The sequence below is a fragment of the Microtus oregoni genome, unplaced genomic scaffold (assembly GCF_018167655.1).
Source record: "Microtus oregoni isolate MIOR12 unplaced genomic scaffold, Mior012 000031F_ref0000149, whole genome shotgun sequence".
Taxonomy (NCBI): Eukaryota; Metazoa; Chordata; class Mammalia; order Rodentia; family Cricetidae; genus Microtus; species Microtus oregoni.
In genome coordinates, this window is record NW_024543090.1 from 10,847,874 (window position 1) to 10,992,052 (window position 144,179).

The 144,179-nt window shown below is 37.1% G+C and overlaps 3 protein-coding genes across 6 annotated transcripts in view; 2 read left to right on the top strand and 1 right to left on the bottom strand.

Annotated features, from left to right (window-relative positions):
* Positions 1–33,826: 33,826 nt before the first annotated feature.
* Slc5a12 (solute carrier family 5 member 12) lies at positions 33,827–78,599 on the top strand. Of its 2 annotated transcripts, none has more exons than XM_041679216.1 (15): positions 33,827–34,165; positions 40,856–40,921; positions 43,374–43,425; positions 44,302–44,369; positions 50,409–50,563; positions 50,677–50,817; positions 54,267–54,396; positions 55,336–55,424; positions 58,110–58,222; positions 66,108–66,178; positions 70,024–70,038; positions 71,587–71,828; positions 72,521–72,624; positions 76,575–76,702; positions 78,453–78,599. In XM_041679216.1, exons 1-15 carry the CDS (start codon positions 33,827–33,829, stop codon positions 78,597–78,599), a joined length of 1,860 nt encoding a protein of 619 aa, XP_041535150.1. The 2 variants fall into 2 exon arrangements, with proteins under 2 accessions (XP_041535150.1, XP_041535151.1); XM_041679217.1 differs by lacking the exon at positions 70,024–70,038 and adding an exon at positions 70,340–70,426 and having other exon boundaries at positions 66,108–66,175; positions 71,662–71,828.
* Positions 78,600–85,712: 7,113 nt separating this feature from the next.
* Positions 85,713–144,179, bottom strand: part of Ano3 (anoctamin 3) — a 228,023-nt gene continuing 169,556 nt past the window's right edge. For both annotated transcript variants that reach the window (XM_041679064.1, XM_041679065.1), the window contains 13 exons: positions 116,443–116,525; positions 115,909–116,049; positions 114,922–115,086; positions 109,916–109,952; positions 105,625–105,736; positions 104,782–104,839; positions 99,640–99,737; positions 97,288–97,421; positions 95,982–96,134; positions 95,408–95,555; positions 91,819–91,899; positions 91,555–91,660; positions 85,713–88,691 (listed from right to left, as the gene is read on the bottom strand). In XM_041679064.1, coding sequence (XP_041534998.1) covers positions 88,509–88,691; positions 91,555–91,660; positions 91,819–91,899; positions 95,408–95,555; positions 95,982–96,134; positions 97,288–97,421; positions 99,640–99,737; positions 104,782–104,839; positions 105,625–105,736; positions 109,916–109,952; positions 114,922–115,086; positions 115,909–116,049; positions 116,443–116,525 — 1,499 coding nt within the window. In that variant the 3' untranslated portion in view covers positions 85,713–88,508. The remainder of the gene's footprint in view (positions 88,692–91,554; positions 91,661–91,818; positions 91,900–95,407; positions 95,556–95,981; positions 96,135–97,287; positions 97,422–99,639; positions 99,738–104,781; positions 104,840–105,624; positions 105,737–109,915; positions 109,953–114,921; positions 115,087–115,908; positions 116,050–116,442; positions 116,526–144,179) is intronic.
* The window catches only part of Muc15 (mucin 15, cell surface associated), a 5,659-nt gene continuing 4,656 nt past the window's right edge, over positions 143,177–144,179 (top strand). The window contains exon 1 of one of the 2 annotated variants that reach the window (XM_041679067.1): positions 143,177–143,861. In XM_041679067.1, coding sequence (XP_041535001.1) covers positions 143,192–143,861 — 670 coding nt within the window. In that variant the 5' untranslated portion in view covers positions 143,177–143,191. The remainder of the gene's footprint in view (positions 143,862–144,179) is intronic. The other variant, XM_041679066.1, reaches the window with a different exon arrangement.

The following is a 144,179-nucleotide window of genomic DNA, read 5'->3' on the forward strand; positions in this document are numbered from 1 at the left end:
GCTGGCCTGGGTCTGAAAAAGCCTGGGATAAAACCGGACTCGCTGAACATAGTGGACAATGAGGACTACTGAGAACTCAAGAACAATGGCAGTGGGTTTTTGATCCTACTGCACGTACTGGCTTTGTGGGAGCCTAGGCAGTTTGGATGCTCACCTTACTAGACCTGGATGGAGGTGGGTGGTCCTTGGACTTCCCACTTGGCAGGGAACCCTGATAGCTCTATGGGCTGACAAGGGAGGGGAACTTGATTGGGGGAGGGGGAGGGAAATGGGAAGAGGTGGCGGGGAAGAGACAGAAATCTTTAATAAATAAATAAATGGAACAAAAACAGAAATGCAATACTTTTCTTATGTGAAATGCTGACACACGTAAAAGACAAAAATGAAGAGAAAGGGGAGTGTTTTAGGAGAGAAAGTAGGTCATCAACAGGAAGGAAGGTCAATAGAGAGGTCAAGGAAGGATGAAAATTAAATGTACATTAAATACATGCTTAAAAATGCAATTTTGACCTTAATTTCATTTTATTATAATTATTCAAATAAAACTATTGCTCCATAAAAAAGTTGTTATCTTATTTCTCACATCACATGACAAGTGCCTCTTCTTTAGAAAAATGCCAAACATTATAAATAGAATGAATGTTTTATATATATATATATATATATATCCACTTCATCATACACAGAATACTAAAAAAATACAGACTAAGGAATTAAGGTTGAGATTTAATATAATCATGTGTTGTAATGTTTGGTTATGGTTTTTTTTTTCAGTTGGTTTCAGGTCATATGGTATGTGCCACTGAACAAGCCATTTTCCTTCTGCAATTTTATGTCATTGGTACAAATATCATATTAAAAAACATAAATAATGCTATAGTGTTACTGAGAAAACAACGTTGACCTTGGGGATCTGAGGAACCCAGAACAGTCTACAGATGTCACCCTGGGTCCCAATAGACTCCTGATTAGGAACATGGTTCATGCCTCTTGAATGTCTAGGTTGATATATGGGTTTAATTTTCACCATTACATTAAAGAAGGTTGTTATCATCTATATTTTATTTTATTCACCCCTCAAAACAGGAGGCCAGCGATGCTGTCTACAACACAGGGGTGTTGTGAAAACAAAATGAATTTAGGGAAAGGGTTTAGAATGGTGTCTAATATACAGTTTTTCGATTTTTAAAATCAAGTTCAATAAAACACCACTCCATAAAAATTATGGACATGAAATAAAAATGCATAAAAATGTTTTCTAAGGTTCAAGTATCCTAGAAAATATCTCTATTTACCTATTTTATATCTAATATGAAGATAGTTTAGAAGTCAGAATTTGACTAAATTTCTGAGTTTAATAATCAATGACAGTTCAAAAAATTCACGACAACTGAATTAATATGGACTCTTGCAAGTCATCAACCCAACTGAAAGTACACAAGGAAGAACAAAGGAAATGCAGCTATTACAGATGGATGTCAGATCACGTCTCTACAAAAGATGTTATTTGTATTATGTTTCTATAAACTCCATCATACCTATGGACACAGGTAAGTGCCAGTACTCACAGTTCATCTTCCACCATTTACCTGTCTTCGTTTCTCAGTTTTGCTCTCCGTGGGTTTGCTCCAGGTTGGCACTCCAAGTGCAGTAAAAGAACTAACTGAGGCTTCAACTTTACAAACCAGAAAGTTCTAGATTGAGTCTGGAAAAATATCACTTTTCCTGGGCAAACGTCCAATCTGTATTGTTGACCTAACTTGGGTGTGCATGTATTCGTTTCTTCTCAACTCAGAGAATATCTCCTCTAAGAGTTACCAATTAGTAATTGGCATATGTAGATGAAGTACAAACCTTTGGAAGTAGGTCAATCCTACTGTACCTTTGTGGTTTCAAAATACAAGATCAGTGCTTTCACAAGGAAACCTCACACTCTGTTATGGAAAATGGGGAAACAATCACAGCAGGGGACAGCAGCAGGTATTTCCTTGGGCCTGTATTGGTTGAACACTGTGATATTACCATTGTATGTTAAATACATAAAATGTAGACTTCTTTTAATGACATTTTAACTCTATCTTGTCAAAGAAGTAATTCTAGTAGAAAGAATCTTATTCACATTTCAACACAAATTTTCTCCTCATTTCTGTCACGAGTTTGTCTTATCCTCCATTTCCCTTTCTACGAGCTCAGAGATTACTCTCTAGAACTTGTCTGATGGTAATTTTCCCAAAATTCCTTGATTTTAATCAGTTTTCTTTAGTTGTTTTTCTGTCAGGTGACAGCGTGTTTTGATGCTATGATCCCTGGTGTCCACGATACTGAGTGTGAGCTCTTTCCTCACTATGTCACGACCTCAGAGGAGCTCGATTAAGGAGCTTAATCTCCACAATGGTTTTATTGGATAGAAAAGGGAAAATACACTAGTGATTGTGAGTATTTAATGAATTACTGTGTGAAAAAATATCTCTGATATAAAGGCTGTCCCCTAATCTGTGTTCATTGATATTTCCCTTCTATTATTCTTGATGTGGGATTCCCCTCTGTATGCTATGAATATCTTTACTACCATTGGTTAATAGAAGAAGCTGTTTTGGCCTATAGCAGGGCAGAATAATATAGTCAGGTTGGAAGAGATATAGAGAGAATGTAGGTGGAGTCAAGGAGACACCATGTAGCTGCTGAAGGAGACAGATGCCCTGGAACCTTACCAGTAAACCACAAGTCACGTGGTAAAATACAAAAATAATAGGAATGGGTTAATAAGAGTTAGTTAATAAGGCCAAGCAGTGCTATAATTAATTTAGTTTCTGTGTTATTATTCTAGCCTGAGCTGCCAGGAAACTAACAAGCAGCCTCCGTCTACATATTCTATTTCTCTGTGTAGATTTACTTCTCTCATTATACTAAATCATATTGCTGTTTTTAGTCCTAAGTGTCTTTGCTATCTATCCAGAATGTCTTTATTTTTAGTGTATTTCAGGAAATAAAACCCAAGAACAGACTTACCTATGTAAGCACACAACGTGACCAACAGAAACAACCAAAAAAGTGAGCATGAAAAGTCTTCTCTCACCATAAGCTTCAATTCTGTTTGTCAATGGTGAGAAATCTGTTTGGGAAAATATGTGCTATTGAATTAATGAGCCGTAATTATGTTCTTGTTTATATACAGAGAATCATCAGCATGATAGTAATTTAAAGCCTGTGGTGACCAATTACATAAAAACAAATGCTAATCAGAGCAATTTGAAAGGAATAGAAGAATGAGAATAAGGCTAGAGATTAATGTGTGCCCTAGCAATGGCAGGATAGTGGTAGTGGGGGAAGTGGAGATTGATTTCAGTGGGCTAACTGCATAGTCATATATTTCTCCATTCATGTATCCATCTAGCAATCACTAAACACAAAATATGTCTCAGGAACTATCTTGGATATAAGGGACACTATGGTTGAAAAATGTAGGTAAATTTTGTATTTTCCTGAGGTGCGACTGACATTAAATTATTTGAAAATTCTCAGATGTTTGCCTGTATAAGGTCATACAAATGTCTTACAATTACAAAACATGAAAAATATGTTCTTTACAGGCAGAAATATATGTGAGAGATCGCTTAAAATCTTGGGGTTCATTTTATAATGTTTGTGTACAAGTTATAGCAGAAACAGAATAGAACAAGAATAGCATAAGAAACTAAGCAATGTGGATCAATAGCTACATTTTTTTAATGCATAAATTCTGTTGAGATCCAATTCTATATTATTAACCAATTCTAAGATTTGTTTGCTGGAATATAATCATATTCTTGATGCAACATAATAATTTATTGAAAAAGAATTAGATACTGCAAATTATATGAGACAAAATTACCTATAATGATATGAATAATCCAAGAGTTGCAAGTGATATGAAAAAGCTAAGTATAGTTATTTAGATGACAAAAGCTATTTTAATCCGCATGAACAGGTAATTCCAGAATGATTGGGTGACTCTTTTTTGCTCGGTAAATTTTATTTTAAAACTCTAAGTTGTTCAGTAAACAGAATCAATCCTGGGCATGTGTATATACCTAAATAAAAGGATACAAGGGGTTACCTTTCCACTCGTTTTTGTTTTTAACAGATAGTTGTAGATTTTGGGCATTGATTGTATATTATAAATTATTTTAAAATATGACTTATTCTTTTTTTTATTGAGAAAAGAAGAAAAAAAAACCATAAACAAAAAACGAGTTTCCACCTCCTCCCAGCCTCCCATTTCCCTCCCCCTCCTCCCACTCTTCTCCCCCTCCCCCAAACTCCTCTCACCCTCCCTCTCCAGTCCACAGAGCAGTCCGGGTTCCCTGCCCTATGGTAAGTCCTAGGTCCTTTCCCCTCCATCCATATCTAGGAAGGTGAACATCCAAACTGGCTAGGCTCCCACAAAGCCAGCACATTAAGTAGGATCAAAACCCCGTGCCATTGTCCTTGGCGTCTCATCAGCCCTCATTGTTCGCCATGTTCAGAGAGTCCGGTTTTATCCCATGCTTTTTCGGTCACAGTCCAGCTGGCCTTGGTGAGCTCCCAATAGATCAGCTCCACTGTCTCAGTGGGTGGGTGCTCCCCTCGTGGTCCCGACTTCTTTGCTCATGTTCTCCCTCCTTCTGCTCCTCATTGGGACCTTGGGAGTTCAGTCCAGTGCTCCTGTGTGGGTCTCTGTCTCTATCTCTATCCATCACCAGATGAAGGTTCTATGATGATATGCAAGATATTCGTCAGTATTGCTCTAGGATAGGGTCATTTCAGGTTCCCAATCCTCAGCTGCCCAAGGAACTAACTGGGAACCTCATCTTGGGCACTTGGGAGCCCCTCTAGGGTCAAGTCTCTTGCCCACCCTAAAGTGGCTCCCTTAACTAAGAATTGTGGTTCCGTGCTCCCCTATCCACCTTTCCTTTATCCCAATTCTCCTGTTTCCCCAAGTCCCCCCTCCTTCCCTTCTGCCTTTTCTCTACCCATCTCTCCTTACCCCCATCCCACCCCACCCCCAAGATCCCAATTTTCTCCCCGGCAATTTGGATTATGACTTATTCTTGAGTGGCTCTTCACCTTCCACTTTTCTTCAGTTTACCGAGTTCTAAAATGTCCAGATACGCTTAGGTTACAGTCAGAAAGCAAAGGAAGCTTCAAACTGATAGAATCCTTTCTAAGCTAGGTTCAGCATGCTGTCATTTCCATCACTCCAAAGTAAGTCAGTAATGAGCTACGGTGAGGACTGTTGCTGTTCTAGAAGGTGACACATTCCATACGTCATCTGTCAAACTTCCCCTATACTCCCAAATGACACAGGGTGTTTGGCCAAGGCTGGATAGGTATTAAGTCATCACTCTTCCACTAAGTACATAAGTCAACCATGTTTCCAAACATCTTTAAGTTAGTTTGAGATCAATGCATGTGAGGGAAAGACTAACATATGCCTGTTCAGGCATGACTGTAATAAACATGAATGATTGTTTGTGGCATTTGTTCCTCTTCCATGACAAACAAGGATATTATGCGTAAAATATGTGAAGTCTCAAGACGAAAGAAGCCTGGATCTCTGGGGTGCTGCATAGGGGAGCTCTCTGGGACAGCTGCCCATCAGCCTTCATTCCTGTCAGCCAGAAAGATTTGGCAAAATTGTTACTGCAGCATAATCCCTGATGTAAACAGATTAATTCCTTTGAGGATTAAAACCTTCCAAGAATATGTTCACATTGTGAGTCACTAATTCCACTGCAGATTTTTACTAGACTGGGTTAATGAAGAAGTATAGAAAAGGTCTTTTTCTTGCTCATGTTCTCCTTCCTTCTGCTCCTCATTTGGATCTTGGGAGCTCAGTCCGGTTCTCCAATGTGGGTCTCTGTCTCTATCTCCCTCCATTGCCAGATGAAGATTCTATGGTGATATGCAAGATATCCTATATATCAGTATGGCTATAGGATAGGGCCATTTCAGGCTCCCTCTCATCAGCTGCCCAAGGAACTAGCTGGGGACATCTCCATGAACACCTGGGAACCCCTCTAGAGTCAAGTCTCTTGCCAACCCTAAAATGGCTCCCTTAATTAAGATATATACTTCCCTGCTCCCATATCCACCCTTCCTCCATCCCAACCATCCCATTTTTCCAAGCTCTCCCCATCCTCCCCTTCTCACTTTTCTCTCTCCATCTCCCCTTACCACCATCCTACCTCCACCCCCAAGTTCCCAATTTTTGCCCGGCAATCTTGTCTACTTCCAATATCCAGGAGGATAACTATATGTTTTTCTTTGGGTTCACCTTCTTATTTAGCTTCTCTAGGATCACGAATTATAGGCTCAATGTCCTTTATTTATGGCTAGAAACCAGTTATGAGTGTGTACATTCCATGTTCATCTATTTGGGTCTGGGTTACTTCACTCAGGATAGTGTTTTCTATTTCCATCTATTTGCATACAAAATTCAAGATGTCATTGATTTTTACCACTGAGTAGTACTCTAATACTTCCCACAGGGCAGGGAACCCTGACTGCTCTTTAGACTGGAGAGGGAGGGGGAGGGGAATTGGGGGGAGGGGGAGGGAAATGGGAGGCAGGAAGAAGGCAGAAATTTTTAATAAAAAAAATAAATTAATTAAATAAATAAGAAAAAAGAAAAGGTCTTTTTCCTTCTCTTCTTAAAACTCCAGTACAGTAATCTGGATGTAGGTTACTGTCCTATTAGCTCAATTTTACAATCTTTGATGTGCTTCCCACCTGTCATACCACATCTGGGAACACCTTAACCCATCAAAGGAAGTCAATTGAAACCATTTCTCACAACAGTGATTTTGGAGGTGACTGCTCCTTTCTTCATAGTGAAGGGCTCCTGATTGCTCTCTGAATTTCCTCAGTTCATACTCAGTGAAATGCTCTGTGTAGCAAAGAATACTGAGGGACAGCCTGAGTCTGCAACTGGGAAAAAATCTTTCATAAGGACCAGATACTTGCAAAGGACAACAGAGAATGTTTATAATGTTGAAAAATTATGTGTATGAATGTGTGTGTGTGTGTTTGTGTGCACACTTTTTTTTTACATGCAAATGTCTTCTAAAGGGAAAGTAGGCTTCCCAGAAGTTAAACAAAGGAAGTACAGCTCAGTTACACCTCCAAGCCTTAATACCTCCCTCCTTCTCCCCTCCTCCGCTGCCACCTTTGATTTTCAAATGAATGACAAAGAGAGCAAGAAAGAGAAAGTAGGAGAGCTCAGACACAGCAGAAGAAACCAGGATATGTGATCTGTGAGCTGTATCAAGTGGAACTTCACAGGAAATTTCTCCACAGTGATTTCTAGTGTAGGCCTTCAGATGCTGTTTCAAGTCTAGCTTGATTTAAATATGCTGCTAAACTTTAGCTGTGTTTGTATGAAGGTAAATAATTTTGCAAGACTACATGGTAAAACAGGAAAGTGACTATTTTTGCATAGAAATTCTGCATAGGTAATCCAAAACTATACTTTTGTTGCTGTATAGTCTATTTTTTCTTTAATAACATAAAATATTTTAAAAAGAATTGGTTACAGTTCTGAGTGGTATGAAAAATAGGACTGTGAACATGTGGGCTATAGCTAGATGCAAGTTATAAGAATTTTAGAACAAGGAAATTCTTTTCTAGGGAAAAAGAATTTGAAGGAGATATGATAGTATCGCTGCAATGCTAGAAAAACCCACCATAGATAAAAGGCATCTTCCTTGTTTTATGTGAGAAAGTAGAGAAGGAGGAAAATTGAATCACCTACAGGCAGAGCAATTTCAGTTCATGATGAGGAAGTTCTTTGCTAAATTCAAAGAAGTACTTGCTAAATTCAAGGAAGTCCAATGTTAGCTGCTGTCACATGAGGAGTTTTGCAGTGCATTGGGTATATTTTTGTTAGGAAAGTTAAAGAGATTAGGTCATATACTCCAGAGATGCATTTATCGATCACCTAACTCTGAAGATAAGTGTGCTTAGCTTCATGCAGAGTGTATCTGGGTGTGTCAATGCACTCTGCAGAGCAGCACAATAATCCACCACTGCCAACACTTGTTTGTGTCATCTCCAGTGGCAGATCCACATGCAAGGAAGTGATATTCTTTTTCTGCATTAACCACCAAAAAATATGTCTGGTTTTGGAAATGTTTCAGAACCTTTGCATATAGCATAGAAAAGAAGGCATAAATAAATAAATGGGAAGGAAAACTAGGAGTGAACGGACCGATGAGATCTAGCCGCTATTCCATCCAGAGCAAAGGCAAATCATGGGGCAACATATTTTCTCCCCAGAATAGTCAGCTTGGCCTTGTTTCTACCCATTGTCTGGGATTTTATGGGCCTTTTGCTTCTTGTCTCTGTCTGACCTTTTATTACTATTCACTTCTTCCCCAGCCAGGGTTATTTGAAAGCATTCTAAAGAAAGTGGTAAGACGTCTAGGGGGCATGTGAAAGTATTCTGGAAAATTATCTCAGCAAATTGTAGGATCAAAGACATTCACTTTTTTGGTATAAACACTTCCAGGAAAAATCCTACCAGCAAGATCAGAGTTCAAAGGGCAGCCATTTGGCCTTCCATTTATAAAATAAGTCAGAAGGCAGAACAACATCTAATATACCTTACAATTTTGGGAAACAAGGAAGGAATTACAGAAACAGATACTAGGAAAGATCTTTCCCTTGATCTAAAAGGTTGCTTCCAGCTAAATTACACTATGTATTACTGCACTGTACTAGTTTACCTTATTGCGATAACCACATGCTTGATGAGAAGCAACTTATTTGAGAAAGGAATTATTGAGGCTTGTTGTTTGAGGGAACACAGCTCATCATGGCCAAGATGGCATGGCTGTAGGAACATATGGCAGTTGGGAAGCAGAAAGTAGGCAGGAAGTGGGGAAAGACTATAGAATTTTAATTCTCACAAAGGTGATCTACTTCTTCCACTTAGGCTCCCTCTCAAGGCCTGCTCCCAGCTGAGGACAGAGTGTTCAAGCACAGAAGCTTCTGGGGCACATTTTACAATTAAGCCACACTGACTAAATTAAAAATTAACTCAAAATTAACTTCCCACAGTAAACTTAGGAACCGTTCCTGCATTTACCGGTGTAGAGGCAGTGACGGTTAAATCCCCTGTTTTGGCTGTACTGTAGGTACTATAAAAGACAGAGTAGCAGATGAACACAAGAGATCTGGGCCTTGAGCTTACCAAGTTTTTTCATTCTTCATGTGCAGGGCATTATGGACATCCCCCAAACACAAAAGGCAAGCGTATATCCAAGTATGTTTTCATAAAGTTCTGGTTGGACTAGAAACAAAATACTTCAGAACATCCTCACCGGCAGTGACAAGAACGACACTGATTCTAGGGAAACCCTCAGTGCCCACCTCTGTGAAGTACAGATGTTGTGTAATCAAATCATATGCTTTTCCCTTCAGTAATGTACAATTTCAGGGTTTCAACATCTGCCACTGGAATTATTCTCACAATGGGGTTCTTGGTCTCCAAGTTACTCACTGTTGTAGCCAGGTAAATCACTCTAAAACTTAAAACAGCAAGCATTTCCTGCTTAAGATTCCATAGCAGCACCTCATGGGGGTGCAGAGTAGAGAATCTGTAGGTTAGGACTCAGAGCATTTCATTTTTCTAGCTTTGAGATTTATGCGTGTTTTATTCCCATTGAACTCACCTCCATCTCAGCTCTGCCATAATGTCGTGTTGCCATCTTTGGTCTTTACCATAGATGTTTCCTGCTCCCATGCCCTTCCTCACACACTCCTCTGTCAGCTGGATTCCACTTTCTTTCTATTTAAAATTTTTCATAAGTCTGTAAAGACAAGCTCACATTTTTATTAGGTCTTAAGGCCCTTTGATTCTTCTGTCTGTATAACAATAGTTCTTTGCCTTACACTATATGACCCTATGCTATATCACACAAACCTGACTTACAAATTGCTTGACATGTGGAACAAGCTTTTTCTTCTTGAGTTTCTCCAATGGTTTAACAAAGTCTCTAAAATAATTCTGTTTCTTTAACATTAGTGGATTTTTGAATCAATTTTTCAATATTCTTCTACAGAAATGTGGTGGTTTTGTGAGAGAAAAGGGGACAATCTTCTTATTTTAGAACTCAAAACATCTGAGTCATCCCATTCATCACTAAGTGCAGTACTCATGATCACCTTAAAACCTTCTGTTAGCCACTTAGTGCGACCAAATTTCCAAATACGCTTCATTCCCCTTGAACAGACCTGGTCTCTGGTGGGCAGTGTTAGGAAATCTCCTTACCACAGATACTTACAAGAGTTCTCAGTAAAGATTCTGCCTGATTCTAAGAAAGAGTATTCCCATTGGAAGAAATAAAACGGATTTCATATTCATAGCCACTTTAGGCTATACAATAAGCCCTTGCTTCAAAACAAACAAACATATGTGAGGCTTACTATAAAATACTTGACTAAAAAACTATCCAGTAAAAACTGAGATTATCGATTTACCATATATATTGGAATTTTGCTACACAGAAAGAAAAATGAAATCATAACATCAGCAGAAACTGAATGGAGCTGGAAATCATTCTGCCAAGCGAAATAAGCCAAGGACAAAATGAAGGTACTTAGTGTTCTCTCGCATGAGTGGAACCTCGGTTTAAGATTAAATAGAGGTGGGCGTGTGTGCGTGTGCATGTGTGTGTAATAAAATCAGGAGGGGCCACAATAAAAGGAAAGACATCTTCAGTGGAAATTGAAGAGAAAGGGTAACAAAGCATATAGAATAAGGAAGGCTAAAACGTGCCTTGGTGGAGCAAAGGGGACTAGGAAGACGGGAGAAGGGGGACAGAAGAGATCAGTGGGAAGAAGTCAAACTAGAGGAAAGTATGCATGAAAATCCCATAATGAAACTCATTGTGTTTTTTTCTTAAATGTTAACTTAAAGTTTAGCTAAGAAAGATAAAGCAACACTTCTGTTTCTTAAACAGTTTTTAATTGTTTTCTCGATGTTATTAAAGCAAGAGTTTCTCCATCAATTTCATTGGGATCCAGGTAGCTGAGGTGATTGTAGGCAGAGGAATCTCTTGTGTGTAGCTAACTTAAACTTCACTTCATTATTGAAAATACATTTGCTATTAAGCCTTTAAGAAATATTCTCAGTGGTTCCCAGACTTTATTATCATCTTTGAAATCTCTGAGGAGCCCGCGTACTGATGTTTGAGGGAATACTACAGTGGGTTAGTCCTAACACACTCCCTTTGATCTCTGGAAGGTTTAGTTGGAGAATTTAATATTTCTTTAATTTTGCTTTACCGTCCCATTGTGCTACAGAAAAGATGGTTTCATTTTAAAATCTCCTTATTTAAAAAATTTCCAGTGCCTTTCATTCTAACGACTCAAGTCCAGTGATCCACTCCATTCCCCCAGGAAGCCTCATGCTGACATCTGCAGTTGTTTGAAGTTAAAGAGGTCTAAAAGCGAGTCTCACAAAATGATTTCCCTCGATGGAGCCTTAAAGCCCAGGGTATCACAGGGGAGCTACAAGACATCAAATGAAACATAAACTGTAAGACCAGCTGAGGCTGTCGGAGGAAGCGCCAGTGGAAACCAGAGGCATGGCTCCTCTCAACAGTGAGTCACACACTAGGGAAGTCATCTTTACTTTTGTTCAGGACCCATCTGGATTTAGATAGCTGGCATTTTGTCATATTATCTATATATTTTTATTTATTAAAAAAACAATATATGGTGCAATCCTAGTCTTAGGAGGCTGAGGATGTTGGATTGCAGGGTTTAAGCTTAATCTGGATTACATAACAAAAATCACATTTGCCTAATATATATGGATTATATATATTATATAATATATATAGGTATCTTGCTATAACACCCCTGATGTTAAAAATTATCCAGTAGAACCTCAAATTATTCTTTTACCATACTCTTTTTTTTTTTTTTTTGGTTTTTCGAGACAGGGTTTCTCTGTGGTTTTGGAGCCTGTCCTGGAACTACCTCTTGTAGACCAGGCTGGTCTCGAACTCACAGAGATATGCCTGCCTCTGCCTCTCAATTGCTGGGATTAAAGGCGTGCGCCACCACCACCCGGTTTACCATACTCTTAAACCCCTAATCTTACAACCTGTGCTAATTCAGTGTATAGCCGGATACATTACTGTGTCTGCACATACTAAATACAAAATGCTTGCATCTGTGTGTTATAATTTATAACCTTGAATATGATCACATCTCATAGGCACCATTCTGCATGGTTTCTTCTCAAGACCACAGAGGGAATCATAAATAAAAATATGCCTTTGTTGTCACTCAACTTTTCTTTAGATTCAGTCTTTGGCTTAATGTAAACACTAGGTATACATTCTTCTCTGTAACGGAGGCCAGAGAATAATTTCAATATCGTTCTCTGTTCTTTTTACTTTTTTACTGTACCAATGAAGAAAATGTACTAGCCTTTGAGACAAGGAGCAGAGATAAAGTCTGATGCTCTGAGAGTTGTTAATGAGAATGGAATGGAGTCGTCTGCTTGATGGTGAAAACCACATCGGTCTCCCCTTTCTCCTTCTCTGCCTTCACCCAGCACTGTTCACACAGCTCCACCTTTTTCTCTTGGTCTTCCATCCTCTTCTGAACTGCATCCCATCCTTCACTTTCCACCTCGCTCCTTAACTGTTTTATTGCAGAATGTTAACAACCCTACCTGTTGGGATACTTGATTAAAATATCATGGCACAAGTATACAACTGAGTACTGTAATTATTCACATTTGTGTCATATATTTTTAATAGAAAATATTATAATACATTGTTAATTTTTTTTAATTACAGAAAAATCTATATGTCAAGAAAAATTCCATTTTATAAAATAATTCTACATGTCCTGGGTATTTTATAAAATGCAAAGCTTCTATGAGGGCGATGTGATTGTGCTGCTCTGTTTTTTTCTTTGACTTGATATTATTTTAAAATCTGTCCTCTTTCAGTATACATTAAAACTAAGATTCCATGGTTTTTTTTTTAAAGGAAAAAATCCAACAATATCAGCTGCATTTATCAAATGCAGTTATTTTTGACTTTGCTAAATTTTTAGTAAAATAAATAATTTAAAGTGTACACCGAGTTCATTGAAAGAGTGTGCTAAATGGGAATATTAAATTAAAATGAGATATAAAACAAGTAAAGCTGAGGTAATACTTCGATTACTTAAAACTGTAATGGTAATAAACACATTAAAGAAGAAGTTCTTTGATCAAGCGCAGCAGGACTCCAAGTTGAAGTGGCAGCTATGATCAAAAAAATGGCTTGTTCCACTTCCCTTCTTGACTGAAATCTTGACTTCCGTGTGGTCTGAGGTTTCCCAGGCTCCATCAGTGGGCCCAGACAGACGTACGGGCTCTGCAAGCCAACTGTGCTTCTTTTGGTTGCAAAACAAACAAACAAACTAACCAAAACAAACAAATGAAACAATAGCAGCACACATACACACACAGCACATAGACACACTCACACACATACATAAAGTGTGCACATCACATACACACATACACAAACACTAAAACTGATTAAAAGCAAAAATAAACAAAATTTAAGAGATGTAAATTACTTTTCATACATCTGCAGTCTTCGCATTCCTACTCTGCTCGGGTATTTTCCGTCCTTAAAAACAAGACTTTTAAGGTGACTCAGGGACGCGGCCCCGGAATTAAGCGTGAACAGACTGCCACCTGGTGGTCATTTAGCTCACGCTTCAACTGTCAGTTTACTTTTCCTTAAAAATAACAGCTTGTGATACGACACTCCTGTCCGACCTCAAGAGTTAGGAGTACAAATCCTACTGATGTGTTAGAGCAGACTGGGGCCCTACTGACGATTTTATGACTTTCTTAAAAGAAAGGATCATTTGATTAGGGTGTGCGGCTCACTTCTGTCCGTTTTGCTGCCAAGGCCTTCTGAATGACTTACTGTCTTCAGTTCTTGGAGGCCCTTGGAAGTTCACAAAGCACCTACTGAAGACATTTCCCAAATGAAAGAAAGCCTGGTCACATAAAACTATGTATTATTCTAATGGAGACGGTATTATAAAGATGCCTTAGGCTTAAGTAGAGAAAAAACATCCTCAAACACACGTATTCCTCTATTCCTTTGTTTTTCCAACTTTCGAGAAAAACATGATAGACTCCAGGTTTCTGTGCGGCATTTTCCAGTGGAGAGTGCTTCCTTGGTGAAACAATCAATGGTGTAATCACCAAAACTTTGCGATTCCGGACACAGCTTCTGATTTACCCCAATATAGGTGCCAATGACATAGAAAGCATTGTACTCACCTATTGTCACCAGTACCTTCGAGTTTCATGTTCCAGAGACAACCACAACATCAACACACCTCGTGAGATGCCAGTCCGTCTGAACTGCTGACACTTTCCGACTTGAGGGCAAAGAACTGTGCTGGCAACATAGCAGACTTTCCAACTGGCTGGCTCTTCTGTTCTTTTTCAATCATGTTTCTCCTGCTTTTATTTCTGTTCATTCTTTCAGCAGTCTCTCACCATCCACCAAGCATGAATCAGCCAAAAGCCTCACATTCCTAAAAGTTTAGAAGCAAAGAAAAAGAAAAAAGAAAGTCACAAAGATATGTCTTGTTCCCTTCTCAATTTCCTTTTTTCTTTTTCTTTCTTCTCTCTCTCTCTCTCTCTCTCTCTCTCTCTCTCTCTCTGTCTCTCTCTCTGTCTCTCTCTCTGTCTCTCTCTCTCTCTGTCTCTCTCTCTCTGTCTGTCTGTCTCTCTCTCTCTCTCTCTCTCTCTCTCATTTCTTGAGATAGGGTTTCTCTGTGTAGCCCTGGCTGTCCTGGAACTAGCTCTTGTAGACCAAGTTGGCCTCAAACTCACAGAGATTAGCCTGCCTCTGCCTCCCCGGTGCTGAGATTAAAGGTGTGTACCACCACTGCCCAGCAATTTCTTTTAAACTATCACTCCACAGTGACATCCTTCTTTTCTGCCTCTCTGTGATTTCGATAATGTGACTGAGACTCAAGAATGCAGCAGGCTGAATAGAAAAGATTGCCACCAAAAGTGTGGCATCATTTGATGTTGTCAGAGTGGAAAAGCATTTCAAGGAAATTGAGGGTTAGAGATTGAGAAGTGTCTAAACAGTAGGTGGTGGTGGCACACACCTTTAATCTTAGCACTCAGGAGGCAGAGGCAGGTGAATCTGTGTGAGTTCAAAGCCTGCCTGGTCTACAGAGTGTGTTTCAGGACAGCTAGGGTTACACAGAGAGATCCTATCTTGAAAATGAAAAAAAGAAAAAGAAGCCCAAAATGTGTAAACATACAGACTGTGTAGAGAGATCAATATCAGCAGAGGGATCTCAGACAGAGCTTTCAATCAGAACCTTGCAAAGTGTTGCTGTCCTTGTTTGCAGTGTCTTCCAGAGAACAGCACATCTTAGAAGGTTGAAAATAAGAATGAGACGTAAATTATTGTGAGAGGTGGACTAAAGGATGAGAGGACCATGTGAATTTAGTCCTGGAAAACCAAGAACAGTAGCAGAAATGATGTCAAAGTCACCAACACTAAAGCAACGACTATTCTTTATATTAACCTCAGATTTTTACGCTTGATAATCTAAAAGGTAAAAGTATTTACTAGTAAGTATGTAGTGAATATCGACAGCACAGTCAGTCAGGGCTCACAAATGTGCTGCAAACAGACCAGATAAATGGGGGAGGGGTCATTGTGTGTTCTGTGTATTAATACAGGGGCCTTACAACTGCCTGCTCTGCGTTTGTGTTCTCACGGCAGCTTTTTGTTTCCTTGCTGCCAAAGTAATTTTCATTGCCCCGGTGACATTCAAGAAGGTTTAGAAGAATTTTAGAAGAATAACAAAAGGAATATATCAGATCATGTGCTTCCCTCCCTCTGAAAATGATCAATAGTTTCTCATAATGAATACCTTAAAAATGTGTATCTTCTTTGCCTGGCATTGCGAGCTGGATGCATAGCAGAGCCTACCTCACTTGTTTCTACTTCGTTCGAATTCTTTGCTTCAATATAATAAAGCTCCCTTGAAAGCCATCTTGTCTCTTACCTCCACACCTCTGAATACTCTTGTGCCTCTGTGTGGCCTTCCTTGTTAATTATTCTTCACTTTTATCCAGTTGGATTTCTTTGTCCAAGTTGTCACCTGGGCAAGGCTTTTTAGGGCAAGGTTTTTCAAATCTTCCTGGAAGACTTCTAGATCCGATTTTGATAGAACTGACTAGGAAAATCTTATTAAGTATCCTATAGATAGATCTCTTTTATTTGTTTCATATCACAGTTATTTCTGGTGGTCTTTTCATATTTCTAGAATGACTCTGTAGCAGGGCCATATGCAATATCGTTTTGTCATACATGGCATACAGCAGTCTAGGAGATGGTAAAGGATGATGCTCATATGTCTTTTGAAATGGCTTCTGAAATCAGGCTTCTTTGTCATATTCCTGACTTCCAAAATTTAAAGCCCTGTGACCATGCATTAACTTTTTCAGTCTTATCTTTTGCTAAGTGGAAAGGTAAGTCTTACTCTAAGCTTCTCAGTTGAGTTAACTAAGAGAACAAATACATGAGTCTTGGTGACCTTATTAACTTAATCTTTGTGATAACCCTCATTATCACATTTTATACATTATTGTAAACTGAAGTATAGATAGTTGCCTAAGGTCACACCTACTGAGCTATTAGGTTACTAGAGTAAATAAGTTTGATCAGAGCAAATGTTGGTGTGATCCTGAATTTATATAGAAGACTCTGGAGTTAAAGGATTGCACTCTAAAAGCTTTCACAAGTTGAATTGGAGTTGGACTTATATAAAGACCAGATTAAAAAATACTTATTTGTAGTTGTTATTAATGGTGATTATAATGCTGAGCTGCAAGAGAATATGGGTATAGACGAGCTCAGCTAACACAAAAAAATAAAAGCCAGACTGAAGCACACAAGGGCTAGCTCCAAGCCCTGTAGCTCCATGTCCTATATCTACAAATGTGATGGTTTCATATAGACTCCAACATGCTTGAGTAGCTCTTTTTCTCTAACTTTTCTGCGTGTAGTACATTTGGTTGTTCTTTATTGTCTTAGTTAGGGTTTCTATTGCTGCGATAAAGCACCATGAACAAAAGCAATTTGAGGTTAAAAGTTCATTTTACCTTATAGCTGCTTATTAGTCCATCACTGATGAAAGTGAGGACAAGGACACAAGACAAGGACCTGGAGTCTAGAAATGCAACAGATGGCATTCCCGAATGCTACTTAATTGCTTGCTCCTAATGACTTGCTCATCTCTCTTAAATCATCCAGGACTACCCACTGTGGTTTAAGGCCAACCACATCAACCCTAATCAAGGAGATATTCCACAGGCTTATCCATAAAACCATTATGGTGGGAACACTTTCTCAGTTGAGATTCCAGCTTCCTAAAACACTCCAGACTGTCAAGTTGACATGAAAACATGTCAGTATATTTGTTTTCGCTTTTATAGTAGTATGCAACTAAAAACTGCATTTTGTTCCAGTTGAGACTTAGGGATATTTAATAGTATTGGGTCTATTAACTATAGGGATTTTTGAAGTTGGACCAAGTATATTTGTATTATGAGATAGGACCATGGATACAAGGCCATTGAATGTGAAATGTCCCCCAAGGTATATGTGTTCAATTATTTGGTCTTTAGTTGCTAGGACTCTTAATAAGGGAAGTTATGGGAATTTTTAAGACGTTGGTTATTGCTGGAGGAAATTGGCTTCTAGGAAGTGAGCCTTAAGGTTTACTTAAGATTTACTCTTTCTACTTCCTGGTTCACCCAACTGTAAGCAGCCTCACACTCTTGTGCCCTATCTCTCAGTAACTCACACTGCCAAATGGCTTTACCTTTAGTAATTGACTATGTCCCTTCAAATCGCAAGCCAAAGCAAACATTGCCTCTCTTACTATTATTACCTCTCCGATTATTTCTGATTGGTCACAGCAAGGAGAAAAATATCTAACACAGCTGTATTAGAAGTGATTTTATTCTTCAGAAAGAAAGCATACAAAGTCAGTTGAGATGAGTTTAATGGTGTTTTAGCATTAAGGATTTTAGGAGTAAGCTTCAAATAATTCAGATATCTGAAAGAATGAGTGATTAGTGAAGTTGAAATTTTACACTAAAATTTGACAATATTTTAAAAGAAAAAAAGCTGCCATCCAATTAGAGCTCTGCATTCCACTGACTTGTTGGTGATTATACAAAACACATGTTTACCCCATCAATGGTTGTGGCTAGAGAAATATCAATTTTCTTAAATCTGACTATACAGTAATACATATGTTATATTCTGTAACTCTGTTGTCTCATTAGAAGGTCAATGTATAACCCTATCCTATTTAAAGATTAGATTAAACTCTAATTAAAATATATAGTTTATTTAGAGTTCTTGTACCCTGTGCCATTTCTCAACAAATCAGTGGTAAACCCTAGCTTGAACTGTATTGCTTAAGCTGTTGATGACTTATAACTCCGATAGACTCTATCAGGGATACTTCACTGTTTGAGTCACATTTTATTGCCTACTCATCTCAAGAGAGTACAGTTGAGTTTCTCTTTGATAACCTCCAGGGATGCAATTTAGTTAGGAACATATGAACTCATGGTGGCTCTCACTCACCTTTGTTCCAATGCTTGATGTATAATCTGGCCAGAGGCCCAAAGGTCTGCTATAAAATGCGTTGGTGTAACATTTGGATCCTTCCAATTATTGAGATTCCACACTTTCTGGAATCTCAAACCCCTTCTCAGATTGGACAGAATTTATACTCTCGTGTTTTGGTGTGGGCTTTTATTTTAAAAAAAATTTCTTTGAATACAAAAACTCTCCCTATTCCCCATACGTTTTTCTTAGTTCTGTAATGAATTCTCAGGAAACTTGTCCTATACTATAAATGTCATAAAACAGAGCTGGAGAGAGGAAGAAGGGGGGAGGGATACAGAGAACCTGCGAAGAATAAGTAAATATATGAAAGTTAAGTTATTGTAAAGATCACTGAACAGACAGGAAGTGTGCTTATACGGAGATATTTTATGTATGTTTTGTTTATTCAAGAATTTCATAGCTGTCCACATTTGAAAATATCAACTCATCTCTCCAACTCTTCCCAGATTCTTTCCCAACACCTCCTACTCTAAGCTTATGTTCTTAAAAATAGGACTTTTTTATAACCACTGATCCCAATTAATGCTGTCAAATGCGCATGGATGTAGGACCATGCACTGGACCATGGGAAATCTCTGAGGGGTCATTTCCCTAAAGAAAATCCCTCTCTCAGTAGTCATCTACTACTAGTAGCTCCTCAGGTAGGGATGCGGCCTGTTTGCCCCTCCCAGAAATGCTGGAATGTTGAGTGACTTGTTCTTGTATAGGTTTTGCGTGGGTTACCACAGCTGTAGTGAGGTCCTAAGTGAAAGGGCTGTATCTTGTCCAGAAGCCAGTGCTTTATAACAATCTTTTCAACCTCTGGCTCTTACAAACTCTTCACCGCCTCTCCCATGATATTCTCTAAATCCCGGGGTGTGTGTGATGTGATATCAATGTCTGTTTAAGGCTGGGTCCTCCACAGTCATTTATTCTTCGTGTGTGCCTGTATTAACCTCTGCCTGCTGCAGGGAAAAGAAGCTTCTCTGAGAAGGGCCGAAAGCTGCATTGATCCGCGGATATAAAGAGAAATATTTAAAATTCATAGTGATACTATGTCCATTTCACAAAGCAATGGTAGGACGGTCTTCCCTTCAGCTTACGACCTCCTGGTTAGATTTTATTTTCAGTTCAACATTGTCTAGAGTCATCTGAAAAGGAAGCCTATCAGGAAGAATTCCTTAGATCAGATTGGCCCATGGACATGTCTAAAGAGATTATCTTGATTCTTAACTGATAAAAGACGGCTTCATCCCCCATGGACACTACCTTCCTTAGAAAGGTGGTCTTGGTGGTATAAGAATGATAGCTAAACATGAACCGGTGAGTGAGCCACCAAATAGTATTCCTCCATGAGTTCTGCTTTAAGTTCCTGCTTGAGTTCTTGCCTTGATTTCATTCAGGGATGGACACTGACCTAGATATGTAAGTCAAATAAGCCTGTTCCTCCACAAACTGCTTTTGCAAAGAGTATTTCATTACAACATCAGAAAAAAAACAACTCTCCACAGTTGTGACTTTCTGGCTGTGTTTCTAATACCAAGGGTAAATTCCCTCCTGGGATGCAGGACTTAAATCTGATCAGAAAGCAGTCGGTCACCCCTAAAATATTCATACTGCAATTGCAATGCCAGTCAGTATTGCAGTTTGCATAGCTCTTAGCTAGGCTCTTGGTGACTTTTCTCTCCTAGAAGCCTTCATGGCATCTTCTGGTACTATGATAGGTAGCTGGCAAGAAGGAAACTTCAAGGTCACTACCAACTTGATTTCTACACGTCCTTTGGCAAAAGTACCTTACCATAAGCTCTGCTGGAAAACAAAATCAATGGCAAAAGTTTATATTGTATTTTTGAGACTCTCTGAGATACCCAAAGGGAAGTATCCTATGGTTGGTGTAGGGGGTTTTGTTTAATAGCCTATGGTTTCTGGGAGCTTTATCCCTCTGTGTTGGGTACCTTCACCTAAACCTACTTTTATTATAATATTTAGTAAATTATATATATTTATATCTTTAATAAGTTTTCATATGGATTTTCCAAACACTCTAGTGCTAGCTATCCATCTCCTACTCACTTCTCTTTCTCACTTTTTCATCTTCCTCCCCATCTAAACTTCACTCTCCAATTATCCTTCATTTGTCCCTCCATTCCACATGTGTTCTGTCATATCATCCAAACTGATGGCCCCATTCTAGTCTCCTGGTTTCCACAGGTGCTCCAAGTTGAACACAACAATCTAAATGTTCTAAACTAAGACCCTCTCATTAGAAAGAACATACAGCAATTGTGTTTCTGGGTCTGGATTACCTTACTTAGTCCAATTAAATGTTCCAAATATGTACTTTTACTCAATGACAAATTCAATTAAAGCCTGGTTCCTATAGAGTTGAAGCTTCAGGTAATTAATGTTCATCTCATGGTTACTCTTTGATTATCAAATGTCACTATGAGCATGTCTGTCACAGCTTTTGCTTCTGATCAGCAATTCCCTTTAAAATAATGTGTAGGGGATGAGGACATCAAGAGAAACTGGCTCACAGAAGCAACTAAGAAGGTTTTATAGGGCCTCACAAAGACCGAAGAAACAAAGACCCTCCATCTGCCTGAACTAGGTCTTTGCATATATCTTATGGTTGTGTAGCTTGGTGTTCTTGAGGAACACCAATGATGAGAGTAGAGAGTATCTCTGACTCCTTTGCTTGTAATTGTTACCCCTCTCCTTCTACTGGGCTGCCACATTCAGCTGTGATTTGAGAGTATGTGCTCAGTCTTATTGTATGTTTTAAAGCCATGTTCAATAATATTTTTGGGATGTCTACTTTATTTTTATTTTATTTTATTTGTTTTACTGTGTGTGTGTGTTTAAAACAGAGGAGTTGATCTGGGGGAGAGGTGGGGTATGGAAACAGAGAGGAGAGGGAGGGGAAACTGATCAGTATGTAATGTATGAGAGAAGAATAAAAGTTAAAAAAAATAAAATGATGTTTAACTGTATTGCTCACACATTAAATTATTATAAAATTTAAATGTTCTTTAATCTATGAAGAGAACCTGATATCTTTTCATCGATCAATAATGCTGAATGAATAGGCAGCTAACAGCTAATGCCTTTTTGTAATGTGAAATCAAGGTTTGGCTCTATTACTGCTTCTTTGCTGACAAAAGTGCTCCCAGTCTTCCATAGGCTCCAGCAGAAGCATGAGCATGTTGTTGTGTGAAAGTTAATATGTACATTCACCAGGAACAGAGCTAATCATCTTATAATGGAAATATGGGTTGCTGGTACAGATACACATTTATCTTGCCAACATTTCTCTATAAACATTTACGGTTAAGGAGTTCACTGTAGAAATTTAAATGAGGGAAAACTGTTCCTTGAGCTTTCTGGAGTTTCTAAGAGAGAGCTAGAGAAACAAATAACAGATTTTGACAGTTTGCTAGTGAAGATTTCACGAGCATAGTAGTAAGGCAGGGAGAAGGACAACTGTTCTGGTTCACACAAGTCTTGCAGCCATCCAAAATAGCAGAGCCATGAAAAAGTTCTTTGGTTTATTTGAAAACATAGTAAGTATTCCTCTTCATAGTGCAGATTAGAATACATCATGTCAATACTTTTTAAAAAGACTTTTCAATGTCAATGTACATACATTTGTATGTGTTCACGTCATGTATGTTTAGGTGACATCATCAGAGGCATTGAAGGTAGAGCTACAGGTGGAGGTGAACAGTCTAGTGTGGGTTCTAAGAACAGAACTTGGGTCCTCAGAGTAAGTGCTCATAGCAACTGAGCCATTTCTCCAGCTCTATAAATACACTTTCGACAACATATGCCTTACTTTTCTAACAATATGTTATGGTTTGGCAAACATTTTTGTAAAGTAAGAATAAATACGTTAAGCTTTTCATGCTAAAGCAAATAGAAGCAATCATGAATGCGTGTCATAGCTGTTCTCCAGTACAACATTTTTTATATAGACAGACAACTCTGATGAGGGCCATGGTTAGCCAATCCCTGATCTAATACCTGAATCTGGAGAAGTGAGATAACAGATTGGAATATTAGAAAGTGTGGGTCAACACTTGAGTGGTTCTAGAAATAGTTTCCAGCACAGTGTCAGAAGATAGCAGATGACATCATGGAAGAAACACACATTAAGAGAGCTACATTGAAGAGAGAGAGTGGAAGCTAGAAATCAAAGGCATATCTAGGTTATCTTTATCATTTTTTTTAAAGAACACAAAGCAATCCCACTCTCATGGAGGTCCCACAAGAACTGAATTAGTCTCTCTAACTCAAGTATTGATTAAAACCTAATTACCATGCACTAGTTTCCACCTTTAACAACCTTCACCAACAGTAATTGTAAGTACATGAGAACTACATAGATATGTAACACTTGAATGTAATTTGTTTGAATGTAATTGGTCCATAATTTCATAGGGAGTGGCACTATTAGGAGGTACGGCTTGTTAGTGTGAGTATAATCTTGCTGGAGGAAGAATGTCGCTGTGGGGGCAGGCTTTGAGGTTTCCTACTACCAGGATACTGGCCAATATCTTAGCTGATTTTTTTTTTTTTGACTGCAAGATGTAGAACTTTAGTTCTACTACTTTAGTATCACATCTGCCTGCATACCGCCATGTTGCCAGCCATTGTGATAATGGACTGAGCCTCTGAAATTGTAGGTGAGCCCCCTTACTTAAATATTTTAATTTACAAGAGTTGCCAAGGTCATGGTATCTCTTCACATCAATAGTAACCCTAACTAAGATAGTAGAGATGGCATACTTATTCAGCGCTCATTCACTAAAATCCAGATATAATTTCTCCTTTCAAATATGTTTTCTCATTTAGTTACCAAGCAAAGTTAGGAGGCATGAATGAAAGCGTCATTATTTAATTACTTTCATTTTGTAAAAGATGTCAAGATACTAGCTAATTTGTGGAGTTTAAACATGGTCTCTCAATCCCACATCTGCTTTTTGCTCTGGATGATCTTGCAAATCCAATAAAATAAATTTTACCTCTTAAATAAGCATATGCCCAGGTTTTACAATGTTGGAAGTGTTCTATAGTGTAGTTACCAAGCACACCTAGATTAGAGTAGCAAGTTAATATATTTTCCCTCTCCTCCAGCTTCTTCTCAGCACACCTCCAGTCCACTCTTCCTAAACATTGACTTGCATATCTCAGAGAATAACATTAGTTCCTATACAATAACAGACAAGAGTGAATTTAGCTAGGCTGGTTGCCCATTGAGCATCAGGGATACACCTGCCTTTGTCTCTCCAGGGCTAAGATAACACGTACACAACACCATACAAAGCTTGTTGACGTGGAATCAAGTGATGGATCTTAGGTCCCAGTGCTTGCAGGGTCAGCGTTTTACTGGTTGAGCTACGCCCACAACTCCTGGTATTCTATAGAGTAGACAAAACAGTTTTGAAAATGAACTAAGGTTAGGATTTACACTTCATGACTTGAAAGCATATCACACACTCACAGTAATTAGAATAGTGTACAAACAACACAAACATACAAATAATTCAATTAGATAGTGTAGAAGTGCAGTAATCAAAGATCATAGAGACATCTGTCCAGATCACTCAGCAAGGACAGATACTTTAACAAACAATTTCAGAGAAATGTTTATACAAAATGCAAAAGAGTGAAATGGGATTCCTGCTTTACAGCATGCAGAAAAAAGTGACTCAAAGTGGATTAACGACAATAAGTTGTAAGGTCTAAAATTATAAGAAACCTAGAATAAAATGATAAGAGAAAACTGAAACATATTGAGGTCAGTAGGTAACATAGAAAGAAAACATAAATGGAAAATCAGACTTGAAAACTTTCATATCGAAAATTATACAATTAACAGAGCATCAGTTGCAAGATATAGAAAGACAGAAAACTTGCAAAACACATAAATAAAGGGCTAGTATTGAGATTATATTTAAAAAAAAACTCCCTAACTTTACTACAACTAAAAAAAAATCAAGAAGTCTGTGATTAAAAGCAATGGGTTAAAACAGCTATTTTTCCAGAGAGGAAAGAGAAATAACCATGGACATAAGAAGAAATGTTCAACATTACTGATCAGAGGAGAAGTTAAAGTAAGCCACAATGATATATCACCTGACATCTATGAGATGATTTGAAAAACAAATGAAAAAGTGTTGGTGAGGACATATTGGAACCCTGGTCAACTGCTATACAAAGCAGCCTCAAGGATTCCCAAAGATTAAAAATCAAATGACCCTGTGATCCAGAAATTTAGTACTGATCATATATCCAAATAAACTCTTGAGTGTCATAGAGATATTTTACACTCTTGTTCTTGGAACTGTTGTTCATAATAACTGAAGGGTAGAAACCACCAACAGCTGGATAGATGGACATAATGTGTTGCACAGACAATGGATTATTTACTTGTGTTAAATTATTTCAGAAATACATTGGGAATAAAATTTCTTAATGTGGCCCCTCAATGAGTGTTTAGTTCCTTGTGAACACACATTGGGAAATCAACTTCCAGAATACATTCATTCATGATGTTTCATGTCTTAAGTATTCTTGAGAATGTTTTCAATTTCCCCTCAAAAAAGTAAATGACTCAGTATTCTCAATTGAATCATGGAGTGAGTTTTATCTTTCCTAAACACACAGAAGAAGCTATTTATATCTCATGCTTTTGTCCGGTGCACTTTGGTACAGATAAGCAATAACATCTATCACCAGATAAAGCAATAATTAACAAAAGCCAAAGTTCAAAATTAAACTTCTAACTGGAAGAAAAATAGGCTTAGTTAGCTATAGATGAATTGCCAAGAAAACATTAAAAGTTTAATTGAGATGAAGTTTTGTTTGAGAGGGGAAACATTTATAAACCTCACATCCTCTGTTTATCTTATGATGATACCACTTACTCGGTCTTTTCTATGTTCTTACTGTTTATCCTATCCTAGCTATTTAAAAAGCATCTCTTATTTAACATTCACAACTACCCTTCATGGTCCTCTATCAGTTTTACAGGACACGTAAGTTTCTTGCTAGAGGTATAAACATGTCAGAGTAGTACACAGAGTGACTTCCTAAGAGTCATATTGTTCCTTTCCAGATGAAACATTGTCAGCTGATCCTTACAGGCAAACCACGTGGAAAGTTACAACTTAACACCTGAAGAAAAGTAAAAGTAGTAGTTTCTGTTTCTTTCCTTATCTAAGCAGCCCTAGTTTCTCCTGGTTTTTATTTCTGTCAATGTTGATATTGCCTTTAACCAAACAGGCACATGGGAGATTTTCATTATTTAGTGAATGGAAATGAACATACCTTATAGGCCGAAATCCAAACATCAAAGCACAGACCAACAGCAGTGTGGGGTGCTCTTATTTCTGTGTGGGAATGCTACATACAGAGGGATGGGGTGGGGCTTCTGCAGGATCTTAGAGGATGTGCTAATTCTTTCCCAGTTTTTCCCAAATGCAAACTTGTTCAGAGAATAGGTGTTACAATGTGAGAATGTTCTGTAAACCTCTGTGATTAGAAATAGATGACCTCATCAATGGCCTACAAGGTAGTCCGAGGCAGTGGCAGGACGTCAATCAATTCTGCCCTTCCATTGCCTGACAAGTGACATCATGAACTGTTTGCCGAGGGTAGTCCTATCTAGTGTGACTTCTCATAGTCAGTACATAAAGTTTGTGTAATGAATAATAAATTCCAAGATGTCTTTGCTTGCAATGGGCCTTCTACATTTCTTCTCCATATTCCTATCCAATTGTGGATATCTTGGAGAATGAACCAGGTTTACACACTTTCTCAGCACACACATATTGCAGCTGACAACATAAAAGTGAGCAGGAAAAGAGGAACGGGAAGAACTAGAAACTCAGGAAACAATACTGGGAAATTCAGGGAACTTCGAGAGGCTTCCATCTCAGTATTTTTCTAGGTCTCAAAGTTCCTTGCATTTCCCTGTGTCTAGGAATTTCTCGTCAACTTGTAAAGTTCCTGTACTGATTAGTGAGATTGCTGACCTGAGAACGTGTAAGGCATGAGATCAAAGATGTTGATTGTCCCGTACAGTAGAGACTTGGTTGTAGTCATCTCATTGACAAACAGAAATATAGCTGGAAACTGAAAGGATGTGGAAAAAGACATTATAAGCAAATGAATCAAAACCAAGCAAGAGTATCTATATTAATATCTGAGAAAGCAAATAACTAAAGTTATTGAGAAATACAAATAAAATTACACACAGAGAACCTCTGTCAAGAGAGTAAAATAGTTGTATACATTACAAATATTTGTTTTTATGATTTTATAGAACAAACATTGCCAGACATAAAGATTATGATAGGCTCTTATAATCAAATGTTGTAAAAATAAATGATTTTACACATTTTTATAGCTACATAAGGACTAAAATAAAATAAATGTAAATACCAGCAACAGTAAACTCCTTTCTCTCTTGAGGTTCAATTCAGAAATTCTATTTTCATGTCTATATGCCAAAACCTAACAAAAATTTCCCTTTTTCTTGATTTAGCAAATTAGATCAACAGTAGGCCATGCTGTTGGCTCCACCTTTCTTTTCAGCTGTTGAGGAATTGCTAAAGATCCTAGGGTTGAGGAGAAAGAGACCTTGTTCCTCATGCCCAATGGCCCTTTCATCTAGATAGTTTTTTTTTAAAGTCCTAATATTAACGATAGGATTCTTCTGTCATTAGTTTGCTGTAATGTTTAATACTGTTCTTTGTGTCTCTTAATATGGGAACTCTGAAATCTGCCTTTTAATGTGATAAATAAATGTTTATTGTCACAGATGTTTGCATTTAAGACTGCTGGAGCACGGTGAGAAAACGCTTGGTTTTCTTCATGGCAAAGTGGTATATTTCCCATCTTCCCACATGAACTTTTTGACATAAGAATATGCTACTGAATTTAAGAGTTGTTTTATTTCTCCTGAAAAGTTATTAAAACATGATCCTGTGACTTACAAACTGGATAAATCTTGCGTGAAATAAATTTTAACAGAGAACAGGAAGAGAGTGTGAGAATATTAAATGCTACCAAATGTAAAAATTGGTAACAATGTAGAAAAAGAGCAGAATACTAGACTAATAGATTGATGTCGTAGTTATAAGCAATGATATATTAAAAGCAGTATACTCTTTTTGTTGAAGCAATATTCACATCCTGAGTAACCACTTTGCAACCCGAAACTAACAGGATTCACATGGATAATAGTGTTTCTGGATTTAGTTTAATTATCAGTGCCCCATGATTCTTTAGTTACAAGTCTGCAGCACTTAACCTTGGACCTCTTTGATGTAATGGCCATGTTTTGAACCAGAATTCGCTGTCTCTTACAAAGTGTTTACTAGTCTTGTAGATTGAAGATTAACACTACCAATGTTAATATTAAACAAAGAAGTCTGATCTCTGAAAGTCAAACAGGGTTCTGATTTTCTGCTGAGACCACCACAAGGAAGGTTTGCAGCAAAGTCAAAATAAAGGCACATCTTGAACATGGTAGGGATGTGGTACCAAACCACTACAAGAAAGTAGTGGCAGCGGCGAAGGCAATTACATGAATTCCACCATGGTTGGGGGGTATCTTATTGTGTGTATATATATATATATATATATATATATATATGGATAAAAATACCTCACTGATTGTCATTGTTAGGGTTACTATTTTTATGATGAAACACCAAGACCAAAAACAATTTGGGGAGGAGCAGGTTTATTTGGCTTATATATCCTAAACCATAGCCTTTCAAGGGAAGGCAAAGCAGGAACTCAAACCAGTCCGGCACCTGGAAGCAGGAGCTAATGCTGAGGCTATGATGGTGAGCTGCTTACTGGCTTTTTAAGCTTGCTTTCTTATAGAACTCAGGACCATCAGCCCATGGGTGTCCTTGCCCACAGTGTGATGAGCCTTGTCCCATCAATAACTAATTTAAAAATGTCCTACAAGTTTGCTGTATACAGTCTGATCTTACAGAAGCATTTTTCTCAATTGAAGTTCCCTTCTCTCAGATGACTTTAGATTGAATCAAACTGAAACAAACTAGCCAGGACAATTGATAACATGGTAATAGATTATCAAAGCCTTGAGAAAATCATAAGCTTTTACTTGTGAAGCACCATCTTGCCTTAAAGTTAATGACAACTAATCAGTGGTGCTTGCTGAAGGTTGGGGTGTCTGTGGCAGCAGTTTAAGATAAAAGAACAGTGAGTATTGCTAAGTAGACTAATTCCCTTTTCCATGAAAGACCTTTCTTTTCACACCACAGGGTTTGGTAGTATTTTACTTTTTTCACAGTAGAAATTTCAAAATTGGAGCCAATGTCATCATGCATTAATACAAGTTTGGTAACAAAGGTTATAATATTATAAATCTATTATAAATATTTTTCTTGCATCAATAACATTAACAACACCTTTACTGGTAGTAGATTTTACCTAAAATCAAACAAACAAACAAATAAGCAGCTTATTTCTCCACCAAAGACAGCATCACGAGTTCAGGTTTTACCATGCGATTTCAACAATTGAGTCATATCCCCTTACTTCATTTCTAACTATGGCTTTTATGCCATTTCTACCATATTTGCCATTAATTTATCCATTGAAATCTTAAATAGTCAAAATCATTTGGGATCAACTTTTTCTAAACTTTTGTTAATTTTCATGTTTGACTTTGTCCCAGTAATCAATAATATTCTTATTAGCATTTAAAAAAGTGAATCCTTCAAGTTTTCAATTTCTTTTGTCCACATCTGTCAGAGGAATCAGTATGTGTGGAAGCTAGTCTTATCAAAAGTGTTTATTAAATAATATGACTTGAAAATTAAAATTATTCCTTGGTCCATGGGCTGAAGAATGATGGTTATTATCAGCAGACATAAAAAAGCATTGAGCATATTTACCATTTTCATCATCTTGGGTGGCCAGGTATATTGTGAATGTATAGTAATATTTATATAAGGATCATTTGCTTATCAGTTGGTTTAAAGTCAGTGAATCACGCTATAACATAGATGTGTAGTTATCAAACTATTATTATTTCATTTAGGGCATACTTAGATGCCTAGGGGTATTCAGAATGGTAAATTGGCATTGATTTCCACTTAAAGAAACACTAGTCCTTGACAAGAGACTTAGCTTTTCTTTTTGAAGCCAAGCATCAGTCTTTATTCTCTGGCCATTAATGTTGTGGGTAATTTCTTAATGTAATAGTAAGTTACTCATTTGCCTGAAAAACCTATTATCTAGTGGAGCCATCTTCCTCCATTAATTTGAATAGATCTTCTGAATAATTTACTGCAACTTCTACATGACCAGTTGCTGGTGTAATCATGAGCTTTTATGTGTTGAAATGGCGTTCTTTCTTAAACCCTATAAAATAATCTTAGCTAGATCATTTTTTTTCTTCTGTAGTGTCTCTAGACCAGGCCTCATAGAAGTAAAAAGAGCAGAATCTCTTCTAAGGTTAAGATTAAGGGAATGTTGTGGCTAGTTTGCCTATCCATACCACTACAGCTTTCTCTACTTGAGCTTGAAGGTTGCTTTTATTTCTAATGTTCACCTTCATAGGAATTTTAATTTTCCTTAAGAGTTTCACCTTGTAGTAGTGATTTAATGAGAAAGCTATGTGACTCTCTTAGTGGAACACTTATGAGTCATTGTAACATATTTATACAGAGAGGCTCAGCCACAGCATGTACAATCACCATGTTCACTGTGCAATTATAGCAATAATGTAAAGCTTCCTGATCACAGAGCACCACAGTGGGTGTCATGATTAGAAAAGCTTCAAATAGTGAGGTAATTATTTTAAAATGTTTTATGGATAAAAACCAAATTTACAGTGTAAGAAAAAAAAGAGCAGGGCTGGAATACTTGAGACGGGATTACCACAAACTTTCAGGTTGTAAATGTCCAGTATCTGCAAAGCTGAATAAATTAAAGGAAATAAGAAAAAAATGCCCATACTTCATGATACACATAATTAAAAGTGTAGATCAAGGTAAAGATAGTAAAGAGTCAGTGTTTCTGGGGGCAGGCACTGGTGATTGACACGTTGCAGAGAGGAGGCAAGGAGTAGGTGAAGAAAGATGAGACTGTGAGAATCTTAAACCAGGTTGACTGACAGTCAGAATGCTTCTTTATTTATATAGAATTCAGTAAGCACGTATAGATTCATGTCGTTACAAAACACAGATCTAACCTTTTTCTTGAACATCTGGGATTAGAGATTTTGTCATCACTGATGAATTGTGACAGAACAGAGTTACCTTATACAATCATTTCCCCTTATTTAGTCACCATTAATAAACAGCATTATATTCTATAATCATTTTTACTCACTAACCTCATAACCCAATTTTTCAGAGTCTAGAGGTATATGATAGCTTGTTCTCAGGCTGGCAGTTCTTGTGGCTTAGACAGAAAGAAAATCTCCAAGCCAGCCAGGACAGATTGCCATGCCCCAAGCAGTGTATTATTAACTCTTGATGGTTAGAGTGCCCAAGTAGAGTCCTCAGGCCAATTGTTGCAGTAGTTGTTTAGCTTCAGGTATAATATAATGTTTTACATTGTATATCTTTATATAATTTTTTATATGTGTAATCCTGGCACTCTTTTGCTTCTTGTTATATTACAGCACAGTGGCTGTCTATGAGTGGAATTTTCTTACTCTTCTTTTTTTGTCTTTCTATGATATTCTTTCCCCACCAATATAAATCTCTATGTAGGGCTGAGGTAATTTCAGCTAATCTAACTTTGTTGCTGTATATGCCATGTAATCGCCTGAGTATTTAGTGGGAAAACGTTTGCAATCTGATCTGTGACCAAGTTCTCTATCCCACCGAACAGTACTGACCTTTTTAAGTTTACTTTGTATTGATTATCTTGTTCCTGAGTAAGTGTAGGGGAAGATGCTTTTAAGAATATCTCAGAGCCTCATAAAGTGGTCTCCGGTTTCTTTGTGTATGTCACAACTTCCAAGGCATAAGACTTCCAAGTAGATAAAGGTATCTCCTTAAAAGCAGGAGGAGTATGCTCCGGATTTTCCCGGGGAAGCTTAGAAGCAGTTCTTCCAGGAGAAGGCGTCCATGATCCTTAAGAAATTTTCTATCAGTTCAATATACTCAAGTTGTATAAATATTAAAAGCCCTCCTACCATGTATCACGTGGAGATCAAAAACAAAACTTGCATGATGGCCATCATACGACTCAGCTTTATGGGATCTTTGCCAAGCAGCTGTACTGGCTTCAGAACTTTTGCTTTTCCCATCAGATATGGCTGTGCCACGGTGTCCCATTTATAACAATGCCATCAACCGTACAAATAGAGGGAAAAGTTTAAATAATTGAACCCAAAGAGGCTAATGTGGGTTAAGAGGTCTTCATATTTCTTGTAAGTGCTGTCATAATATTCTCATATCTAACAGAGGTTCCAAAAGAGAATTAAGAAATGAGAATACCAGTTCCTACCTGGAACTAATAATCATAATCAATAATAAAGACTTGCTCAGTCATCCAAAAGCAAAATTGAGAGTTTCTTCTGGCCCAATGGTAGTGGTACATACCTTTAATCCCAGATCTTGAGAGGAAGAGGCAGGTGAATCTCCAAGTTCAAGTCCAACCTGGTCAACAAAGTGAATTCCAGGACAGTCAGGGCTACTCAGAGAAACTCTGTCTCAAAAAACCAGCTAACAAACCAAGCAAAAAAGAGTTTCTTCTGTTTGATAGAAAGTGTCTTTGAACATCATAGATAATTTAAAATTTTATCTTTTGGTTTTTGACTACTTTCTATAATGGCTTGTAGTTAAAGAAGTCAGTTTCTAGGAAGATAGTCATTTGTAGTATCAGACTTCTTAGCACACACAATCAGGCTGGGGTGGGCAGAGATTGCTGAAACTAGGTTAGAAAATATCAGGGTATGAAGCAAGAACTAAGGGAGTTTTAGAGAATTGAACCAGAAAGGTCAGTGAGGCTACAAAGCTGAGGAGACAGAATTAGATCTTGTATATCAGAAAGGCTTTGTAGGGATGGTCACACAGAGAAGACGTGTGACCAAACAGAGAATCTCTCACAAACGTCCTCCTAGAGATGCTTCCAGTTGCTCGTGAGTCTACACAGAGTAGAGGCAGGAATCTCCTACTTCATCTTTCTTAACCTCTCTTGCTCCTAACACTAACTTAGCCTTTGGATATAAGTATAGTAAACAAGTGGAAATGGAGGCGTGATGGAGAAAATTAAGTGCTAGCAACTTATCAGTTACTGGTAAATTCATTTTTTTTGAGCCTAAGAATCAAGTGAGAATTTTTTTTATCTAATTTATCTAAATAAAATTAAGGGATTATGTTTAGACGTTTTCAATTGTAAATGCCAAGGTCAGGAAGTTTGAGATTCAAGGTCTCAGGCTGGTTTATCCCAGTATTCCAAGGAAAGCCCAGGGAGATGAAATGCTTTGTTAACAGTAACTCAGTTGTGATTGAGCCACGACGTGAGCAAAGGTCTCTGGGTTGCTAGTTTTTGCTCTTTACCCTCCACCGCACTGTGCAGGCAGTTATAGGTATGAACACTCCACACTGCCTTAGTCAGGAGGCAGATGCCACGGGCAGTGGCGTTTGCATTTTCAGATTCCACTTCAGGAAAGAGAAATGCTGAAGCAGTCACATTTTATCACTTCCCTGTTCCCTAATAATATTTAACTTTTATTTGAAAATATCTAGGAGATAAAAAAGCATGCTAGCTGGCAAACCAACTCCCTCTACCCCCAGCAGTTAACTTGAGAACACATCTGAAGTCCTTCTTTGGCATATGTTGCAGGAGGGTAGCAGCAGCCAGCTTGTGATCAGTCACCTTTGCAGTTCTCATTTTCCCTCTGGGACCAGTGCCACCACCGATTATTTCTTACAGCCAACTTTCGAGAACTTTGAGGACAATTTGGTATCTGAAAATTTACACATGTGTCGATGAGCCTTAAACCCTTCAGGGAATCACATTCTTCCCTCTCAAGAGAGCATCTGCTGTTGGAAACATCTCCCTGAGACCTGCTTGCAAGAGACTATCGTCTTCTGCTTCCAGGCATGGAAGTGAAGAACTTTGAAGCTTGGGATTATGTTGTGTTTGCAGGCCTCTTTGTCATTTCCTCTGGAATTGGTGTGTTTTTTGCCATAAAGGAGAGAAAAAAAGCAACATCTCGGGAATTCTTGGTCGGCGGGAGGCAAATGAGCTTTGGCCCAGTAGCTTTGTCTCTGACAGCCAGCTTCATGTCAGCTGTCACTGTCCTGGGGACTCCTGCTGAAGTCTACCGCTTTGGGGCATCCTTCCTCCTTTTCATCATTTCATACGCATTTGTGGTCCTCTTCACATCTGAACTCTTTCTTCCTGTGTTCTACAGATCTGGCATCACAAGCACCTATGAGGTAAGAGACCATTTCATGCCTCTCCAGTACCTTTGGAGATGCCACTTCCACTTCAAGGGTCTTTCTTTTCCTTAACTTTTTGTTGTTTCATTAGTGCATATCATCTTGACATCAATAATGGGATATTTTCAAGGCAACTTCACATTGCTAAAAGCAAGAATATTTACTATGGGTGAGGGTACTGTGCTTTGACACTCTGTAGAAGGCAGCTAATAGTGTTACTCTGACTGGTTATTTCCATGATTTAATGAGAACAAATATATAAAATATGTTCTGAAAAAGTGGGAAATATTTATATTTATAATACTTATATTTAGTTAGTGAGAGGTAATAAAGAGACATTATCTTTATTATCATTAGCTTGATTGTTCTGAAAGGCAAATAGAACAATGCTATTAGAGTTATAATTTGTCAGCTGAGAAAACTGAGATCTAGTGGGTAAGTTAGGTATTTTTTAACACTAGACAAAAGTCTACTGAGAAGCTAATTTGTATATGTTCTTTTCTATGGGCTGTTTATTAAACAGTAGATCTCTAGTGGTAATTGTTACTGCACTTCAGTTTTAAGAATCAATTAGAAATATTTTGGAAAAGAGAGAAATATTTTTGTAGGAAGGAATTCCTTAAAGATAAAGATATGTAAATCATTGTAATGAGTGGGAAATAAGACCATGGAATTTTGGTTTTGAAGCAATACTCAAGAAAATCAACATATTCAAAATTGAATTTCCATGCTCAGTATTTAAGGTTAATAAAAATGCAGTTTTGTGTGAAAAACAACAACCACACCATAGAATTTCATTGCCAATGAAAACTCTGAAAGTTACAACAGAAGACTTATAAAAAAAACTTGTTTAAAAATCAGTGAGATAAATTATCATAAAGAGTTTCTCTAGCCTTCCAAAGCCATTTAGGCAAATGAATACTTTAAAGAAGGTCTTAAGACATACAGAGAGTCCATCATATCCCAAATGTTCTACATTAATTATCCTGATGCTGAGAAATTAATCATAGTTGGACAATTCAGCAGGCTCAGTATGAGTCACAAATTCAAGAGATAATGGTTAAATTTATGATTAGCTCTAAAACTGTGCACACATGCCATTAAATACTAATGTGTATTTGAGAATAAATTTTCCCATCCATATGTGAACATTTGACTAAAGAAGATGTAGCTGGAGTTTTCTAGTTTTGCTCTAGAAATATTTTTGACATTCTCAGCTCTATGTCTGTATTTCTTCTTGAAATATGTGCTATGATCAGCCATTCATTCCAGAAATACTCATAAAGCATTTACTCAGCTTGTGTACACCGTCAAGGTTTGAGGACATGCGTTAAACAAATTGCCTGCCCTCGTGGAGCCAATTTCATGCAAAGGAGACAAACAATAAATACATAAAACATAACACAGGATCATATATAGAGTATTTAGTGTGAGCTAAGTACTATTGGAAGTATTTTACCTGTATTAACACATCCAGTCTTTGTTGGCACAAAAATCACAGCACTCACCTCAAGGAATAAGGGATAACTTGTTTTGGAGCCAAATTTGAGTGAATGTGGCCATGGAAACACAGAGTTAGATTATCAAAGGTTCTGCGTTTACTTTAAAATGATTGAACAGTGTGCTCACATGGAGCAACCTATCTTCTCCAATGCTTGTAATTTGTAACTAATTTTGGTAAAGTGAAAGGCAATTAAACAAACTGCAAACACATAACTGAAGAGATTTAAGACTCCTTTCAAATTTCCGTGTTAAATTTAGATACAAACCTGTTTTAAAAGTACTACTGTTAGTCTAGGATGCTTTAAAACCCTTGTACAGGAGAACATGACGATTATTTAAATACCCATGAGGTTATTTTGGGATTGATCCGTGCTTCACAAGAATTGGCGGTATGGCCTAGAGGTAATGCCGCAAACTCTAATATAAGCCTACTTGGCTTTGAATGCTAGTTCTGCCACATACTAGCTGCATGATAGGAAAATTTCTTAAGCACTTTATATTGTATTGTAATAACTTCTGCCTTGAAGGATTTCTACAGTGGATGAGATGGATGAGATTTTATGTGGATTTTTTTTATATATATTTGGACTAGAATGCTATATTAACATTCTTAATTTTTTCATTGTCCCCTACTTTTAACGCTGTGGTATTTGGGGTGTCTTTATTTATATCCCATTATACAGTAAAATATATTACTTTAAGGGTTTTTTTCAGGTATGAAAAATGGAAATAAGTGGACATTACATTGCGCTCCTTGAACACCAGTCTGCTTTGTCATTTGCTTTAACTTAAAGGAAAAGTGTTGGCTCAGGACACCCAGGACCAAGTTCTCAGCACAAAGGAGATTTATTTGTTTCAGAGGAACATAGGGCAGGGAATAAGAGACAAACACAGGATATAGAAGAAGATGGAGAAAAAAGGGGAACCAGAGAAAGGACAGAGGGGTATTTGTCACAGAGGACAAAAGACTGCCTCTGGAAAGACAGAGATGACACATAGGAAAATTGTAGTTTATAAAGGTACAAGTGGAAACCCCATGTTGGGATGAGGTGTTTAATTTTAATTGGGCATGTTAATTAGGTGAGCCAAAGGGAGCCTTGCTGTAGGAAGTCCTACAACCAGTAGTTACCCGCTGTGGGATTCGGTTTCTGATCTCCGCACCAGCAGAGGATTCTGAATTGTGAGTCTACCCCTAAATAAATAACCGTCTATTTCTCAATTCTGAGCTGGTGTGGGATTTCTTTTATGCATCCTTCTTCAGAGCCTTTTATTGGTGAACTTTAATACTTTGTTAGCTGGACCTTGGTAGTTAGACTCAGAGGGAGGAAGTGGCTAAATGAGGGAATGGACCTTGGGGACTAGCTTAAGAAATGTAATCTAAAAGTTGTTTTTTTTAATCAAGGCAAAGGGAACTGGGGAGAAGAAGGTCTGCCAGAGTCATGCGCACCACTCTTAAACTGGCCATAGTCCTTCAGTGATGATTAAAAATTTCAAACAATTAGTGAGTTTGGATTATAGATCTCATGAAATTTACATCTTCTGTGTTTTGCTCCTGGGAATGCTGCCATGATATTGCTATGCAAGCAAGCAAGATGAAATAGACTGGTTAACTCTGTGGCATGATTGGACTCAAAAAGAACAGGGGTAAGCTAACTGACTTCCCACGTCCAGATATGCATGTAGTGTAGGCCATCTGATACCTCAAGCCACCAATCTTCCACTTGATTAGAGCTATATGGGAACCTGGAGAAAGAATGGAGGAATAGCCATTATCCTCAAGAGTGATGAAGGATAGTTATTCTTGAGTTTTGAACCCATCACTTTTTGGATGGGTATTCTAGTTTGCTTTCAGTTGCTGTGATACAACACTGTCCAAAAGCATCTTGGGAAGGAAAGTGTTCATTTCATCTTGAGTCACAATTCATCATAGAAGGAAACTCAAGCAGGAACTCCAGGCAGGAACCTGAGGTAGGAACTGAAGCAGAGACCATGAAGACATTCTAGTTACAAGACTTTCAAAGGCTGCTTTTTTATTCAACCCAGGACCACCTTTCCAAGGGTTGCACTATCTCTAGGGGTCCAGTTTTTCCCTCATCAATCATTAATCAACCAAATGCCCCATAGACTGGATGGGGTCTATTTTTCAATATGGTACAATATAGCAATACATATATACATGTATATATATGTATATATATATGTATGTATGTATATTTTAATAGCCAGTGAGTTGGATGCTTTGATACACAGTGGGATTTCAAGATGAAACTCTGAATCTTGGGATGAAATACCCATGTGAAAGCATAGAATTTACTTTTGACCATATGTTATAAATTAGAATTAGCTCAATTTCAATAGCATACATTTTCATTATCTCTTGTTTTATGGTTTATAATTAGACTTTTCATGGTATCTTCACTTAGTTTAACTTATTTTCCTTTTTCTTTTTCTGTTCTAATAAGCCCAGCCTATTATTTACTCTTAAAATTTTTAAAGTACTTTCCATATTCAATCATTATTGCCAGTTTCTTATATTGGATGACCTTTAAATTTCTTACTCCTAAGTTTTCATAAAAAAGTACATAGGTTATAATGTCTTGAACAGTGATCTCCGAACACTTGTAGTAGTTTTTTCTTTGTATTAGAGTCTGTGGAATTATTTTGATAGTATTATATTTAAATATTATGGAATATTACTTTAGCAAAAGTGATATTATAAACTAATTACCTTAAATGGATATTTAATATCAGATAAAGTCTCACTCTATATTATGAGGATTTTCATTCAATCTATGGAGGAATTAGCTTTTAATCTTTGTAGATAGGTCATTATGCTACTTGAATGAAAAATGACATGTTTTATGTGGTTTATGTTATAGGGACATATTCTAGATGAATGACGAAAATGATTTTAGGGTTTTGACTTCTGAAGCAATTGGGCTAACTAGGAGTCTATCACCCAAAATATAGAGGAAAGATATTTTTAAAACAATATCAAAAGAGATCAAAAGAGATACATTGAGTGTCTGTTTGAAAGTGTGGTATAGGTATGAGGTTCCTTTCATGAATTGGATCTGGGTCCTGAAAGCTGAAGAGGATGCAAGATTAAATGGATATATCTCTTTTTCTTGCTCAGTCTTGATGCAGGAAGTCAGTGGGGGGCTTGGTCTTTCCTCAACTGAATATATTAGGCTTTGTTGACTCCCCATGGGAGGCCTTTTCTTTTCTGAGGAGTAGATGGGGGTAAGTTGAGGAAATGGGGAACTGTGATTGGTATGTAAAATGAATTTAAAAAGCTTATATATCCAACAAAGACAACCAACAGGTGAGTGAAAAATATATTGAAAGGGAGAGAAAATATAATCAGCTGTAGAATTATATTGCATCAAGCATGAGAAAATAATTTTAGGCCATAGAAGGAGACACAAGACTCCAGGGTGATGGAGAGAGAAACAAAAGATGATCAACAGACAACAAAAGTTCAGAGAAGCTCAAAGTGGATTTATTGTTAGGCATCTCTGTGGGAATGTGGCACTGTAACAATGATTGGTTCTGAGGAAACTCATTTTGAATTTTTTATCTTCAGAAATGAAAGGTTATAAATTTCTACTATTTTAAGCCACTCATACCCATACATAAGAAGGCAGACTGATGGCTTTAAAAATATACAGTTTATCTGAGCTACAGAGCTCAGAAGACAGCATATATACGTAAAAATAGGGAAGCCAATTGGAGTAATCTTCCTGAGAGATAACTAAAAGAATTGAAAACAGGTTTTAAACTAAATTTGAGCAAAATGTCTCTTTCATTTTTAATTATTATTGGAAAGTAGAAAAAGAAACCAAAGAGCTGTTGGTGACCACCTTTACAAACATCTTGTCATGAAGATAATTCTTGTGGTTCATAGGTATTGCAGCTGAATAGAAATTGTCCCCTTATTGGATGCCAAGTATAGAATGATCGGCTTTGAAAACATATGCACAAACAACAACAGCAAAAGATACAACAGGTTACTTATAGATATTTGTACATACAGAGACATATGTACAAACATGCACATATGTTTGTAACAATAATAGTCAAAGAAAAAGAGGATATTAACTTGATGGGACATAAAAGGGATTTGAAGGAGGGTAGCTGGAAGGGACTAGAGAATAAAAATGGAAGAAGAAAGTAATACAATTAAATATTAAAGATGTAAAAAACAATAATTACCAGGTTAGCAATGAATATAATTCAATATGGAGAATAAATGCTAAGAAGGTCCAGGTATAACATGAGATAGACATGTGTGGCCAGGCAACAGTGCAAAAAAACTGGAGAGGTACACATTGTTTTGGTATCAATAGAGAATCACTGGATATTTTGAGAGTGGTATGATCAGAACTCTCTTAAGAGATACAATGTGTGTGTTTTGGGGGCATGAACTAATAGAACACTCCAAGCCTTAGTTTTATAGTGACCAGTGAGAGTGTTACAGAATTATTCCAGAAAAGAAGAAACAAAGAATTAAGCTAAGTTGTAGGCAGAAGGGATATAAAGGATAAATTTCCATGAAGGGGGAGGATATCAAACAGGAAAACCCCTGAATAAAAAATGATACAACCTAAATTTTGATACAAGCATCCCAATTGCCTTCCATGACTATTGTGAGAAGAACCGTATTATATGTTTGACTTTCAGCAATCCATGCTTTTTTCCCTCCTGCTGCTTCCAAGGATATATACAATAAAATGGCATCATAAACCCAGAGGAATGCCAAGAAAATAAAAAAAGAATGTTTGCTGCTTGTGTTTTGAATAAGAATGGCTCCCAAAGGCTTATATGTCTGAATGCCTAGTCATCAGAGACTGCAGCTACTTGAGAAGAATTAAAAGATATGATTTTGGTAGAGAAACTGTAACTGGGAGTGGGTTTTGGGGTTTCAAAAACCCAAACCAGGCTTAGTAGCTCTCTCTTCCTGCTGCCTGAGGATTAGGATCTAAAACTCTTAGCTACTTCCTCTCCAACACCATGTTTGCCTGCATACCACCATGCTCCTCACCATGATGACTATGGATTAAACCTCTGAAACTGTAAGCGAGCCCCAATTAAATATTTCCTATGGTCACAGTGTCTCTTCACAGCTTGGAAAACTAAGACACATATCTTGCCTAAAACTGCATGTCTTTCTCTGTTTTGTAGTACTTACAGTTACGATTCAACAAGATAGTTCGCTATGCAGCAACGGTCATCTACATTGTGCAGACGGTAAGAAGGGCTGTGACAGGTTTGGGAACTGAGGGTGACAAGAAATAGCTTCAGTTATGTTTATTGGGGGGGGGTTCTCTCAATAAAAGGGCAGCTTTGATACTAAGAGTTACTCTCATCTTCTAAAGACCTAGTCTGTTCCCATGCTCACCTTCCTAGACATGGATGGAGGGGGGAGGACCTTGGACTTCCCACAGGGCAGGGAACCCTGACTGCTCTTTGGACTGGAGAGGGAGGGGGAGGGGTATGGGGGAGGGGGATGGAAATGGGAGGAGGGGAGGAAGTGGAAATTTTTAAGTAAAAATTAAAAAATAAATAAATAAAATAAATAAAGATAGCACTTTTAAGATGTGTAATTATCTTTAGACGAATCCACTCAGCATAGAATCCTCTTTTGGGGCTAACAACTAACAAACTGTTAACTGGGCATGGTAACCCAGGTTTTTAATCTCAGCATGGTGAGGCAGATGTAGGTGGATCTCCCTGAGCTCATGGACACTCTGTTTTACATAGTGATGTTAACCAGGGCAATGGGAGAGACCTTATCTCAAAAGTAAACACACACACAAAACATACATATATGCACATATACATACAAATTGTGTATATATCATAAATGAATATAAACAAATTGTGTCAGAAACCACAGGGAAAAAATTTCTTCAAACTTATTGCATTCTTTTTAAAGATTTAATTATGGAATAGCCTGGTAAGTTATTTTGTCATTATTCTGTTTGGAGACAAGATCTCCCAACATAACCAGGCTGCAAATTCTCCTGCCTCTGTATCTCAAGTCCTAGGATCAGTTATGTGTGACTATATCTGGCTTAGGTTTCTAAACTGATAAACTGAGCCACACCATAAAAGCCTAATTGCTCTACAACAGTAATTTTCATTAATATACCTACTTCCTTCTTTTGGAATCTTTCCCCACATGGGCTTTAGAATTCTTTAAGCTGCCCAAGCTCATCTGTGCACACAGACACTGCTTCCTGATACCCTCCAAGTACTCTCTGCTACAAAATAACTTCCTGCCCTCTTAAAACCTGACTCTGCCTGAAGGGTGTTTATCTAAAATAGAGGCAAATAATATTTCATTTCCAGCTGTTAGCAACATTTCATGAAATAGTGAGTGCATCAGAGCACACACTATAAGGCTCCTATCCTAATATTTTTTTTTTTAGATTTTAATTTAAATATATTTCTCCCTTTCTTTTCTTCCCTCCAAACAATTCCATATAACCTACTCTACTCTCCTTCAAATTCATGGTGCCTTTTTTCACTAAATGTTATTGCATGCATATATACACATGTATATACACAAGTATTCATAAATACGACCCTTCCAGTCCATACAATGTTCTTTGTATGTGTGTTTTCAGGGTTGACCATTTGACACTGAATAAGCAATTAGTGAAAAAGAGATACTTCTTTAATAGCCCACATTTGCATTTTAAAACCATGACATTCACATGGGATGCATAGTCACATGGTTTACATAATGAAATTCAGTTTAAAATAAAATTGAAGTTGGCTAATTTCCACCAGTGAAACAATTGCAATTATGTGGATTAGAGCAAGTTCTGATAATGGAGGATACCTTCAATATCACTTTTCCTTAAATAGTTACTTCTCAGAAGCTTTCCCATCTCTATTTTAAGCTCAGGTTTTCTGTTTGTTTTGGTTTTGTAGCAAATTGCTGAAATGAGCTTTTTTCTTTAGTAAAGTTTCTCATGAGGCCAGCAGAGAGTACATTGTTTATGTGCATGAAGGGAGCGAGGATAGGGAGTTTTGAATCCATTTTCTGAATTGCTTTCAAGCTTTAAACTAAAAATTATTTTAATTTCCTGTTTTTGTGTGTTTGTATGTGCCCCGTGCATATGTGTGTATGTGCACATTGGCATGTGTACAAGTGCACAGGTGTTTGTGTATAGGACCAAGACTGATGTTAGGTATCTTCCTGGATTGCTTTTTTATGTTATTCTTTAAGGCAGTGTCTATTAATCAATCCCAGACTCACCAATACAGCCAGCCTCTCTAGCCAATTTGCTCCAAGGATCCCTCTACCTTCTGCAGCTGGAATTACAGGGAAGCTGCCAAGCCTAAAAGTATTTGTGTGGATTTTGCAGACCCAAACCCAGTCCTCTTGCCTGAGGAAGTCATCCCCTCAGCCCTTCATGGAGTTGCTGTTTATCTTTTGGAAAATGCCAAATACAAATATAGCACATTAAAATTAGAAGGAACCTTTAAGGTCCAACCATTTTTCTTAATCTTGTAGGTAAATTCCCTCTACAAATAGAGAGTAAGCCACCTTAAAATAGGACTATGTGAGAAAGAAATGTTTGGTGAACAAGCTGAAGGAAGTAAGTTATTCAGACTAAGATCAATAAAGAACTTTCTAGGCAGGCTTATGTCTCATGGCACTTTCTCTCTCTTCCGGCATCTCCACCAGATTCTCTACACTGGAGTTGTGGTTTATGCCCCTGCTCTGGCTCTCAATCAAGGTGAGTTATTGACATATGTCATCTCAAGATTTATGAGTTCTCAGCTTTGAAGAAATACATATATTTGATACCTTATGGGAGAGAGATCCTCGTAGTTAGTGGGCTCAAAATGACTGTAGCAGTCACAGGAATCTCTAAAAATGTCCTGAAATCGGAAAATAATAGAAACTATTATTTACTGCATTTTGCTTTACAAAATTGCTTGATTATAAACAGACAGTTCAATTGCATGTTGCTTATTTGGGTGTTTTACGTTTGTTTTCCAATCTTTGAAATGATGGCAGTTTTGGTATTGTACATTCATAAGTACTAAGTAAGGTCATTGGTGTTGAAGATCACTTCATAAAATAGAAAATCGGACCACAAGAGTAAAAGGTGTTTATAATTACATTGAGTTGTATAGTTGATCCTTTCAAGATTATAGAATCCTGAAAATAACAATAAATAAAAATAAAAAATAACAAAAACAGAATTTTGTTTTCTCAGTGACATCTCCTATATTGAAAGAACTTGTTAGTCAAATTAATTAAGCTGTGTGTTTACATTGGGAAGTACTAGTTCCTCAAAAACTTAGCTTCAAGACTATTTTCTGTATTGCCTAGAAGTATAACAGTATACATTTAATATTAAAAATTAGCAGAAAACTTGAAATTCATGCTTTTCCTCCATGCGATATTATGAATATTGCTTTACAGATAAATGACAGAATAAAAGCTTTGAAATCAGTATAGGTGGCTTCTGGCTTTTCAGTAGACATGGGTAAGAAGCAACAGCAAAACCGAACGAAGGACTGAATTTAAAGAATCAGAGGAGGTCAAGTTTGTTCTTTTACTTTTCACAGAGACAGTTGCTTTAATGTTTTTTCTTCTTTCGTAGTAACTGGGTTTGATCTCTGGGGCTCCGTGTTTGCAACAGGAATTGTTTGCACATTCTACTGCAGTTTGGTATGTACAGGGCCATAAATAATATTATAAACTGCTTCATAATATGGTATAAGGGTAAATCTCCAAAAAGAGGGTATCAAATTATGGATGAACTATTTATTCCAGAACTAAATGAAAACATGTTGTTTTATATGACAATTTCTTGAGGAAGACACTATTACTTTCTTTAAAAAATCTTAGCAGTTCCATTTATAAAGAGTATTTGGGTTCTGAGATTATTCAGAAGAATAAAGCTTTATTATTTTGGGGTCCCTGTGCTAGCAGCTGAGTGGGCTACTATTTCACTAGGTTGGGTCATTGTAGAGATCTTAACTGATTCCAGTTTTGTAAATCACTTTGATTCATGTAATGTAAAAATGTGTAAAGCCTGTCCAGGGAAGGAATCCAATTTAGGACTATAAAATAACCCAATGAATATCCTAAAATAATAAAGCTTTATTCAGAGGAATAAATCATCAAGAAAACCATGTCTAAAGAGAAATAATTTAGCGAAAAATATCAAGGGATCAGAGGATTAATGACCCTTTGTAATGTCCAAAAAACATAACATTTATATTTCTCTATATATTCTAAGAAAAAATGACAAAATACATGTACATGGATGATCAAGGGAAGTTGGCATAAATAAATCATAGGAACCTGTGGCTATTTTATCTCTTATATAAAAACCATTTATTATTTTGATTGTATGAACTCTCAATTTTCAAGCAGATTATGTAGTATTTATAGAATATTTATATAGTTCTGACAATTAATTTAGATCATTATATAGTTAATGTGTGCTTACTTTCTACCCAACTCATAAAATTGAAATCTTTTGTTCTTCTGAATCATCATATAATTTTCTGATTATACTTTACTAGTTATTAGAAGGTAGGTACATTGTCTATCTGGTTATACTTTTCTCATTATTAGCAGGTGTCTGTCTGCCACAGCAAAGAATAATAAACAAATTGACATATAACTGACTTTCCATGTATTTGACATTGTGCTAATATCACATATCCTTTGTGACATATATCATGATAATATACATATGTCATGATAATATACAATTTTATCTCTCCTTTATATATTGCAGACACTATTGTTTCTCAATGCTAAAACATTTATCTTTATTTCTCTCTGTTTTTGTTCTCATAACTATAATTCTTACACACTTTCTCATACTTTGCCTGAAAAGAGGCACTTCCTCTGTCTACCTTGATCGTGTCAAACTATATTTTATCCATAATTTTTAGATTTGTGGCTTAGATTTCACAGAGTATCATAGCTCCCAAAAGCATCTCCCACCGCTCCCACCCACCTATACATAACAAAACTGTACAATACAGAGATAATTTAAATGTGTGATCATCAGGACATCAGGACTATTATTTGAAAGTTGTAGACACTGTTAGAGCAAGATGGATCAGACTATTCGGCAAGCTCATAACTGTATTCTTATTGTATTAGTGAGCTTTTGACTCTTATGGATATCAGCTGAGTTTGGGACTTTCTTGTAAAGTTTGGGTCTTTGGATAAATCTGATGTGACTCAAGTTTAGTAAATCACTTTGTTTCATGCATTGTGAAAAAAAAGTACAAAATATTCCTGGAGAATGTATCTTTTTTAGGTTGACAATATAACACAATTTTAATTCTAAACTAACGGATCATTTGAAACAGACTGTAACAAGGTACCACGAGTGAGGAACAGTAAAAACTTCAAACAAGATTTAGCCTCTCAGGAATACCAAATACTGAATTGCAAGATGTTGAATAAAGTGGTATGCATAAGCTAGTTCAGTAATGTATATCACAAATGAATATGTTACAACTATTCTAATAAATGGAATATATTTAATGACTGTCTTTTTGTAAGATACAGTAGAGGAAAAAACAGCATATTTCAGAAAGATGATGAAATTAAGAGAGAGAGAGAAATAATAGATAATGATGACAAAATGAGATTCAATTTATGTTCAATTGGCGACTAGGGGGAGACGTGGTATATTTACCCAAAATGGAGAAAAGACAATATTTATAAACAGTATGTTTTGAAGTACTTTAGAACTGATAGGAGTAGGAATCTATAAGTTTAGCAAGTACTGTCTTTGGAGATAAAGAAAATTCCATTGCTAGATATGTCAGTGAAACCACTGAACAGTATATACGGAAGATCAATGAAAGAACCAATGATATGGAGAAGCATATGCATGAACTGATTTGGCATATTTCCTGGCAATTTTTATTATTTATTATAGAAGCTTGTAACAATGGAAAAAGAGAATGTTCAATGATTGCAGGGAAACAAATCTCAAATTATATACAGTTATATTTCCAACAAAGTTACCTTGAAGAACTGAGTATCAATTAATCCAAGTACTTATGACAAACAAAGCATTCTCTTGGATTCATTGCTTGGGACAATGGTCTTCTTCTCTGTAAAGAATTGTCACTTGAATTGCTTTAATAAGATACTGATTGGCCAGTAGCCAGGCAGGAAGTAAGGGCAGGGCAACCAGAGCAGAAGAATTCTAGGAAGAGAAAAGGTTCATTCTACAGTCATCACCCAGATACAGAGGAAGCAAGATGAGAATGACTCGCTAATAAAAGTTACCAAAACACATGGCTGACACAGATAAGAATTATGGGTTAATGTATGATATAGGAGTTAATAAAAATCCTGAGCTAATAGGCCAACCATTTTATGATTAATGTAGACCTTTACGTATTTTTTGGGGACTGAAAGGCTATGGGACCACATGGTACAGAAACCTCTGTCAACAAATGGCACCAATGTGGACAACTATATCCACATAGAACCTTAGAGAGCTTGGGAAGTAATTCTAGAAACAAAAGAAACAGAGTTAAGCTCAGCTTCTTGGTAGCAGCATTTACTCAGAGAGGCTCTGTTTGTTAGAGGCAAGCACATATCATTTAATAGAGGCTTCCTGACTCAACATTAGCTGCAAATCCTTGCGGCTCTTTTAAGAGGCCCCACCACTGAACACTTAAATGGCGTTTATGAATAGCTGGCAGTGTGCTTCTTTGTGGTGGCAGGGACCTTGAAACTCTGTAGAGTTGTGGCAATAAACATGGTTCTGGCCAGTATCTCTGCCATGAAGCTAGACTCTCAGAAAGCTAAAGAATGATGTGGATACTGCAGAAAAAGCCATGGCTTTAATCCTAGCCATATTGCTTAGCAAATTACTCATGTAGTCAAAAAAGAAAGATATACAGTAAAGATAGATTCAGATGAAAAAAACCTATAAGTGGTTCAGAGTGTCTTTAACCAATTCTACACCTCCATTCTTTCTTGCACAACCTGCATGCCTAAGACTATCATGTATTCATGTTGACTGTCTGATCAAATACTTTTGTCCATTTGTGGGGGCAACAAGCTTGTTAGCATGGATTTGAAATTATTTCATTAGGTGTGTCTGAGTCTTTCATCTAATCTCATCTCAACATACTTCTTCTGAATCCCTTCTCCATCTAACTAGGCAAGAGGTGACTGACAATGGCTCACCAAAAGGATAAATTATTTTTCCATCAGTTGTAGAAGATGTGTTACATTTTAGGTTGAAGAATATTATTTTAATTATGTTAAAAGGTATTACATTTTTTATCCTGCATTTATATAACAATGTAAAAATGTGTTATATTTGTTCATGCTGCACTTGTTTAAAAATGTAAAAATGTGCTGCTTTGCTTGCCTAAGGTACCTGATTGGTCTAATAAAAAGGAAAACAGTCAATAGTTAGGCAATAGAGGGAGAGTTGGGACTGATGGGTAGACAGAATGAGTAGAAGCAGTCATCTAACCTTCAAAGATAAGAGAACAAGGAAGAAAGAGAAGGAAATATCCAGGGTGAGCTAGCCAGGTAGCTGCCAAGCAACCAAACTCCATGTAGGACGTACAGAATGAGAGAGAGGTAAAAAGCTCCAAGGCAAAATGTGGATGAAGAGAAACAGGATACATTAGGTTATAAGAGCTAGTGGGACAAACCTAAACTAAGAGCAAGCATTTATAAGAAACCTCTGTGCCATCATTTGGGAACTGGTTCACAGTCCAAGAAAGCCTGGCACATATGGTGTTCCAACATGGGGCACAAATTTCTACATAGGGCCTGAGAAAGTTGAACAGAAAAAGAAAAAGATAGAAATGCACACAGATCCTTTAAGTGGCTTTTCTCTATAGCCACCACTTGAGTAGCTCGCATGCTAAGTAGAAATGGCAATGCTACTCTACAGGCACCAGCTTCCTAAAGAAACAAAACAAAACTGTTAAAGGGTTAAATGTTTAACCAGGCTTATGACTTGGATCTCATGTACCTAAGTAGGATGGAGTCTGCTGCCAGTGCAAAGGTGTGTAGCAGTTGAAGGTTTGGCTCACGAGGTCAGAAAAGGCTTGAGTCACTCAATAAAGACAGGTCCAGATGGAAAAAATAATCTCTCAATAGGTTAGAGTGTGTTAAAAATATCATAGGCTTAAGAAAGAAAATGGGTGTAAGCAGTCATAGAAAAAAGTAAATAGTTTATAAATAAACGATAGGTTACTCCAGTGTCTTCTTTCTGCTCAAGCTAAAGATAAGTGTGTCAACTTTTCATAGAAGTTACTGACACTCTGGAGGAGTAACACGATGATAATTCTATTTTTCAGTGTTAAAAATATCACCTCCTTTCATTTTACTGGCACTTATTCACTTGAAAAAGCACATTTTATATGCAACTTCATTTAATCTTTCCCTAATTGCCTTTGTCATGTTCAATATGATCCTAGGAGATTCAAGTCATGGATTGCTACAGTAAGCTCTTATTTTTCTCTTTCCCTTCTGTACACATGATTTCAACAAGAATTCTGCATTAGAATCATTTGGGAAACTTTGAAAAAACCAGGAATAAAAGAACCCACCTCTAGCCTCAGATAATTCAATATCCTTGGGGAGGAATATGGGTACTGTTTCTCCCTGCCTCCTTCACTAAAAGGGAGGCAGCCTTGGTATAATTACTACTTTAACCTCTTTCCCAGTATCTATACTAAACTTAACCATTAGATTAGCCTTTCTGAAACTCTGGTGTATTTGTCTGACTGTCTAATCACCATGTTGCTCTCAAAACACCTTCCTCCACCTATGTGTAGAAACTGACATTTATTTCTTCTTAATTTCTCTCTCTCTCTCTCTCTCTCTCTCTCTCTCTCTCTGCCTCTGTCTCTCTCTCTCATTTTTTATAACATGCTATCACTAGGTTCATAAATATCCTAAGGTTGTCCAGCTGGACCTGTGTAATTGCCCAATTCTTTCATTGTTTCCTTACCTGTATTTAATGAAACATGCAGTATGAGAATCCTATTCTCTAGAATACCTCTCAAAGCCATGTAGTTATTTCCATCTCTGCCCTGCTTCAATCATTGATCATCTTGGGCATGGAAAACAAGAATAAACTTAGAAATTTATGTTCTACTGCAGCCTTGCCATTCACAGTAGCTACTGTGAAACAAATGTCATCATGTGATTCTCTTTGTTCTTAGGATATTATTTAAGTGGTCTCATCTAAATCTATCTTCTCCTTTTGGTCTATTTGCACCTTCCATCTGCAGCTCCCAGGATTCTCTCATTTCCTCAGAGACTTCTACTTCTTTTTTGTTCAAACTCTCCAAACAGATCCTCAGCTTGTGTGCCGAACCTCATAGATTTTTATCCATTACTCAGAACTTACCTTAACTGTCACTTCCTCAGACCAGGTGATAGCATTCCTGTATTTCTCACAAGTAACTAGTCTTCATTGCTCCTTCCCACACTTTTAAGTAAAGGTTTGTATTATTATTTAATTTCCAACTCTACTATTAAACTTACAAACTCATGGAACTGCAGAGGGGACATGCCTCCATCACTTACCATTTTGCCGCCATGTGTTAACTCAGAACTTGTCACTTGAAAGATGTTACTACAGTCAGGATGAGTTTTGTATGAATCAGTACCAGGGAGACTGTCTAGAGTTGGAGGAGTTACAGCCCTCATTTTCAGTAACTCATACCATTCTCCCCCTTTCAGGGAGGTTTAAAAGCAGTGGTGTGGACAGATGCGTTTCAGATGGTTGTCATGATTGTGGGCTTCTTAACAGTTCTCATTCAAGGATCGAATCACGCTGGTGGGTTCCACAATGTGTTAGAGCATTCACGAAATGGATCCCGGCTAAACGTAGTTGAGTATGTTCAACGCTACTTTTTTACCCTTCATAAAATTTAATTACATGACCCCATAAAATAACAGCTGGGCAACAAAGAACCATGCCTCTTATCCCATCTTTCTTGTGTCACAGCTTCGATGTAGACCCCCTCAGACGGCACACTTTTTGGACAATTACAGTAGGAGGAACTTTTACTTGGCTTGGAATCTATGGAGTTAACCAATCGACCATCCAGAGATGCATCTCTTGCAAGACAGAAAAGCATGCTAAGCTGTAAGTTGTTGGTTAAGAACAATTTCTATGTTATCCCTTACCTCGGTGAGTCATTACTTATGTATGGATGCATGAGATAAAGGAAGAGACTTATTTATCCTGTTCAAAGTCTTTGTGTTTATGAGTGTATATTTGTATGCCTGTGAGTGTGGTGTATGTAAAAGTATGTGTTTGGGAGGTAAGTGCATATGTGTGGAAGCTAGAGGAGGATGTTGGATGCCCTGCTTTATCAATCTCCATCTCAGTTTAATTATTTATTTGAGATAGGGTTTTTCAACATAGCCCTAACTGTCTTAAAGCTCACTATGTAGACCAGGCAGTCGTGAACTCAGAGATCTGCCTGCTTCTGCCTCCTGAATGCTGTGTTAAAGGTGTGTGCCATCAGGCCCCTCCAGTTGTTAATGCTTTGAGACATGATGTTTCCCTGTAGTTGAAGCTAGTCTAGCAGTCTAGTCTCTCTGTCTTTCACAGCTTTGGATTACATGTACAGTCCATGTCTAGATTTTTACCAGAGTGCTAGATCTAGACATAAGTCTACATACTTGTATAGTAGGTACTCTTCCACATTCTTCCAGCCCTTTCAACAGCTATTTCAGCCAAACATGACTACTTCCATCCCAGCATACCCTGCTTGGCTTTTTCCTCAATTAAGGTCTGTCTCCATTGACTGAGCAATAGATTAGATTAGGTGCACTGAGTAGGGATAAGGTGCAAATCACAATTCCTGCTTGTAGTCTCCAGTACGAGATGGCCCTGATCATTTTTCATTCATTGTGTGCTGTCTTCAGTTGTAGTTTAATTTTTATGTGGTAGTAGGCAAACTGTGACATGTTTTGGTATTTTAAAATGTTTATTTGGGAAAAAATGGCAACAGGTAGGCCAGGCAGCTGCTACTCAAATATGGTCCATGGCACCATTGAAGGAATATAGGGATAGCACTTATACTGTGTGGACAGACACACTAGTAAAACACAGAACACACTTTACTGATTACAGCTATATAACCACCATATTTTCTCATCTTTATGAGAAGCCCTAGTTCTTTAAGTTGTTTGCAATCCTCCTATATGTTTCCCTTAAGCTTCAATTTTTCAAAATGTAGACACTTAGAAAAATGGAACAAACCAAGCTTCACTTACACTTGCAAACCCATCACAGTTAAATTTCCTCTACATCTATCCTTCTGCTTCAGGATTAGTCAGGTCTGATATCCATTTTAATTCAATTTAACAGATACAGGTATCATTAACATTTCTAAGGAGAGATGTAAGAACTCTAAAATATAAGGTTATGTGTCTGTGTTTGCTCCAGTTCTCACAGGGATATGAGAATAAGCACAGTAAGATTGTCTGGGTACAACCAAAAGTTCCAGAACAGTCTATTCTCTACAGAAAAACCTAAGGCATTTCTCCATTATTTTATACAGCTAGCAAAAAAACCCCACAAATTTCACACAAAATGGAATTACACCCCCAGGGGTGCTTTTCATGGTTCTTGGATCAAGTTTAGTAACTATGACTATTTCTTCACACAATTTAAAAATACTTCAATGTACAATTTCTTATTTTCATTAAATGAGACATAAAATTGTCTTGAAATAATTCAAACGTTTTGTATGTTGAGCCATTAAGTAAGTCGGGAACTACCATGTTACCATATGTATTTTTTGTAACGCAAAATGAAGAGAGCAGATACATCTTCTAGAAGTCTAGCAAACTACTGGTGATGCATGAAAATACCACTAAAGTAAATGATATTAAATAAATCTTCCACACTTAATTAAGTGATGCCCATAATTTTATCAAATGGCTGAACAACTGAAAATGCATGTGACTTTGATCTTAAATTGCATTTAAAATTCAAGTAAAAATCTGCTTTCAGGTTAACTAGAGTCAAGTACCTATAAAGAGAAGAATCTTTTGGTGAGATAAATAATACATGTCTGCTTTTTTTAAATACACTTATTTAGTTTTGAAATAAGATCTCTACTTATTACAGAACAATCTTAGCCTTCTAGAGACAAGATCCATTCTCCTCAGACTCCTGAGTTTTTAGTACAATTGGTATTTTTCATGTGCCCAGTTATAACTTTCTCCTGTGGCATTTTGAATTTCTGCCTCCTAAAAGATTAGGAGGTGTACATTAGGAACTATACCTTTGTCATCTATTATTTTCCATAAAGCACCAAGAATAAAACATTGTGCTTGTTAAATGTTTGTTATTTGTTAAATATTGAAATCCTTAAGAAGAGCCATTCTTTTGTGTATATGCAGAAACATAAAGATACCCACAAATTGGAAGAGTATGAGCATGTGTACACACATACATACACACTTTTTCATGTATCTCAAAACATTCGTGTTGCCATGAAAGAAATGTGTGTTCTTACATTTGAATGTTGAATCATCTTCATTTAAAAAATGGCCAGTTTTAAATTCATCACAATGAAATATTTTTAGCACAATGGAAGGATGTCTACTTTCATGTCTTCCCTGAGATTAGAAATATAAGTAAAATCTTGACACTCAAATGCCTGTATGAAAGTAAAGGACCTTGAAAAAAGATCCAACTGTAACTGTGCTAGTTCCTGTAGGATAGTATGAACTTCACCAAATCATGTTTAAGATGACCTTAAGTTTTCAAGGTCATCTACTAACTTACATGTACTAATCTTTTAGGAGGCAGAAAATCAACACATGACAAGGGAAAGTAATAATTGAACACATGACAAACACCTATTGTACTTAGAATTCAGGAGTCTAAGGAGAATGGATTCTTGTCCCTAGATGTCTAAGACCTTTCTGGAATAAGTGGAGATTTCATTTCAAAGCTAAATAAGTATATTAATAGAAAAGCAGAAAGGTATTATTTATTTCACCAAAACATTCTTCTCTTTATAGATATTTGATTCTAGTTTGTTCCTATTATCTTTAAAATACTCAACTTTAACTTTCATCTGCCTTCATCTCAAAATGACTGAAACAAATACTTGTCTATTTTTATGTTATCTCATTATTATCTCCCTCGAAGAAGTTATTAAAATGCAAGTTGGCTTTTTGACAGTTTCATTAATTGAGTAGGGGGAAAAGCTACTTAAAGTTATATAATGAGAATAATCAGTATGTGAAATATTATAAAAGAAAATAGGTCATATATCATACATATTACAATTTGGCAAAACCCTCTTTTTAATTAATTAATTAATTAAAAATTTCCACCTCCTCCCATTTACCTCCCCCCCCCAACCCACTTTTTAAAAAGGGAAAAATCTTAACCTATTCAAATTTGTAATTATCCTAAAAAGTGTAATGACTCATTTAATGTGATATTATAAAATGTAATGTTTCCTGAAAGCTAGAAAGAGGGAACTCCTTCAGTCTTTAGTCATGAACTTACCCTAGGACAAAGTAGCAGCCAGCTTACCAATTGGCCTTTGTCTTCTCTTCTAGTGCCTTGTACTTTAACTTGTTGGGTCTCTGGATGATTGCGGTGTGTGCTGTCTTCTGTGGTTTGATCATGTACTCGAACTTCAAAGACTGTGACCCTTGGACATCTGGTGCTATTTCAGCACCAGACCAGGTATGCACTTCCACTGATTTCTGAGTAGAATGTACTGAATATGTTGGGTAGTACTGGGGTTATCTTTATTCTGCCTGGGCCTTCACTCACTTGCCAAGCACAAGCCTTTGACTTCCTATTTGAGCTCCTGGGTGACATCACACAGTGCTTTCTAATATGCAGAAGTAAGTCAGCAGAAAAACAACACCTTCCTTTGTTAATGAAGACAAAGTCTGAAGACAGGCTACGACTAACCAGAAAGTCATCTCTAACCCATGGCTTTGGTTGTTGATGATACTTTATAGTCCTTTTCTTTGTAATCTGAGGTTTATTAATGTTTCTTTAATTGAATTAAAATGAGGACAGTTTCATGCACTTTATATTATAGCACATAAATGTGTAGCCGGAAGGATCAGGAATTTAAGGTTAGCAGTGTTTACAAAGGGAATCTGAGAGGATACCATGGTCTATGAGATCATATTTCAAAAAGCATAAAAATTAAAGTAACATTAAATAAATAGAATTGAATTATTCTTATTCTCATACTGCCTAATATCATATTTTCTCAGCATAACACAATTGTATCATGAAAGCATAGAATACTGTGTGGTTTTGAAGACTCAGAGATAGTATGCTCATGAGAAGCATTCACTCACGGCCCTTTTCTATCAACATATATTCAGTTGCCCTACTTTGTCTAGTATAGTCTTCTTTCCCACAAGCTGGGCATACCTAGATCCCCTGAACAACATATGTTAAGAATTGGATTTTAGAACTTAATTATAAATTCAGAGAAAACAGATAGTAAAATTCACATGTTGAAGATACTGGGAAGTGAGTTTCTCATCTCCTTTCACTGCGATTTATATTTCAACACTTTAAATATTGCAGAGATAACAATACACCTCCTTCTCACTTCTCTCCCCTCTCCCTTTATCTCTGCTTCTTTTTTTTTTTCAGTTGATGCCGTACTTTGTCATGAAGATTTTTGACACTATGCCAGGGCTGCCAGGACTTTTTGTGGCTTGTGCCTTTAGTGGAACTCTGAGGTTAGTATGCTGACAAGCTGAAGATATCAATGGTTGTACTGGCAGTGGTGAAGACTGGAATGATGACAGTCATGATCAGCTGTCCACTGAGCCCTTGCTGAGTGTCAATTGGCCTACTGCAATATTCTATTTCTATTTGATCATTGGTATCACACAGCATGTGAAGAAGAATCTTTACTCACACTCTCGTCAGTGTGCAGATAAGGAAACATATTTAATAAGTATGAGGGAGACAACTAACCTATGGTAAGTAAACAGTGGAGGCCTGACGCAGGTGTATTCTTAACCTCTACTTTAAAACTTCCTGGTTATTGTTTATACTTTGTATTCATTCCATCACAAAAGACCTAAGAGTTTTTACTGTTCCAGCAATAAACAAAAGACTAAAGTCTCCCCATTACAGTAAAGGTAAACTCAGTAGTGGGTATCAGAAAGAAATCAAGAAGAAAATACCATACTTTGAAATTCTAGTAGTATAAAAAAGGGTGACTGGCCAAAGATGAGATTAGGATTCAGAAATGCATGCATTAAACCCTAATGTTCCATCTATTGTATCTGGGGAACATCATAGTAAAAAAATGTGCTCCCTAGGTTTTGAGCAGTTCTGACTTTGTGTCCTTGATGTTACAGCTCACATGGTCAATAGTTCAATCTGGATTTTCCATCTGCCCATATCTCATCCCAATGACCAATGCATGTTGCTGTTTTTTTCTATCTTCGTTGAGTTTCCATTGCAGCTTCAACTTGATTTCTATGACTTCATTACATTGCCTGATAAAGAGCCGATTACAGCAACATGGGCCTACATTATGCTGCCTCATTACCCAGCAATCCTTAAAATACTGAAATTATAAATCATGTTTGATATTACCTCTTTTGGTTCATAATACATTCAGTAAGGAAATCTATTACATGATTATGAATACTACTTAGTATATTTATTATACTAATGAAGTTATTGAATCATTTACCCTATATATGTGATATAAAACTTAAGTAGAGCACATGTTATGTTTCCCTTCAAAATTATCAGCCATTTGTTTTATTTTCTAGTAAATACGCTGCCTTTCCTCTCTTGCCTTGAATTACTGCTTTTATTTCATCTTAATTCGTCTATAGATTTTAAATATCTTATTAACTCTCCTTTGTATTCTTCTCATGGTCTATGTCTGTAATGATGTTGGTGCTTTTCAGGACTATAACATATAACGTTGTGTGTTAGGGCTGAGTCTGGTTATTAGTATTATGTAATTTTCTGTACATTGTGTTTTTATCTCAATTATTTTTACTTGATTTTCTGTTAGATTTCTATCTCAAATTATTAAGGCTACAGTGTTTATTTTTGAGTTTTCCTTCTTTTCTACTAGTTATATTCATTTGCCTGTCTTTTTATGTAGCTATGTGCTTTGAACAATGACTAACAACTGAAGAAGAAATCACTACTTTATTTTTTAGAAGGAACCATTCTTGGATGAGAAATTTTCACCTTTTGAAGTTAATTCAGTTATTGGACTAGCTAAAAGATTCTTGATCTATGTGAGGAATTTAAATAAGCTTTCACTGTTTTTCACAAAGAGAACACCAGCTTCCTGATGCTCCAATGGTCTATCAAGGCAATTCTGTGAAGTTGGAGAGAGAGCAGTGCTGCTACCTGGTTATGCTCTTTGTTTCTTTATGGGATTCTCTCACCTTTCTCCTTTACTAGTTACATTCCAGCCTCTCTGGAAGCTTCAGGCTATAGAAAACAGTGATCATCTTCGCACCTCAATGTGTATGCATGTGATTTCCCCTTTATTCTTCAAGGACTTTCACCTACTTTTCTTGAATCCTTTCCCCAACTTTCTTAACCATTACTTATGAAGAGATCATCTCTTACCAGTTTCACAGCACCTTACTCCTGCCTTTCATAGTAACCCTACAAACTGTAGTAAATTGTAAAATTGGTTGTTGAATGTCTGTATTCCCAAGTAGACTGCAAGGACTACGACTTTCTTTTTTTTTTTCAATTTTGATTTTTATTGAGCTCTACATTTTTCTCTGCTCCCCTACCTGCCTCTCCCCTCCTCTTCAGCCCTTCCTCAAGGTCCCCATACTTCCGATTTATTCAGGAGATCTTGTCTTTATCTACTTCCCATGTAGATTAGATCTATGTATGTCTCTCTTAGGGTCCTCATTGTTGTCTATGTTCTCTGGGATTGTGAGTTGTAGGCTGGTTTTCTTTGCTTTATGTTTAAGACTACGACTTTCAAATTCATCACTTATGTGTGAATAAATGAATACACAGATAAAGACTTTTTTACTTAATAGAAAATTTCACTTACTCTGGGTTAGGTTGGTTACTACTTTGCTGCTTCCTCTCAGGCTTAGAGGGACACTCCCATTGTATACACATGCTCATTTTGTGAAAAATCCTTCCATTATTGTTGCCATAATGTCAAGGGAAATTAATGGGAGTCATAATGTGAAAAATTATCTTCTTTCAGAGAATAGTTGCATAGATAATGATTTGAAGGGTGAGTTAACTGCCATGCATGTCACTGAGTTCTAGAATGTGGACAAATGTCAATACATGTATTTTACAAGGCTCTGTGTTTTTGCCTCTCCTAAATGATAAAGCTGACATATAACTCATCCTTCTTAATTCAGACTATTTTCTTGTTTGCCTATTTGTTTTTCTTTCTGTAGCACAGTGGCCGCTAGCATCAATGCCTTAGCAACAGTGACCTTTGAGGATTTTGTCAAGAGCTGTTTTCCACATCTCTCCGACAAGAAGAGCACCTGGATCAGTAAAGGCTTATGTAGGTATAGTTGGTAGAACTTCTGCTATTTATTGTGAATTTTAAATGGGCCAAATAGCAAAATCTTGCATGTGCTCTTCAGGATGCATGAATAGACATAAATGCATGTGGAGACACAGACACGTAGAGTCTCACACTTCTGAAGATCTTACCAGAAGGGTACCAGGAAGGAATGACTAGCTAGTTCACCTTGTACTGGTCTTACTTTTCAGGTATCTCTAATATCTTTACATCAATGTCTATTGATAATGTTGAGTTGATTTTATCAGACATTTTACATGAGGAGTTGCGCTTTTCAGTATGCCTGGCCATTTATCTAATAATTTTCTCTTGAAACAAAACTCTGAGTAATGTACTCTAAGGGAATGAATGTTCCCTGTTTAATTAAAAAGTGCATATTATCCACTTAGCTAGAGGTATGGGCTTGTTTGTTCCTTACCCATCATTGCTGGAATGTTCTATTGACTGGCTTGATCTTATGCACCCAACTAGAGTTGCTATGAGCTCATGGGTTCAGAGGTCCTGTCAGGTCCAGATGACACTGTTCTTCTCTAGTTCTCCCTTAACTCTGGTTTTAATAATATTTCTGACCCTTATCAAGCTGTTTTCTGAACTTGGAGTGTGATATAGATGGTTGACAGTTGATAGTTGTTAGGTAAGGGAGATTCAATTTTCTTTAGGAGTGTGGTCCTAGGAGAATAGGTTGATTATGCACCAATGAACGTCCCCACATACATGAGTTTATGGGAAGCACTAATTGAACTCAATAGGTTGGTAAAGAATAATAAAGAGGACTTGAAGATGGGAGGGAGGTTTTGGGAGAATACAGAAGTAGTTGGAGGAAGACAGTAGTGAATTAATATGATTGCATATATTATACACAGTGATTTTTGATTATTAAAAACTACATATTACAGTCACTGAAACTACCACATTGAATTATATTTTTATAAACTTTGCTGCTTTTTTACACTTTTATTTTTATTTCTGATTATTACATATATATGTTTATGTTTGTGTAGGGGTTTGTATACTTGAGTGTAGTGGCCATAGAGGTCAGAAGAGGGTGTCAGAGCTCTTGGAACTGTAGCTGCAGGCAGTTGTGAGCTACCTGGGAAATTAACTCAAATTTTCTGCATGAGTAGTGTGTACTCTTAACCAATAGGCATCTATCTCTCAAGCCCCCAAGCTAGCTGCTTTTAAAGTACAAATAAATTATTTCCCTTATATGCTTAATATAGGAAGTGCAATTAATTTAGAAAAATAATTTAATTTGTAAGTTAAATGGTGCCTACCTAATTCTGTTTCTGGTTGTTTTACTATAGCAATCTTCATTGTGCATTTTCTTATGTGTGCTTTGAAAACATAGGAGTTTAATGATTACATAATATATTATTCAATGGCTCACTTATTTTGTTTATATTATTGTTACTTTTATAGTGTATAGTCATTGTATATAGTTACGAGCTTCATAAAGACATTTTCTTTCATCTGTCATGTATTTTGAGCACATACACGGCCCATGACTTCTCTCTTCTCCAGTTCCATACATTTTCTAGCAAAGGGCAAAATTTCACTCTTCTTTTTGACTTGCCACAGACCTAGGGTCCTTTAATGTGCCCTAGCTGTTGACCTTGGGTGAAACTTTCCTGGGAAGTTATTTGCAATCATTGTCACCCCAGGATCTTAACTTTGAAAACATTTGCATTTTCACTAGTTAGAGCCTTTGATGGGTGGAGTCTTACCCTCAGGGCAACTTTCTATTGGTTCCAGTGTGGACCTGAGATTTCTTTTTAAAGAAATTCTCTTTAACAATTATAGGTACTTTCCCTGCACTATCTGGTCTGCAACTTTCAATTTTCTTCTTCAAATCCCTATACTTTTCTCCGTAGCCTCCTTCTCTCTGGTGTTTTCCTGTCCTTTTCCTTTTTATTTATATTGTGGATGATATGATTTTCTCATAATATTTTCTTTCATCCAAGTACTTACCAGGACTGACTTTGCTTAGCTGTTCTTTTTTTTTTCAATTTAATTTTATTTATTTATTTATTTATTTTTCGAAAAGGAGAGAAAAATAAAAAACAAGTTTCCACCTCCTCCCAGCATCCCATTTCCCTCCACCTCCTCCCACCTTTCGCCCCCTCCTCCCGCCCTTCTCCCCCTCCCACCACTCCTCTCCCCCTCCCTCTCCAGTCCAAAGAGCAGTCAGGGTTCCCTGCCTGTGGTAAGTCCTAGGTCCTCCCCCCTCTGTCCATATCTAGGAAGGTGAACATCCAAACTGGCTAGGCTCCCACAAAGCCAGCACATTAAGTAGGATCAAAACCCCGTGCCATTGTCCTTGGCGTCTCATCAGCCCTCATTGTTCGCCATGTTCAGAGAGTCCAGTTTTATCCCATGCTTTTTCAGTCACAGTCCAGCTGGCCTTGGTGAGCTCCCAGTAGATCAGCTCCACTGTCTCAGTGGGTGGGTGCACCCCTCATGGTCCCGACTTCTTTGCTCATGTTCTCCCTCCTTCTGCTCCTCATTGGGACCTTGGGAGCTCAGTCCAGTGCTCCAGTGTGGGTCTCTGTCTCTATCTCCACCCATCACCAGATGAAGGTTCTATGATGATATGCAAGATATTTGTCAGTATTGCTCTAGGATAGGGTCATTTCAGGTTCCCTATCCTCAGCTGCCCAAGGAACTAACTGGGGACCTCAGCTTGGGCACCTGGGAGCCCCTCTAGGGTCAAGTCTCTTGCCCACCCTAAAGTGGCTCCCTTAACTAAGAATTGTGCTTCCGTGCTCCCCTATCCAACCTTCCTTTATCCCAATCCTCCTGTTTCCCCAAGTCCCCCCTTCCTTCCCTTCTACCTTTTCTCTCCCCATCTCCCCTTACCCCCATCCCATCCCACCCCCAAGATCCCAATTTTCTCCCCGGCAATTTTGTCTACTTCCCTTAGCCAAGAGGATAACTATATGTTTTTCCTTGGGTTCACCTTCTTACTTAGCTTCTTTAGGTTCACCTATTGTAGACTCCATGACCCTTATTTATGGCTAGAAACCAATTATGAGTGAGTACATCCCATGTTCATCTTTTTGGGTCTGGGATATCTCACTCAGGATAGTGTTTTCTATTTCCATCCATTTGCATGCAAAATTCGAGAAGTCATTGTTTTTTACCGCAGCGTAGTACTCTAGTGTGTATATATTCCATACTTTCTTCATCCATTCTTCCATTGAAGGGCATCTAGGTTGTTTCCAGGTTCTGGCTATTACAAATAATACTGCTATGAACATAGTTGAACAAATGCTTTTGTCATATGATAGAGCATCTCTTGGGTAGATTCCCAAGAGTGGTATTGCTGGGTCTAGCGGTAGGTTGATCCCGAATTTCCTGAGAAACCGAAACACTGACTTCCATAGTGGTTGCACAAGATTGCATTCCCACCAGCAATGGATGAGGGTACCCCTTCCTCCACAGCCTCTCCAGCAAAGGCTATCCTTGGTGTTTTTGACTTTAGCCATTCTGACAGGTGTAAGATGATATCTCAAAGTTGTTTTGATTTGCATTTCCCTGATTGCTAAGGAAGTTGAGCATGACCTTAAGTGTCTTTTGGCCATTTGAACTTCTTCTGTTGAGAATTCTCTGTTCAGTTCAGTGCCCCATTTTTTAATTGGGTTAATTAGCATTTTAAAGTCTAGTTTCTTGAGTTCTCTATATATTTTGGAGATCAGACCTTTGTCTGTTGCGGGGTTGGTGAAGATCTTCTCCCAGTCAGTAGGTTGCCTTTGTGTCTTAGTGACATTGTCCTTTGCATTACAGAAGCTTCTCAGTTTAAGTAGGTCCCATTTATTCAATGTTGCCCTTTATGTCTGTGCTTCTGGGGTTATACATAGGAAGCGATCTCCTGTGCCCATCTGTTGTAGGGTATTTCCCACTTTCCCTTCTATCAGGTTCAGTGTGTTCGGGCTGATATTGAGGTCTTTAATCCATTTGGACTTGAGTTTTGTGCATGGTGAGAGATATGGGTCTATTTTCATTCTTCTACAGGTTGACATCCAGTTGTGCCAGCACCATTTGTTGAAGATGCTTTCTTTCTTCCATTGTATACTTTTAGCTCCTTTATCAAAAATGAGGTGTTCATAGGTTTGTGGGATAAAATTCGGGTCTTCTATATGATTCCATTGGTCGACTTCTCTGTTTTTATGCCAGTACCACACTGTTTTCATTACTGTAGCTCTGTAATGGAGTTTGAAGTCAGGGATGGTAATGCCTCCAGAAGATCCTTTATTGTATAGGATTGTTTTGGCTATCCTGGGTTTTTTGTTTTTCCATATAAAGTTGATTATTGTCCTCTCCAGATCTGTGAAGAATTTTGATGGGATCTTGATGGGGATTGCATTGAATCTATAAATTGCCTTAGGTAGAATTGCCATTTTTACTATGTTGATCCTCCCAATCCAAGAGCAAGGGAGGTACCTCCATTTTCTGGTATACTCCTCAGTTTCTTTCTTCAATGCCTTAAAGTTCTTGTCAAATAGATCTTTCACTTCCTTGGTTAGAGTTACCCCAAGATATTTTATGCTGTTTGTGGCTATCGTGAAAGGTGAAGCTTCTCTGATTTCCCTCTCTGCTTCCATATTCTTTGTTTATAAGAGGGCGACTGATTTTTTGGAGTTGATCTTGTATCCTGCCACATTACTAAAGCTGTTTATCAGCTGTAAATGTTCTTTGGTGGAGTTTTGGGGGTTGCTTATGTACACTATCATATCATCTGCAAATAACGAAAGTTTAACTTCTTCCTTTCCAATTCGAATCCCCTTGATCCCATTATGTTGTCTTATTGCTATTGCTAGAACTTCAAGCACTATATTGAAGAGGTATGGCGAGAGTGGACAGCCTTGTCGTGTTCCTGAGTTAAGCAGGATGGGTTTGAGTTTCTCTCCGTTTAATTTGATGTTATGCTTCGCTGTTCTTAAAAGTTCTTAAAAGTAATTTGCAAACACCATTTCATTTTTTAAATTATTTCAGATTGCATAGTATTAGCTAGAATTTAGTATATGTTTCAAGGCTTTTTATATAAAAATTCATATAATGAAAAATCAAACTGCTATATACATACTTGTTGAATTTTGACAAATGCATTGTCCTAGCTAGAGTTACTATTGCTGTGATAAAACACCATGACAAGTAGTAATTTGGGAAGAAAGGCTTTATTTGGTTTATACTCCCTTCTCACAGCCCATCATAGAAGAAACTCAGGACAGGAAATCAAACAAGGCAGGAATCTGTAAACAGAAACTGAAGCAGTCAAAGAATACAGCTTACTGGCATCCTCACTGTGTCTTGCTCAGTCTGCATTCTTATACAGCCTAGGACCACCTACCTTCCCAGTGGTGGCTCCATCTACAGTGGTCGTAGCCCTCCCACATCAATCACTTAATTAATAAATTAATTAATAAAATACCCTACATGTTATCTACAGTCCACTTTTATCGAGGCATTATCTCAATGGAGGTTCTCACCTATCTAGTGACTCTATCTTGTGTTTAGTTGACATAAAACTAGCCAACACATCCATCTATCTATGAAACTCAATTGCTTAGCAAGATATATCATCATGGTCATTAACTTAGAAAGTTTTCCCATTACTTTTCTCACCAGTGTCTATTCTCAGCTTCCTCCAGAGAAAAGCAACTGCCTGAATTTTTTTTCTAATGTAGATTTTTAACTTTTCTGGAATTTCATATAAATGGAGTTTCACAGTGACCCAGATTTTGTAAAGTCTGTATATGTTCAGAACAGGTACAATTTTTATTTTCCCTACACTTCAGTCATGCTTAGGTGAATGTAAGAAAACAAAACCATGGATTTGGGGTGTCAACTACTGTTCATCAGTGTTTATCCCTAGGCTGCCTCAGTGTGAGATAATTAGTAATAGTCTTGTAAAATTCTTTTAAGAAATGTACTCATTATTCTTCAGTAGATGTATTTGTCAACTCTCAAGCTTTTCAAATTACTTGAGATGCTTTGGTATTGCATCTAAATTCATTTCATAAAAACTAAGTGGTCCTGGACCTTGAGTGTCTGTGAGTTCTTTTAATTGAATATGATTTTTCTTTATACTCATATTTCATTGTTTAAATGAGCCTATGTACTCTTGGTAGTAAAGTTTTTAGGTGATATTTTCCTGATTATTTGGTAGATTATTTCCAGAAATATTCATTATATTCATTACTCTTTGTGGCCTCATATAAGCTCAGACAGTCGGATGATTTAATACTTTTTCCTTTTATTTATCCTTGAACAAGATTAGCTAAATATAATCACACTGGCTTACTAGATGAAGTCTGTGGATCTTTTTCACTACATGATTTAGAGATCCAGAGGGTGACTGGGTAGTGTCAGTGCAATCCCCAGCTGCTAGCAGATACTCATGGAAATGTATGAGGAAGAAGTTACTTCTGCAACTGTGTGGTCTCATCATTGGATCTGATGCGGCACTGAGAAAATCCACAAGTACCATTCTTGAGGAATCAATTTTGGAGAATGTTTTGATTCATTTAGTGTAGCCCCTTCTCAGAATGTGCACTCTTTGGTCCAAGAATAAAGTTCTGACTTTATAACCTCGGTGACTGGTGACGTGTCCAACCTATAGTAAGAATGCATTAAAACTGAGCCAGGAGTCACATAAGGAGCTGGGATGGATCTTTTTTGTCTTAGTGTCATCCCCTTTCTGGGATAAACTACTTAAAAAACACAACTTAGAAGGGAAAAACTTCCTTTTAGCTCACAGTTTACTGACCTTCATTGCAGGGATGTCAAGGTGGCAGGAGCTGGAAACAGCTAGCTGCTTCTGTAGCCAAGAGCAAAGAGAGTGAATATATACACCAGCTTATTTATTCATTTCATATAAGTTAGGATTCCCTATTCAGAGATTGGAGGTAACCATAGTGTGTGTGTGTGTGTGTGTGTGTGTGTGTGTGTGTGTGGTGGGAGGAGGTTCCCACCTCACTCAATTAATGCGGTTAGCATAATCCTCGACAGACATGCTAGGGGCCAACTTGATCTAGAATATCCCTCATTGAGACTCCATTCTATGTGATTCTAGATTTTGTCAAATTGACTATTAAAACCAGTGATCACAGGGATTAATAATGCTAAAACTAAAACTGTCACTGTATCTGCTACTATCTCTGACTGTCTCTTTCTCTTTCTTATTTTGTTAATGAGTTATTATAGGAACGCACTCTTATGGCATTTTTAAAATAGAAATGTGTAAAACAATGATTATTTTTTAAAAAGAGAATAGCTTCTTTAGAAGTCATTAGAACAATACAATGATTTAAATGTCAAACTTCTGTGATACCTGAAGTTCCTTGTGGTGATGTAGAAACAAATACATCCCTATGTTGCTGTATAAGGAAATCTATTGTTAACTGTAATAATACTATAGCATTACTAAGGGCTATAAAGATGTTGTGGATAACACCAAAGGGAAAACCAGAAAAGATTTCAGTTTTTTTTTTTTTTGAGCCTGTGAACCTGAGTATGTTTATGTTGATTCACCATGTAAAAGGTGACAATCTGTCTGTATCTCAGAGTCCAGCTTATTCCTAGTGAGTGACTGACCTGGAACTAGCACCCACATAATTAGTTTGGATTTGCTTGGACCCCTTCCACATTCATGTTATTTCACTTGACAGACTTCTGGAATGCTAGAGAGAAATCTTTAGATCCTGAACTCCATTTGCCCCGAGGAACAGTTACTGAAGTACTAAGCAGACACTGTGATTGCTGTGTACAGATTGTTTTCCTTCTTCAGTCCTTCAGTAGGATATAGTGCTGGGTGCTCAGGAGTGACCTCATGGAAGTAAATCATTGTATGATTTCTTTCTTTCAGGTCTCTTGTTTGGTATCTTGTGTACCTCCATGGCTGTGGTTGCATCCTTCATGGGGAGTGTTGTGCAGGTAATGGAAGAGGGAAATGACATTTGATTTCACAGCAAACTTTCCCATGTTTTCCTTTGTAATTAATATCTTGACTATTACTCTAAGGCCCAATATTAATATTTATGGACACTAGATCCAAACAAAACATACTTGAAAATTTCAACCAAAATTGCTTTCAGAAGTTGAAAGCAGTAAGAGGATGACTTGCAATGGGTTTATTCTCTCAGTGCATAAAACATGTGTTCTCTCAATCTTTCTGTCTTCTGAACCATTGCTTACTTTATTTGTTTTTATGTTATCAGTTGCTACAAAAACAAAAACAAAAGCCATCCAATTTGGATATACTGTGAGTCACTGATGAACTGTTTCTTGAGAGAGAGATTTTTGCATTTCAAGTCATTTGTAATTAAAGTGTGACAGACTCCAGAGAGGGTCAGGACAACCCCAGTGACCTATGGAAAGAAGCAATACCTATATAGAGTGAGATAAGATAGTTGGACTCATCCCCCTGTCCTTGTTCAGCTGAAAATTCTGGCTCAACTGACTTCATTGGATTGAAGTCTATGCCACATAGTCACACAATATAGATGCTGGCAGGCTAGAAACTCCCATCTTGTCCTTCAGGTGAGGTGAGTAGCTCTAAGGCAGTAGTTCTCAACCTGTGGGTTGTGACCCCTTTGGCACCCCTCCATCCCCCAAAATATTTACATTACAATCCATAACCATAGCAGTTATGAAGCAGCAATGAAAATAATTTTGTGGCTGGGGGGTCACCACAACATGAAGAACTGAATTAAAGGTCACAGCACTAGCAAGGTGGAGAACCACCACTCTATGGTGATCCATTCACTTCTTTCGCCACATTTGAGTAAATAAAAACAATTTTAATTCTTCTATTATTTTCACTATAAAGCCACTCCTATGTTATATTTAGTAAATCAATATACAGATTCTAATTTTATATATGAAAACAGACAAAAAATAAGTCTCACAAGTGTGAATGATAGAACCATTGTTAATTTCTTTTTCACAAAACCACAATATATGTATGGCATGTATTTGTGGGTGATACCAGTGGCCACAGTTCTCAGTTTCATAAAAGGTAAATAAATTTTTCCTAAATGGTTGTTTTGGCTTGCTGTTTTCTTTCTTTGTTTGTTTTTGAAGTCATATTGTACTGTTTCATGTAAGAATTTAAAAAGTGTGTCTTAAAAACTTTCAGCCTATAAAATGTTCCAAGGGATACAATTCCCACAGTCAGTTCCCATGTGAAAAACGCTAAGCACATGTGTTCCCTTCCCTAAGATCAAGCGCATAGCAGTGTCCTGAAGGCTGTGGGAAGTCCGACAAACTTGAAATGGTGTGCTTGAGGATTTGTGGAGGGATCAGATGAGAGTAGGAAAGCTCTTTCTGTGAGGAGGGCCATGGAGAGCTTCCTGGGGGCACTGTTGATTTGTGGCTCTTTGCTTTTCTGTTTTTGGATCTATTGTTCATTTCTTATGCTCCACATTCTGACATTCACTTATGTCACATTTGAACTAAGTAAACATGAAAAATTTAGAAAGATACTGAAACTAAGGAAGTAAAGATAAGAATTATTATGATTAAAATTCAACAGTCTTTAAGAGCCCTGAGAGTTACAATGGTGCAAGGTGTCTTTCTACACAATATGATGTTGCCCACCTGGAATTCTGCTAAGGGGTAGAACAATTTGAGGACATGTTTTTATTTCAACTCTCTGGCATTCAGAAGTTATGCTACAGAAATCAAAGCTCCCTAAAAGGGCACAGCACTGACAAATACAGTTAGAGTAGGGGACAGTTCAGGTCCACTCCTAATACAGGACACAATACTCAAACACGTCTCTGAATTTCTTTTGGAGTGCACCTTAAGTCTTCACCAGAAAACAGTTCAGGAAGTGGTTATGATGAGATCCTTTCTTATATTTTAAGCAAGCCATGTACAGTGCAGCTAAATGCCATTCCCAAGTCATCAGCAGCTTCAGTCCTAAAGCACAAACTCCTGGACTCTGTCCTCTATTTATAGGAGAAGCTCAGATGGGTTCTAGGCATTGAAGTAGAACCCAAGTTAGACAAGCTTTGAGCTCGCCTCCAATAACAGATGCAAAATGACAACAAAAAGAAGGTAAAAATGAAAGTTGCTTGTCATTGTAGACTACAAAATCATGCACAGAGCATGTTAATATATATTGTAAAAACTGAAACTCTTGGATTGATTTTCTGTTGCTTTTTGCTCTGAGGCATAAGACATTGCAAGTTTGTCTTTATTCCACTACCCCTGCTTCAAAGGGAGATAAATGTCTTTAGTATTTTATTGAATATTCTCATGATACCATGTAATAACCTTCAAAATGCAACTGCCACACCAATGATGAATTAATTCTACCACCAGCAAAGGAGTGAAACAAATATTAAATAACTGAAGTCAGGGGAAAAGCAACTTAATTGCACATGGCCCTGTCTTATCAATTATGTAGTAGCGGTTGAATTCTTTGAAGATGAACCTGAAAAAGCAATCTGTTTAAGTTAGGACTTTATTGCTGTGAAGCGAAACCAAGACCACAGCAACCCTTATAATAGAAAACATTTAATTGGACTGGCTTACGGTTCAGAGGTTTAGTCCATTATAGACATGACAGGAAGCATGGTAGCATACATACAACATGGTGTTGGAGAAGGAGCCTATAGTTCAACATCTGGATCCACAGATATCAGGAAAAGAGAATATCATATTTGGCATAGCTCAGGCTTCTAAAACTTCAAAGCCCATGCCCTAATGACACCCCTCCTCCAACAAAGTCACACCTACAACAACAAGGCCACACCTCCTAATAGTGCCACCTCCTTTGGGTCTCTGAGAGCCATTTTTATTCAGGCCACCACACAATCATAATGATATATTATAGCTCATATCTCTGGAAAAGACTTTATATTATAACTGAAAGAAATGAGAAGATTCCTTTGCCTTGTATGGTAAATGAAAATAGACTTGAATGTGTTTCTGTTAGCCCCAAGCTTCTTTTCTACAAATTTTGGTTACTGTTCCTGAACGGTGAGTGTGAGGATTAGATGAGCCAGTGTCTGGAGTTGCCAGGTGGATCTTCCTGACCGACTGACACATGGGCGACATCTGGCAGACAAACCTTTATAAGATCTTGGGAGCATTCTAAAGCTTGGCTCCTGATGTAATATGCCCATGCTGCTTACACAGATATAGAAAGTGCTGCAGGGAAAGTAGTTTTATGTGTGTTGCACATGCATGTGTTCATGTATACACTCTCATTCATCCAGTGAATTTGTATTCCCAGCTCTTAGAAGGTCTCAGAGTCTTCACGCTGAAAACACACCTTTTCAGTCTTGCCAAACTGCTATTTTTCTCTTATGTTACCCATACACTTACATGTGCACAGCTATAGAGACTTCAGGAAGCCTGTCTTTACTTATGTTTATACTATAGATATTCCATAAACTCTAAGCCAGTTCATTTGGATCAGTCATTTAAGGGATAATTGATATTGAAATGCTTTATTAAACAATTTCTCAGTATCCAAAAGAAATGGATCCATAAATGTAAAAAGAAATAAAAAGGAGGATGTATGGGGTTCTTGGTGGCCTCTCTAAAGTTTTCCAAATACTGAAAAATTCTTCATTGCCTCAGAAGTGGTTTGGGTAGGGTAGCAAGGGTTGGATCTAGATAATTGCTACAATCTAAATGATGGAAAATTTCAAACCAAGTTAAAGAGCTGATGAGCCACTTAGGATATGACAAATAAGATATAGATGCATTGATCCAGTAAATTCCTTAACCAACAAACAAAATAATGTCTATGGTGCTGGAAATTAGACCCAGGGATTGTGCATGTTAGGCAAGTGAAAAGAAAAAAAAGTCCTTTTGGTGTTTTAACAAGTTAAAGTAGCTCCAATAAAGGCAAGTTACCTGGATTGATATTTTCTAAGCATATGCATAGAGATATGGACATTTAATTGTATATATATACACACACATGCACACATATACATACATAGCTTTTTTTAAAGGAAAATACATGGTTAATAAATGGAGCTCAAGTTCATTCAAGGTTCAAGGAAGGAACGGGGATGTCAGGGTAAGCTACAGAGGCAGTGGAATTGTTAGGCTTATCTGGTTTGCTTTTTTCTACAGGCTGCCCTCAGCATCCTTGGCATGTGTGGGGGACCAATGCTAGGTTTGTTCACTCTTGGTATCGTGTTCCCTTTTGTGAACTGGAAGGTAAGGATTATGTAGTTTTCTCCAAATCAAGTTCTTTTCATTTTCTATCTCTTTTCACCTCTGCTTGGGAAAGCTCTTTGTTTTTGCCAGAAAAAAAATCCAAAGAATTCATGTTATCTGTATTTCTATTTTACAAACACACACATATACATAGGTATGAACTTAAATGGTACCTAGGCCCTCCTATATAAGATGACACTGAAACTTGTTTACAAGCAAAAGACAAATAAAGGAGAGGCAGCCTTTAATGGTCATATGCTGAATGATTAATACATAGAATGGACAAGCCAGCAATACTATTACCTCTGGTACTTCCTTTGCTATGACTTCAGATAGATGTAGGTAGACTCTGTGGTATGTAGACATCAGAAGAAAATTTGTTATTGTAAGTTTTATTCTAAAACCATTTAGAATTTTTACTTTCAATCTGTAGAAATTCTTCTGTAATCTTATAGGAGAACAAAGTCAAAATCACTTCTGTAGTATTTAGGTTTATGAAAATATTATGTTGTTCAATTATAATTTGAGGTAACACCTAGTCACTAAAACCAAACAGTCAAAAGACTGTATCTATTCACTAACTATGCAAGTTCTTAGTAGAAAACAATATAATGACAACAGTAATAGACATGCCAATGTGGACAGGGAAGGACCACAAGGCCTCAACTAGTGAGAGTGGGAGAAGTTGCCATTCCCAGGAAAAAGCAAACCAATTGGTGGTTAGTCGACATTGAAAGCGTAGACAAGCAAGAATCTCTTTTAATTCATGGAACAGCAGTCAGACTTTCTGTACATTATCTGTCAATAAAAAATAACTACATTGCTTAAAGAGTTCCATAGCTTCTGAAACTCACTAGATATATTATGGTTTCACCTTATTTTCAAATAAAAAGAAGGAACAAATCAAAGGCAGAAAAAAATTTACTCAAGGTGCAACTCACTTAAAAATCATTTCATAGGACTGGAGGTTATGATTCAGTGACAAAGAACGTGCCTAGCATGCACAAGACCCTAGAATTCATACCTAGCACTTAAAATAAGTGAATGAATAAGTAATTAAACAAGTAAGTAAATATATCTGCTTTCTGAATGTTGAAATGAAGACAGTTTGAGGTGCTTCCAGTGTGCATGGCCAAGATTTGAGATGAACAATTCTGCAGTACATTACACCTTATACCAATATTTTTGCAAAAAAGCTTTGTTTAATTTCTTATTATGTTCTCTTTTTCTCCAAGGGTGCACTAGGAGGCCTCATTGCTGGAATCACATTGTCATTTTGGGTGGCCATCGGGTCTTTTATTTACCCTGCACCAGTGTCTAAGACATTACCCTTACCTCTATCAATAGAACAGTGTGTCCAAACAAATATAACAGCAACAGTAGGTCCACAGCTTTCCAGCAGGTATGTTGACTTTAAAAATTGTACCAAGTCCCAAAGTAGGTCAAGGTAGACCTCTGTCAGAGATAATTTGATGAGCTAGTCCTTGATCATCTGGAAGTGCTTGGCAAAGACAGGTAATGTGCAAGGCTAAACAGAGTTCTGCAGATCGCGCTTCCTCTGCCTTTAGGTAGACAAGAGTTTAAATACTATCTTGGAGGATTGAAGAACAGATCAGGAGTCATGATCTTAGTGGAAGGTATATGAAGGCTGCATTTTTGTGTCATCTCTAAATTTCTGCTGCTATTCCATAAATAGCACTGAAAAGTCCCTTTTGAGATTTTTTGTTAGTTCATACACATAGACAAGGGTCTGTCACCTTCTTTCCAGTGACTCTGGAGTTAATTAACAATTGAATAGTAAATAAATGAAAAGGAATGAAAGACATTGCCCTCATTGAAAAATTTCTCTATCTATCCATCTGTCTGTCTGTCTTTCTGTCTATCTGTCTTTCTATCTCTTTCTATATATGTAAATCTGGGATGAAAAGAAAAGCTAGCTCCTAATTTTTTTCATTAAAGAATCAAGTATTAAGTTTGGAGTTTTAAGGGATGCCAGAACCCAGAGTGTGCAGCGAAGCAATTGTATCCTAAGTCATGAGTTTTTATTTTTGAATGATGAACAGAGTTGATGCCCTGTGCTGTTTTTCTCCACAGACCTGCCCTTGCTGACACATGGTACTCACTCTCCTACCTTTACTTTAGTGCTGTGGGCTTTCTGGGATGTGTAGCTGCTGGGCTAATCATCAGCTTCCTGACAGGTGGGTTATCTGGAGTCCTCTCTTTGGGGGGTTATTTCATGAAGTTGTTGACTACATGGTAGCCTCACAGATTTGCTTCTGAGTCTACCACAAAAAGTCCTCTTCTCTAAGAGATTCATATACTGTCTCAAGTTTCTAAGTTGATCTTTTTCTCTGTCTCTCTCTGTCTGTCCCGCCCTCTCTTGTTGTATGTTTGTCTGTCTGTCTGTGTGTCTGTTTAACAATCAGAAAATAGGTAAGGTATTTTGAAACATATTCTACCATCATACCTGTGTATAAAAGTTCTTTGTAGCATCAGTTATAAAGGAAGATTAACATTAAGTGTTTTTCACCTGACTTCCAACGTAATCCTATCTTTGTAGGGTTTTAATGTAGGGCTTTGAAGTTTGTGTACTGTGCATGGTGACTACAATGGGGAAAAGTAAGGGATGAAGTATATATAAATTATGCTTTACACTGTTCTCATAGGGTCAATACCTTGGCACAAAATTGCTTTTCTTTGTACGAAAGGGAACCAAAGTTGCAATAAAAGTATTGATAGTAGGTGCTGGAGAGATAGATGAAGTGATTATAAGCAAAGGTTGCTCTTCCAGAGGACCCAAGTTCAATTCCCAGCACCCACACTGCAGCTCACTAATGTCTATAACTTCAGTTCTAGAATATCTGATATCCTTTTCTGGCCTCTATGGGAATACATAAACATTAATGCAGATAAATATCTATGGGTTCGTTTTGAATTAAATTCTTTGATGCAGAATATAAAGTTCCTTATCAACAATATATGAGTCAAATATACCTATTCTATGGAAGGCACTAATTAACAAATATCAATTTCATTAGAATTCTATTAAGTAAAACATTTTTTGACAGACTGATATAATACTGTGGAACATGTTATTTGAACTTCAAAATATTGGACAGGCACAAAATTTTAGTGAGACATAACATCAGTCTCATAGAAGGAATCTAATAAATGTGTTTAACTCTTACAATAATGCTTCTTCCAGGGACCTCTGGATGGATTGGCTCTCATCCTTACCTGCATTCTGTGGGACAGGATATTTGCACTAGTTTGACTGGACAGAAAATTTGCAAAAATTTCAGAATGATGGCCTCATTAGCTTTTACATCGTAGTAAAAATATCAGTCTGACTTGTTCCTCAGTAGGATTTAAAGGGATGGAACTGGTATTTTTAAAGATCAGAAATGAAATGTGAGGACAGTCTAGATTGACTGGCAGGACCTTAGAGAAGGACAGTCTAGATAGACTGGCAGGACTGTAGAAGATGCTGATGCTGTGATGAAAGAGAAAAAAAACAATAAAAATGATGTTTCTAATTTTATAAATACCAGCATAGATGATTCTGTAAATATATAACAGATAAAACTGAGGAAGAAAGTATACTTCCTACATATTTACTACTAGAGGAATATTTTCAAATGAATATGTTATTACCATTTAACTTTATAGTCCTGAACTTTCTTTTTATTAATTTAATTATTTATTAAAAGTTTCCACCTCCTCCCATTTACCTCCCACTCCCTCCTCTCCCTCTCCCCGTCCCTCTCCAGTCCTAAGAGAAGTCAGGGTACCCTGCCCTGTTGGAATTTTGTTGGGATTTTGATGGGGATTGCATTGTATCTATAGATTGCTTTTGGTAGAATTGCCATTTTTATTATGTTGATCCTCCCAATCCAAGAGCATGGAAGATCCTTTTATTTTCTGGTTTTCTCTTTAATTTCTTTCTTCACAGACTTAAAGTTCTTGTCAAATAGATCTTTCACTTCCTTGGTTAGAGTTACCCCAAGATACTTTATTCTATTTGTGGCTATCATGAAAGGTGATGTTTCTCTGATTTCCCTCTCTGCTTCTTTGTTCTTTGTGTATTGGAGGGCTACTGATTTTTTGGAGTTGATCTTGTAACCTGCTACATTACTAAAGGTGTTTATCAGCTGTAAGAGTTCTTTGGTAGAGTTTTTGGGGTCGCTTATGTACATTATCATATCATCTGCAAATAATGAAAGTTTAACTTCTTCCTTTCCAATTTGAATCCCCTTGATTTCCTTATGTTGTCTTATTTCTGTTGCTAAAACTTCAAGCGCTATATTGAAGAGGTATGGAGAGAGTGGACAGCTTTGTCTTGTTCCTGATTTTAGTGGAATGGCTTTAAGTTTCTTTCCATTTAATTTGATGTTAGCTGTCAGCTTGTTGTATATTGCTTTTATTTTATTTAGGAATGAACCTCGTATCCCTAGTCTCTCCAAAACCTTTATCAAAAGGCGTGTTGAATTTTATCAAATGCTTTTTCAGCCTCTAATGAAGTGTTCATATGGTTTTTTTTTTCTTTCAGTTTATTTATATTATGGATTACATTGATAGATTTTCATGTTGAACCAGCCCTGCATCTCTGGGATGAAGCCTATTTGATCATAATAGATATTTTTTATGTGTTTTTGGATTTGGTTTCCAAGTATTTTATTGAGAATTTTTGCATCGATGTGCATGAGTGAGATTGGCCTGTAATTCTCTTTCTTGGTTGAGTCATTGTGTAGTTTTGGTATCAGGGTAACTGTAGCTTCATAAAAGGAGTTTGACAATGACTCTTCTGTTTCTATTTTGTGAAACACATTAAGGAGTATAGGTATCAGCTCTTCTTGGAAGTTCTGTTAGAATTCTGCATTGAAACCATCTGGTCCTGCGCCTTTTCTTGGTAGGGGGGTTTTTGATGACAGCTTCTAATTCCTCGTGACTTACAGGTCTATTTAAATTGTTCACCTAGTCGTGGTTTAATTTTGGTATATGGTACTTATCTAAAAAAATGTCAATTTCTTTCACATTTTCCAATTTTGTGGCATACAAGCTTTTGTAGTAAGATCTAATGATTCTCCAAATTTCCTCTATGACTGTGGTTTTGTCCCCCTTTTCATTTCTGATCTTGTTAATTTGTGTATTCTCTCTCTGCCGTTTGATTAGTTTGGATAGGGGTTTGTCAATCTTGTTGATTTTCTCCAAGAACCAGCTTTTTTTCTTTGCTGTGACTGATTCTCTGGGTGGATCTCCTCAGTGCATGAATAGGAACTGTTTCTGGGCCAAGGACCTCACAGACAATAGGGCAGGCTCGGGGGAGGCAGGGTCGTGTGGAACAAAGAAGCCCATGCTGCAGGAGATAGAAAGGCCCTCTGCTCTGTTTCCAGACCATCTGTCCCACCCTGGGATGGCACACACTCACCTGTCTGGATGGATCTCCTCAGCACAGCAACATGGACTCCTGGAAGTCCAAGGACCCTACAGACAAAAGGGCAAACTTGAGGGGAGGTCAGGGTCATGAGTAACAAAGAAGCCCCTGAAGCAAGAGTTGGAGGTGCCCTGCACTCCCCTCCGGCTGGGTGGGTGCACACTCACCCCTCTGGGTGGATAGCCTCAGTGCAGGAGTAGGAACTGTTCCTGGGCCAAGGACTTCTCAGACAATAGGGCAGGCTTTGGGGAGGCAGGGTCATGTGTAACAAAGAAGCCCCTGCAGCAGGAGCTTGAGGGGCCCTGTGCTCCATTCCCTGGATGGCACACACTCACCCATCTGGATGGATCTCCTCAGCACAGGAACAGGGACTCCTGGAAGTCCAAGGACCTTACAAACAAAAGGGCGAACTTGGGTGGGGGGCAGGTGGTGTGGAACAAAGAAGCCCCTGCAGCAGGAGCTGGAGGTGCCCTGCACTCCCTTCTGGGGACCTTCCGGCCGGGTGGGCCTGAACTTTCTTGACCTGACAACTTTTGAATTTATAACTTCTAACTCTCAACTCATTCAACAGTCTACCGATTTCTATAGATTCACCTCTGAAGCTTGACTTTTGGCTTTGTTAAGAAATAACCCATCCTCAAGTTGATATGCTTATGCTGAAATGGAAAGCCTGCAGGGCTGAAGCCATTTAATCCATTTCCCTTTTCTTAATAGGCAAGCAAAGAGGCGAAGATGTGGATCCACTTTTAATAAGACCAGTTTGCAATCTATTTTGCTTTTGGTCTAAGAAATGCAAAACTCTGTGCTGGTGTGGAGTTCAGCATGAGCAGAAAACAGAGCAGGTGAGTCGACGCATGAGCTTCTTTTATTATTATTATTATTATTATTATTGAGAAAAGGAGAAATAAAAAACAAGTTTCCACCTCCTCCCAGCCTCCCATTTCCCTCCCCCTCCTCCCACCCTTCTCCCCCTCCTCCCACCCTTCTCCCCCTCCTCCCACCCTTCTCCCCCTCCCCCCACTCCTCTCCCCCTCCCTCTCCAGTCCAAAGAGCAGTCAGGGTTCCCTGCCCTGTGGTAAGTCCTAGGTCCTCCCCCCTCCGTCCATATCTAGGAAGGTGAACATCCAAACTGGCTAGGCTCCCACCAAGCCAGCACATTAAGCAGGATCAAAACCCCGTGCCATTGTCCTTTGCGTCTCATCAAGGAAAAACATATAGTTATCCTCTTGGCTGAGGGAAGTAGACAAAATTGCATGAGCTTCTTAAAACAGGCTTTGGCTTAGAGGGAGGGGAGCTCTTGTTCCACTCCACTACTGGAAGTGCCCTTCCGCTTCTGGGAGTGCACTTCCTCCCCCTCGCAACAGTTGAGAGGGAAAGGGCTGTAAGGATGGAAGGCAGTAAATGTCAACAGCTAGAAAGATAGAGATTTTGCCTCCAGAGTCCCAGAGCTGATGATCTTCTAAGTGCATGTATTGATAGGTAAATATGCTTCATGACTGGAAAGTTACACTGCAAGTGATTAGTTTCCAAAGAGTCTTTAATCCTGGAGAATTGAGTTCCAGGAAAGAAATAGAAAAATACAGTTTAGGAAAAGAATGAAATACCACACACAGTCCAATGTGATAGGTGAGATGATGAGTTTGAGAGTCGGCCTGCCTTGGGTCTACCCCCGGCTCAGAGTCTCATTTTCCTTTTGTTTAGCTTTCATTACTTGAGAGCTAAAGAAGAAGATAAAACAGAATGACATAGACACAACTTTCTAATTCTCTAGGATATTATATTAGTTATTTTTGCCTGTTATCTCTTACCAAAATTCCTGACAGACTGTCTCAAAGGAGGAGTTTTGGTTTGTTGTTTGTTTTGTTTTGGCATGGTTTTGGCACACCATTTCAAAGGGTTTATCCATGATTGCTTTGTTCCATGCATTTGGACAGATTAGGAGGTTAATGGGGACATATGAAAAAGGAGGCTGTTCATCTTGCAGTGGAAATGAAACAGAAGGAAAGGGAATATAGGCAGGAGTCTGAGAAACATAGTGCCCATAAGGAAAGCCTCTAGTGACTTCATTCTTTCAGCTGTGCCCCACTTCCTAGGTCACAATCTTTTTCACAGCACCACCAGCTGAAGTGAAACTAAGAAGCACTTGATATTCAAATCATAACAACTATAAATATTGGTGGAAAATTACAGTTAAAGATGGAACAAAATGCAACAAACTTGCTTAGCTTCTTTATGCCCCAGAAGTACATTTATGCTAGACCAATAGAGACTTCTGAGAGTTGCGTTCTCATCAGTCAGGACCTCTAATGAGCAGCTTGAGCTCTAAGTAAACTACACTGACTGACAATGGAGCAAGCGGAGGAACAACAGAAGAGCTAGGCAATATTGAGCCTCTTCAGGAGGGAGGTAGGATATGCTTTTGGATGTTTTGAACAGTGGGAGGAGTGTGAAAGCTGTTGAAGGAAAGTAGAAATGAATGCAAAGCTATCTTGTTCATCCTTCATAAACGTGCAGCAGGTACACAATATACCTTGAGTTGGTTTTAAACCTGTCAAGACTGCCTTTTAACACGTGTCTTTCCACATTCCTCAGGATTACCTTGACAGTGGCAATGCCAGGAAACAGGGGGTTGAATCTGCCCTACAGAATGGACTCAAGCAAGAAAGCCTGGCCCAGATTCCAGGCTACAACCCCGAGGACAAAAGCAACAGTGTGAAGGAGAAGACCACTCATTTCTAAGAAAATACATGCAACTGATAATACTCTCTCCCCCATCTCTTTCTCTCTCACACACACCAACCACACAAACACACATACACCACATACAACACACATATTTCATGTCACTTCTTCCTGTTGTAGAATTGTGTACAGAATATTTCAGAAATAAAGTTGTCCATTACCTATTTATACTGATAGAAATGATAAGACCATTTCTCAGGATGTTCTTTGGAAAGCCCCAAATTCAGAGGAGAAAAAAAATTAGCCAATGCCAGAAGTGCCTGATGCCATAACCAATTTAGAACGGAGTTGTATCATTATGCAAGGAGCCTTTGTTATTTCGTTTCCTGTCAGATTAAATCTCAGGCTTTGTTGCTTGTTTATAGGTTTATGTTTGGTTTTGGTGCTGAAAACTAAACACAGGGCCTTGTTCCTTCAATATACCTACCTGACTATTGACCCTAGTCTACATTTCAAAGTTTTAACAATCAAAATATTACGGTGGAGGTAGAGACAAAATATAAAGGGGAATCTGCATATTCAATCTTCTCTGACATGGCTGATACAACCATCATAATGTCATCTCCAACCACATGTCTTACACATATATAGACAGATAAATGTATTTATGCTATCCATGGGGCCACAGCTAGAACACTTAACTTCTGCTACTATCCTCACACTGCTTTCTTTATGTGTTTTGTTAGTGTTCCTTCTGCTAAAGCTGTTATGATTAAACTTTGAGGATAATTGTGTGATATGAGAAAAATCAGTCTTCCCAGTGGTAAACCTTACATAAATACACTATTAGCTTTGTGCTCTTTTAGAAGTGTTTCTTCATCATGTATATCACTTTAAAATAATAAATTCGGAGCTAGAAAGATGGCTCTGCAGTCGGGAGACATGTGGTAATTTCCCAAGCTTATGGATGCCTATAATTCCAGCTTCAGAGAATATGGTATTTGTGATTTTCATTGGCATTCACATCCGTGGGCACATAGCCACACAGACACACACAGACACACAGACACACACACACACACACACACACACACACACACCAACACATAGTAAAAAATTCAAACTTTTTTTTTTTTTAGTGAAAAAAACAAAAACCTCTGTGCTTGCTTACCCAGAAGTTGAGAGTCTAATGTCTAAGCTGAAGAAAAAGGAAAGCACCCTTTATAGGTGTGAGGGAAGCTTACATATTGTAAAGGAACCTTGCGAGGAGCTCACTATTCAGAGCAGAGATAATTAACCATGAAGTCTTACTCATTAGGCACAGAACCAATCCATGTCACATGTGCAAGCTTAAGTCACTGCATCAGATGTAAGCACTACGCAATTTTAATTCTGGAGAATAACTTCAAAACTCTGGAGGAGCGGGGATTACAATGCAAAAGGTTTCTTGGCAAATGAGGATTCAGTGAAACTCTGTTGGAAGAAGAAAATAAATTCTTATAAATGTTTATAGGATATGTTTGCATGCCTATGGGTGTGTTCATAATAACACACATGTGATTGATTTGGAAGCCATTTCAGGGTTGCAAACTTTCACATGGAATTTCACAAATGCAAAATATCTCAGATTTTTTCACTTTGCTAAAAGTTAAACTCAGGCTACCTCACTAAATAAATGTTTTCCTTATAGCTATATTTAAAATATCTCTGTTCTTTTTTCAGTCTATACTTTTTAGAATATTATCAAAAGTACAAAATTAAAATTATATGCAACCATTTTATTACAGAAACAGCTTAGTCTCTCTTTGTATAACAAACGACAGGGCACAAGTAGATAAAATATAAAGACCTTTTGAATTCAGAGTAGAGGTTCCCTTTTACTCATTCAAACAAATATGTCTTTAGGCACAGAGAGAAAAGTAATGGGAAACAGTAAACATATTACACAGGGTGGGAGTTGTAGTAATTGTGTGATGAAGTGGAGGAAAACTACAATGTGCACAGTCAGTAGGCTCAACCAGTCCCAGAATTCCTTCCTTTCCATCCCTTACTCTAGAAACTACAGCTTGGAATGGTGTTACAGGGCCACAATCAGCGGAGCAGTTTGAACTTGGGACTCCTGCATGTCCAGAGACGTCTCAATGCATTGTGCTGTGAGTGATGAGTTTCTGGAAGTGAGAAGAGTGGTGAACTAGATGCTGGCCTTTGTGCTTCTTAGGCATAATTGTGGACATTGGTGAGAATGAGGTTGTCCCTTTTACTTGATCTCACTAACCTTATTTAGATGACTGACACGCTCCGTGTTAAGATTTGGAGCAAAAAGTGTAGGTTGTTGGCTGACATAAGGTATCCAAATTAAATAACTTAGACTCAAATTATCCTGGTCATTTGGGGAGTCTTAAAAATATTAGTTTACTTGCCAATTAAAATGAATAGAAACTATTTTTATTTAATAGGATTATTATGAGGACTTAACCCAGTGACTGGCACATTCAGAGAAGTCAATAATTACATTGTGAAGTGTGACGGAAATGATGCTCATTTTAAGTGGTTGTTTCATTGTTTCTCTTTGAAGATATTCCTTTAGTACATGTGTTACTAGGGTTCAGTGAAAAAATAGAACAAATGAGGCAAGCATAATTGCAAAGCAAAAATAATGTCCTGATTTCCAAGCACTAGTTTTTTTATGTTATTCATAAAACATTGTTAAAAGTCTTACATTCCTAAACATGAGATCAACCCCCCCCCCCATCATAAAGAGCCATAAGTTCTTTACAGAAAACAAAACAAATGGTGGTTTATTATGCCTTGTATTTGTAATTGTCAGTTTTGAGCAAATATCGCAAGCTAAATTAACTTCACACTGAAGAAAAGGTGAATCTTAAAACAGCAGTAGGAGTCATTGTTTTTTACTGCAGCGTAGTACTCTAGTGTGTATATATTCCATACTTTCTTCATCCATTCCTCCAGTGAAGGGCATCTAGATTGTTTCCAGGTTTTGGCTATTACAAATAATACTGCTATGAACATAGTTGAACAAATGCTTTTGTCATATGATAGGGCATCTCTTGGGTATATTCCCAAGAGTGGTATTGCTGGGTCCAGGGGTAGGTTGATCCCGAATTTCCTGAGAAACCGAAACACTGATTTCCACAGTGGTTGCACAAGATTGCATTCCCACCAGCAATGGATGAGGGTACCCCTTCCTCCACAACCTCTCCAGCACAGGCTATCATTGGTGTTTTTGACTTTAGCCATTCTGACAGGTGTAAGATGATATCCCTATCCTATAGCAATACTGACGAATATCTTGCATATCACCATAGAACCTTCATCTGGTGATGGATGGAGATAGAGACAGAGACCCACACTGGAGCACTGGTCTGAGCTCCCAAGGTCCCAATGAGGAGCGGAAGGAGGGAGAACATGAGCAAGGAAGTCGGGACCACGAGGGGTGCACCCACCCACTGAGACAAGGGGGCTGATCTAGTGGGAGCTCACCAAGCCCAGCTGGACTGTGACTGAAAAAGGATGGGATAAAACCGGACTCTCTGAACATGGCGAACAATGAGGGCTGATGATAAGCCAAGGACAATGGCATGGGGTTTTGATCCTACTTCATGTTCTGGCTTGTGGGAGCCTAGCCAGTTTGGTTGTTCACCTTCCTAGACATGGACGGATGGGGCCGGACCTTGGACTTTCCACAGGGCAGGGAACCCTGACTGCTCTATGGACTGGAGAGGGAGGGGGAGAGGAGTGGGGGGAGGGGGAGAAGGGTGGGAGGGGGGGGAGAAAGGTGGGAGGAGGTGGAGGGAAATGGGAGGCTGGGAGGAGGTGGAAACTTTTTTTTCTCCTTTTCGCAAAATAAATAAATAAATAAATAAATAAAATAAAATAAAATAAAATAAAAAAGAACAGCCAAGAAAAGTCAGGCCTGGTAAGTACTTGGATGAAAGAAAATATTATGAGAAAATCATATCATCCACAATATGAATAAAAAGGAAAAGGACAGGAAAACACCAGAGAGAAGGAGGCTACGGAGAAAAGAATAGGGATTTGAATAAGAAAATTGAAAGTTGCAGACCAGATAGTGCAGGGAAAGTACCTATAATTGTTAAAGAGAATTTCTTTAAAAAGAAATCTCAGGTCCACACTGGAACCAATAGAAAGTTGCCCTGAGGGTAAGACTCCACCCATCAAATTGTGAAAATGCAAATGTTTTCAAAGTTAAGATCCTGGGGTGACAATGATTGCAAATAACTTCCCAGGAAAGTTTCACCCAAGGTCAACAGCTAAGGCACATTAAAGGACCCTAGGTCTGTGGCAAGTCAAAAAGAAGAGTGAAATTTTGCCCTTTGCTAGAAAATGTATGGAACTGAAGAAGAGAGAAGTCATGGGCCGTGTATGTGCTCAAAATACATGACAGATGAAAGAAAATGTCTTTATGAAGCTCATAACTATGTACAATGACTATACACTATAAAAGTAACAATAATATAAACAAAATAAGTGAGCCATTTTGAATAATATATAATGTAATCATTAAACTCCTATGTTTTCAAAGCACACATAAGAAAATGCACAATGAAGATTGCTATAGTAAAACAACCAGAAACAGAATTAGGACCTTGGGAGCTCAGACCAGTGCTCCAGTGTGGGTCTCTGTCTCTATCTCCATCCATCACCAGATGAAGGTTCTATGGTGATATGCAAGATATTCGTCAGTATTGCTATAGGATAGGGATATCATCTTACACCTGTCAGAATTTAACACAGTGTTTTATTCATAGTTTCTGAGACACTTTGAAATTTGATCTCTCATTTCATACTATTTAATTTTAAAGAAAGTCTCTGAGAATGATGTGTATTTAAGATCATTTAAATTATTTCTTTTAAAAATAAATTCAGAATGAAAAGCATTGAAATGGCCTCTGGAATATTTCCTATGAGAGGGTACAAAGTGGTCTACTACTTTGAAAACCTTTCTGTAAACTTTAGAGACTAAGATGGACCTATCTGCTAAAAGATGTTAACAATAAGTTTCAAGAGACTATCTGCAAGGCCATTCTTTTCAATGGCTTTGATAAAGTATGTAGTGTTTGGTTTATATGGGCCTTAAAATTCGTACACACACAAACACAAATACAGAGGATAAAAAAGAATCTTATTTATGTTTACGTGTTTAAAGATGAACTGAACTTGTTTGCTTATCTGAATCGAAAGAAAAAGATACATTCACAATGGAAGCTAAAGAAGCCCCCGGAAAGAGTTCTTGCTTTTCTACCTACGTCAGATATTTCCACATTGCCCGCACCATCTCCAGAGGATTGCGTCCACTAAAATTTTGCACTTGGGTTTGTTTTCCTTTCTGCTCATTCAATCCCTTGTTTCTCACTTAGAGAAGACACCAACAAAAATGGTGTCTTATTTCAAAAAATACTGAATTTGGCCTAAGGTAACTAGTAGCATTAGGTAGAATAGAGACCATAAGACTCATTTGTATGGCTGGCTATCCACACCACAATTATGATTCTGAGATGTTTTCCAAATATATCTCCTAAGTTTTCTTTTCCAACTAGCAATTTAGGAATTTTGCTTTTTCATAAATGAAGAGATGTAAGGATACTGTCATTTTTTACATGCAGAGATTTAAACTGGAAAAATGAATTGAAAAAACCAGTGCACATAGGCTCTAAAATTATGCCGCACTTTCTTAGGAAAAGTCATGAGGAAAAGCTGTGTGTTGACTGCCTCTGTTAAGAAGGGTTGACACTTAGGGTCAAGAAATGCTGAAGCAACTTAATCAGGAACTTGGGCTGATCAATAATTCAAGCTAAAGATCAATTAATCCTTCCTTTAGACTTTGCAATGTTGGCACACTTCATTTTGAACAGAAGTGCTTATGGGATAAAAATTAGCATGATGTTAACTGACTCTCTATATGAAATCCAGAATACTGTTTGGAAGTCATCATGATCATGTAATTTGGGGAAAATGATGTACACACGTCTGATGACATTTTTTTTTAAACTTGCCTCTAGTTGACCAATTAATCTATGCAGCTGTATCAGCTAAGTTATTCAGTAAGCTGCACTGATTTTTTTTTTTTTTTTTTTTTTTTTTTTTTTTTTTTTTTTTTTGGTTTTTCGAGACAGAGTTTCTCTGTGGTTTTGGAGAGCTGCACTGATTTTTAAGCTGAACCATCAAGTCTAAAACCAAAAATAGGTAAGTTGGTGATTCTTGGCCATGGGTTAAGAATCTCCTACCTTGACTTGCACTGCTTTTGTGCCTTATTTCCTATCCTATCCCAGGTAGATTGTGCTGGTCATTTCCACAATGGATTGTCAGAACAGTGCTCAAATCCTCAATTCCTTGGTTCACACCATTAAACAGTTGTATTAGGGTTTTTATTGTTGTGAGGAGACATCATGACCACTTGGGCATGGCCTTTTATACTATTTATGCTGATGAAAAGCAGGCGTCTGGCCTCTTTTCCAGCTGTGGGATTCGGTTGCTGTTCTCCATTCCAGCAGAGGATATTGATTTGCCTACCTCTAAATAAATAACCCTCTATTATTCTCAATTCTGACCTAGTGTGGGATACCTTTTAAGAGTCCTTCTTCATCATATGACCTAACCAAATCTATTTTCTCTACTGCTTCTAGCATAAACTTATTCCTTTTTGTGAAGAGTGTGTGTATGTTTGTGTGTCTTTATGTATATGTTTATGACTGTGTGTGTAGCCCAGAAGTCAATGTCTAGTGTTTTCTATTGATTTCTACCTTGTCTTTTAAGAAAGGGTCTCTCATTAAATCTGGAGCTCACCAATTAGCCGCATTGGCTGGATATCTGGGATCATCCTCCTTCTGCCTCCCTAGAGTTGGGGTCACAGACATATCTTGCTTGGCGTCTGACATAACTGTGGATGATCCAGACTCAGGTCACCAAGCTTGTGCAGCAAACACTTGGCCCACTTAGATCTCCTCAGTACTGTGAATGACTTTAAGATGAAAATATCAGGAGATAGTCTGAATGTGGTGAGTTTCCCTAAGAATAATGAAACTTTTGCTTTGAGAGACCAAAGAATGTGTAATTTTTCCAGCCCATACCCATTCAACAAATGCCAATTTAATATTTAAAGAACAAGCAGATTAATCTGTAATGTCAGATTATAGTAAAAATGATAATTTATTGAGTGAAAAAAATTTCTATTCATTCCATTGTATACTATATTGTGCCAAGAATCATTTAACATTCAAGTTAAATCTCATCATGCAGCCAGGCAGCAGTGTCTCTTCTAAAATTGCCTACACAGGCTCAGACGATTGAGAACTATTACAGTAAAGACTTAAAATGACTTGCACAGCTTGTTAAGGCAGACCTCATGCACGTATCCATTAATTATTAGCATAAAAAGATAACAAGTGAGAATATGAAAATATATGAGCAGCATTCACATCATACAGATTCCTGAGAATAGTGTGTGCTATAAATCTTTGAGAAATAATTTATATTCATATGAAAAGCACGTATAAAACATTTCTCTCCACTTCAGCAGAGTGATCTAAAGTTAACATACTGTGAGGCGCTGTCTGCATTTTACTGTCAGTTATGATGGAAACAAGGTTGATTGCCCTGCAACTGTTCACAAAACAAACATTTCAGACAATTTCTTTTTGGTTCTCTGTGTTCTCATATCTGTTTCAAAAATATCAGGAAAGGCAATTTCTAAATTAATATACTATAACTTTTATTAAAATATCATTCTCTGTTCATATCAATCAGTATGACTTAAATCCCAATGGACAGTAGAAAACCCTAGATAAAGAACTTTTAAGGAAACAGCTGTTATTGTTTGTCCTCCTGTAAATCATATGTCTGTCTTGTATCCCTAATTTGGAAAAGATGTAAATGTTAGGTAAACAAAATATTATGCTCAGGCATGTGTATATACTTAATTAATAAAGAAAAGGGAGCACAAATGATCTGAAATAGAGGGGCTGAAATCTCTTTTAGAAAGTTTGTAGAATTAACCATTATATTTGCAATGGAAGAGTCCCAGGAGCAAGGATTTGTGTAGGAATTTACAACATATCTCTAATTTATTCTTTCTTTCTTTCTTTCTTTCTTTCTTTCTTTCTTTCTTTCTTGGTGCTAAGAGTTGAGTCTATGTGTGCCTTGTGCATGCTAGACATACACTACCTCTGAGCTACATTCTCACATATTAGAGTCCCAGGGCATATACCTGACCCAGAATTATAGGAAAAGTAGAAAAGTGAATATCCTTGGTAGAAACTAAAACAACCATAATCAAGACAACAAAGCTTTTTTGAGTGTTAGAATGGCACACTTCCAGTAATTGAAACTAATTTCCTTATAGCGATTCAATAATATGTGTAAAGTGTTTTAGTTTTGAGTGTGCCTAATACAATATTTTGAATTTTGTTAATATTTCTCTGTGTGTGTGGCTCAATTGAACAAAACCAAACTGAATAAATCATGCTCTCTTTCTGTATATGTGTATATGTGTGTTTTCTGTGTGATTTCCCACATTATTTTCAAGAGATAAAAGCTTGGACCATCTTGTTTTTCAAGGGAAAGTGTATTGATTATTTTTAATCATAAATCCATCTACTTCACCCCTTACATTTCCTTCTATTCTACCCTCGTAATTTATATCTCCTCTGAACTTCTTTTAATTGAATACCCCTTCATTTGTACTCCATCAATGTGTAGACAAAATTGACATTCAAATAAGGATTCTACAACAAATTAAATTACGATTTTCACAATTAATTCGACTTTGTTTCTAGAGAGTTTTGAAATTAAATAAAATCAGCTCATCAAAAACAAAACAAAACCCAGAAACTTCCATTTCATGATTAAAAAGTGAAACTCAGAAAGGTATTTTATGCAAATAATACACTACATGCATGCATTATTTCACTAGCTCATAATTGATAGTGCACACTATAGAAAAAGCATAAGTGCTGCAGAACATTTGGCTTTGGATTTCCTGAATGAACAGATTACAGTAGCATCCTACGTAGTTGGTCGTAGAGCTCCATAAGCTGGAACTTGCATTACACAATGCAAAAGTGCAAACACTGAAGGGACATCGACATATTTACACAGTTTCAACATGATGTTCTGTGAGATGTGTAATAATTCAGCGAGGGGCACATGGAATAGAATGTAAGATAGACTTCTTCAGGAAAGTACAAACTAGTCATGTCTAAATGATAGAAGAAGAGGCATTCAAATATTTAAAGTGGATCAATTGGCATTCATGAATAAAAAAATGGGCAGTGCACTTGGCTCTGAGTGATAAAGCAAACTTAAACACAGCCAATATAATAGAATTACTCCAATGGTGTTCTTAGGTTTTGGATTTATTTTTGTTTGAGTACTATGGTGATGTTCAACTGCTTAAGTGCATATTCGACACAAAGCAGCGCAAATGCCATGTGCATAACCCATTATCTCAAGGCTAGTGCACAGAACCAACTCCACTAGCCTGTGAGCTGAAGGGACATGAAGTTCTGATCTCACTCACTTCTTGTGAGTATATGAACTCAAGTGACCATCCTAGTATATGATTAGTATGACCAGTTTGTTAACATTTACGTGGAAATCTGCCTCTGGAAATTTTGCCACCACATTTCCTATTTGCTCTGCAGCTGATTGAACTGGGTGGACTGGAAACCCAGAACTCCCCTGAGGGCTTGCTCTGAGCATCAGAGCCTGGCTCCCGGCCATTTCAATTGCATCCCTTTGGAGGTCACACGTGTTTCTTTCCTTAGAAGTCCGAGCATTCCAAATCCCAGAGGCTGCTGTGATGTATTTCCAAGTAATAATTTATACATGTAGTTTTGCCAAGTGAGCCTTCCTCTTGGATCCCATCTACACTCTAAGGGTCTCATTCCCACACTAATGGTACCTCCCCTTTTGGGCTACAGGCACAGTCTAAGGCCATTCATGGTGAATAGGCTGTCCACTTTTTCTCCGCTGTTGCTGCAAATGTTCCAGCTCAGCCTCATACATCATTTCTTGGACTAAGTATTTCTCTCGCCGTATGCGCTCACGAAGGCCCTTTGGTATATCTGGAATCAGGTATGCAATGAATGACTTAATCCCAAAAACGAGGTGCTGTGAATTAAGAGTAAAATTATGTTTTCAATGGTTCCAAAACATTGTAAAACAGAAAAGTCATGAACAAAATGATGCATTTGTCTTCAAATTGAACATCCAAACTTAATATGCAGCATTTAGAATATTGCTTTCAACAGTTACATGAAGAACACAAACATTACTGATTGCCACTGTAGAATATTGGACACCAAGAATTGTTTCCTCTTTTTAATGCTATATTAATGATATCACTTTATAAAAAAGCATCTTAAATTCTTTTGTTCAAAATTCTTACATGCTGTTTAATAGTACTGTAATACACATTAAGAGACACAAATATGGAAGGTTATTCTAGTAAAAATGTATTTTCAACAGATCAAAATACATGCTCCATAAACCTGTGAGCCAGTGATTATATTCAACAGCAACGAATTTATTTTTTAAAAAATCCATTCTATAAGTTCACTATCAGTATAACTACTATGAAATATTTGATCTGTGTTAAATAATTCTGGTAAAATTAGCATTATTTATGTTTTGAAAATAAACCGTCAACTTTGGGAGTTTGTTAATTTTTTTTAGTTTGTTTTGTGAAATAATTTTTGCTATTTTTTTCTTGACATCCTGGCCTAGGACTTTCTTTGTAGACCAACTGATAGAAATCCACCTGCCTCTGTCCACATGTGCTAGGACTAATGATATTTACCACCACACCAGGCATTAGTGTTAGACTTGAACAAGCAAGATGTAACGCCAAAGGCATTATACCTGTAAGCAAAGGCTCAGAATTTGAATGAGACCAATTAAGCCTTTATTCTACTAACACTCAGTAAATGTTGACCCTTGCTCAAATCATCTACATCCTGTGTCTATGATAGTGATGACAATACTACCTCTTAAATGAATAAAGTAAACACACACTTGAAGAGCTTAAACGAGTGCTTGGCACAGTGTGAGTCCTGCTTAAATAGCACTTCCTACTGTCATATGTATTCTATGAGAAGGATAGGTGTTTCCATTTCTCAGAAAAGAGAAGGAACAATGTGTTATTTGCAGGGTTAGTATAGCCTGTTAAAACAATACTTCTATGTAAAGGGCTTTTAGTGGACAATACCTTTTTATGAGAAAAGGAAGAATTTGTTGTACATTTAGCTGTACTTGCTTATGAGTCCCAAGAAACTTCATTCCAAAATAGATAGTAATACAGCAATACATATTTTCCCTCACACAATTGGGACTTTCTTTCCTGATCATTAAAAATATCATGATTAAAAAATTCAATACTATTCTTCATAATTATTGGAATAAAAATAAAAATATATGCCATGATTTAGTAACGTGTAATATATGACAATAAATATTTCATTGTGCTTTCTGATTATAGGTCAGGTTTAGCAGATGTGTTCCAGACACGAGTCATGCTCATTAATAATTCTTTCCGGATCCAAAGTAAAATAAGGAAGATACAAAAAGCTTTAAGGTACAAAATTATTGAAGTTATTTGAAAAATAGAGCATCCAAAATGATACTATATTTTTAAACATAGACAAGCCACAACACTTAAAGAATTAACAAGTGTAAGGAATTTACAGAGGTTGATTGGCTGTTATGGGATCAGTAATAGGGAAATGAGGAAAAGAAAATGTAGAGGGTCTCACCAGGACCCATGAATGGTTACTCTGAATTGATGTGTCTGATTAACTTTGTTTGCTTGACTTCTGAGGAAAATAAAAAAATATGTATCTTTTAAAGTGAGATATAAGAGACATCTCATTGAAAGTTTGGATTGCAAATATGAGTTAACTCATATTATCTGCAATGAAGTAGAAAGTTTCATTCAGGAGGATATTTTTATTGACTCTCAGAGTCATTAAATCAGAGAATTTTAGTCCTGCCTACGACCTTTAGAAGTAAACATTTCATTTTCAGATATTTCATTATAAACTTTTAATTTATATTTGGAAACCACTTAGAATGAATAAATGTCTTTAAAAAATATTTTCAACATTTAGTGGGTAGAATGTTTGTCTAGCATTCACAAAGCCCTGGGTTCTACCCCAAGATTCATAGGAATCAGGGGTGTTGGTTCATGCCTGTAATTTTAGTTCTTGGGAGACACAGACAGGGGGATTAGGTGTTTGAGACAAACTCTGGCTAAATAGCAAGTTTGAAACCACTTTGGAATACATGAGACAGTTTTTCAAAAAACAAACAAACAATTCAAAACCTTTGTTCCAAAAAGTTTAAATATGGATCTCTTTTTTGGTCATAGAAAACATAAAGTTTTTCATTGACTCGGTGATATCTCAGAGGAGGTGTTTAATACACCTCAGTGCTAAATTCTTCACTGTATCATGACTTATGAAATAAGATGATAATACTATATCCATTTCCTTCAAAATTACCTCAGAGGATTACAATTCAATACTATCATGATAAACTCCAGTCACTTTTAATAAAAGTTTTGGGCAAAACACGAAATCAGCCAATGCCTTTTAAACAAATATATGCACGGTTCATTATATTTTGAGTTAATTATTCAGAAATATCAAGTGTTCTATCCTTATGGGTAGATTTGGATTCATTTACCAGCTCATGAAAGTCACCCCATCTCTTTAAGAATAGTCAGTCACTAGGAGTTTAAAACCAAAAGCCTCAATTTTTTTACGAGATAGTATCTTTCTCCCTGATTTTTTTTGTATAGATCCATTTACTCAACCCTTGCTCATTATTATTCAAGCTCTTTATAATTGGTTTACCATATCTGATACTTTTCCCAGGCCTACCAAGGTTGTTTCTCAGAAGTCAGTGAAGACTTGACATCAGACTGACATATCCATCAGCAAAGCTGTTATCCACAGTCACCTCTCCTATGACTAACCTCAAACACGATAATGAAGGCCAGTCGAGCAGCTAGGATGTGCCAGTATTGCAGCGTGAACTCATAGGGTTTGGAGCTCCAAGGAGGGCCTCTATAGTCTCGGTACCTGCAATCCACAAAAACAGAAAGCATGAATGATAGCAAAACCTTCTTCATTACCTGAACTCCAAAATTATAGTTTAAATGATTTGTTTTACATGTAGAAAGGAAGAGATGGCATGGCAAAAGCAAACAGGAGAGATAAATATATTACAGGTAAGTTACCTGCAGTAACCAGATTTTCCCATACCAAGTTCACTCAGGTCAAAGAAGGATAAACTATTGTTGACATATCCTTTTAGGCAACTAGGAGAAAACAATAGGGCTATATGAGTCACAATTAATTCATTTCTGCAATCATTTCTTCTTTATTAGTGACACGATTGAATAAATGCCATTTATTCTTTCTAAGTCTTCAGTGTTCTAATTTCTCTCTCCTTTCTTCTTGTCCTGTTATTTCTTCTCAATATTTTTCTTTTGTTTTCTTTTACTTAGTTTACTTTTTAAAAGTGGTTTTGTTTATGAATCATCCTGCCACTTGTGCATTTAAACTCTGTCCTTTGCAAACAAACACATGCAAACATGACTGGCTGATTATAAGCTAGGCTTATTTGTTATCTATTTACTTGATATATTTATTGTGCACTTATACTTTGTTATAAAAATTTTTAGTGCTTGATACTCAACTGTGAGAAAAATAGGTATTTATACATAATGAAATTGTTTTTATTCATCTAGAAAGATGTCATTAGTCAGGTGTAGTGCATGCCTTTAATTCTAACAGTCAGGAGGGAGTGACACTTAGATCTCTGAGTTCAAGGCTAATCTGGACTACAGCCCATGTTCCATAATATCCAGGGCTACACGGAAAAAACCCATTTCAAAAAAAAAAGAGAGAGAGAAAGAAAAAAAAAAGGAAAACAAAGAAAGGATCACATTGAGTGACTGAGTCTGTACCAGGAAGATAAAGCTTGCATGCTTTCTCTCAGGTGTGTTTTCTAGATTTTAGACAGACACATAAAATTATGTATGTCCTGTAACATAAAAACTGAAGTCTAACTGTCTAGCTAGAGGGTGGGGATTATTGAGAGGGGAACTAGTATATGTGACAATGAAGCGCATACACTCTAAATATGTTGCATATTTCTATTAAAATGTTCTTATATCACCCAACACCATGTACACTGAATATAGACAATAAAATCATTAAAAGTGTCAGGTCATTTTTTAAACTTTACATCTTAAAAAGGTAGATGCTAAATTCCGGAGTCTGTAAAAACGTAGTTTTGTTATTATTATTTATTGTTGGGACTGACTTTTGTCTTTCAACTCCAAGAATTACAGAGTATTTTTTCTTGGAGACCTACGCCATTCTTTGGTAAGTAGAAAAGTGTGACACTTTCTACACAGAAGATTGAAAGTTGCAGATTTTGTAAAATAATAATTATTAATGGTTTGTGAAGGACACTTTGCTTTTCTCTTTGTAATTTTGAAGGTGATTACACGGCAGTTGAGAATATAGCTAGTAACCATGGCATTTGCTGCCAATAGTCAGAGTTACATAAATCCATGCCAATCTTTAGCCACAACTGTTGTTGCACCATAATCTAAATGCAAAAAGTTGAAGGGTGAATAAAGTCTCAGTGTTACCGTGAACATAGTGTTAATGTGGGCTGGGGAGATGGTTTAGCAGGGAAACCTGCTTCCTGCCAATTCTGAGGACCTGAGTTCTATCCTTGGGACCCATGTGTCAGAAGGAAAATAACATAACATGTCTGCTAACCTTCACAAGGCAACCCCATGCACAAAATAAATCAATAAACAACATATAATAATATGATATAATGCTGTTATAAATAGAACAATAAATAATTTTAATATAGTGTTAAAGTTATAGACCGTGAGGGATTCTTGTCGACCACATGTTGAGAAATACTCTACTAGGAAAGATTTTTAAAATCGGGATTCAAGTATGTGTCTATTACATTCTTACCTTCAAAATATTAGTCACAACGCAACAATAGCAACTGTATTCCTTGTTCATTTTCTATCTTGTAGCATTGGTCAAATATTTCCTTTTCAATATTGTTTTATCCACTACTGTCTGTCTCTTCATGACTTGCTCTGAAAAATTCTAATTTGAGTAGATTTTTCGCAATTTCATTGCTAAGTATGCTTAGCAGATTATTAAGTAATCAAGTGTCCCCCTTGATATATGACATTCAAATCAGAGAAAAACAGTGTCATTTTGCCTGAATTTGGTCTACACCTGAAATTGGTCACTGAATGTGGAAAAGCCAGGCGCTGTCCAAAGGACAGGCAGGTTCTGAAATGTAAACTCAGTAGAATTTTCAACCACCACTAGGTGGCAATAGAATTACCAGCAAGTCATACCAGACAGCAGTTCTGCTTATTCCACACTTGATCTTAGCCAAAAGATTGAGAAGTGATTGAATTGGACTTTTCAAATTCTTAAAATCTGGTCCTAGATCATATTGCATTAACAAAAAGTGGCATTTTTGTTTTTCACTATTGATATTCACACAACCTTATATTTACATTGAGTGCATTCTCAGACACCATTTCACAATCATACAGATTATTAAGAATCAAGCATGTCATAAAGATGATGTACATAGTAGAAATGACAAAGTTAGAATTTAAATTTAAGGTGTCTAACACTGAATCCCTTTAAATCTCTTAAGGACTCAAGACCTGTTCAAAAAGTCAATAGTACAATGCTTCTATTACCACTCCTTCACAAAACAAGAGACCCTTGTGTTCAAGGGCTTTCCCAGTGCTCAACTTGCCAGCAGTCAGTTAAGAGTTAACACCACCCTAAAGCAATGCTTCATCTGTTGTGGATAATCTCTATCCACACCTATTGCGGCTCTCACTCTTCTCCTTTTTCTTATAGAATTCTGACATTCACGTACAAAGCTTTTTAAGGTGTCCCAGGTCTCTACAGTCAATTCTCATGTGAATTGTCCCCTAACATCTTCTGAAAAGGAATATTTTGAAATAATAAATATTGCCTAAAGTGGTTTTCTATATCAGCTATTTTTTCCCCAGGGGACAGCAGGCAAAGTCTAGAGATGCCTACTGTTAGTAGAATACATAGATTAAGATAGCTGTCATTGAATCAACTGGTTAGAGACCACATGTTTTGCTAAGCATTGCACAGTGGGCAAAACAGCCTCCCTCCTGGCTTGAATGAAATGTTTGAATTAAAATGTCAATAATCAAACTAAACCGAATAAAAAGGGTAAATACTGTGGAGGTTGCTAGGCTACCCCATTTGAAGCATGTATTTCAGTTTTAAATGAAAAACACGTACTAACCACACAAAGGGAGGCAATTCTGCATCAGCCAGATGCCTGGCTCTATATGCTTCTTGAAAATATCTAGGCACTAAGATGACAGACTTTGCAGGTTCTGTTTCTCACTTTTGTCTGTCTTTGTTCCCCTTTTTATGGGTTTCACTTTCCTATCTGCATAGCAACAACACTGCTTTGTCTGGTTTGAGTCGGAAGAGTCTATTCAGGCTTTAGAACTCAACCTTTCTAGAAGTATTAGAATGTTCTTAGCACTTTGACACGGTTTCAAGTAGAAACAGACTCTAAAATTAGCTGCTGTAGAAAGCACATTTTGTTCTTAGGCCCATTTGCTTTCATCTAATAGACACATTATAAACAAAAGAACCAGAAACATTACTTTTAAATGGCCAGAGAACAAAACTTCCCAGTAAGTTCTCCTTTTAATTATGACTATAAAATAGAACAGAAAAAAATATATATATAAATTTTGACCTTACTTCTCATTCTGCTTTACGTGATTGGCACAAGGCCCATATTTGTATTCGTAGACAAAACGTGGGATGTAGTCAGATGTAATAGCAATTACGAATGCGTTGGTGATCACAGCCAATATGCCAATTCCCTCCAGAATTCCAAGCCAGATACCTGGTAGAAGAAAAAGTAAAGGTGGTGAATAAAAGTGAACAAGATCAAAAAAAATAAAACAACAACTCTGATTTATTTTATTTTCGAAAGAATATTCTGTTTCCAGTTTTATATTGAGCCACATTTCTGGATACCAATTATTTTTAACATGAAATTGTCTTATTGTATTACTGATTGTGTATGTGTGCTCACACACTTGGGTACCTGCAGAGAGCAGAAGAGAGCATCTGATTGCCCTGTGAGCCACCCAGTGCTCACGATTAGAACTGAACTCTGGTCCTTGGTAACAACAACAACTGCTCTCTGAACAGATGAGTCATCTCTCCAGCCCCACGTTACATTTTTCTTTAAACTGTAGTCCACACACTTTCCACATATTAGAGATATTGCACACACGATTTCAAATGGGGGATAATTGAGTCTTACCTATGTCAGTTGCTCGGGCTGGCAGAGGCCTCCTCCACTGGGTCACAAATTTATATGCGTCCAATCTGATTTCTATGATATTGTTTAACAAAGCCAAAAGAGGGGCCAGAGGAAAAGCAGCAACAAAGATGGTGGTAAAACCAAATTGCAAAACTGTAAGACAGAAACATTAGGGAGTTATAAATACACACAGTAAAATCTACTGAGTGCCTCACTGTGCCAGTTAGGAGCATTAGATGAATTACCTTTAAGAATACCTCTGCCCAGTAAATACTCTTATTTTTATAGTTGAAGAAACTTTTGTTCTTATGTGATAAGTAAACTTGTTAAAGAGTAGATGTCTAGAGAATGTTAAAAACTTGCACTCTATCTATGTAAGGCTATATTTAACATCTACTTTCCTTCTCCTGCCCACATATAATATGAGAAGAATGGCAAAGGAATTAAACAGAAAGGGAGTAGGAGAAAGAGGAAAAAAAGAGTGAGAGGGGAGGAAAAAATATCAAAAATACAGGCATAATACATATTTTCCTGAAGGCTCTGGCAGGGACACAAAGGATCTACTACCCTGTCTTCTCTTTTTGTAGATCAGGATATTGAAGATCAGAAAATATGTCAACAACTGGATTGGAAATCCATGTTTTCTTAATATAAATTAACGACATTCTCTCAGAAATTCAGACTGGATTCTAGAATGTGAAAAGGATGGATTTGGAAAGAGTTTATGGAGTGAATATGGCAAAAATATATTGTATGAAAATATTAAAGAATTAATAAAAATGTTATTTTATAACTGTGACTTTCTTTGAGAGGATACTATTTTTCTTTATGAAAAGCTGATCTAGCTTTTTTATTTTTCACTTAAATCTTTGCTCAACCACCTGGTGTGGTGATTCATGCCTATAATTCTATCACTGGGGATACTAAGACAGGAGGATTCTGAGGTCAAGGCCTGCCTGAGTTATCCATCAAGTTCAAGATCAAGTTAAGTACACAGGGAGACTGTATCTCAAAAAGAATACCGCTTAAAAACTAGAGGCTTCATTGTGTGAACAACCTTGTTTTAACTAGATAGCACGGTTTCTTGACTGTAACGTCTGTGAGAGTGCACAAGGCGTGCTTTGGACCTCTGTTTTTTTTTTTTTTTTTTTTTTTTTTAGGATACGGTTCACTTCTGTTTCAGAATGATCAGTGCAAAAGGAAAGTATTGTTATTACTGCCATTTTTTCCTTAAACCAAAGCTCATGTTAACTGACAAAGCAATATTAACGAGGCCACATGGCCCTGCAGAAAAGCCTCTCCTTACCCATTTCTAAGTACTCGTCCATCAGTCCATGAATATTCATGGGCTGAAGATTCCAGTCATTTTCCCACTGTGGTATAGAAGCATCCTGTATTCCCCGCTTGATTTTATGCCGTGACCACCAGTTTTGGATTAACCTGCATCAGGGAGCAGACCAAGGGTATGTGAACTGTTACTAAAGCATCTGTGGAAAATGTGTATATTTACTAAGAAATAACAAATTTCAAATAATCTATTGTTATAGCAAGTATTCTTGGAAGTGAAGGTAGTCAGTGGTATTAATTTTTCAATGAGTATAAACAAAGTACATCTAAACTCTACAAAGTTTTAAATCTTTAAATTATAAAGTCAAACTACCAAAGATTTAGTGAACGTTACTAGATCCTATCATTCTAGAACTCTTTGAAGTTCTCCAAACATCTAGATACTACTTCATTGCCAATAAACTGAGCCATTCCTTGGTACTGACTAAGCTAAATTCATTTCTCCTACCTCCCCCTGTAAAAACTCTTGTTTCCTGTTGTCTTTAGGCCTGAGTCCTTCATCCTGCCACTTAACTTCTTTGAGTTTATAAACACATGAAAAGTTTGAACACTAATCATAACATTCTACTACTATAGTTAAGGAAAAATATCAGCAAAAGATTTGCTTACATGAATCATTGTTTGGGGCCTGGAAAACGAGTGAAAATTCCCTATCACTGGCATGGGAATGGTCATGATACTATGAAGTCTAGAGAAAACCTGGTATGCACTGTGATGGGCTTCTGCATAATGAATTACTTAAGACTTTAAAAAAAGATACTCTCAAATGACAGGAATTTACACAGTTCAGTTAATAGGACCTAAGGTTTAATTTTAGGTAATTGGAGACTCAGATTCCATTGGAAGTAGCAGTGCTCCAGTCAATATCCCATGGAGGTTGCCCGTGGAATCCCACAAAGATGTGAAAGGGGAGGCAAGTTAGAATTGACACCAATCTGCTTATTTAAATTTTATTTGTATTGATTTTGCTTAAGGTTTTAGCTGAATAGAAAATTGTGGTTTAAAATTTGAAAACTACTGCTTTGGTGATCCATTCCATCTTGCTATTTTCGCTCAGTATTAGACATCCATGATCCAAGATTACCATCAGACTGAGGCCATGTTTACAATTAGTGTCAAACATGAACAATGAACACAGCAGATCACATATGATGGTGCTACTAAGAATCCATTTCTGTTCTACAACAGCCACAATTTGACCCTGCTGGAATTTATTAAGTGCTCATGGCAGATCAAATCCTATGCCCCACACTTGATGTCTAATTTCCTCAGCTGTGTTTATATGATGCCTCCTATCCTGCACATTTTCGAGTGACAGGAAAAGGAGAAGAAGGAACATAGCAAGTACATGAGGGACTCTAGCCCTTCATTCCTCATGCAGGCTTTATGTAGAAAAGATTTCATTGAGTCTGTTATATAACCTGTACATATATATTTATACAAATATATTAGATATTCACATTTGTATATAATATACACTCTTCCAGAGCATTTTGTTATTTAAAATTTAAATTATATTGGGTCATTTAATTTAGTCTTTGCAAATCTCTTGCTTCACAAGTGAAAAAAAAATATCAGAGAGATGACATAAACTCTAGCCAAAATTAGCAGGGAACAGAGAAAAAAATTCAGACCGGGAGTAGATCATTCTGAACCCATGCTCTATGTCTACCCATAGCTTAACCGATACCCAGCATGCTGCTGTGTTAATAGGACTTCTCTCATTTTGATGAGTAAGCCTGTTTTATATCATTAATCAATGAGTAAATCTGTATATATCATGAATCAGCTCATCAGTTTTTTTTTTCATATGAAAATGTCCTCACAGGATATTATCACATTAGTTTGCTTCTAATGATTTTTGTAGAGGTAAGACAAAGAAGGCATCATAAAAGGTTTGTCAAACTTTGTTCTGTCCAAAACTTTTGCTTGAATGTTCCCTTTTGGAAGGAAAGGAGGCCCTTTTCATTTAACAATAAAGTTACTATAACCTTATACCTGTTGATAGCTCAAAGACAACAGAGAATCTATTTTCTTTTCAAGATTCTCTTTTACTAATGTTTAAAAATAGCTAACAAACTGAACTAGTATTCTACGTACATTAGTTCCTTTAATCCCATCATCTGGTCCTGAAGTTGATCTAACCATGAATCTTTTCTTAAAGATGTAAAAATTGTGGCTCAGAAAGGCTGAACTTACAGGAAATCATACATTTAGTAAGGAGCAGAGTGGGAGCTGACCGATCATCTCACTGCTCACGAACCCCAAATCATAACTCTATATAAAACACATCTAAAGATAGCATGCTCACGGATATCCCAGCTCCATGAAGTTGTTCCATATTTGCTTCAAAAACATGATGACTCCCATCTGGAGGCAGAGGTCTATCAGGCAGCCACTGGGATGGCACTAATATAGAAGAGTAAGAGCCATAAGCTTCTGCTCCCCCTCAACTGTGTCCCAAGCTGCTTCAAATATCCCCAACTTTAAATTGCAAGGTAAACCTTACATCTGGGTCTCATTTTCCCACGTAAAAAAAAGTGGAAACAGGTACAATGACATTTTCAGTAACCATGGTGGAATTTGGGTTAGCTATCAGTGAGTACTTGCTGTTTCCCACTGTCGATCATGGTCACATATGAAGAATGCTAACAAAAGTTCTACATCTATAAACAATAAGGTATTAAGAAAATGTGTTTATGATTTTATTTCTAGGATCTATTTCCAAATAATTTTAGGTTTTCTGAAAAAATTAAGACATTTTAGTAAGAACACTATTTCTCTGCTTTTAGCTCAAAGCTAAGAAACTAACAATAGTGTGTTGCAAACAGCGATCCCCATTGTCATTTCCTCCCTCTCCTCAAGGGCTGCTGAACAAGGCAATCAGCATACTCCACTGCATGTCTTTCTTGTCTCCCCACTTTTTCTCTTCAGGACAGTATTTTTGTAACCTTAAGTGATTTGAAAATCACTGGATCATGTAGGTCTCCTTGCCTGGGCTTTTATAAAAATTTTCTTCTTTGTGCTAAGTTTTTGCTGTTGTTTAGATTCAATAAATTGGAATGAAACACATACACACAGAAATACGATTTAAGTGATTACTGCAACCAATATGTGCTACTTTAAACTGCACTATAAAGGCAATTCAGGTGGGAAATGTGGGTCTGGATCTTTAGAAATCAGATCATGTCCTGCTCATAAAAATGGGGGTTCCTATGGCTTTGATCATAGTTTCTATTTCTGTCAAATTGGTACTAGTGGGACTTCAAAAGGAATGAATAATTAAGACATAAAAGAGCCTGCTTTTCCTGTTCTAGCCCAATAGCTCAACAATCTGAACCAAAGAGTAGGTTTGCCCATGGCCATTCTCATGACATAGCAGGGCTCAGGTTCAATAATTCCTGGTCACGTCTTCCTTCTAACATGAACATATGACCCCTGACTTCTTCCTCACTTTATACCATGTGTGTGTTCTATAGAATATCTGAAGTTGAATTGCTAAGATACATGGGACAATCAAAGTTCAACAAGGTGGCTTTCTATTTTTGTAGAGAGGCAAATTGATTTTCTCAGAGTCTGAGGAAGAATTACTCTGGTCTTTTTCCCACAAGGTATCATGTTAAAGATAAATTCTTTTTATCAAATATGTCAGTTGTGCTGGAATGTAGGCTTGGCACACATACAGAGAGATATATGATTGAATCATTCCTGTAAAAGGATATGTAAAAATAAAAATAACAAGTCAACAATGATTTTGTTAAAATTGAGCCTTGAAAAATTTGTAATTTATAAATATCTTTATCTTTATTATAGAGAACAACAAGAAATGATGGCCTTTGTTTGTTTATACAATTCACATTGTGATGGCTAAACCCAGTGCTTAGATGCTCTAAACTTCATTTGGTAGAAAAATCTCATACTTAGAATATATATTCAGTCACGGATCAATATGCAAAAGACCTAAGCAAGAATGAGATTTTCTCATTCTTGGTGAGAATGTGTGTGGGGAAGGTGGTAGCAAGACTGAGTGACTTTAGTCACGATACCTACTTTGAGGAAACTAGGTCCTAGAAAAGACTGTCAGACTCTATGTCCCTTTGCTTCACCTACTTTAGAATTTTCACTCTAAACCCATGTCAATATGTGAACCAGTCATTGGTCATCTCAGCAAAATGTATGTCCAAGGTTATGCTAATATCCCATCCCAAAGGTGGCTGGAAATAATGACCAAAGCAAGATTTTGAAGCAATGCTAATTTTATTTGAATCATACTTTCATCAGTTTTGTGACTTTCAGTAAATTATAAAGCTTCTGTTTTTTGTTCACTCATCTATAAAATTAATATAGCAATAATATTGCTATGAGGATTTAGTGAAATTGTATAGAAAGAGCACTTAATAAAAATTTCTGGAATATACCAATATTTAGTAAGTGCTTGATAAATGTCAGCAATTTAAAACAATTTAATAATGGATTTATATGATATTTTTGTGAGATATTACATAACTATAGTGAAAGCCACAAATCCAATGTAGTTACTTCATAAAACTTGACAAATTATAACATTTTTCATTTTACTGATTCCTATCAATTGTGCCTCTTATTTGAAATGCATAATTTAATTTAATATCACATATGAGAATACTGTGCTACCTCTTCCTGTTGTCATTTCATAAAGGAAGGATCTGAAATTCTCAGATAAGATTTTTCTCTGGGTGGGAAATTCTAGCAAATAGGACATTAGAATTCAAGGACGAAACATTTGTTCATTTATGACTATATCCTATTCTTCATGATTACTAATGCTATCAATTAAGTTAATGAGACTGTCTTTTGAAGACCCTTCATTAGAGGCCTGTTATAGACACTGCACTCATACTTGCTTCTTATGTGAAGGAATTCAGAGTAAATACTCATTCTTAATTTTCAGACTCTCTCTATAATTGAAGATTTCTAGGGAGTATTATAAATTACAATGCTAATTTTTCTATTTTTCTAAAATATTCAGTCTTTTGATGGTCAATATAACCAACACATATCTCATCTGTAATAAAAAATGTGGAGGATTATGAGACATTTTACTGATAGTAGTATAATAATTATTTTTTCTGGAGTTTTCAATGATTAATCAAGATTCTCCACAATTTCATTATTAAGAATAATAACATGCATTTGAACAATCTTAATGGCAGTGATAGCCCCCAAAAGGGTATCAATCTGCATCTTTGTGGCTATAGCCACTCTGTTCCCACCTTAGGCTTTGTAACTAATTCAGTCAATCCTTTTTGAAAGAAGCAAGCCTTAAGTTATGAAGGGGATGACCAAGGTGACCAGGCTTTTGTTGGAGGTGAGCATAATTCCTGGCCGTAAATATCAACAAAAATAAATTAACAGTCATATGAGTAAACAGAACAAAATAAACTGAAAATAAAACCAAGAGGTCTAGGCAATTCAAGGCTTAATAAAGGTGTTAGTGTTCCCCTTCACCCTCAAAGTCTTACTTTGTAAAAGTAAAAGATTTTTGATTCATCATGCACTCAGTGTTTGTCTCCAACTTGTCATCTTCACTTTTCGTCTTCTCAAGTGTTGGGATTTTAGGAATGTATCATGGCACTCAGCCTGTGTCTGTCTTTGGCCACAGAACACTACAACTATAAAGATGGAGCCATAAGAGTGATAAGTATCAGCAACAATTTGTGAAGATCCTCTCAGAGTCTAGGGTTGTGCTTATTGTGTTTTGTAAATTAATGCTTACTTATAAATAATATAGCAACATAGTCATTACTACTGCCAATTTAGCATATATAACTGGATAGTCGTGAGTCATGACTAAAGGGCAAAGTACAAATTGCAAGGGTAATTAACATTTGAGTTTAGCTTTTAATTGTAGAGCATGTATTCCGAGGAAGTTTTAGGCTTCTTTCATGTATAAAGAGAATTTCTAAAACAATCTGGAAAGAATAAAAATGAGGCCTCCCTGCGGTTTTCATGAACTTTTTATTTAATAGAGAAAAGAATTATTTCTTCCTTCATTTTTCTGTAATCTTTTCTCAACTCTTTCTATATTATAACCTCATATTAAAAACAACATGTATTCATTGGATTTTTATGAAGGAATCATGAAAATCATTTTGACTGAGAGAATGAACAAAATTCTGATCAGGAAAACACAGACCAGACATAGACACAATGATAAAATTAGGATTTCATAAATCTAGAGTCTCCTTTTGCTATTAAATATGCAGCTTCTATTTGGTAGAAAATATTTGATTATTCTTTATACAAAAGCAAGTTTTTAATTAGAAAATGTCACTATATTAGAAAATTATTAAAAACAAGTTATTTTATGTTCCTAGAATAGAGAAGAAATTCTCAATAAATACAATAAGAATGGTTTATATACATTTAAATACAGTTTAAGCTAGTTATAATGATGCACTCATATGATCCCATCACTTGGGAGGTTGAGGCAAGAAGGCCAGGGGTTTGAACTAGTTATCGGGTGCATAGCTAGGTCAAAGCCATTGTGGATGATGAGACTCTTTTTCAAATCAAACTAACAACAACAACAACAACAAAAAGTCCCAAGCAAACAACAAGAACAAAACAAAAGATTTATCATTTTCATTAGATAATGTTGAACATTTTTCTAAAATGAGCTATTAAGGAAAAATTAAAATTTGAGGCAATTTGAAATGTGAGATTCAAATTATATTAGTTTATGAATTAATAAGCACAGAAAGTGAACAGGAAGAGCACACATAGAGAAATATATTATAACCATAGACAAAAAAAAAAACCCCAGAATTTCTCAACTCGCTTGCCACCAAAGAAACCAGAATCAAAGGGAGATATCCCCTGACTAGTTAGATCCTTTCCCATCCTTGTGTTGGCTAAAGCATGACAAAACAACTCTACACTCTGTGTACTGACTTTTTGAGGGACAGTCTTTCAGCCTCATGAAGACTCATGAGTGAACAGTGAACCTACCCCTTCTTCTTGTTTCTCTGGGTTTTGCAAATCAATAAAGAATATGAGCTTTCAGTGCATATGCACAGAAGTTTATTTTATGTTTTATTTTAGACTGAATTTTCAATTCATCAAAGGAAACCTAACATATTACATTTGGAAACTCACTCAATAGATAAAAATACTTTTCCAAAAATGAGTAAATTTATGGGATTATATTTGTGGAGCTTATAAATAGAAAACAAACAAGAAAACATGATTTAAAAACAATGAGGAAAGAAGCCAGTATATTGGTGGTTAAGTCTAAAAGCATCTTTTTTTTTTTTTCAATGTACTTGCTTCCATTTTGAACACAAAAATCTCTTCTCTTTCAAAATTGGCCTCTAACACTCATGGATATCTTTCTTCCTCAGCCCATTACCTCCCACAGTCACTGGCCTGTATCCATACCCATCCACACACCCACTCTCAAGGGATTACTTACTTCCTCCAGTCTCCATCGCTCAAAAAGTTTATTGTATTTTCCTGGGTGGCCTACGAATCTGTAAAGAGTGTTTGAATTCATTAGCAATTAAGTGAAGTTCACCTGCTGACGCATCACACAAAGTGCTTGTGTGGGAAGCCATAATTGTTCACTGGTGCAATTTGTCCCCTCCAGTTGATATTTGCTGTGCTCAAACAACATCAAAGTAACTGACTTTAAAAGGAGAAAGTGCAGAATGAACTCAGTACCAATGAGTAGAGAAAGTGCAGATACATCAAGCTGATGATATTCAATACTTTGTTTCATGAGGAATTTTAATACTGTGTGGGCCAGGCTAATGAATATAATCATAATGCACTGAATGGTTTTGTTCAAATTGTTTCTAGCTTCTGAACGTTCCCCTGGAACCATGTGGATGGAGGGCTAACTAAATAGCAAACTGGGCTCCTCAATTTTGTGCTTTTTTTTTTCTCAGATTTTAGATGGAAGGATAAAAAATAATTAAAATCCTGGTTTACACATCAAGAAATCATAACTCAGGGATATATGAAATTATTTTCTTCTAATTTAAATATTAATTAGTTATAATTAGATGATAACTCATAGGTGGTGTTTTTCTTCTCTCTCTCTGTCTCTCTCATGTGGGTGTATGTGTGTGTGTGTTTGTGCAAAATTTAAGTAGTAACTGTCAGCGGTTACTAGAATAAGAAAACATGCAAAAATTATTACATAATATTCTAAGACAAAGGTAAGAATTCTCTGCTTCTATTACCTAATTGGCAACAGAGATGTTTGTGTTTTGTCTCCTCCCTGGCAATGGCAGGATGTGTAAAGTTAACTCACCTTCCCAAAAAGAATGCAATATAGAAGATAGAACTGTTTAGGTTGACAAATTGGAAAAGGAACATCTTCAAGGCAAAGCTGTTTTCCCATTCTGATTCTGTTCGAGGATACTCTATAAGAAACACAAAATATTGACATACATGAGGTGAATAAAAATTTCTCAGTGTTCTACCTTTAAAAGTTTTTCAGTCTTGCAAATAAAAGGTAAAAGAGAACTTATACAGATTACAAAATAGAAATAGATAAAAAATTATCTATGTAATACTGTTTTGGGAAGAGTCAGGTATGGAAAAATCTCTTTGGATCAATAAAAGCTCCATATAGGTCATATTTGGAATGACCAAAAAGTCTAGATTGCTAAGATTTAATTGGGGAAAATCATTCTGAGAAGTAAAACGGATTCAAAGTGTACTATTATGTTTTTTTTATTTATTTTGACTAAGATTACATGAAGGTTTCTCAGGAGAGATCTTTATACTAATCCCTGATGGATTATTTCTTCTAGTATCTTTATATGACCTGATATAGTTGCCTCTGATGTTGACTTTGAACTTGAGCCATGTGCTTCAATCTTACCAACACATGGAATAACTTGCTATGTAACATTAAGTATAACAAAAGGGCTTAATTTAGTGACTTTGATTTTTAATATGAACCTATGTTCTTTACTACAAGTAACAAAACAAAGATTTTATAATATCCTTTCATGGAACAAATTCTGGCTCCTTTTGAATGAGCATCTAACTTGGAATAGAAAATGAATTCTAAATTTTGACAACATAAATATTGTTTTCTTGGGTAATGCACTTATGGCCAAATTATTTCTTAACTTTCCCTTAATGCATCTAGTTACTGATAATAAATTAGCTACTGGTGATAAATGTACTATTTTAGATCATCAACAGTCATACATTAGGTTACTTAAAATGTTAATTTATTTGAAAATTTTGTTTTGTGTGTATGAGGTGGTTTTTGAGTTTTAAGATGGTAACGACATGATTCAATTTGAATTCTGATTATGCCTTTAATTTCTTTCTCTTTTTATTTTAAATTTTTTATTCATTTCTCATACCAACCTAGTTCCCACTCCCATCCCTCTTTCCGCTCCCCCTGCAGCCTTCCCCACCCCATACTCTTCTCCCAAAGGGTAATGCCTCCGATGGGAAGTCAACAAAGCTTTAAACAACATTAAAATGAGGCAGTATCAGTCCCTCCCTTCCTGTGTCAAGGCTGAACAAGGCATCCCTCCATGGAGAATGGGGTCTGAAAACCCAGCTCATGAACCAGAGAAAGACCTTGGTTCCACTGCCAGGGGCCCCTCAAATAAACCAAGATACACAACCGTTGGACACATTCGGAGGGCCTGGTTGGTCCCATGCAGGCTCGCCAGCTGTCAGTCTAGAGTTCATGGGTGCAGAGATCCATAGCCAAGCACCAGGCCAATCTCCAGAAGTCCCAACCAAGAGAGGAAGAAGGGCTTATATGAACAAGGGGGAGGGTCACGATCATGATGGGGAAATCCACAGAGAGAATTTAACCAAGCTAGTAGGAAGCCTATACTTTCATGCCTTGGCTGACTTTTTTTTCCAGGAATAGCGATCCTAGAGAAGCTAATTAATAAGGTGAACCCAAAGAAAAAAAAATATAGATCCTTCTGGAAATTGGAGACAGACAAGATTGCTGGGCAAAAGTTGGGAGCATGGGGGTGGAAGTGGAGTTGGGGTGGGGGAAGGGGAGAGGGAAAGAGCGGAGAAGGGAAGGATTGGGGAGAGCTTGGGGGAGTGGGATGGTTGAGATGGAGGAAGGGCCGATATGGGAGCAGGGAAGAAGATATCTTAATTAAGGGAGCCATTTTAGGGTTGGCTCTAGAGGGGTTCCCAGGTGTCCATGGGGGATGTCCTCAGCTAGGTCCTTGGGCAGGAGAAGATAGGGTGCCTGAACTGGCCTTGTCCCATGGTCACACCGATGAATAACTTGAATATCACCATAGAAACTTCGCATGGCAAAGGATGGAGATAGAGACAGAGACTCAGATTGGAGCACTGGACTGAGCTCCCAAGGTCTAGATGAAGAGCAGAAGGAGGGAGAATATGAGCAAGGAAGTCAGAACAGCGAGGGGTGGTCCACCCACTCAGACAGTGTGTCTGATCTAATAGGAGCTCACCAAAGCCAGCTGGACTGGGACTGAACAAGCATGGGAACAAACTGGACCCTCTGAATGTGGATGTGGCTGACAATGAGTGATGACTGAGAAGCCAATGACAATGGCACTGGGATTTGTTTCTGCTGCATGTACTGTTTTTTGTTTTTTGTTTTTGAATCCTAGTCTCTTTGAATGCACACCTTCTTAGGCCTGGGTGGAAGTGGGAGGGTCTTGGGCTTCCCACAGGGCAGGGTAACTGCCCTCTCTTAGGACTGGATGGGGAAGGAGGAGGGCGAGAGGTTGAGTGGGAGGGAAATGGGAGGAGGGGAGGAAGTGGAAATTTTGAATGTATTATTTATAAAGCAATAAATTTTTTTAAAAAGTTAAAATTTTGACATTACTGTTACTTAGAACAATTAGCTATTCTTTTTCCTATAAGTTATAGCCCCCCTTCCCCTTAGCCATTCTTTTTGCAAATTTCTGTTCTGGAGATTGAATATGTATGGGACAGAGAAGAGCTTTGAAAAGAGCAACAAACAGATGATTCACATTTAATGCACATTTTGAGGTTTGTTGGGCAGTTGGTCTACACTGATGGAATGGAACTAATACTCTACTTTTCAAGTACCAAACCTGCATCAAAAAAATAATAAGAAGAAAAGAACCATATCTAGCACATGCCTTAATCCCAGCCCCAGGAGGCAGGGCCAGGTGGATATTTGTGAGTTCAAGGTCAAAATGATTTAGGAGTTTCAGGTAGGTAGTGTCACTTGTGAGAACCTGACTCAAAAAACCAAATAGGGATGATCTATGGGGAAATCATCAAGGCCAGATGGACTGGGTCTGAATAAGCATGGGATAAAACCGGACTCGCTGAACATAGCGCACAATGAGGACTGCTGAGAAGTCAAGAACAATGGCACTGGGTTTTGATCCTACTGCACGTACTGGCTTTGTGGGAGCCTAGGCAGTTTGGATGCTCACCTTACTAGACCTGGATGGAGGTGGGAGGTCCTTGGACTTCCCACAGGGCAGGGAACCCTGATTGCTCTTTGGGCTGATGAGGGAGGGAGATTTGATTGGGGGAGGGAGAGGGAAATGTGAGGCGGTGGCGGGGAGGAGGCAGAAATCTTTAATAAACTAATAAATTAATAAAAATAAACAAACAAAAAACCTAAAACAAACGAACTAGCAAAAAATACTTCATAGTATTTCCGTTCTAATTGTAGTCATTGGCAAGACAGAATCTTGGAATAGAGCTTTTGTTCATTTTGATGGGGGAAGAAGGAGAATGAATCTATCATTATATAACTGTTTAAGAAATGATCCTTGGGCTGGAGAGATTGTTTAGCCACAGTAAGAATGTCAAGAAATGAACTTCTTTCCTCCATATTCTTTTATATGTTTTCTTTTTAATTTCCTTCTTTACTATTTTAAGTATTTGCAATATACATATTCAGATGGCTCCTTTCTGAATCCCCCAGAACTAAGTTCAAATAGGTATTAGTATGGAAGCATAAAACCTAATGAGGCTAGGACAGGCTCCAGAGCAAGTTCCAGGAAACAATGCTCCACAGAGAAATATTGTCTTAACCAACCCCCTCCCACACACAAACAAATACCCATATTCTGAGAGGGGGGGATCCTCATTTTAGGCAACAACTTTAAGGTGTCAAAAAGCAAGGCTATTGATCACAATTTTGTAACTAATTTAGAATAATCTGCAGAAAACAGATTTCCACCCATGTATTCTCACTCCAGAGCCTACACTCTGCTTGATGGAAGGACTGACTGAATCAGTTTCTTGAAGTTTTCCACTGATCTCTATACATAGGCCACAGCATGTTTATGACATCCCTCCTCCACACACATCACACACATGAAGGTGGGCAAAGAACTGAGAAATCTGGGAAAAAGTTTCCCAAGTAATGATAAATAAGTTTTTTAGCTTCTTGGTGGATAGTTTCAGATGACTTACTTTGCAACCTTGTGTTGTCTAATGTAGATCAATTTATAGATCCACCTCTCTCTGGTGAATTGCAAATCCTTGCATAACTGAAGACATAAAAATGGTAAAATACACAAAATATCTAAAGACTAATATTCACAATGTTATGTACTTCAAGTAAAATAAGGGAAAAAACTTACCTAAGTTAGTGAGGAGATATGCAATTTTTTCATAGGCCTGCAAAGGAGTGTGCAGATAAACATTATTCTATTTTATATAGTGCTGGAATTTGCATTCTTCAAAGAAGTGTCTAAAGAGTATTTACAAAGAGGATACATTTTTAGCGAAGTAGAAGTATTTATTAACACAATATGTAGTGTTCTATATGTGTATGCATACAAAATATCTGAAGTAGGAATGAGTAAGCAAATATTATTCTCATTGTACCTTGCTCTTTTCCATGATCCACATTAGATATGCCCTTTTCATGTTCCCATTATAAAGTCAGGTGACAGAAACAGATCCTCTGAGGATTTTTAGCAGGATGGACTTTATCAGCTTAAAAATAATATTTGACCTGCCACTGTTTGTCAATACTGACTGAATGTCCTCATGCAGATTGAAAACCAATTCGGTAAAAATAGTGCTGTTTACAGTATTTCACCTGTGTCAGTACTTTCCATATAGTATTTATACAACAACAATTTGTAAAGTAAGTATAACAACCTCATTTTACAGAACAAAAGGCTAAGATTGAGAATATGGCACATGGCCTGATAGAATAAAATACTAAGTAAGAAGTACAGTAAAAAGCAAGTAAGGATGTTCTTTTATGAACATCTTTCACCAAATATGCATTGTCTTAGTTCTTGGCACATAGAACCCATCTATAAAGCCTATGATGAAATATCTTTAGCTGGATGCCCAAAGAGATGGCAATAACATTTGTAGGATAGTTATAAATTGCTGTTAGAAAGTTATCCAGGGTAAGTAAGAACTTGAATAGTCTAAACCCAAATGACAAAGCTAATTGGTACCACCATACACTACAGTCCACAAAATGAATTGCTAAATCCAATTATATAGGCAGAAAGAACCCATGACTTAGACAGATTCAAATGTATGGTATTTGTCAGTAACTGTGTTGACAGAGTAGGTTGTCTTGGCATGAGTTGGACTACGTGATTTGAAATGGCTGTATAACTGGAGTAAGAAAAAATGAGTAGGGCCACAAACAACCATTATGGCTCTAACTCCTAAATAGCACACAGGATATCATATTGGAGAGCTTCTAAATGTACCAATGTTACATACAGTAAGTAGAACTTCTCTTTCTCATATACAGTTATTTTATTAAATGCTCATCAGTGATTTCTAATATGTTAAAATATTATTAGTGCTTGAGAGAAGCAAATAATTGATAACTATGCAACCATAGTCTATATTTTCACGGAACTTAATTTTCAGTTGGAAGGCACAAATGACCAACATATATGTTAAAAGTTAAAGAGAGTTGAGGGGTGGTGGCACATGCCTTTAATCCCAGCCTTGGGGAGACAGAGGCAAGCAGATGTCTGAATGCTCAAAACCAACTTGGTCTACAGAGTCTACATGTCAGCCAGGGCTATCAAGAGAAACCCCATTTTGACAAACTGAAACAAAAACAAATAGGTTAAAAATATTACTTTATAGCAGAAAAGCCTCCTGAAGAACATGATGCATCCCTCAGAAGCAAGGGAGCGTGTCAAGCAAAAATGTGGACTGAGTATATCCCTTGGGAAAATGAACAAGAACGCAAAGCTCCTGAGACTGATAGTCTCATCACAATGGGCAGAGACTTAGGACAATAATGGCAGAAACAGCAGAACAGATTAGCAATTGATAAACCAGAGGAGTCCTGGAGGGAAACAGGTTGCTAAGGATTTTTTTTTTTTTATCATGACAGTCATCTTAGAATTCACTCTGAGATGAGAAGGAATCAGGTTTCCATCAACATTAGTTGGTGCATTACATAAAAATAAACTGAGAGGAAAAGAGAAACACATGCAGGAAGTGCATATCAGGGGGTTTTGCACTTGCTTTAGTGTGTGTTGTCTCTGCATCAGAACATGCGTGCCTAACTTCCAGTGTGGAAATGAATTCTAAACAGACTTGAAGAGTCTAAGAAACTGCTCTCCTAGTTCTACACCTTCTAGATTCCTAGAAACTATGAGCATGGGCACAAAAAAAAAAAATCAAACAAGCATACTGATTTTTAAAAAGTCAAGCCTTTTACTAAATACATCATTTGCAATGAATTACTTTCCAAGTTAAGAGGTGTGGGTCAAATCTTTTACCTACCCTATTCTATAGCAATCTATTTGACATAATTGGTGAAGAGATTCCTACCCATTTAGGAAAGACAAATGTATATTTTCTGTTGCAGTGATTGGATCCTTGAAGGAAACACGGGAATATATGATCTGGTCTCTACAATTAGAAGTCCAAGAAGGAGAGGACTATAGAACTAATGTGGATGACTCACACTAGCTAACATATTAGAATGCCCTGCCACAGTATTATATAGTCTGTGTACTAAACACATGTTATGATCACGGAAGTAACTCAAAGGAGGTCATTCTTTCACTGACTTTGTAGCAAAGGCTTAGGTGACTTACTCCTGGAAGTCTCAAAGCACAGAAGCACATCTGCTCAGATCTTCCTTCCTTCCGATTCCTTCCCTTCCATCTCCCTCCCTCGCTCCTTCCTTCTTTTCTTTCTTTTCTTTTTTGTGCTTTTGTTGAAGAACTACTCTTTAATTACAATGCCAAGCAACTGTTGTTTTACTATAATATGACAAAATCAGTTAGGTAAGGCCTAACTGTCAGATAGCAAGAGTATATATTTTTGGAACAGTTTCACACTTTTCTTCACAATACTCTTGGGCATGTTTCCAGATGCAATAGGAGCTATGGTATTGACAACAACATGAATAGAGTAATAAGTTAGAAAAGGGGTGAGCCGAGGGAACAGCTATCTCTTCAGGTTCCATCCTTCCAGATTTGAAGATATATATTTGAAATTGGATTACTTGTGATTTAATTATTGAAGATGATTTTTCTCATATTGGCTGTGTATCAGTATTATTTTATGTCTCACAAATTAGTTATTTTAGGGACTGAATAAAACAAAGTATTTTAGAATGTTTGTTTTAAATGCAGTTTTCCTAACTCCACAAAGGAGATTCTGCAGGCTAATTGATACATAGTTTAGGACACACTTCTAAAATTATTTTCATGGTTAGTATAATGGAATTACATTTAAATTTTGATTACAGTAGAACATATATTTTTCTCAGTTGAAAATTTATTTAGGGATGCCATGATATACTTCTTCCAAAAATGTGCATGTGTCAGCAGAAGTACAGCCTTTGGTTTAGTTTCAACTAAAAATGCTGCAGACTTGAAAGACACTGAGAATACAATGCTAGTAACAAAATTAGCTTGTTCACATAGTAGGCAGGATACTAGAATATTTGGAAAGTAAAATCCATGCAATTTGCTCAAAGGAAATATTTTAAATGCTGTTCCAGTATTAAAAAGAGACCTGGGGATCTAGATTAAAATATACCAACAAACAACAACAGGAAGAAGAAACTATGGCCTCAGCTAAATGAACTCAATATTTTAACAGTGGGAAAGAAGTATTAAAACAAGCAACAAAACGATGTTTACAAAGATATTGTTTAATTCGTCTGGAGATTCCCATGGATGGGAACAACAGGCAGTTCAAGGACCTCATGACAAGAGTAAAAACAAAGAGATAATTCTATTCTACATATGGGACCCAGAAAAAGCTGTTCGGAGGAAGCGATCCTTAACTGTTATTTTCAGTGATGAAGAGATATTCTCCAAGGATACAAAAAGAAAAAAAGACCGTTTCAGACAGAGAAAGCTCTGTGAACCAAGAAACTGGGGGTGTGAATTAGCAAAGTGCTGGACCAGAGAAAGTGGCTGTTCATGTTGGAATGCTGACATGACAGGGAAGGAGGAAGGGAGGGAGGGAGGGGGAGTCAGAGGAAGGAGAGGCTTTAGATAAAAGAAAGGAAAAACTGGTTTCAATTAAGTAGGGTCTCATTTACTAAGCCAAAAAAAAATCATAATTTACATTGGATTCAGAAACAAAGCTCACAACAAGTAATCAGACAGGATCAAAAAAAAAAAAAAAAAAGAATGTTCCAGAAGAGCACACAGTTTATAAAATTTCCCTCTAAAATACACTTGAAATAACAATCTGTGTGTGTGTGTGTGTGTGTGTGTGTGTGTGAGAGAGAGAGAGAGAGAGAGAGAGAGAGAGAGAGAGAGAGGGAGAGGGAGAGGGGGAGAGAGAGAGATTTGAGGCAATTTATTTAAGTTGTTTGAATCTCAGTTTCTTCAATAATATACTGGACATGCAATCTACTTTAGGGGATTGATCGAAGAATTAAGTTCTCTTTAATTTGTCATTAATATCTTATATGTTCAGAAAACATTGCCTTTTATTGACAAAAGCTCTTAAGTACTACACCAGGCATCATGAAATTATTTCATAAATAGACATTCAATTATGAGTCCATACATACATGTGATTTTTGAAACAAAGATGCTCCTTTTAGAAATTATTACATAGTAACCTGAAAGAATGATCATGTAGAGCCAAAGACAGTAATTCCTACATCCTGGAAAGATTAACCTCAGTTGGGTGGAAAGGGAATGAAGAGAAGACAAACATATAGCTACTTGGGAGGAAATATTGTGATCAATTGAACTGGGTTCTCAGATGGCCAAGCTACAGCATCCTAGATGCTTAGCATGTTTATTATATATAGTTGAAAAGGGAGGCAGGATTGGCTGGTCCCAGCTGGAGCAATCTGTGTAGGAAATCAGTCTTTAGGATGCAAACATCTTCGGGGAGAAAGCTTTGCACATAATATGGACATTTGCACTTGGTCCTTGAGCATAGTAGCGGGTAGGCTTTGCCATTTCTGATGGGTCTAAAGCATTGGGGTCTTTGATGCAGGCACGCTCATGTCAGCAACACATAGTCCTTTTGACTTAACTCACTTCCTACCATAACCAACACATTAAAAACTGTTGTAGTGTCACACACACACGTTTCAACATTAAGGAAGAATAATCTTTTCTCACTGTCTTTATGCCTAATGAATAATAGTGCCACAAATACTTACAAGATTCAGCAGCATGATGATTATGAAATTGATACAGACAGCAGCAGCAGATGTGGCAAACTGCCAGTGCTGTTTGATGAAGTTCCACTTGAATGATGCAAACTGTTCCATGACAACCAGGCGGTACACTACAACTGCAAATACCGCTGTGATGACCAAGGAGATCTGCAGACAAAAAAATGACAAGTAAACCACAAATTCATACTCCAAACGTTGAAGGTAATTCTCTTTCTGGGAAAAAAAATCCATAAATTATGTTGTCCTCTTTAAGGAAGGATGTGAAACTAGAGTTAGACAACAATGTAAGCTTTAACCTTAAACATACAAATGCCACCAGGCAACATATTTTTAATTAGCTAGATTTAAGCATCACATTTGTAAGTACACTTCAAAACATCATGTATCTTGTGCTAAGTACAAACTTTATTTGTTACATAAAATGAATAAATAGCAACTCATTGCTAGAGTACATACCTAGCATGTGTAAAGCCTCATTTCCATCCCCAGCAACCAAGGACTATATGTAATAAAATAAATAAATTAGGGAATAGACGAAACCAAAACAGAAACAAGAAATAGCTAAGCTGTTTTAGTACAGCAAACAGCTATCTCACTAACGTGCAAATTCTGTCCAAAGATCCTCTTTCAGATAGATGGCTTGATTTTAAGCAGATATTTTGCTTGTAGAGGCCAACTCTAAGAATTTCCGTCTTAAGGTAACTGTTTTTTTTTTTTTTATTCAAAGAGATGCTGAGATACTGTAAGGAAATGTCACCAGGCTGGCTGTGCTTTCCAATTATATGTAGTGCGTGTGTGTATTTGTGTGTTTCTGTGTGTGTGTGTGTGTGTGTGTGTGTGTGTGTGTGTGTGATACTGAAAAGGGTAATTTCTTTTGCATTCTTAGGAGAACAAAATGAGTTAGTATATTGGATTATATTTCTAAACCTGGAGTCCCACAACATTTTTATACAGATGTCTATATTTTACCATGAAGAAGATTCCTGAGACAGACACAAGAAGGCGTGTGACTTTGTCGGATGAAGGCTGATGAGGCTCAGGTTTCCCTGTGATGGGGTTTATCACCTCCATCCTGTAATATTTTGCTTCAAACTGGGGGCGAAGTGTTTCCTATGGGAGAAACTGAGGTTACCTAAATAGCAATTCCACGAATTAAAAAAGAAAAACTACCAACAATGAACACAACTCTGACACTTAGCTTGCTTTCATGTTGCTTGCTCAAAGATACACACTTTAAAAAAATAATACCAATTACATTGCAAATAAATCTCTTGGTGTATTTTAATTAACACAATTTTCTATGGATTCACTCTAAGAAAACATCATAGAAATAGTTTCAGCAACATCTGCTTCTCCCTTGACTCCTGCCACCTTCATGAAGTGAGGAATCTCATCAGTGTGATGTAATGATATACTCTATTTCTGGTGTGTGCATTGAAGAGTCCTGAGTTTTATGTGATTCCCCAGAATCCTTAACTTCTGTTTTCCTGATATCTTTCTTACCTCCTCTTCTTCCCATTCAATAAGGTCCCAAGCATAAGTCAGTATACTTCTTCTTCTTTTCCAGAACTCAAGAAAGACTGTGGCTATAAAATATAATAATAATAACAACAATAATAGCAACATAATAATAATTATCCGCTTTAAGCACGTCACATTGCTTTTCTTCAGACTGGTATATTTTATCATATAATTAAATTGTTTAACATGATTAAGCATTATTAAATAAATGTTGGAATTATATTTATATCATCTTCCTTTCTGGTCTTTATATAATATTGTCTGTATGCATGCCTAAAGGGAGGCAACCTTTAACATTGGTGATGTTTTTGTTAGCATGGTATGTCAAAATGATGCTGGGAAAGTCAAGATTAGAAAAATAAATGCTGTTGTCTTTTTCATGATAATTCAACATTACCTCAAAACTTTAAACTTTCATCTACTAATGATAGTCAAGTCAAAACCTGATACTTACTCATCCAAGACCAAAGAGACTAGTAGCAGACAAAGAGATAAACTATAAGGCCATCTTAATGAAAAGATGAGAAAAGACATCAGATAAGATTCTCTGATTCATATGTGGCTATGTTCAATCTGAAAGAGACTCAAAAAGTTAAGAAATGCCTCAATTATTATGTGACATCTTTGCATAAATATATGAGAGAGAATGTGGCTGTACTCTACACCTTTAAGGATGTTGTGGCTCTAGCTAAGAGCTCAAATGTACAGTCCCAAACATTTACGAACTATCTATAAAAGAATCCATCTATTTTCTGCTTTTGAATTTTGGCCAAGGCACTATAATCTTGGAAATCATTATATCTCACAGAATAAGATGCTGTTCTTCACAAATACAACTCTGAGAATTATAAGGAAGTATTACAGTACAATTAGCAAAATACAATTTTTAGAAAAGTTCAGGTTAATGAAGCAAAGTGAGACCTTTCAGTGTGATTTCATTCTTTTCTTAACTTCAGTGTCAAAGAATGGGAAAGGGGGAGATTTTGAGTTATCTATTATGACTTATTTTTATAATTAAAAGTCAGAATATATATTAGTCATTAAATACCATGTTCAGTTATGTTACCTTACATTTTAATCTCATTTTAAGATTTATAAAATTCTTTTTTATTCATTTTCATGAATCATTAATTTTATTTAGGATATAATTAATAGTCTCCTAAAATTTTCAAGAAGATAATGAAAGGTATGATTACTTGGATTTGAAAACAGAGGCAATACATGCCTGTGTCTGCAATCATAGAACATAATGGTGGAAGAGCCAGGGCTGACATTCTTCACTGAGTAAGCCTGGATGGTGCCTGCAGGTTTCCTCTGCCATTCCTGGACCTACCATAAATCTTATGTGCTGATTTCTTACAAAATCTTTAAAGATTAGAAATGGCAAAAAGAGGTTGAATCACCAGACTCCACTGATTAAAGGTTTTCCTAGGACTGATTAGCTTTTAGAATAACAGACAATAAACAGTGTTACCAACTAATGGAAGTATCTGAGACTTCTGAAGAAAGTTGGATGGAAAGAAATAAGTGAGAGAGAGAGGGAGAGAGAGAGAGAGAACATAAAAGAGGCACAATTTAAATTAAGCAATGATAATATGCCATGACTTCTGGCCAAGGACACTTTCCATTTTTAATATGAATAAAAACACAGAATGTTCAATCACATTTTATTTAACACTAGTCTCATCAAGGCTTCTCGCTGAACTGTGTGAAATTGCCCCATAATGTCCCTTACTAGAATATACTTGAATAAGAAAAAACCAACAGAAAATCTAAATAAAATAAATGTGATCTTGAATGATGAAAGTTTCAAAGCATAAATTTCAGGAACAGATATTGAATCCAGAGAAGATGGCATTTTCATTGAGCTCCATATTGAATTTGGCTGTGTGTTAAAAGTCCATTCTCACCAAGATACATTCATTTCATGCATGGCTTATTTATGTGAGCTCTTGAGGGAATCCATATTCTCACTTTTAAACTTAGTTTGAAAGAAAGCTTCCAGAATAATTTAGTGTGCCAGACACAGAGCAAGGATGAAATTTATTACTTATAAATACCTACTAAACTTATAAATAAAAAATATATAACTTAAAAAATTGTAACAGTCGTTGCTCCTGGCGATCACCACAAAGCAATGGATGGAGTGTATTCTTACTTTAATGAAAGTGGTGTTTATTCAAGTTCATACATATTTCAAAAATAGTAATACTGTACTTGATTTATGGGTTTCTAATGTATGTAAATTATACTTTAAGAGACAGTTTCAGGTCTGGGCATGGTGAAGCATACCTTTAGTCCCAGGATTAGGAGGCAGAGACAGACAAAGCTCTGTGAGTTCTAGGCCAGTCTTTTCTACACAGTGAGTTCTAGGTTAGTCAGGATTACATACTGAGACTCTGTCTCAAAAATAAACAACAGTTTAAAAACACTTCTGTTTTCTTTATTTTGGAGGGTTTTTTTGTGATAGCCAGAGAACTTCTCTACCATTAATTTACAGTATCAAACAGAAGTAAGTCAATATTTTTTTTCAAGACAGTTTCTTTCTATATATGTCAAGCTAGCCTAGAGCTTTCTGTGTTGCTCAGACTAATCTCAAAACACTGAAAATCCCACTTCAGTCTTCAGAGTGTTGATATTAGGGACACAAATTGACATGCACAGACAAACTAATTAAAAAAAAAACAAAGAGGATGAAATATATAACTTGGCTAGATCCTCATAACAACAGTGTGGTCTTCCCCAGGTTTGCATTTTATGATGCCACAGTGATTTTAACTCCACTGGCTAGCAGTAGGGAGTTGAGCTTGCATGACCATATTGCATTACATAATCAGTTTTAATTTGGCTATCAGCACAAATCATAAGCACAGGGATTAGAAATGAATTGACATGTAGGCTGAGCAAAAACAAACCAACAAAATCCTGAACAGTTCCCTGGTATAACTTTCTTGTTGATGACTGCAAGAAAACTATGATTTTGGGTACTTCAGGGCAATTGCACATATGAGTTCATAGCAGGTGAGAAGAGGTACACAAGACCTCAGCCAGCTCAGGCCAAGCAAAAGTCCAGCGTGAAGAACAGAGGTGTTTTCCTGTAAGGAATGGAGGAAGCTCTAAGTGAGTGAAATACTGGAAGATTGTGTATTTTGACATGAGCAAGGTCCAGTCAAGGACTCTGAGACCAATTGGTCCATAGTAAATTGGCAAAGACATTACCCATTTTCCTCAGGAGTCTGAGTGTGAAGCTTTATGAGAGATTGGTCAGTGTGTGCAAAGACCAACAATTACAGCTTCCTCCTCCTGGGTGTTAAAGCCTGAGACTACTAACCTACAGAGAGCTCCTACTGACACTAACCCTTCCGTATGTACTGTACCTAATAAGCATGACTTCTGAGTTGTGCTGGTAGTGATTAGAGACCCCGGATGGTGCCAGCTTCTTTGCACATGTGTCTCTGTTATAGGTATTCCTTATTCTTTGGCTGACCCTTGCCAGTGATTCAGGACCCAGGCCTAGAGGGACATGACAGGGACCCACCCTTAACTAAGAATCGATTGACCACTGAGAGCTTCTAGGAAAATAAAAGTCAGGTTATTTTTTTTTTTTTGACTGTCCCTGATAAGTCAAACATCCTCCAGTGGAAGACCCCACATCAAAGTCTATAAGGGCAGCACAAACTGGATTTGATAGGATAAAAACAATACACAAAGTTGAGTGGGTACAAATGGGTGGCTGATCTGGGAAAAGCTCAAGAAAGGGGTAAATAAAACTAAAACACATGGCACAAAATTCACAAAGTCCTAAGTAATATTTTTTAAATAAAAAAAGAAGATTTGGAAAGACCAGCCTCTTTTCCTCCTATTGAGTTGCCTTGTCCAACTTAGATGTGAGGACTTTTATCTTGCCTTATTGTATCTTGTTATGTCATGTTTGGTTGTTGTCTCTTGGACATTTTGCTTTTTTTTTTTAAAAGGAAGTAGAGGTGGATCTGGGAGAGAGGGGAGGGAACCATTTCCAATAAAAGTAAATAAGTAAAATAAATGCCATGGCTTGCTCTTAGTGAATGAAGAGTTTTGCCAGGTGATGGTGGTATATGCCTTTAATCCCAACACTTAGGAGGCAGAGGCAGGCAGATCTCTGTGAGTTCGATGGCAGCCTGATCTATAGGAGCTAGTTCCAGGATGGGAACCAAAGCTACACAGAAAAACCTTGTCTCAAAAGAAGAAGAGGAGGAGGAGGAGGAGGAGGAGGAGGAGGAGGAGGAGGAGGAGGAGGAGGAAGAAGATTTTACCTACTGGCATGTTGTCCAACACCATCCCTGAATAGAAAACCAATTTTAACTTGGGAAGCAGAAACAGGCAGATCACTGTGACTTCAAGGCCAGCCTGGTTTGTGGAGCAAGTTCCAGGACAGGATCCAAAGCTACACAGAGAAATCCTGCTTCAAAAAAATGTAGCCCTGTTTAGCCTAGAACTTGTGCTTAGACCTGAGATTGTTGATATGTATAACCACATCCTGAGGGAATTTATTCTCAATAGAACTAGGATTCAAAAGAGGGTTGAACTGGCATCTAGTTGAGCACTAAGTACTAGGCATGGGATGTCATGGACCCAGGACTCTGAAAGATTCATTTGACAAATTATAAAAGTAGCAAAGACATTTTAATCATCTCATGGTACAGTGAAGGGAAACTCGGCATGCACAGTTGACTTTGTGATCCTGCATGGATGTCTAGTCTCTGAAGCAAGCAATGGACGAAAGAACACAGGACCATTAATGACAAAATCCCAGACAGGGCATAGAAGATAGATAGATGTGTAGGGACATTGAGAGTCATAGAAATTGGAATTGGACAGATTTATTGTGCTTGACATCTTACAGCATGGAAATGTTTTAATTCCCCAACTATGCCTCATGCCAATTACTTTAATTATACTTTAACAATTACAATATCATTACTTTAATATCTCTGGGAACAGCCACATAACTTTAGTTGTTTTTTGTTTTTGTTTGTTTTTGAGAAAGGGCCTCACTATGTAGCTCTGGCTGTCTTGCAACTCACTAGACTAGGCTGGCCAGCATTACCTTTTAGACTAGGCTGGTTTGAAATTAGAAATTAGAAACTCAGAAATTAGTTTGCTTCTGCCTTCCTGGTGCTGGGATTAAAGATGCATGCCACCTGACCTGGCTACACATCAATATTTTTTTAAAGCTACCAAAGTTTTTCAATATGTAGTAAAAAGCTGCACACCATCTGCTAGAAAAAATAGTTGCACTGAAAAAAAAAATGAAACTGAACTCAGTGGCACACTTCTAGACAAGGTAAATCCCCAGCACTAAAGTTGTAGGCCAAACGGACATTAATAATGACTAACATTTTGTTTCAGTTTGTAACTATATATGAAGCAACTAAAAAATCATGTAATGCAGCTGGGTGGTTGGTGGTGCACGCCTTTGATCCCAGAGGCAGGAGGATCTCTGTGAGTTTGAGGACAGCCTGGTCTACAGAGTGAATTTCAGGATAGCTAGGACTGTTCTGTAGAGAACCTGTCTCGAAAAACAAGCAAGCAAACAAACAAAAAAAACCCCAAACAACTCCCCTCAAAACATGTAATGCATACATCCCCTAATATGTCTAATGCTCAGTTTCACAATTATTAACAAAATCCTGCATGTCATCTATTATACAAGATGTGTGCTACACAGCAGTAACAATTATTGACTAGAAGAGAAATTTGGGATTTTTAAAGCTGAAGCGACCTATGGGAGCTAGGCTACTTCTTATGCTGCATATCCCTCAGTGTTACTGGGTAGAATTGAGAATTGAGATGCAGATAGGTGAGAAGGCAAAGCTGAGAGAAGTAGTGATAATTGGCATACTACTGTGAAATAAATGTCCTGGAGATCCGAGGAAACAGAAAGAATAGAATAAATCAAATCACAAGGAACGCACAGCGGGGAGACTGGGTACAAAGACAAGACAGTGGCACAAAATGCACATGGTAACAGAAGATGGGCAGTGGAGAAGGAAGGGGTTCATTGAAACTTACTTGCTGAAAAATAAAAATATCTTAAGATAAAAGTGTATGAAGTGAGGTCATTGTTAATTTTTAAGAGAGGAGAGAAAGTCAATACAAGGGCAGATATGGTTCAGATTAGAAGTGGAATCACACATAAGCATTTGCGTGTGTAGATGTATAAGATACAGTATTGTTATGAATATGTAGTGTTCAAAGGACATGTATCACATATTAATGGTAATTGTCTGGAGAAGTAGATCACAGAGTGCAAACATGTTCTGCAGAGTACAGACCTGTCTAGAGGAGCAAGTGAGATGACATTCAGACTGTTCATGGTCATCATAAATAAGGAACCAGGCACAGAGTGCTCATGGTGCCTCATTTAAAGTGAATAGCTGAAGAGCAGAAACACAGGGTCATGTTAAAGAGGTTAGGTGCTGCTCTGTTTTGTTTCAAGTATTTATTTATACAGAAGTCACAAAATCGAAGGATCACTATGATTGAAACCTTCCTGACCCTCTCTGTAAGGTCAACAGACCTGCAAAAGCATCCACAGTACTTAGCGGGGATTACTCGTTACTTCTTTCATTTGATTTTTTTCCAATTCTTAAGAATTATTACTCCATACTGATGGAGGAAGGTCATTGTTTAAAAAATAAAGAAACTGCTTGGCCCTCATAGGTTAAAACATATGTGGGAGGAGTAAACAGAATGCTGGGAGGAAGAGGAAGTGAGCTCAGAGGCCATGCTCCTCTCTCCTGGGCAGACACGATGAAGCAAGCCACCAGGTCAGACATGCTGAGTCTTTTCTGGTAAGACTGTTGCTACACAGATTATTAGAGATGGGTTGATCGGGATATGAGAATTAGCCGGTAAGGGCTAGAGCTAATGGGCCAAGCAGTGTTTAAAAGAATACAGTTTGTGTGTTGTTATTTTGGGTAAAGCTAGCCAGTGGCGGGAGCTGGGTGGCGGAATGCAACCCGCAGCTCCTACAACACCATACCTGTGTGTGCATGCGTGCTTGTGTACATAGGTATGTGGTTGTGCAAACCTGCATGTGTTTGTGCAGAGGCCAGCAGAGGCTATTGGGTCACTCTCTGCCTTCTTCCTTATTTCTTTGAGTGTCTCTTTGAATTTGGACCTAGGGTCACAGTCACCAAACCCCGGCAATCATCTGTCTCTGTACCTCCCCCTACCTTACTCTACTACAAGTGCAAAGGGAAGGTTAAGGGTACATGTGTGACCAGGCCTAGCTTTTGAAATATCTGCTTGGGTCTGGATCAGATCTAACATGTGTGCAGCACACATTCTTACCCCTAAGCTATTTCTCTAGCCCCTACCTTGTTCTGGTTTCGACATTAAATGGTCATTAAGCATGTGTTAAAATGCCATTAGATTCAGGGGTGTGGCAGTCACTCTTAGTCTTGCGTTCTTTACATTTTCCAGGCTTTCACGTTATGCTGCATGGAATTTCACTGGGACAGGAGGAACAGTCATCATTATTACTGTCCAGAGACACCCTCCTTTCTTATATGTTTTGGGGTATCAGGTATCAAGTTTCATTTAGAAAATTTTGAAAAAAAATTATTACATTCTTAAAAACATTCTACAAACTACATTATTACATTTCTAAAGGAATAGGGGTTTTGAACGGGCAGAGAAAAAGGGTGAAGGCCAAGTTCAAATGTTGCTAAATCTGTACCTGGAGAACAAAATGGAATTTCAGGTATTGGGCTCATCAAAGGTGATAAAGTTTGGAGCCTTCTTCAAGGAAGCCCATCTGAAGCTGGGATGATTTAGAGCAGCAGACTGCCAGTTTGGACCTCACCCAAGTGCAACTGAAGACCTTCCTTTATTCCTAGGATTTATTTTTGGTAACACCCTCAAGCATAATGTGTTTTCCCCATACAGTATTGCAACACTGCTACATACAAGGTAGAATTAGAGACCTTGTAGAGCAGGTTCTATACTTGGAAAAAAGGGCCATGAATATGATATGTTTCAAATTTGCAGCCTGAGGTACATTCCTGTTTGTTTTTGAGCTAACATCTCATTGGAATGCCATAATGGCTCCTGGTCTGAAAAGCCCGCATGGAAGAAGAATGTCTGTGAAGGGGAAGATCTAAGGCCTGATTTCAGTGCCGCTTACCTCAGAGAAACATCCCTGGGACTACTCTAGATTTGTTAGCCTTATTCCAAGCTCTCTCTCTCTAACTTCACATTCAGAGCCTCCCCCTCCCACTCCTATCATTTCTCCTGTAACATTAAGTAAGACAGAAGATGGCAAAACAGTAAGTCTTGCTAAGTTCTAGCAATATTCACAAGTTTCTGAAATTAACAACTGTTTAATTCTCTCCCCCATCCCCCCAGAAAATCCACAGAGAAATATGAAGTTATACAATGTGGGGGCCAGCCATGATAAGCTAAGTATGGGCAGGTCACCCAAAGGAAGTTCTTTACTTCCAACCATTATCACCTGCCAGAGTAAGACTTGGCCATAGATAAAATTAGTAAGAGGCCTGAGTTCTATAGTTTACCCTGAGGCAATACCTGGTTGCAGAAAGAACCACAAACTGAGATTATCTAGCACCACCCAAAAACAGACCATTCAAAGAAATGCCTAACATTCCAACCACAGTAGATAGGATCACCTGCCAGCACACACTCACCAGGACACCTCTAGATAAACGTCAGTCAACCAGGGGTCCTGAACCTCAGAGACCCCTCACTTCCACCTTTACTACTAAAAAAAAAAAAAAACAATTCTAACTGAGCTCGGGGCTTTCTAGTTATTCCAACATGTTGGACATGCGGAGAGACTGAGTTTGCAAACTTGATTAAAATAAAGGCTCTTTGCTTTTACTTATGGGACTCTGTGTCCTTTTTGGCTTTTGTGGAAACTTTGTGGATTTGGGCATAACATACCTAACCAGTGTCATGCTATGTATATGAAAACAGAACTGTAGCTGGGTAAGGTGACATTTCCCTGAAGATCCAGGAAGCAGGAGGCTGAAGGAAGAGAGTCACTTAAACTCATGGCTCAAGCAGATGAGATGGGGGGAGGAGGCAGGAGGAAGGGGAGACATTAATAGGGCCTGGTGGAAGAATTCTCACTACAGTCTTGACTAGTTTAGTCTCTTGGCTTTGATTCAGAAAGTCATCATGTGGAGGAGATGCCCGGGGTAAAGACACCTAGGACTGCGCTTTGATTCCTACTTTCTTCCATGGTGGAAGGAGAGAACCAACTCCAGCAAGTTGTCTTCTGTCTGATCTGCACATGCATGTCTTAGCATGGGTGCACCCCCCACACACTCACTCACACACACACTAAATAAATAAATTAATAAATATAACAAAAATAAAACTAGAAAACTAAGAAATCATGTAATATAATTTGATTTTGGAATTTCTATATTAAATAAATATTATAGTACCACATATTCACATTGGGATGAATACTCACACCTCAGCTGCTAAAATATTAACTGTGTCTATACAGATATAAACATGGCAGCTTTTTACCTTTTATTCTATTTAACAAATACATTACTTTATTATATAAGTATGTATGTGTGCATGTGTGTATTTGTGTGTGTATGTGTGTATGCAAGCATGCATGTGCATGTGCTTACAGAGCCAAAGAGAGTGTTTGATATGCTGGATTTGGAGTTACAGGTAGCTGGAGCCACTGCCTGTGTGTGCTGGGAACTGAGGATCCCCCCAAAAGCAAGAAGAGCTCTCAACTGTGGAGCCATCTCTTAGCCTCTACAGTGCATTCTTATTAAACAAGTGTAATCTTGTTAAGTATGAGATTAATTTTCCTTATGTTCTTCACTCACTTAACCTTACATATATTTGATACAGTTTGTGGTTAATTCTGTTCAACATTTTTTATTACAAATGTAATAGCAAGCAGAAATAATCGGATCAAGTCTGTTGTTGAAATTTCCTTATGCAGGGGTTTGTGCCAAATGAACTAAACATGAAGAGAGGCACACATCGTCTTCACTGTCCCACTAACAGACAGGAGCTACTGACATAGCCACTTAGATATTTTTCTTAAGCGGTGTATTTAATACTTGTACTTAATGATGCTCAGAGGAATGATCACAGTAGCTGTTAATTTATAAAGGAAAAAGGGACATGAAATAAACTTTCCATCTCCATCTTTTGTTAATACCTGGAATAGCTTGCCCCCCTCCCCCCCCCAAAAAAAAACACTGCTCAAAAACTGAATTCTTAATTTTTGATTGGCAGATGTCAGCAACCTAAACATTATTAAATATTTTTTTTTCTACTACATAATATAAGCTTTTATCTTGGCCTGGATGTACTCACTTAGAACATACTGAGAAACATAGAAAATGCCACAAATTATAAAAATTACTAACCACATTTTCATAACAAACACAAGAAAATGTGCCTTCTTGAGCAAATTCTCATCTTTAGAATACCTATGAAGCGGTAATGCACTGTGCAAAGAGCATGGGTTAAGTTAGGAATCTTCTGGGCTTATATGATGTATGTAGTTTTTTTCTAAATGGGTAAATTAAAAAGAGTGAATTTCCATTTTGAAACTTAAAATGAGAATAATAAATATACTTCATAAGGTTTTCTGGCAAATTCAGCATATTGTCAGTGGTCTATTTCTGCTTAATGAACTTGAAGGCTATACTAAATTTTAGTTACAGTTTGTTTAACAACGGCTAGTTGTTAAACCTAAAAAAAATTGTAGCCAAAGAATTTGGTTTCCAATCCATAGCTGTACTTTACATTTTCTGTTTCTTGATCTAAAATTCAAGAACATCTAATTTTTCAAACAGTAGTTGATCTGCTTATGGTTTACTGTATCTAAAAGCATCATGTAGACATAGCTATAATCTTGACTTTCTTCAAATAGGGGATGGCAAAGTGGCCATGAGTGTTTCTTAGAGTGATGGAGGAAGGTCATTGGCTAGTAAAGGAACTGCCTTGGCCCATTATATTGGTTAGAAGATAGGTGGGAGGAATAAACAGAACAGAACGCTGGGAGGAAGAGGAAGTGAGGTCAGACTCGATAGCTCTCCACTCGGGAGCAGACGCCTGAGAGAGACGCCATGCCCTGCTCCCGGGCAGACACACGCCATGAAGCTCCGACCCAGGATGGACTAGGCTAGAATCTTCCCGGTAAGAACGGTTCTCACAGATTATTAGAGATGGGTTGATTGGGATATCAGAATTAGCCAGTAAGGGCTAGAGCTTAAAGGGCCGAGCAGTGTTTAAATGAATACAGTTTGTGTGTTGTTATTTCGGAGCATAAGCCGGGCAGGCGACCGGGGTGCTGGGAATGCAGCCCTGCCGCTCTTATTACTACATTAGAGCAGACAGTAGAAATATGGAGTCAGGATATTCTTCGTTTGTGCACGCATATGTGTTACATAAGCATTTTCATATGTTGCCCAATTATTTCAACCTGTTATTGTGTAGCAAAGGATCCTGGGGAATGTTGCTGGCATTCCTATGTTGATTTTCTTGGGAGCCATGTCAGGGCTTGTGCAATAATCTGCATATCCTCCATGGGGTTCAGCACGACAATGGAAGAGAAATAAGTTCTGAAATGCAGTGTTCTTGGAACTATGGAATTTATAACAATCTTAACATTGCACAGTACCTTCAGCATTATAAAGTTGAATACATTTTTTTTATCAGTAATCAAAATGACATTGACTTATACATTCTGCAGGAAAAGAAAAGTATAAGTCTATCTAACATTCTCGTTTTTTGTTTTAATCCAATTTATTAAATCCATTGAAAAAGAACTTTGTTCATAAAAAACAATTATGACAAATGAACCCAAAGTTAAGCATGGATGGAAGCCCAGAGCTGGCTAAAACTAAATGGGAAAAAGATATCTTTATTAATTTTATTGAGCTATACATTTTTCTCTGCTACCCTCCCTTTCTATCCTCTCCCCTTCTACCCTTTTCCATGGTCCCCATGCTCCCAATTTACTCAGGAGATCTTATTTTTTTCTACTTCCCATGTAGATTAGATCCATATATATCTCTCTTAGGGTCCTCATTATTGTCTAGGTTGTCTTGAACTATGCTACTGACCATTCCCTGAAGAGGTAATAATTTTTTAAAAGTTCAGAAAAATCAAGATCAAAAGCATTCCAGAGAAGTATCAAGAAGTGGATTGATAAAATATGATTTCTATACTCTGCATCTGGTGCGTATTCTTCTGGAGCCCTTGACATTTGTGGTTTCTTTATTCCTCTTATTTAAAAAATGAGAAAATATCTCACTTATTACCCATGTTTGTTTTGAAGTCACAGACCTAAATGATCCTTCCTGTTTTAGCCTCCTGACTGCTTGGGAAAGTATTTAGATGCAGATTGCCATGCCAGGCTGCCATTCTCCTTACTTTTGTGCCTAATTTTGTGTTTGCATGTCTTGTTTTCTATTTTTTATATAGTTCTTCAACATTTTAATGCCCTTTCTTACAAATAGCTAATATGCATTAACAATATATGGGGGTGATAGTGTCCCATAACTATTTGTCAGAACTGAAGATGAGGTAGGAAAAATCTTTAGTTCATGGCCAGCCCAGGCTACATAAGGAATCCTTGTCTCTCTACCAAACACATTCAAATATTCCAGGTATCATGTAGCCTGCTACTCTGTTACATGTTCTGCATAGTTAGTCATTATGCCTTTGTCACTGTCTCATTTGTAAGAAGTTACTTTACTGGCAAGCCCATTGAAGTCTGAAAGTATAGCAAACTTGCCCATAATGAACTTGGTTCAGGTTGCTCTGATGCCAGAGATCCTGTTACTATTTTTAACTCCAGGTTTAAAAGAAGGGATTCATGATATTGGTATGTGTAATTCTTTCAGGATTCTTTCCTGACTCAGCACAGATCCATCCTTTGTAACTAAAAACCTCTAAAGTCGTTTAATTAAAAATTATGTGATTTCAATGTGCTTTACAATTGAGCTTCTTACAACCTTGCAGTTCATGAAAAGACCACCTGGCATTTTCTGTCATGTGGCGCCTGTGAACTTGATTTCAAAGTCCTATTCAGGTCATGAATAAAGTCAGGAATAAGCATGCCTTTTCTCCTATGCTAGAGTATGAGCCAAGAAGCATACCAAGGTTGGCTTTAGGGTGCTCTCTGGTGGTGTAGCTTCCTGAACCCTCCTTTGCCCTCTGCAAATTATAACTCAGTAGTGAGATCCCTCAAAACAAACAAACAAAACAAAACACAATCTCCCATGTGATGTAGCAGAGATGATTTATCTATGACATTTTTTTCCAAGTAGAAATAAATGATTTTTTTCTCCAGCAGTTTCTGATTATCTTGCCTTAGGGATTTCAAAAGCTTGAATAAGTCACAAAGATATGGTCCTAACAGTGCTACAGCAAGTCCTAGGACTATTAACTTGTCAGATTTGCTGCTTAATTAGATTTATGCCTGGCTGTAACTTTACTTAATATAATAGGTCCATATAAAGTGAGTTTTGATCGATTAGGTAAGGGTTACCAAAAAAAATATACTAGACTCTAAATGAAATTAGGGTTTAAAGGAAGAAAACTTGGATGATTTTATACTTCATCACAAAGGAGTAATCAGCTGTGGTTCCTGAGCATAAAAGAATATTAAGTATTTACTGCAGAGATCAATGTAATTTTGAAACACACAAGATTCTTGAGACCCCTGAATACTAGGGAAGTTTTCCACTTTGGAATTCTTAAATCAGCTGGTGTCTAGAGAATGCCTAGACCTTTCCACATTATCACAATGCTTCAACCCTACTTTCTGTCACCAAGCACAGCTACCATATTAGAGTAAATACATTGTATCTCTCAACCACACTCCTGTGAACTACTTCAAGGGGCTCCAAATTTCCAAATCACCCTCAATTCTCCAATGTCCATTCCTCAAAAAAGACAATTGCTTTCTGAAAAGCCATCCTCTTAACTCCCATAGCACACTCAGCGTGCCCTCTGTTCTTCAGGCAATCAATAGCTAAGTAGTTTCTACTTTCTTACATTTTTGCTCTAACCATCATTTGACACTTCCGAATTCCCACTTTTCATGAAATGCTCTCGAGTGATGGCTGTCTCTAACATCAATAATAAACAAACATGAGCTGTTGATATTTTTTTGCTCCTCATTGTGACCCAGGGCCATTTTATCTCCTTCAAATATTTATAGGTTTGAATATTCATTATTGATTCATACTTCCTCTGTCTCTCAGTGTTGCAGTCAGATACTCTCTAGTGACACACGTTCAATTCCTGTAGATGCTTCTTAACTTGTGGCTTAGTATAAATTCGATCAGTCTCCTAAAATAACTTTTATAAATTACAATACACATAGGCAATTGTTCCAGTACCCTGGTTTTTGTGTTCTTTGGTCTGAATTATCCAAGATGCTTTGAATCATTATGTCCTCTTAGGATATAATTTGATGATCTTAAATAACCATAATCTTAAGCCACTATATCTATTATTCCAATTTATTATTTATAAATTTCAACAGTTTGTTTATCTAGATATATTTTATTTTTTATTTATTGTGTGTGTGTGTGTGTGTGTGTGTGTATTTACATGCTATGTGCTTGCAGGTATCTGTGAAGACCAAAAAATTGCCATGGAGATGAATTATAGGCAGATGTGAGAAGTTTGACACAGAGGCTGGGAAGTGATCTCAGGTCCTTTAGAAGAGCATAAATCACTTATCCACTCAGTCATTTCTCCAGTCCTCAACAATTTCTTGATCCAGATTTTTAACTACTATCCTGTTTCAAGTTTATTGTCCTTTCTTTCCCTCTTTACTGTAATTTCTCTCTCCTCTCTCTTTCCTCATTCCTTCTCTTGTTTTTATTCTTCATTCTCCTGTACTCATGTAATTAACATAATCAGAAAAACATAGATTTATACTGAGTGATTTGTTTACGTTAGTGGTCATTAACTGTGAGTAGTCATCACTGGCTGCCATGTTATAACACTTTTTCTTTTCCCTTTTAAGATCTATCATTTATTTTTCTGTCACTGCTAAGAACTTCGCTGTTCACCTGAATATTAAATATAAAGCAATCGGAAGAAAGTATTCTCTCCATCACATCTATCTCCTTAGGTAGCACTGTGGTCATATCTTCTGTATTCTTAGAACAGAAGACTGATATGCTCCTTTCTAAAGTAGATATCTGTGACTGATCACCTCCCCCTTATTAACTACTAGAGAAAACAGCATGGGAACATATATTTACAAAGACAAACATGTCCAAGGGATGTCTTCTTTTGTTTGAGAATGATTTCACGTCGTCCATGCTTGTAAGTAGCTGAGGATGACCTTGAACTCCTGTTTCTCCTGCCTCAACCTTGAAGTTCTAGGATTACCCGTACAAGTCACTGGACACAGGCAACGAAAGACTTTAAATGAAAACAGCAGTATCAAGTTTCAGATTTGAATGAGTCAACAACAAGAAATATATTCTACGTAGAATACAGTGAATTTGAAGGTGTTTTATTCATCTACTTGATTTTAGTTATCATTGATGTTAATTGTGTTGTTTACTAATATATCCATCCAGTCAATTATTTATTAATTGATCCTTTACTGATCCATTTCTCTATGCCAGTTCTTTCACTATGATCCTAATCCAATTCTGTGGCTAAAACATTGATGGAAACAGACATATTAAAGTGTTATGTAGGTCAATAAATACTTTGGGGAAATAGAAGGAATATGATAAGATATGTTAAAAATTAAGGGCTATAGTTTTATAAAAGGTATGATCAGGGAAAGCCTTTCTATAGGAAAATGAAATCAATTAAATATCAATAGTTTGCTCATATTTAGTCAATGACTATTATAGACCAATTCCTATGTCAAGAAATATATACAAATTCAGAATAATTCAATACAAGTGCTTGAACTTTTGGTTCCATTTTAACTTCTATTCCTGGCTATGCTAAGCTTTAAGTTATAACATTTCAAAATTAAAAATGATCAGGCTTGTCATTAACTGGGCCTAGTTGATCTCTTCTTTCCCCACATTAACGTCATTGCTTTCCCCACAGGCAGCTAGGGAGTAGGAGTTACTTTCGCTGTTTTACAAATGAGAAGGCAGCCTTAGAAATATGACTAGTCACAATTATGAAATGAGTAAGCAGCAAAATCAGGACTCAATAAAGAAACTATGACTCAGTGGCCAAACTTGCCTTACCACGCACACAGCTGCCTCCCTGCGTATGAGAACTGAGAACCTTGCCAGAATGAGCCCGAGAAGTCTTATACTGAATGAGCAGGCAGTGGAGCTGTGTACTGGAAAACAGTCTGCTAACATAAGCAGAGCATGGCCTTGTTAATAGAGGGAACACGAAGAAAGAAATTTATTTTTAAGTGCTTATGGAGGAGAAGCCCACAACCATTTTCTATCTTTAGTTTACAGAAATTGAAGGATAAATAAATAAGTAGACACAGTGGACAACTTCTGTCAGGCCTTATACTACACAGAAAAATACCCAATAAACTAATAAACTGTTGTTGAATCTCTGAACACTTTGTAGCATTGTTGGGGGTAATTTTTCATAATGATCCTTTATACCTTGTATCTCCTGAAAAATGAAAATTTAATAAACCATTCCTTTCTTTGCAAATTTGGTAGTTTACTTTGTCTTTAAATCTATTTCCATTCTACCCTTGTTTTTGAAAATTAATGTTTTTACATATTAGAAAATAATTATTAATTATGTTGTCTTATTTCTTTAAAAAACAATAATACCTAATTTCTTTTTCTTGTCATCATTCATATCTTAAACAACCTGAATAGAAGCCATCATAAATTAATAAGACAAAATATACTCTCAAATTTAATATTAAAAATGACTATATAATATATCCAGCATTAAATGCATAATACAAATTTTATTACACTTACATTTCATCAGGTCACCAATCAGTATGTTTTTCTTTAGTTGATTTAGTAATCCATGACTCTCTATTGTTTGTTTATATTAGAACAAAGTGTTTTGTTTCACTATCAAGTGTAATTTACTCCTTATGACTAGCATACTGAGAGGATGGGCTTACAAAATAATGGGACAAATTTTGTTACAGTAATATCACTTCTTCAAACTATTGGTTGAAATAAAATCAAAGATCATATAGAATCTATCACTTAAAGTTAATTCTAGTAGCTTATCAACTTCACAGCTTTACTTAGCAAAATTATGCATGTAGACACGCAAAGATGTTATTGCATATATATGTGGATCTAAAAGGGCATTTGTTTTCCGAACAGCTGTAAGTGTGGTTATGAACTACAGGGATTTGCTTGCAGATACATAATCTATAGCGATATGTGTTCCTATTGAATTTGACTATAAGATCAAGAAGTATTTCTTCCCAGTTTGAATTATAGGCCTTAAATAATAAACAATAGAATGGCTTGATTTAATAGATGGAAAGTACCATAGTGGGTAAGTACAAAATATATATAAACACTGAAAAATGGATTATCTAATCCAGTCTGGCTAAAGAAATTGATCTTTGGTTGAGATTCTCAGGAGAAACTAGCCTTAGAAGGTCATATATGCTTGGAACTGTATTTCAGTAAGAAATTTTTGGAGACGTCTATGTATCCATGTCTGTCTGTCTATCATCTATCTGTCTGTCTGTCTATGTATCTATGTATCTATCTATCTATGTATCTATCTATCTATCTATCTATCTATCTATCTATCTATCCATCTATCTATCTAAGCTATTCACAAGTAGCTTCATGTGAATCAAAGGATTCTGGCCACAAACAAATAAACTGAATAAAACTGAGGAATTCAATTAATGTATCTTTTTCAGTTTGGGGTTTATTTCTAGATGTGCTCATGATGAGTGTTTAAATAGAACTTGTCCTTATTCACTCTAATCAGATGGTTATGATTGTAGGAAGGCCACGATAATAAACATTCTGTGGTCTCAGCTAACGTCTTCAGGAAAGGGCCAGGACAGCTTTGACACCCAGGGCAACAAAAGGAGAGAGTGGGAGCACAAAAGTTTTGCAATGTTTCTTCTGCCTGTCATCAGCTATATAATTACTACTGTGGAGTCAGAAAGGGATAATGATGTTTCTATACACGCCTAGGAGAATGTCTAGGGATACCATACACCCAATGCTGTTAGTTCATACTCAGTTCCCTGAGTTCAGACAGAGATTATTCCAATCCTCAATAGATTCTTTTCCTAGTAACTTGATAATTTGTGGGTGCAGAAAATTTAAAACTATAGAATTACCTCATTCTTTCCTGAATCCACTTAACTGAGCAGTTTCCATACATTCGACTCAAACCTTCAGCTCATGCATTTTAGCTGAAGTTTCACTTACCCCTTTAGCAGCTGGATCTGTTTGTACAATAGAAACCAAGTGTAAACCTCAGGTATTTTAAGCAAGACAGACTGCTACCAGTCTCCAAATATTGAAGTGAAGAATATTTATTCCACTTTTACATTTCTTCCTTTGATATGACATGGGAAGGAGGCAAAAGGAACCATGAAAACTTGTTATTAACTCAACTATTTAAGTATGACCCAGGTATTCTGGAAATCATCTGGATTCTAACTTGAGAGTAAAAGCAAACAGAACAAAGGGAGGAAACTGCTTGATCAAAAGAAGGCTCCTGGGTCATTGTCACATAGGCTCCAGTGATTTCCTAAAGTCTGGAAAATCAGCAAGAACCACAGTGTTCTCAAAGCCCCCAATAAACATTTACTGAATTTTTGTATGGGTAACTTTCTATAATACCAACTGCAGTGCACACAGATAAGTCCATCACTACAGACCCCTATGAATTTTTCATATCCAGGTTTAAGGTCTCAAAGAGCCACTGCAGAGAAGGACTGGAGGATTTATTAATGAGGTGGAATAATTTTGGACTAGCATACAGAAGCAGGTGTGGTGTGTGACTCATGTTTTCTTACCTGCAAAGAGGTAGCTAGAACAGTTCAAGAGTTCTTAATACACCAGAGGATATTACCAACCTGCCTCCCGCTTCAAGAAACAAACAATCCTCTTTTTCTGCGGCTGCTGCTGCTGCTGCTGCAGGGAAGGAGCCTATCTCAAAATCTGATGAAGCAACCTATGAAAACTAGAGGGTTGGGCTTTTTTTTTTTTCAGACCTGAGTGAAGTGATATCCTGTTGCTTACAGCTGAGAGGCAGGTCAGTCAGGTTCTCGGTTGCTTTATTACACAAGGAGGATACTACCAGCCAGTCAGCCGACCCCACCTAATTTTGTTTCTCTCGCATCTGCCTGTGTCCTGTTCAGTGCCACACGGTCACACTTAACCCACCTGCTCTTAAAAGAGCTGAGGACTCATTCCACCCAGGCCAACTTGATATTTTTTTTTTTTTCCGTCTGTAAACACCTGTTACTTCTGAAGGTAAGTGTGAGCCTCTTGGGATTCCTTTTCTCCTGCGGTCTCTCTTTCTGTAACTTTCTCTCTCTCTCTCTCTCTCTCTCTCTCTCTCTCTCTCTCTCTCCCTCCCTCCTCTCTTTCTTTTATCCTAGAGAATCACAGAATCAACCTTCGACAGAACAATCAAGCAAGTAGTTACAGAGACTCTGGTATGAACAGGCCATTGTTTCGCTAGCTAATTAACTTCTAAGTAGACATTTTGCACTGTTAAATGAGTTAATTTTAGGAAGGATTGCCAAAGTTGCTAACTTACTAAACCAGTGAAAGAGTTCAATGAAAATATTATTTTAAATGTGTGTCTCAAATACAGGGTTTGTCAAGTCTCAGCAAGCTATCAAAATGTTTAAAGTGGAGCTGGCAGCAGGAACACAAATTGAAGAGCTTAAAAGTATGCATCTAGGCTTAAAGTTTATTTTTAAGTATAATACTTTTTAAATTTTTTTGGAAAAAATATTTTTACCTGCCTTGAATTACAAGCTTCTATTCATCTTTTTCAACAGTGTTCTTAACTAAAAAGTTGAAAACTGTACATTTCGTTATGTCATCTAGCATGTTAAGTACACACGTCTGGCATTCCCAGAAATTTTAGAAGGCTAAGTCACTCAGAGAAGACCTCCTGTGGAATGGGACTTAGGTAGGGTTTGAAAAAGTTATTTTCAGCTTGTGGTCCTTTGAGCCCCCTTTTTAAAAAGATGATTTTCTGTTGACCTACTTTCTCTTTGATTCATATAAGCTGTTTCTAAAGATAGTGGAATGTGATAGAGTTCTATGCTCTCATGCTTGGGAATTTGGATTCAGAACATATTTTTGGAGACACATTCTTTTTAAGCTTTGTAGTCATCCATCTATTTTTTTCACAGTCATGAAATTCATGACTGGACTCCCAAGTTAGCAGGCAAGAGTCATTATCTTCTTTTTTGATATTTATGTATATCTAAGTCTTTTAGTAGAGTGACAGCAAAATCTTGGAAAATTTCTTTCAAGAAAAAAGTTATTCATTCATTCATCATTCTTCTTTCTTCCTCAAATAAAAGTGAAACAATAGTTATAATGAATGCTCTCACATACAAGTAGAATTTTTGAAAGACCAGGCTTCTAAACCTTTATATAGTAAGAGTTTTAGAACATAATTTCTTATTAATGTGGCTTTAGAGAACGGATTTAATATTAGCCAAAATTGCAAAGGTTACTTACAACAACATCCAAGAATGCAAGTTCTAACTGGAATATTACCTACATGGCTGACCGAAGTTTTTAGAACAAAACGAAACAAATAAATAAACCCTTTTTCCCTGGGAAGTTAAGGTTCGTGACCAGAAACAATGAAAAGCAATAGGGCAAAGTGGGATGGTCTATACCCCTCAGGTATTCACCATAGGTACAAAACGTATGGTATCTTCTGAACACCTCAACTATGCTATTATTTAAAACTTTTCTGGTTGAGTTGAGACTGAATTCCATACTTTCTCTTGCACTCATTTACAGCCAGACACAGCCAGGGTACCTCCTTATTCTTAAAGCTTGGCCTAAATTGTATGACTCAGGTTTAAAGGGGAGGCTTGGCAGAATAATGGCATTATACAATTAAGAGCTATCCAAATGAAACACAGCAGGAAGGATTGCCTCCATGAATATGTTTGTCTCCTCTCCAGGTATTTCCAACCTCTCCATGGAGATGTAACCATAGGAAGCCACCTTTCAGGGTAAACACCAAAGAAAGGGAATAAGCCAGGCTTTGTTCTCCCTGGGGAATAATGTTTAAAAATTGAAATTAAATTTTAAGTGTTGTTAAATACAAAGAGCAGTAAAAATTCAGTTTCTAGGCATTTAAAATCTGTACTCATGGCAAAGAGATTGGCTCAAAATCCTTTTCTCTTTCTGTTCCACATATGACAATTCTAACCTTAGTTTTTAAAGTTTATGATAATGACACGTATGTTTCTGATACATACACCTCCTAAATTTCTGTAGATATTAGGATCCCAGTATTACTCCCACCCATGTGCAACAAAAGACAAAAAAAAAAAAACCCACAAAAACATGGGGGGTAATATGCAACTTATTTTTTTTCTCTCTCTGAGCATTTCATCTTTCAATTTATCACTGTCTTCCCACTCCATAGTACATCTGGCTGGTGGATGAACTTAGGCAAACTCAAGAACACCATTTATAACCCAGCATACTTAATTTCATTTTAATATATTATATGAATATTTCACATCATCTAAATGTGTTGAACTTATAGTTGGGAAGAGGTACAAAGGAAAAATGAAAGGAGAAAAATCAAAATTTGATCCACTGCCTTCTGTAGGTTTTACACTGTCCTGATCATTAGTGCTTACTGTTCACAGTGTACACTGTTTAATTCAGCAAGGTCCAACTTAACCTGAGTCACATTGCCCTTGCTTCTGCAAACTGTCAGAGGTAGCATCCTGAATACTCGATGATTAGATTTTGGGCTTCTTCTATTATTTTGAGATGAGAGATACCAAAGATATGTTATGTGGTTACCCTAGAAGCCAGGGAGGAGAGGCAAATTTATCTCCTGACACAAATGTCAGACTTGCAGGCCTAAATCAGTCTTTGCAATACCATGGCTACAGCCAGATTCATTTCTCAATTAACATTACCTTGTATTCAGATATATTATCTGTTTCTCTCTTCCCTCATTTTAAAACCTTTTCTCAGGAGGTAAGTTATAGGTAGTAACAGTTCTTTGGCTTATTTGGGGTATTGATACCCAAGGTTTTCAGGTTACACTCAAAAGTGAGGTGAAGGAATGAGAGATGCCCAGGGTGGTTCAATGTTACAGGCAAGGTGAACCGGGCAAAATAAAGCTCACTTTGTTGGCAGGTGATATGAGGATTCTCGTTACAGGAAGGGAGTAAAAGCTCCAGGCTATGTTGCTCACATAAAACTGAAAGCAAATTAGAACTACTAAGGACCCTTAACCTGCCTCTGTTGACCATATTTTTAGGAGATGAAATGCGGAAAGTGCCTAAATACAGAGAATGTAAGCCAAGTGGTGTAATAACGATAAAAAGAGTTGCCAAATACAGTGCCTAAAGTAGAGCACAGGCGGCAGATGCAAAAAGAGATAACTATGTGTGCTGTGATCTGTACAGATTTCACTGGATTAAAAATAGCTCTGAAATGTAGATGTAGCTACACTAAACTAAGCTGCATTTTAAATGTACCTACTACACAAGGCATTCATTGAATGGACCACTGACCAGCTGTAAGTCTAGGAAAAATGCACTGAGTTTTTTTTTTTTTTCATGTGGATCATACAAGAAACCATACATAAAGTTGTTGGGGTTACTTTTATGTTAAGATAAAAATATACTCATCATGTTTGAGAAGTGCTTAAGCTAGGTGGACCTGTGTCTACAGAGTATGGTTGACCCTACAACTCGTTGACTGTGTGTCCATCCATGCATTTAATCAAGGGCAAATTGAACAGTCCAGAAAAAGGCTTGCACTGAACATGGGCGTTGTTTTCATGTTATTCTTTCTTAAACTTGCTAACATTTCCACTAGTCATCCAGCATTTACATTGTGCCAGGTATTTTAAGTATTTTAGAAGCATTTGAAGTATATAAGGGGATGGGACTAGGTAATATGTCAGCACTTAAGCCACACTACATAAAAGGCTTTACCAGTCAAGGATTTTCATGTTCTTGGGAGACTCTGAATTCAGTTCCCTCCAGTTTTTGAGCAACAACACCACACATTAACTCTTGTATACCACAATTTAATCAATCCCTTAATTTGATTCACTCGTGTGAGTCTTTGAACACTTTGTTGACATCTATATTCCTCCACTAATATTTAGTTATAAATTATTTACTGGTGCGGGAGAATTGTCTGTATTCTGTCAGTCATGTTATAAATAAACGCTGATTGGCCAGGCAAGAAGTATAGGTGGGAAAACCAGACAGGAAGTAGAAATGATGTAATGAGAACAGGAGAATTCTGGGAAGGAGGAAGTTGATCTTTCCCATTCCTGCCCAGACCACCAAAGCAGCAGGATGTGATCTGCCCCACTGAAAAAAGGTACTGAGCCACATGGCTAACATAGATCAGAAAGATGAGAAAATCAAGAAGTGAGAATTACCCCGTGAGAGGCTAGAGCTAGTGGGCCAATCAGCTTATAATTTATGGAGACCTATGTGTGATTTCTTTGGGGCTAAACAGTTGTGGGGTACAGGGTGGGACAGAAACCCAAACCAGCAGGCCTGACCCTCCATGTTACAATTTACAGTTCCAAATCTTGTTCTGCATGATTGTCTGTAAGAATTCAATGGGAAAATGTATAAAGTTTCTGATATAGTAAGTGTATAATTAATAACACAATTTTCTGATTATGCTAACAATTTTAAGACTTAAACCACTCATATTGTGGAAATAAAATATAAGGAAATGGAATTACCACAAACATAAATACTTCTGTAATTCCTGTCTGGAAACAGTGTGAGGATTATATACAAGAACCACTTAAGTGAGCAGAGAAAAATGTATAGCTGAATAAAAATAAAAAAATAGTATCCTTTTCCACATATATACTTCTACAGTCTCTTGTCTCTTATCTTAACAGAGTTGTGCCTGTTTTGAACTTTTTTCTGTGGGATTACACAATATGATTAGATTTTTAGGCCTCGCATTATGTTGATAATAATCATCCATATTGTTGCATAAAACCATAAGATGCTAATTTTCACCATATGAATAGGCTAGGATTTGTTGTTCCGTCTGTTACTGGTGGATTTTAGCCAGACACTCATAAGTAATGTGCCTGTGAATATCCCCGTGTGCCTATCTGCTTTATATTTTAAGAAGACTTTTCTTAAGTGATTAGAATATGAATGGAAGATGTTATATCCCAGTGAAACCTCTGGAATGCAAAACCTCAAGCTGATTTCTAAGCTTTTGATGAAGATATCAGAATATAATACAGATGTCTTTAACTTGCAACAGAGTGTAAGGTGAGTGTAGTGAATATATCCAAATTATAATCAGAGCATTATGGAGAGTTTCTAAACTCTATTTAAAAGAAATCAGCAATGTTCCTATGAAAATTCAGTAAAAGTCTTTGAAAAACTGCAGGCAAGGGGCTGAAGAGATGGCTCAGGGTTAAGATCACTAGCTGCTCTTCCAGTAAATCTAGGCTTTCTTATCAGAACCCACATGGCAACTCATAACTGACTGTAACTCCAATCCCATCATACCTGATGTTTTCTTTTGACATCTACGGGTTTCTGACACACATGTGGTAAACATACATACATTCAGGCAAACCCTCATGCATATAAAATAAAAATAAATCTTAAAAACTTGAAGGCAACATAGAACCTAAAATTTAACAATTGAATTTTCTCTGCTTTTTTTTTTTTATTCTGAGTCAAGAAGGAATCTTTTAGTAGAAAATAAAACCCAAATTTAATCGCATCAAATCAGTTCTCAGACTTTACTGTTTGAAGAGATTTCTTGACATGGAGTTTCATATATTCTATGCTGACCTCAAACTATGTAGCTGAGAATTGCCTTATGCCTCTGGTCCTGTATTTCCTTCACATTCCTCCCTACTTCTGGGAATAAAGGCATGCCCCAGCTTTCCAAATTTGTGCAATGCAGAGACAGAATGTTAACTTTTTGCATGCTAGGCAAGCACTTTAGCAACTAAGAAATATTCTCAGCTCCAGGCTATCATTTTTTAAGTATAAAAGTTGACTTAAACATACTTTATCTTTTAGTGTTTTGTTTTCCTCTTTTTATTAGTTTCTATTACTAGTCACTCTGAGCCTCAGTTTCCTGATCTATATAAAAAACATAACACAAACTATTCTCGTCTTAGGATATCACTGTATAAAGTGTAACAATATTGCAAACTTTGTAATCCCTAAGACTCTATAGCAGTGGCTGTCAAGCTTTCTAATGCTGAGACCCTTTAATGCAATTCCTCGTATTGTAGGGACCACCAACCATGCAGTTATTTTTGTTCCTATTTCATAACTGTAATTTGCTACTGTTATGAATTATAATGTAAATATCTGTGTTTTGGGATGGTCTTAGGCCACACTTAAGAAAAGGTCATTTGACCCCCAAAAGGGCTTGTGACCCAAACTGCTGCACTCCAGAGAGTGTGATTTGGTTGATGCCAAATAGAAGTTGATTTATTAAGTGCTGGCTTTAGGCCAGATACTGTTCTGAGTGTTTCTTCCTATACTATTTGATTTAGTTTTAATACAGTATTGCAAAACAGTTCAGTTCCTTTGAAAATAATATATTAACAATTTATATTAATGATAATTCTATAGGTTATTTATGACAGAAACCAGAATTTTCATATATACCTTTTCAATTTTTCCCTTATCACCTATTTCAGTCATAAGGAACTTCTGTATTAAGCAGAATTGTGTGCTTGGGTTAGTGAGGTCACCTTCATGGTTTTATTACCTAACAGTTCCATAATCTAACTAGGTCAAATACCTAGGTATTTTACATTAAATACCCTTAACAATATCCTTCATTTATTATAACACAGATGTTATTTCCACTTCAATTAAATAAGTAAATATGAATAAAATGTATTCAAGAGAGCTTTGCAAAGACTTCCTTCATAGATCTGAGAATGGGGCATTTAGTGTCTGATCAGTGGAGTAATTTTTACACTTAGCATTCAGAATAATATCTCCACAAAGAACACACTTTTTGTAGTTTGAAGAAATCACACAGCTCTGTATGTCCTATATTTACAACATAAAAGAAATTATTTCACAGCCTGTGTATATGCACATGTGTTTAGAAATATATTTTCTAGTTGTTTCAAGCTCAGTGATCTTTGAAATAGCAGTATCTAGCTTGATAAGGCAGGGCTGGTGATTTTGTTTACTGTAGAGTGCCTGCCTAGCAATCACAAGGCCCCGGGTTTGGTCCTCAGCACTAGAAAAACAAACAAAGACAAAAACAAAAATCAAAGTAACTAATTTGACAAGGCTGTTTCTTGGCATTTTCCTAAAAGGAAGTATTATATTGAAAATAGAATTTAGTGGCACTGTATTAAATCCACAATCTTTACCAAACAAATTATTTAGAGTGAGAAATATATAATCATCTTAACATTATGTCTTGGGATATTTTCCTTTAGTAATGAAGATCCATAAAACTCAGGATGTTCTTAATAATTCAAATGACTATTGCTTTTTTCCAGATTCTTCATACTAAGACCAGTACCAAAAAAGACTGCAATGTTGACCTTAACCAAAATTGTGTTGATTTCAAGTCTGTTCATTTGGTTACCATTTGCAAGACCTGAAAAAAAGAATCCAGGAAGAAATGTAACTCAGTACACCACAGAAGATTTGAAAACAGCGGGAAACCAATCCATTCCTTTGGAAAGGACAAATGTGACTTCAGAGAATGACAATAGTAATACCTCCAAACCCACGGTGACAGATGCCTCTGTTTTAGATTTACCCACGACCTACGAAACAATACATTCTACCAGTAACTGGCCAACAGCTAGCTCTACTGAGGGCCCAAGACCCACTTCCACATATTCCATCCCCCCCTTGACTCATAGGTTTGTTTCCAAGTTGCCTTTGAACTCATCCACAGCAGATTTCTCAGCACATTCCAATCCTACGCATTCTGCACCATCAGAAAGTTTCACCTGGTCTCTGGACAATGACACCATGAACATTCCTGACAATATTTCCAGTACAGACAACATTCTCCCTCTGCCTCCGATGACTACACCTGTGACCCCTCTGACAGATGAACCTACTGAATGGCCTGCCACAGACAATGACAACTTTGCGGGTTTTACCATGTATCAAGAAAAAACAACTTTACAGCCTACCTTAAAATTCACCAATAATTCAAAATTTTTTTCCAATACATCAGACTCCCCAAAAGGTATATATAAGTGGATTTAATTTTTTTTGGCTATGTAGGACTGAATTTCTAGGGAAATAATATAACTTAAGTCCAAGGAGTGCAATTCTAGGGAAAGGCAGGCAATTACAGTGGTGTGGGTCATTCTTATCTGTGAGGAGTAAACAGTAGAAGTTGTGTAGTGGTTTTAGGACTTAATTGAGCACATGCTACTTATTAGTAGGAGGGAGCACGAAGAGGGAGTGAAGCAAAAGGTTATGATGGTAAATGAACATGCTGCCTGAGACAACGGGTAACAATTTCCATTGTCTCTTTACCGGACTTTCAGGAGTGTTCTAT

Excerpts from the sequence above, each read along its gene's own strand:
- Slc5a12 (XM_041679216.1), top strand. The coding sequence starts at position 33,827 with ATGGAAGTGAAGAACTTTGAAGCTTGGGATTATGTTGTGTTTGCAGGC. Across the intron at positions 50,564-50,676 it reads TCCCGGCTAAACGTAGTTGA|CTTCGATGTAGACCCCCTCA; the intron begins GTATGTTCAACG and ends CTTGTGTCACAG. Across the intron at positions 76,703-78,452 it reads ATGAGCAGAAAACAGAGCAG|GATTACCTTGACAGTGGCAA; the intron begins GTGAGTCGACGC and ends CACATTCCTCAG.